Source organism: Halictus rubicundus, chromosome 10 (genome assembly GCF_050948215.1).
Source record: "Halictus rubicundus isolate RS-2024b chromosome 10, iyHalRubi1_principal, whole genome shotgun sequence".
In the NCBI taxonomy this organism is placed as follows: Eukaryota; Metazoa; Arthropoda; class Insecta; order Hymenoptera; family Halictidae; genus Halictus; species Halictus rubicundus.
Genome location: NC_135158.1, coordinates 2,409,798 through 2,531,693, shown reverse-complemented (window position 1 = coordinate 2,531,693; position 121,896 = coordinate 2,409,798). Strand labels below are relative to the sequence as shown.

Sequence of the window (121,896 nt, the reverse complement as noted above, 5' to 3'; positions counted from 1 at the left end):
TTATATAGAAATAATTATACGATTAAATTGTAGTTACTGATATGTTGCCAAATATAAGGTGATGCTTTTAACAAATATATTTCCCTTGTATATTACTATCTATTCGTTTAATCGTCATCGCTGCAGCTGAGTGTCGTGATCGCGTATAAACAATAAAATAACAAAGGAGGAGAGGAAAGAGGATAATGCGAAAATTTTGAAAAAAATACAATACACAGATCTGTATTTTATATGCTTCATTTACATACTAAATGATACAGAAATAATGATAAGAGATGAGAATCGCAAATGCAAGTATTTAATGGCAATGGTACAATATAGTAATTCAAACTCGCTTAAAAATAGAAGTATTCTTAATCCATCATGCATTGTTCTTGCAAATGGTAATTATAAAAGACAAACTTCACCATTAATCGAAAAAGATTATCTTATCGTTTGGATTAAATTCTTCTCTTTTTTTTTGTGTATTTTAAATTTTGTACTTTTTTATCTTCCAACGTAAAAGTTGAAATTATTTATATTCTGCACAACCACATAAATAATTGATTGAAAATAAAAACACATTATTCGAGTCCTTTCCATCTAAATATTATAAAGTATTTTTATATCTATATTAACAAATTCTTTTTGACAATTTCATTATTTGTTTTGTTTTTTTTTCTTCCTTCAATATACATAATTATGTAAGGGACAATTGCAGTTACTTATTTCGTAAAACCTAGATAACTATTATTATTATATTATTACTAAATAAATACAGGTACCATTAAAATAAATCATTTAGAAAATTGATTCTTATCTTGAAATATTATTCAACTTTGCGACAATCTGAGTACACGAAAATTCAAAGTTGTATGCAACAAGGCATTTATGTACTGATTACATTGTAACCAGACAAATTTACTATAGTATCCGTTTTTTCTTTTTCTACTGCTAGAAAAAAGTTTCGTACTGTGATACACGAGACATGCTATTAAAAATATTAATAATATGATTTAAATATTGCATGTCATTTGAATTGACAGATCCAATGACTACAAGATACGTGTTAATACAACTATTATTATATGCTCCGTATTAGGACATTTTTTTCATGATTTTATTGCAAAAAGTATAAGCATACAAACTAAGTAGCTGCTTTTAATTAGCATAATATGCCGTGTCATTGATCATATGTTATGAATCGATAATCATTAATTAAGTGTGTCGATTTGGATAAGCAAATGGTTCTAAATCTAAAAAACAGTCTCTCTGTGCTAAGTTAAACGTGCCAAATGAAGAAGTTGCTTGAATTTCAAGTGAACTGTTTTACATAATCGATGTATTATAAGTATTCGTAACGTGTACCGTTACAAGCTACATGTACAATTCTTTTTTTAACGTTTCTCGTTTTTCACAAGGAGGAGTCACAAATTAGTATATCAGACACTATGAAAAAAAAAGATTCGAAAGCAAGATAATACGAAGCGTTTATGAAATCAGTAAAGTGTCTTAACTGTGAATAATATATTTGATAAATCTATTTAATTTGCTTTATAATCACAGTTTCTGCGTTCATACTAAAGTATGTTGTGACTAAAATAATACAGATTTACCACATGCAATCTTACAAAATCCTGACAGTATATATATTTATATATATATATATATATATATATATATATATATATATATATCACAATGCAAAAAATGTTAATGAAATTTGTACATAAGTATGTGTTTCCAAATAGTACACATAAGTGGTGAATACGTGGCAGAATAGACTACGGACTATAGAATTTTTGTCCTGGAGATACTTGATTTGTTAAGTTAATGCTCAAACATTTGCTAATGAAATATGTTGCGATGAAAAGTATGCTGATTTTATATCTATATATCTATCTATCTATCTACATATATATATATATAAATATGTATATATATAATATATATATATATATTTATATATTAAATTTTATATTATCATTTTGTATATTCACCACTTACTAGTATTCAAATATTACATTTCATATACATATTCTAATCACTTTTGAAGTATCGTTTCATATAAATTTTTTATTACATAATTAAAGTAAGTAAACGATACGGCTCTTGGTATTTCTAAGAGGAGCCATAGAAACAGTCCTTCACAGCCTGCATAAGACTTTCATTTGAGATCTTTTAAGTCTTTCAGATGTACGCTGATAGAGGACCAAAATAACGACATTGATGTTTGTTCTCTCACTTTGTTTTCTCCCTCTCTCGAATAAACAAAACCAATTACAATACAAGATCATCGTTAAAGGTTGTTCGATTATAATAAGGACATATTAAGTATGCTTCAGCAACAGAATATGCATCGGATGCAATATAGTTCTTTTAATGCAATATCTCATTTTGCCGTCTTAATGACGAGCGGTATGTATTGTTCTTAGTTTATGTCAGTGATCCTACGGAAGGTGTATACCAGTATAAAATAAGTGTTATAAAAGGAACTCTTAGGAGAAGTGTTTCTCTAGAAACGCATACTACATTATAAAAACCTTCAGATCTTAATAAAAAGAAACATTCTGAAAGAATTAAAAAGGATATGCTTGTCTTGGATACAATAATTAATCGGGTGTACGTATGTACAACATAATTCATACAAAAGTGAATGTGATGCATACGAATCGACTAAACATTCGAGACTTCGTCGGTACATGATTTTCCTTTATATATGCTGCCTCAATTTGTGTAAATAACATATTTCGTAAAACAAAAGTAACAAAATGTATCTCCAACTTTTTCGCGGTATATGATCGTCCCCGGTTAAGCAAGAAATATAAATTGCAAATTTTTTTAACAAGTGATTTATGTATATATGTCGTGGTTAATTATACCTCCAAAAAAATATATATGTAAAATTAAATGTTTATAATATTATGCAATATTTTTCTGTCTATAAAAATTTGAATAGCATTCTTTTTTCCATATTTTTTTTTCTTTTTTCAAATTTATGGTTATGCAACTGATTTCATTAATCTTGGATTATCATATAACAGCATTACGTATTATCCACTTTGACATTCGTTATATCTTTGTACGTTTAGTCACAGTTGTTTAACTTTTAATACGTTCCAGTTAATACGACTGCATTACTGTGGGTGGTAAATATTTAGCCATACATAAAGTCCATTTTTATTTACTTTAAAGAGGGAAATGTATGGCTTCTATGATGATTTCGCAGTAACTTCTGGCGGTGTACTTACAGACGTTACTGCTGGCTTAAATGCTGGTACAAATTCAGCCGCGTTTGGATTTAATGTACTCTGCAAGTATATGTTGCACGAATTAAATTTAGTATATACTGCATACTACTACTTAAGGAAATATCAATGTATACCCATTCGGCAATGTCGTCTGGAAGGCTTAGGCGATCGAGTTGTTGCCAAATTTCATTATCGATACTGTTTCTTTCGAGTTGTTTCTCGTCCTCCCACATTGCTTTTAAACATTCTTCCGTTAGTTCTTCCTCCATTAATTGTTGAATTACCTGTACACACAAAAATATTTATATCAATGCGTATTTACATTTCTGTCTTCTATACGCTTCCATGCTAGCAGAACCATAAATATTATACCTCTTTGTCGAATTCCTCCTCGTTTTCCATCCAGAGATACTCCGAAAAATCGCTGGTCTCCTCTTCTGGGACATCAAGTTCGGACTCGAAGTTATTTTCCATATACGTGATAATATCCGTTTCCGTGCCATAATCGCTCCCAGGGCCACTGGTTGGTATCTTCATTTTTATGTCGAGTATGTCTGAAAGCACAACTACTAGTCTATATACAAATTAATTCCTCTTTATGCACAAGCTATCTATATATATATGCTGGAGCGCTCGATGTCTTATAGCAAAATACACGGTACCAAAAACAAAGTATACAAGCAGAGAAGAAATGTTGTTTTCGAAGATTAGATTATATATACATACATATATCTTTCTCTCTCTTTCACACACACACACACACACACGCGCGCACACACACACACATATATATACATATATTAATATAAATGATACGTACAATACAAAAACATGTAATCCGAGAAGAAATCGGTGATTTATCGACTCTCCGTAACGTATCTGATTTAAACGTACTGAAAACAATATACAATACATACAACCTTGAACCTTTCTGTTCGTACGAAAATTCGCGAAACTGAACGTTTAAATACACGATTGCTTCGTTTACGCATATGGTAGCAGCGACTACGAATTTACGGGTCCCGCTGTGGAAATCACGAGATTCAGCGTCTACGATTAATTTATTGTTGGATACGCGAACGACCGAGAATTTTGAACGATCGGGTTTATCGCATCGCAGCGATCGGATACGGGTGAATGTCGCTTGACAGATCTGTGTGTCGCAGGGCAACCATTTTTAACTATCTATTTTGTAGGCACCGACGAACCGATATTCCCGAATTTTTATTCTTAACCGCACCGTCTATCTATTGTTATTACGGCCGAGAATGATCTCGTTCCGAGTGTGAAGCGTAAACATACCTTTTAACTACGCGTCTACGGACGACTTGCGATAGAAAACACGATTTACGCAGTTCATGGGTGAAATACGTGTCGTGCAACACAAATTAACCCTTGGAGTAATGCCGGGACGGTGCTGCCACCATGTGCAAAAAGAGCAATGCACTTTGTGCTCGAAAATGTTGATAGATATTGATTTTGATCTGTGCATTCTAATTATTAAATAATGAGCGAGTATCAAAATCTTCTGCTCCCTTAATATTCTCTATGCGTATGACTTCTCTATGTCAAGAACAAGCGTCGCAATCTTTCGGTCACATTAACGGACGATATGATAACTCGAGTACAAAATATATTAGCGTAATTATACATCAATTTTTATAAGGCTGAAAGAAAGTTGGTAATTACATGATTGCCTTCGTAGAATAATTCGATAAAAGATTTGCTGATATTCTAAGTCATTCGGCGCAGAGTACTACAGTCGAGTAAAATGATTATTAAAACAGGAAATACCGTAAACGCGTAGATTGATCGTGTATCTGATTACACTCGTATGCGCATACAATTAGAAAAGTAAGGTAAACGACAGAATAATGATGTTATGCGTAAAAGAAGAGAATCAAGACTACGATTTGCAGATTTCAATAAAGTTTTTATGTTCGTACGAGTTCCATAATGAAACTGATACATGTAAATAGGGTTATTTTCTGGGAATTCAAAGATTGCTTCGCTAGATTTTCGGAATCGCATCGTACGTGCGGTTACAAGCATCTGCGGGCATCATTTTATGCGTCATTTTATGAACTTAAGAACGTGGACTGAGTCACGTAGTCATTGGTAGGAGAACCATCGCGGTCATCGGCGTCATTCCCTACTTTCGTGCTGTACCCACGAGCAAATTGGGTTTCCCCTACTCTGCTCCATCGCCAAGGAAACTGAGACGCTTAGTATTATGGCGGAATTCAAATATAAGGTCATCCCATAAGTCCCGATATTTGTTGTGTAACTTGCAAAACGTATAATCTCATGTTTTTATATAAAGAACTTCGAAAATAGTATATTAACAAAAGGACGCTTAAGATGTCTGGCTACTGGCTTTATCCCCTTAGCGCACGGATCGGTTCTGTGAGGTCTCTCAACTGAATTTGTACTATTTTAATCTTCTTTAAACTACTTTGGAGCATGTACTTCAATGTAGCAACAATAGCGTTACAGTAGGCTTTCATGAAACACAATCAGAAAATTATTTGAAAAAGACCGCGTATCTTTTGTGGGAAGAAGCATACAGTCTTTCTAAAAAATTCTTTATAAATTCACTGTTACATAAAATGCATGTACACAGTCTTTTGTGCGTAAAATGGCTGACCGGGCGAATTATCCAGAAAGAAAATCTATAAGGGCTCGCACTTAAATGAGGTATAATTAATTTGTTCGCCGAAGGGACGCTCGTTTCAAATACAAACCCGTTCCCGCCAGATTACAGCGACATCCGTGACAAACGTGAGAACCTCTGCCTCTGCCACTACCATCGTCCTTTGTTAGCGACATCGAGTAGAGGGGATGTAGGGGCCCCACCCGGGGATAATACACGGGAACTTGACTCGAGCAGTGTATTTACATAGAGGCGAGGGAGTGCAGCGATTGGTCGTTCGGTCGTGACGTTTATGTGTTGACGTTTCGTCAAAACAAAGCAGGCTCAGCCGGCTCGCCGAGCATTTTATCACGGTGACTCGTCGCGGATGCGTCGCCTCTGTTTTATCGCGTTGTTGTTGAAAAGTGTTCGTTGACTGCCAGTAAGTGTCGCGCGTCCGATTCTAGTGAGAGAGCGAGTGCTTTCGGCCATTGCGATGTCGTCCACGGTGAAATTTACCTCCGACGAGAGCCTGGGCGGTGAGTAAACCCCGTTTTTTAAAGGATCGATCCGAGCAGCTGTCAGACGAAAAGCGGCCATTTCGCGTGTGTCTGAAGCTGACGCGTAAACAAACGCGATCTCGCTTTTTCTTTTGCGTCGCAGACGTTCGCACACCTACGATTCCCAATCTGCCAGATAGCGTTTTCTACCATTTTTCGTATTCGTACGATCCGTCTGTCGAAACTGTCGTGAAAAAAAGCGTACGCGTACTTTCGAAAATTTTGGCGCGATCATCTGTTTTTCTAACCTGACGCGAGCCGGTGGTAAGATTATTGAACACCGCGTTGGTCAAGGAGACGTGACAGGAAAACGATGGGCAACGCAGTGTCAGTCACCCGTGACCGACGCGAAGGTATTTTATTTACCGATTTACGATTTATCGATGAGAATATCCCCGAAATTTTCTACCCCAACTTTCAGAATCTCGTCGAGCAGCAATTGCTCGGAGCCTTCGACTGTTACGCGTATCTTTATGCAAATTCGTTTCTTGAATCGCACGCAAATTAATCGGAACCTGTTGCACCGGCTAAGACGCCGAAAGATTAACAGAAAGATGAAGATATCTTGTTGGATCTCCCGGAGAATTGTTCATTTTGGTCAGGCGGTCTATCGATTGGCGAAATTTTACAAATTTCACAACGTTAGTCAAGTGTGTTGCGTTCGCCCGGTTAACGGATCAATTAATGCCGCATTGCAGAGCTTAATTTCTTTTTCCGGAGCTGTATTACGATACTGCAATCTTTATGTCCGCCTTTTGTTCTCGGGTTTATCTTCCCGTACCCCGATGGCACTATTCTAAAACCGACATGTTTCGATAAAACAGCGAGGACAAGCGTACCATACACTTGATAAAGGGAGATAAGTGTGGCCGACGGATCAAAATCGGGAAATTTTCATTTTAGCGTAAATCCTTGCTAGATAACCAAATACCCGAAAACGCACGATTGATACAGGGAACGCCCTGTAGTCAATAAAAGGCTTAACTTCACCTTGGCAACCCAGAAATTTTTAACTTTTTTTCATATAATTCTGTAGATCTTGACAAGAAAATGCCAAAAAACAAAGTTTCAGTGTTAGGAATTTACTGGAATAGGTGTACGTGATATTTCTGCCTTGTCGACTGCTTCCACTGCAGCACTGTTTCCGGATAGGGGGAAAGACCGACGGATAAAATAGCTTTTATTTATGTTTCTTCGGCGGAACCTCGGGAATCTAAACATCCTGAAGTAACCATGGTTACGATTTTTAGGGAGTCTTCACAGTCAGACGATCACGACCATCGACTGACATTTGAATCTCGGCGGAATCCACGCGTCGGCACTGCTGGAATAACCGATAACTTCATGATGTCCTATAAATAATCCGCCACGGCCGATTCCCTCCTATAATCGCCCGTTTATTAGAATCAGCTGCGAATAGCTACCGTTCTCCTTTCTTACATTGTGTGATTCTAATTAATCGATCATACTGCGATTATTCACCCCTTGACGTTCGTATTAATTTTTTAAACTCAGATAAAATTCTGTTCTCCAGTAATCGGCATTTAAACGCTAAAGCAAAAGATGTACAATGAATACAAATTTTCTTTCAACAAATTGTTAGAAAATCATATTCAACAATCATACGGCTTTCGAAGAAGAAGAAGAGGGGATAGCGATTTTCTTATTTCGAAATAAAAAGGCCGTGATGTTATATCGTAATAAATTTAAAGCGTATCCCCACCGCGACGGCTACTAAAATTATTAATTGAAGAAAGAACTTTTTACCTGGCTCCTGTTTGTTACCATCGATGCACAATTTTATTTTGCACGAAGTTCCGCAGTCCAGCAATTCGTTTGTTAAATAACCAGAAATGGTTGTAACGTGGTTCAGTAACTTTTTTAAGGACGAAGTTACTTGACTCGATGCTAATTGAACGTCGCGGCGTTGAATAGCAACATTTGCACACGAAGACGCGCGTGTTTCTAAATGCTAAGTGGATGCAAGAAAGGAATCTTCAGCTGTCCGAAGGTCTTCATTGACTATTGTTCACGGGAGTCTGAATTCTACTAGCCGCGAGCAGGCATTATGTCTGTCCATTAGCTTACTCGCCACTACCGATCAATTTTCACCGTCGATTTCTCCTAGAATGAAAAAATCTGCCCATTGAATGTTTTTCAACTCTTCAACTTGCGTTCAAATAACGTGAAAGCGGGATTAATATTCATACATCAATAAATGGAACAATGTATTCGTTGGTTTGTTGCCTCGCACGGGCACGACTCGAAGCGTAACGATGACCAACAACTTTCCATTGTTCTTACTTTGTTTTGTTGTTGCGAATAAATAATTAATCGCAGCTAGAAACACGCGGCCGATACCTGTTCTCTTGCAGCTGCATAACGAAGGGAAACGTTGCGTCACTAGATAATCACTCGATAACGTCGTGGTCGATTCCCTGACATTGATCACGTCTCTGTTCTCTCTCTCTTTCTCTCTCTCTCTCTCCTAACGATTTTTCCCGAGCAGATGCTGCTGGAAAATTGACAATACTCGGAACAGTCACGAATGTCGGACAACAGTGTCCCTGAACTTGGCCGGATGCCACGTTTCTTCGGGTCCGTGTAAATAGAACCCATGGTTCGAATGAACCGCGGGACACTGACCCAATTGTTCGATACCCTAACGCCGGACTTTGCACGTGCCAATATCCTTTCCATTTTCTCTTTGTCTTTCTCCCTTGGAAATCGTTTCGTCGAACATCCGGTCGAAGTTTCTTCATTTGATCACAATTTTTCCACGATGTTCAGTGATGACTTTATAGCGTCAGTGCATATTTTTGTAAATGTAAATTAATCCTTTGCACTTGGAGATTATGCATAAGAAAAAGATCCAATTTAACAAATTAACCCTCGACGGTCCAATGCCGCGATATACGCGGCAAAAATCATTTTGCTATTTTCATCATTGTTTTTCTGCAATATTTTATATAAAAATCGGTAGTACATAATTTCTCTTCGTACAAAAAATAGCTTGGACCCAGCGGTAAGTCAGCTTGAGATACTTCCGGACCGTTAAGGGTGAATAATGTAAAAAATATTGTGAATAATGGTGTAATAATTTTTAGTGGCGTCTCAGAGTAGACAATCGAATGCAAAGAGTTAATATAGAAACATGGAGTTGTGTGCAAGAATTTTTTGGAACGTCCCAAAATAGAAAAACCTGGTTCTCCTCTTACTGTAACGTGATTTGCCCCGACGGCCGCTCCCAGGGGCACTGGACGACTCCCCGGAGCAAAACTCCGATCATGTTCCATCGACAGGGGTTAGTATGAAAAATTGTCCCCCCGAGGATCCAGCTTTAGGTCGCCTAATTTTACCTCCGGAGTCGGACCGGACGCTTGATAGGGCGAAAGTTTATCGTTTCCTGAAGAATGTTGCTCTTCCGGGAGCGAGGGCCACGCACCGCGCAGCCGTGATAAGCAGAGCCTATGCTTACGTGACAATCCTCAGGAGCCTACGTATAGCTGACGTCAGTCCTCGGACTGACTGTCGCTCTGACAAAGTTGACCTGAGGCCAGGATCGCTAGGCAACCACCTACCTCTTCGTACGTGACTCAACTCACGGCTATTGTGTAAGTACGGAGCTCGCCAGACGAGACTCAAAAGTTGCACCTGCGTCTCGGCCATTAGGACAGGACAATTGCCGCTGTTGCCCTCGAGGGCTCTTTCTACATTCTTCTGTTTCCAAACGGTATTTTACTTAAAAAAAGTTCAATTCAATTTATTTTCTGCCCAAATCCACTTCCAAGGGGGTGAAATCGATCCCTGAAAGTTTTTCTTGCAATTAACATAAATGTGTTGCCAGACGATAGTCCTAATTAAGAAGAACAAGTTCTTTTTCTATCCCTCATACAATTTGTTTCAGTGACAAAGCCGAGTATTCTTCGTATTTTTAGCAGAGATAATTCTTGCTGATGGACAGCCTTTGATGGTTGTGTGCTCTGTTATATCGTCGCCTATCACGCCTCCGGTGAGGAGAACGTTAGATTGAAATGACGGACCGATGAGAAGAAGGGGGACACGTTTGCGTCTATTTTTAACCGTAACGCCCGTTGGCGGACCTTAATTCAATTTATTAAGGCCACCTACCCGCCGTGATTTCGTGGCACGTGACGTTTCCTGGTCATTTTCGTGCGTTCATCCCGGCGACAGTGTCCCCTCTTTATCTTCCCCTAACAGCCGATATTATCACACTGTTCGGTAGAATCCTCGCCTCAACTATCTCGTAGACTCTGGTACCAAGTTTTACAGACACAAAACTTTCCTCGTATTTCACAAATTAAAGAAAGCTATCAACGCACAAACCCTCGAGGGCCACGTGACGTCAGACACGGAGGAGTTCTCTCTGTGATAGATTATTGTGTGATTTTATTGATCTTTACGCAGAATAAGAGTTCTCCAAGTCAATTGTCGGGAAACAAGAGTTAAATAAAAATGTATTTCTTCTTTTGATAATTTCAATAAGTCAACAATAATGTAACAGTAGTCTTGATTCTTTCAATGCCTTCATAGTTTTGTATTTCACTTATTCGGTTCTGTCGTGAACAAGTAGGCGTGGCTCCGTTGCTCCGGGAGCCAGCGCAATGCCCCACAGTACACTCATTCCTCTATCAATTGAAATGTTCGGTTCACGCTCGCTGTAAAGTCGCAGCTATAAATAGATCGCAGAAAAATTGAAATTACAAATTCGTCACAGAAGGGGAGCTCTACCTGCAGTGGAAGACTGTTATATTTCACGGAGTGGGCGTGGCTTCGTTGCTCCGGGAGTCAGCGCAATGCCCCACAGTACACTCATTCCTCTGTCAATTGAAATGTTCGGTTCACGCTCGCTATAAAGTCGCAGCTATAAATAGATCGCAGAAAAATTGAAATTACAAATTCGTCACAGAAGGGGAGCTCTACCTGCAGTGGAAGACTGTTATATTTCACGGAGTGGGCGTGGCTTCGTTGCTCCGGGAGTCAGCGCAATGCCCCACAGTACACTCATTCCTCTATCAATTGAAATGTTCGGTTCACGCTCGCTATAAAGTCGCAGCTATAAATAGATCGCAGAAAAATTGAAATTACAAATTCGTCACAGAAGGGGAGCTCTACCTGCAGTGAAAAACTGTTATATTTCACGGAGTGGGCGTGGCTTCGTTGCTCCAGCTGCACCCAGCTTGCTCTAGCCGGTCATCCACACGATTTTCACGCGCTGTAAAGTCGAATACAGGCGCAGGCGTAATTAATACGCTTATCGCGTTTCAACTTTGCGAGGATCGGGACCATAAATTCACAGAGCCATCGCGACGGACTACTTCGCTCTTTGCAAACTAGTTTCGCTAATGCTACTCTATCATTCATGCGTTACCCGCTCCTGTTTCGACTGCATTCCCGGCTCCCTGGGCTTACGGGCTGCTTGATTACCGCGTGGAATCATTAACTGCCGAGATGCTTGGAATTCTAGATGATCGAACTCAAAAATTGGAGCAAGCAGTGTCATTCAAGGAACAGTTCCGATCGATAGTTTCGAAGAGGATATCGATTTTATTCTTCGACCGAGTAGCAAGTACATTCGGGTTCTTTCTTCTGGTTCTTCCATCTTCCTCTTTTCTTTTTCTTCGTTGGAGCCGCATCCAGGGATCTTTGACGCTGCCGAATGACGTTTGAGAGTATCGCTAATTGGTGCAGCCTCTTCATGTTTATCCTCACCATTTCGCGGGTGAGCACATAGGGACAATGGAGTATTTGATCCAGGTCGATGACGCTCTCCTGACAATTCGCCTTCACGACCATTTTCATAGCGTTCGGAGCCGTTTAATTTATCGCACCGTGTCCAACCACAGTCGAGGCTTTAATCTAAATTTAATTGCGAGCATTATTTGTCGCGCACCGACATACTTTTCCGCTAATCTTTTACGCGAAATAAAAGCATTGACGTTTAACGATTATAGCGGATTTTATGCATTACGGCAAAAATAGCTGGACAACATTCGAAACGATAGAAAGAATTTCAAAATGTCTATGTTATTTTGAACTCACTAAAATCATTTGAGAAAAGGGAGAATTTCTGTACGGTTCCTGCCATTTGCAAAATCGACGAAGAAAATTTAGATCTTGCATAAAGAGACAAAGAACGTCTGATCACGGTAACTCCATAAGAAGGTTAGTTAACGTTGTACCTGCGTGGTAGAGGGTCGCTCTAATTTCAGAGATTTTTCAGGTGTCAGGTTAATTTAGCGGTGAACGGCGAACAGTTCTTTGACGTTAGGCGACAAAGAACAAAACACGAATAAGAATGAACGTCGATTACCCCGAAGGCGAGTCGAGTTATTTATCGTCGCGGCGATAGGTAGCCAATATACACATAGTATTTTATGTCGTGGCCCGTGTATCGCGGCTTATCGCCTCGTCGCACGCCCGATACGAGCGTTACAAAGCAGCGGGTGATGCCAGCCAGAGTGCGCTCATTACCTCCCTCGGCTTCGATAATTAAATTCACCGGGCCGAAATTGTGCCGTCGGAACGATTCAACCGCCTGCGAATGTGTAATTGCTTAATCCGCTGGTTCGACAAATGTGTCGAATTGATTCGGGCAAATTACCGGCGACAACACTGCCTCTTTGTCAGCGGAAATGTGGAAAGATAACTGCAAAAATACCAGACCAGTACCCACACAGTTGGTACAAAATCGGAACAATTTATTTAACACTAGATTTACGAGACCCGTCAAAATGACGGACTCGACATTTTTAAATTTGCAATTGTTAAGAGTGCAAAAATGGTTGAAAATATGAATAATTACAATCTCGTTATTTGTACAACGCAATGTAGAGTAGTCACTTTTAGTGCTTCGTAAACACAGTGTTAATAATTTATAATTTAACAATTTATTCCAGGAATTACTTTCGTTAGCCTCTTATCCCTCGCAAATCCTAACAAAATTTGCTTGGCGCAATGTATTATAATAAAAATTAATGTTCTAGTTTGATAAAGTGTTAGTCAAAGTCTACTCAATGTATTATACTAAAGGTTAATTTTTTAGTTTGATCAAGTGTTAATCAAAGCGTTAATTTAGATTTGTTCCATACTTAATTTCCTGAGAGTGTCGACGAAAGAAAACAAATTTCTTCTCGTCCAAATTGCATCCACATTCTCTGCAACATATGCATCAAAAGTACAAGCTAGTACATCAAAGTGTAAGTCAGTGCTCGATGCAACGGATGCAGAAGAAAATCATTTTCGTCGAGCGTTCCCGAAGAGAAGAAAATTTCGTTCCACTCGAGCTGCATCGAGATTCCCTGCAAAATATACGACACGAGCATAAAGCTAGTATATCAAAGTGCAAGTCGGTGCACAGCCTCGATGCAGCTGATGAAGAAAAGTGCATCGCTCGTCCAATGAAGTTTAAACGACATTGGCTCGCGTTCTCGGAAGAAGAGACATCCCTTGTCAGGATTTATTACTCCTCAAATAATGCAATCACCGCGTGGGGGGGGGGGGGGTTGTTTGTCAAGCGGTCCAAATTAAAGATATATTAATCCAAAATAATTGAAAAATAATTGGCTCGATTAAGCGGACTCAATCGAAGAACCGTAATTACACGGTGCGGAGGTCGCGTTTTCAAGCACTCGATACCGGACGGGCGTTAATTACAGACCCCTGATTAACTATAATCTGCTAGTAGCAAAACAAACGAATCGATTGAAGAAGGTACGAAAGTTAACTCCTTTGATCGCAAATTCTTTGACGCTGGAAACCTGAAGAGAAGCGAGAGAGATCAATAGATCAATTTTCTTAATAGTAAAAGTCTGAGTAATTTCAACCTTTTCACGTAACTCGATAGAAAGGAGCTACAATATAGTAACGGAAGATCTATAACGGAAAATCGATCGCGAGAAGTTGTGCAATTGGGGAAATCAGACGATCAGATACGCGTGGCGCCGCAGCGGTTGCATCTTCCTTATCACAGTCCTTCCGGGAACTCGGAACTTTCCCGCAATAAATCGTTCGATTCGCGTGGTTAATTAGTAAAATAGCGTATACACGAGGGAAAGAGAGAAAAACCATTCTGGCGTGCCGAGAGTCACGTAACACGCCTCGTATCCGCTTCTCAAGTTCGCGAAACACGTCGAAGACAGTCATTAGCAGAGTCCCTCCTTCCGCGGTGTCTGTCTGCAACAAAAAAAGCATATCGACCCGCAGAATTGAAATGAATCGATCGTTCCCGGATGACGCCGCTCGCGTTTCCGACCGATCGATGACGGTCATAGCGCTCGTTTCGTTACTATTGCGAGATGCGATGATTGCGTTATCCAGGAGAGAGGGAATGCGTTTTTGCAACGCGGCTAATCGGAGGCAGAAGAAAATCGCTCGCGTACTCCTCGGAGAAATCAAGCGCGCCGTGTGGAATCTTCAACAATTAAACCGACAATTCGATAAACGTTCTCCTAAATCGGAAAGGATACTCAAAGAAGTCTTCCATTTTCTACAGTGAATTCTCGATACATGTCAACAACATGGATCTTACCGAGGCGCGTTATGTATACACTCCTCGGCGCCCGAGGCCTCCCGTAGCGGGGTAACTCCGCGACGTTGATCGTCCAGGCCTCGACGACATATATAGAGAAATCACTGTATTTAGAAGCCCTAACTTCTTCTGGACTTTCAGAACCATCTTCTTGCAATCCTTCCTACTATTTACTTATCTGAGACTCCAACAATTTCTTCAGGATTCTTCTATAAATTCCGTCTTCACCGAAAATATTGAACAAACGATTGTAAGAAGATCTTATATGTTAAAGTAGGAAACACAGCAAACCAGCGATGAATCACCGGATACACCGGTGCCGTGTTGCACGATACTAGCAAACTGCATGCGAATTTATGCGAATCTATGCGAGGAACGCTGGGGATTGATTGACACCGTACCGAGCCGCACGTGGCCGCGATTGAATCGTAAACTTCCGTGACATTACGTTTTCGTAATTCGATCGATCAATTTACCCTTATGCAATAATCTCTGCACCGCGGATAGACGAGCGTACAATAACCGGAAACGGTAGTTTTTTCCCTTGAAACTGTGGCTCCTCGGGAGATCTTGTTCTGTCATCGGCTATTCATCGGAAGCTACAACCTCGAGAACAATGCGATTGATTCCTTCACGGATCGATTGACAATCATACAACGTTCCTACACGGAAGATAGGTTCTCTGTTCCGTCGCACCGGGGTCAATCGAGTATAGTCTTCGGTGACGCGACACGATCCGCAATTACTACGTTAGATCTAACGGACCTTGCCCATGAACTTCTCTCGTAATCCAATCGGATTGCTCCGCGATGACCAAACAGGATCGACACGGTTTCTCGATTTTTCTCCACGCAGGATCTTATCTTGTTGCTCGAATTTCGTTCACGATCGTGTACCGTGTACATCCAGACATTCGAAGTGAAATGCGTCTTACGCAATTACTCTTTTTATAGTCATTGTAGAATCTGTTTTCACTAATCATGCCTGTGAGTCACCGTAATGCACCTCGCAGCTAATGTTGTTCGTGATCGGAGACCAAGCTGATTGCCATTAATGTTGCTGGCGAAGTAAACAAGGTGTTATTGAAGACCGATGTTGAAAAGACTTTATCTGGCAGTAGTCTATTCATAGAACTTGCGATATTGTGTTGTTCCGTATAGAAACTCAAAAATTATGTTCTTAAAGTAGCCGATGCAGCTATTTACTGACCTGCTCAACTACTAAAAATTCTTCTTCAGCAAGTAATCCTGACGTTGACCGAAACAAGTGCTGACCCAAAAGGATTTATCATTTACCACGTGCCAATCACCCGTAATAATAATCACCCACCGACTAATAATAATTAGGCTGCGGATCTTTATGCAAAAGAAAAATGTGTGTAAGTTAGAAATAATATAACAGCATTTTTGAAATCTTCTGATATTTTCACTGTTTTGTGTTTTCTTTGTTGATTTTTGTTATAAATTGCGTCACCATTTGTTTACCACATGAGCACCAAATAAGAAATTCAATCTAGCCAGGAAAATGGAAAACACTGAACCGTGTAAAGAGCATAACAAAAAACACCGTTCGACAGGCGCCTCCGTTTTTCCGTCGTTAATTTTCCAACGCGTCGCCTGCATTGTGTTTCAGGGTTAGCCACATATTAATGATCGATGGAAAAGCGAAGAACGATGACTCAGGTGTCCTCGCTCTATAGTTAGCGATCTTCCAGGGTAATGGCTTCCCTTCTACCTGTGCACCGTGAATAACCCGAGACCCGTGTTTCTGTTCGCAGAGTCGTGGGTGGAACTGAATCATGTACCTGACAGGATAACGCCGTTGCCGTTCAGCAGCGGCGGCGAGGAATACCTGCGACTTCTCAGGGAGGCACAAAGGGATTCCACGCAATCATCAGCGAGGCATTCGTTGGCCTCGTCCCGCCGGGACACGCCGAGAGATAGGTAAGAGATCCTCTTCCCTGCACACCTTGGAAAACAGTCTAAAGGTTTCATCCTTCGAAGATCCTCGGGATAAGAAAAACAAACGCCTTCGACGTCCCTCGAGCCATTATGTAGATCCCACGGTTGAACTTCGGCTTTTAGAAAACCTGTCCAACGCCTCTTCCCCTGAACACTGCACGCAGGGCTAACCCTTGTCACACTCCCATCGATGGGGGTGCGTTGAGGTCGTTTTAGTTCGGCACTATTGTCAACACTTTTCCTTCTTAGCCCAGGAATGTAGTTCGAAAGAATAATATTGGGAAGCTCTTAGAGGTAATTGGATGCCCAGCTGCTGTACACATTCAATAATTTCTGTGTTCTTTTGTAATTATCGTAAGTCGTTCATGCTTTAAACGCCATGCTTGCACAATTTTATATCGTTCTAGAGTGTCAATATAAACTTAGACTGCACACGTTTTCACGGTACTCTCTGACTGCGAAGGTGGGTCTTTAAAAAATCTGAAAAAATTTGTTTAGTACCTTCGAACATCCTAAATTGAGATTATCGCAATGATTTTAACAACTAATCTGTTGAAATATTTTATATTGTAAATATTAAGCCATTAAGTCAATTAAGCCCTATTCCTTGTGGGATTTTGCCCTGATTCAATACTATGCAGCAAAATACGTGAATTTTGCGAACTATTCGAAATCGTCCGGGCAAGAATTACTCCCCTTTACAGTTCAGGGGACTTCAGAGGACATAATTGCAATTCTCATTAAAAGCGGACTCGGCTGACCGACGGAAACGTTCGTTTTCGGGACAGAAAACGTGAAAGAAAAGTGAATCGGAGACCTCGAGAACGGGGAATCGATCGGCGGTCAGAGATTGTCAGAGGGGAGTGGCCGAGGAGTGTATAACAGTGGCTCTATTATGAAATCGGCCTACCCGAGCAGCCCGAGAGAGTTCACGGAGCCAGTTCGTTGGAAAGCTGGTTTCTGTTGGTGTAGCCGACGAACGTCGGTCGCTGCGCAGAGGAAAAAGAAAGAATATGGTTTGCATGAGTCAGAAGAGATGCCGAAGTGCACGGGGCACACAGTGTCCGGGTTTCCGGGCCGGGGGTTCTTTTTCTGGCCGGTCTCTTTGTACTCGTGGGCGTTGGTTCGCTTCAAGGACCGCCGGATGAAAGAAGGAAGGCAGAACGGGCAAACAAACCGGCTCTCTTACCAGCCGTGGACGTGACTTTCTTCTTGCTCTACCTTCCGTTGAAGGTTGTGAAAGACCATAGTCGCCAGATCAAGACTTTTTCCCCCACTCTGATTTCCCCTTCTACCGCGCTATTCCCCTCACGGGCCGGTCACGTGACGCCTTCCGTCTCTGTCGTGCATGTGTCACAATGTCACGCGACTAACCCGGTACCGGCAAAGAGAGGGTAACTTTTTCCCCTCGATTCGTGCTACCTCCCCTCATCTGGCGTTTAGCCTCCTTGAACCTCCTTCGCTGGTTTTTCAATGTTCCTGAAACTGTTTTAACCCTTAGCACTCGAATGGCGACTGTAAGGCGCCACTAAAAATATTTTTTACATTATTCAATTTGTTTGTGTTTAATAAATTACTAAACACTTCAGTATTGTAGGAGTAAATTGCATCATGTTTGTATGTATAACATGAAAAAACAAAAATATATAGAAAGGAAATATTCTGGGTCGGAAGAAATGTTTCGTTTTGGAGTTAAAATAGCTTCGAGTGCAAAGGGTTAATATTTTCTAAGTCAGTTGCATTTACTCAAACATTTGAACGATAGAGATGAGCATTGAAACAAATAGTGGCGGTCCTCAACTTTTTTCATTTGTACTTGTATACTATTTCCGCACTAGATGACCTAATATTTCACCCAGTATTCCCGCCATCTCCGCGTACGCATAATACAATGAAGATTGTTCTAGGTCGAGCGAAACGTGTTTATTTGAAAGTTAAAATAACGTCGATGGTTAATGTATGCATCGCATTAAATATGGAACGAATATATCGGTGCTGCTCCGATGTCGTTCAGGTATCGTGCTGTCAGATGATCTACAAACCAGACCTTTATCCTCCCATTTAACCACTTAGAACCTCTTCGTTTTGTAGCGTACTTCAGCCTCAAATGATGGCTCTACCGCTTCGGGCTCGTCGACGATTTCAAGCATCGTCTTCTCGCGCGAGGAAAACACACGTAGCGATTTGCGACGCCGTTCTTTCCAGAGTTTTCCCCGGTACCTTCGGCGATAGCGTTCCTCCAAGGTCAGGCGTGATTAGGCGTGCATCAACGTCACGATAAATAAGCGACGCGCGCGCGTTACCGTTGAATTATCCTACTAGAACGATCGAGTTTTCAGATTATCGGGGTAACGAACTCCTGCCTCGAGGTTTATCGTACTCGATTCGTCCTTCTTGGAACCTCTCGCGAATGAGGAACGACGGTTGTCCGCGGTTTCTCGGTTTGCGAGCCAGCGACGCAGATGTTTGATGAGGTCATCGCCGTTCGAGATCTCAGACCGGGCCTGGAAACTGTGACGATAGCGACTTCCATACCTGAAAATGGCCTACAACAAATAATCACTATAAACTCCCCAAATTTTCAATTAAAAAAGAAATTGATCCAGAGATCGATAGAAAGCTGAATTCTATATTAAACTTCTCAGTTAAATCTATTCTTCATTAATGGATTTTCATGAGAAATTTTCCATCTGAATCACAACGGACTGGAGTCGATTGAAAATTTATTTTCCTTCGTGATAGGTTTGATAGATTGGAAGTATAGCAGTTTTTAATTCCTTCAACATTTTTACCATTTTAAGTCACAGCTACTTTGTTGCCATAACGTCGCAGTCTACTCGTGACTATTCTAATCATTGGTGTAAAAGTTTTGAACATTTATTTCCGGAGCCTTCCCGGAGCACTGATAACGGAGGCTCGCGTAATCTCCGCAGTTCGGTGCGAATGATGGACAGAAAAGCGTAAAAATGTGGAAACGTGTATCGTATCATCCACGGAGGTCAACCGATGCAAAGTCGTCAAAGTTATCGATGAATAAGACTGTCGAGAATTTTTCGAATTCATTGATTACGTTGCGATTCTACATTGCTGTTTGCGATGCACTGGGTGGTGGCAATTGTGTAAACCGTGTGAAATCTTGTTGTTGCAGCCCAAAGAGCCCGCCGAACAGCCCCAACACGGAACTGTCCACCGAAGACGAGCTCAAGGGTGTCTATATAAATTACAGCTCCAACAAGGTGAGTTCCATAATCGATTTCTAATAGTCGTGTAGCTGCTTGAAACGTGGTCGATACGTGGGAGACATTCCGCGACACTGGATGCAAATAAAACGCTCTCGATTTGAAGAATTTATTTCACTAAAGAATATTTATTATTCCATTGATATCTTTCAATTGAAATACTATCTTCCAATTTTAACTAGCCGAGAAGTTCGTGCAATTTTTTCCCGAAATAATTCTAAAAAAATACGACTAAATAACTCTATTATCACTGCGGCTCTTTGTGAGAAATACAATTTTTATGTATCATTTAGAAGAGAAGAAAATTAAATAGAAATTCATTTCTCCTGTTAACAATTTCGTAGGAAAATAACGTGTTTGTGCTCTTTATTGTTTTACCCGTTTTTGCTACATATGCATAATATCCGCAGTGATCGTAATTATAATTGAATCATTTTTTGCGAGGGGTGGTAGAATGAGATAAAGTATGAGACAAGAATAGGATCATTTATCTTTGGGGGAGGTACTGGGTTTTCCATTTCGCCCGTTTCCTCCAGCGAAATCGAGTCCGTCCATTCATCCCCGGTCTATTTTCGCTTCAATTTCACGGAGAGACATGCAACTGGTTTTATCGAGCGACATAGTTGGCGAGCTTTCCAAGTCCACGGCTCGCTGACTTCTCGAGTCAGCCCCGTTCGTATTTGTGGGTCACGGGACACCTGTTCGGCAACGGTGATCGTGCCTTTGTCCCTCTGATCGATTCGTTTTCGGATGCGTGAAAATTAATTTTAACATCGTCACACTCGTGCCAACGGAATTTTTATTAAAATCTGCAGGGACCAAAACAGTTGGTCCGGTCACCGAATTTCATGCAAAATAAAAATTGTGTGCGTCCGTTGCAGGAAATAGAAGCCACTTAGAGGAATCCATTTTTTAAATAATTTTAATCTCTTTGCGTATGCAGAACACTTCGAAGACCGAAAATTAGTCCCAAAAATGTTGTACTTCTTTGAAAGGGATAATTCCTGAGATCATTTGAAGCAATTTTTGCCTTTGCAAAAATGTTCTCCGCGGCTTTGTTAAGGAGTTATTAACGAAAAACACGGACCAATCAGGCTCGGCGACAGCTCCCGCAGAGTGCGGCGTTGGCATTGGCTCGAGTCAGAATCTGCCTACTGTATCCGTCGCTCTGATTGGTCCGTGTTTTTCGTTAATAACTCCTTAACAAAGCCGCGGAGAAGATTTTCGTAAAGAAAAAAATTACTTGAAATGACGTCAGGAATCATCCCTTGCAAGGAAATACATTTTTGGGACACCCTGTAAAGGATTTCGATCGGATATTTTCTAGCAAGGGTAGTATTCTCGATCTTCCCGAAAAGAGACAAATGGTCGCGGAACCGGACGCGATAAGCGAATCAATGGGAGCGGTTCCGATATAACTTTATCACCGATGACTATTTGCTTGCGATTAACGCGGATTATTTGTCCCAGCGGGGAATCGGTGTGCTCCCGCTTATGGTCACGTCGGCGCACGGAAAATGCCGAGGAACTCTCTTATCTTTAGGTGGACCGTGTAAACAGTGCATAACAACTTCGGCAAATAGTATATTTACTAAACACGGACGGCGCAGGTTGACTCGGTCGCGAGACACGCGATCTTCCTCCGTTATCGGCCGATTTATCTGTTGGAGACGGTGCTCGGAAATAGCAACAAAGACAATTGTATCTGCGTAACGCTATGAGTAATTCGTGATAACGAAATGCGAAGGAGAGACGTTAAGGATTTTCCATGAGCGCGTTGCTTCATCGGGAAAAGATGGACAAAAGGAGGATCTACTGAATCATTGGATCTCTATGAATCATTAGGTACAAATTGGAAGAGTTTCAGGGGTGGTTTTTTGGGCTTGTAGGCGTCAATCGAATGCAACAAGAAAAATTATTGGGCTGTTCTAGAAATATGGAAGAATATCCAAGAATTTGGAATTTTTTGAAACAAAGAAAATTAGAAAAATTTCTATACGAATTTAATCGACGCATTCGCCGCGTAGTGGGTTGGGATTGCAATGTGGTGCAGTGTGGTGCAGTATACGATGCAGTATAGCACAATATATGGTGCGCTATGGTGCAGTACGACGCAGTACGTTGCAGCACGGATCCCCGAGGAAAGCGCAGCCCCTCTCCACCCGTCTTCGAGTAATCCGCGATGCGTTCGACCGCTTAGATAAACTATTATAAATAGAACATCTTCTACCAGAGGTTTCTGCGTTTCCTTAAAGTGCACGGGACGCACCGTTGCGATGTTTTTCTCACACCGTGGTTATTTTAATCGCACGTGTACGGAGCAAACACAAACGTTTCGCGCGTGTACCGTTCGCCAGAACAGATCGTCGTTTGAACAACAGAACGAGGTCTCTCTCTCTCTCTCTCTCTCTCTCTCTCTCTCTCTCGCTTACTTACACGCCGTTTGTCGAGCAATGCGAATGAACGGCCTTGATGGCCAGCTCTCTCGTAGTGGAACGGCCGACCGTTTCCCGCTACCCAGCTCAACGATTCGAATCATTCGAGAATGATTCGACGACGCAGAAACGGGGCTTGGTACAAGCCTCCGAACTCTTACCGATGCTTGTTTTCCGCGGTTGCCGGGCCGTGTGCTATGCAGCGTGATTGATATAATCTTTTCCTGATATCATCAAGCTTGCGACGAGCTCTTGTTGCAACGTAGGTTCTACCCGCAAGTGCGTTGCAACGCGGCGTTGTTGTCCGCAATCCAAGATTTGTAACGTTAGGTTAGCTCACTTTCATCGAGGCTCCGCGGCGGCGGTGACTGTCGCATCCGAACTTCTTTGCATACGGCTCCTCGGGTTGTCGTGGTTCATTGCATCGAGGTTCTACTGCACCTAGATTTTACTGCATCGAGGTTCTACTGCACCTAGATTTTACTGCATCGAGGTTCTACTGCATCTAGCTTTTACTGCTTCGAGGTCCTAGCGAACCTAAGTTCCATTTAATCGAGGTTCCTTTGCATCGAGGTTCCTTTGCATCGAGATCCCTTTGCATCGAGGTTCCTTTGCATCGAGGTTCCTTTGCATCGAGGTTCCTTTGCATCGAGGTTCCGTTGCATCGAGGTTCCGTTGCATCGAGGTTCTATTGCACCTAGCGTTTGTTGCATCGAGGTCTTAGCGAGCCTAAATTCCATTTCATCGAGGTTCCGTTCCATCGAGGTCTTAGCGAACCTAAATTCCATTTAATCGAGGTTCCTTTCCATCGAGGTTCCTTTGCACCGAGGTTCCTTTGCATCGAGGTTCCTTTGCATCGAGATCCCTTTGCATCGAGGTCCCTTTGCATCGAGGTTCCGTTGCATCGAGGTTCCGTTGCATCGAGGTTCTATTGCACCTAGCGTTTGTTGCATCGAGGTCTTAGCGAGCCTAAATTCCATTTCATCGAGGTTCCGTTCCATCGAGGTCTTAGCGAACCTAAATTCCATTTAATCGAGGTTCCTTTCCATCGAGGTTCCTTTGCACCGAGGTTCCTTTGCATCGAGGTTCCTTTGCATCGAGGTTCCTTTGCATCGAGATCCCTTTGCATCGAGGTCCCTTTGCATCGAGGTTCCGTTGCATCGAGGTTCCTTTGCATCGAGGTTCCGTTACATCGAGGTTCCGTTGCATCGAGGTTCTATTGCACCTAGCGTTTGTTGCATCGAGGTCTTAGCGAGCCTAAATTCCATTTCATCGAGGTTCCGTTCCATCGAGGTCTTAGCGAACCTAAATTCCATTTAATCGAGGTTCCTTTCCATCGAGGTTCCTTTGCACCGAGGTTCCTTTGCATCGAGGTTCCTTTGCATCGAGATCCCTTTGCATCGAGGTCCCTTTGCATCGAGGTTCCGTTGCATCGAGGTTCTATTGCACCTAGCGTTTGTTGCATCGAGGTCTTAGCAAGCCTAAATTCCATTTCATCGAGGTTCCGTTCCATCGAGGTCTTAGCGAACCTAAATTCCATTTAATCGAGGTTCCTTTCCATCGAGGTTCCTTTGCACCGAGGTTCCTTTGCATCGAGGTTCCTTTGCATCGAGATCCCTTTGCATCGAGGTCCCTTTGCATCGAGGTTCCGTTGCATCGAGGTTCCGTTGCATCGAGGTTCTATTGCACCTAGCGTTTGTTGCATCGAGGTCTTAGCGAGCCTAAATTCCATTTCATCGAGGTTCCGTTCCATCGAGGTCTTAGCGAACCTAAATTCCATTTAATCGAGGTTCCTTTCCATCGAGGTTCCTTTGCACCGAGGTTCCTTTGCATCGAGGTTCCTTTGCATCGAGATCCCTTTGCATCGAGGTCCCTTTGCATCGAGGTTCCGTTGCATCGAGGTTCCGTTGCATCGAGGTTCCGTTGCATCGAGGTTCTATTGCACCTAGCGTTTGTTGCATCGAGGTCTTAGCGAGCCTAAATTCCATTTCATCGAGGTTCCGTTCCATCGAGGTCTTAGCGAACCTAAATTCCATTTAATCGAGGTTCCTTTCCATCGAGGTTCCTTTGCACCGAGGTTCCTTTGCATCGAGGTTCCTTTGCATCGAGGTTCCTTTGCATCGAGATCCCTTTGCATCGAGGTCCCTTTGCATCGAGGTTCCGTTGCATCGAGGTTCCTTTGCATCGAGGTTCCGTTACATCGAGGTTCCGTTGCATCGAGGTTCTATTGCACCTAGCGTTTGTTGCATCGAGGTCTTAGCGAGCCTAAATTCCATTTCATCGAGGTTCCGTTCCATCGAGGTCTTAGCGAACCTAAATTCCATTTAATCGAGGTTCCTTTCCATCGAGGTTCCTTTGCACCGAGGTTCCTTTGCATCGAGGTTCCTTTGCATCGAGATCCCTTTGCATCGAGGTCCCTTTGCATCGAGGTTCCGTTGCATCGAGGTTCCGTTGCATCGAGGTTCTATTGCACCTAGCGTTTGTTGCATCGAGGTCTTAGCGAGCCTAAATTCCATTTCATCGAGGTTCCGTTCCATCGAGGTCTTAGCGAACCTAAATTCCATTTAATCGAGGTTCCTTTCCATCGAGGTTCCTTTGCACCGAGGTTCCTTTGCATCGAGGTTCCTTTGCATCGAGATCCCTTTGCATCGAGGTCCCTTTGCATCGAGGTTCCGTTGCATCGAGGTTCCGTTGCATCGAGGTTCCGTTGCATCGAGGTTCTATTGCACCTAGCGTTTGTTGCATCGAGGTCTTAGCGAGCCTAAATTCCATTTCATCGAGGTTCCGTTCCATCGAGGTCTTAGCGAACCTAAATTCCATTTAATCGAGGTTCCTTTCCATCGAGGTTCCTTTGCACCGAGGTTCCTTTGCATCGAGGTTCCTTTGCATCGAGGTTCCTTTGCATCGAGATCCCTTTGCATCGAGGTCCCTTTGCATCGAGGTTCCGTTGCATCGAGGTTCCTTTGCATCGAGGTTCCGTTACATCGAGGTTCCGTTGCATCGAGGTTCTATTGCACCTAGCGTTTGTTGCATCGAGGTCTTAGCGAGCCTAAATTCCATTTCATCGAGGTTCCGTTCCATCGAGGTCTTAGCGAACCTAAATTCCATTTAATCGAGGTTCCTTTCCATCGAGGTTCCTTTGCACCGAGGTTCCTTTGCATCGAGGTTCCTTTGCATCGAGATCCCTTTGCATCGAGGTCCCTTTGCATCGAGGTTCCGTTGCATCGAGGTTCTATTGCACCTAGCGTTTGTTGCATCGAGGTCTTAGCGAGCCTAAATTCCATTTCATCGAGGTTCCGTTCCATCGAGGTCTTAGCGAACCTAAATTCCATTTAATCGAGGTTCCTTTCCATCGAGGTTCCTTTGCACCGAGGTTCCTTTGCATCGAGGTTCCTTTGCATCGAGATCCCTTTGCATCGAGGTCCCTTTGCATCGAGGTTCCGTTGCATCGAGGTTCTATTGCACCTAGCGTTTGTTGCATCGAGGTCTTAGCGAGCCTAAATTCCATTTCATCGAGGTTCCGTTCCATCGAGGTCTTAGCGAACCTAAATTCCATTTAATCGAGGTTCCTTTCCATCGAGGTTCCTTTGCACCGAGGTTCCTTTGCATCGAGGTTCCTTTGCATCGAGATCCCTTTGCATCGAGGTCCCTTTGCATCGAGGTTCCGTTGCATCGAGGTTCTATTGCACCTAGCGTTTGTTGCATCGAGGTCTTAGCGAGCCTAAATTCCATTTCATCGAGGTTCCGTTCCATCGAGGTCTTAGCGAACCTAAATTCCATTTAATCGAGGTTCCTTTCCATCGAGGTTCCTTTGCACCGAGGTTCCTTTGCATCGAGGTTCCTTTGCATCGAGATCCCTTTGCATCGAGGTCCCTTTGCATCGAGGTTCCGTTGCATCGAGGTTCTATTGCACCTAGCGTTTGTTGCATCGAGGTCTTAGCGAGCCTAAATTCCATTTCATCGAGGTTCCGTTCCATCGAGGTCTTAGCGAACCTAAATTCCATTTAATCGAGGTTCCTTTCCATCGAGGTTCCTTTGCACCGAGGTTCCTTTGCACCGAGGTTCCTTTGCAACGAGGTTCTTTTGCATGGAGGTTCCGTTGCATCGAGGTTCCATTGCATCGAGGTTCTATTGCACCCAGCGTTTATTGCATCGATGTCTTAGCGAGCCTAAATTCCATTTAATCGAGGTTCCTTTGCATCGAGGTTCTACTGCACCTAGCTTTTGTTGCATCGAGGTCTTAGCGAACCTAAGTCCCATTTAACACTTTGAACGCCAAACTAGAAACCCCAAAAATTCCATAAAATCAAAGTAAGTTATTTAATGAAATAAAAATTGCAAAAGATTAAGTGTACGATACTGAGTAATCCTCCAACTTTCTTGCATGTTACAGATCCTAATTAAGTTTAGTACAATGAAAATACGAACGTAAAAATTCATTTTAAAACCTGCACAAATAATTGCGTCAGCCACATATGGCTGACGTGGCGTTCAACGTGTTAATCGAGGTTCCATCGCAACGCATTACTGTTGCACCTAGGACCTATAGCACTCGGGTTCAATTTTCTAAAAGTTTCGTGGCATCTCGAAGTCTATTGCATGGAAGCTCGCCTGCATTCAGGTCCCCAGATGATTTTATAAGTGAGGAACAATCGTCATTCGTTGAGATCGCGACGGTTGCAGCGGAATGAAAGAAGACGGTGCATCGCGTCTTCCGAGGCGCGGCGCGAGTGCGTTCGCGCGGAGCGTGCATAACAGAGGAATTATCATAATCCCACGCGAGCACATTGCGGCCGATGGAGCGTCTGCGCGTTTTTCCTCGGAGCGTGCTCGAAGTGGTTCGCGGCAATCGTGCCGCGGGAGGACCGGTTTTTGCGCGGCGATGAGAATCGCGAGCCGATTCGCTGGCTCGCGATCGCGTGATCCCTCGTAACGGGGAAACGGAGACGCGCGAACACGCAGGTGAACGATCTACGGGCGCGCGAGCGCCTCTACAGCAAACCGACGAGCACGCACGCGTTCCGTTTCGTTTCGTATCGTTCGATTTCATTTCGCGACGAAACGCCATTGGGGTTTCGAGACGAGCGCACGCCTGTGGTCGTCGATATAAACGAGTTCTTAGCTGACTCATCGATAATTGCCGGACTCTTAGAATGCCTTCAGCAGTTTATCCGGCAGCAACGTCGAGTACCGTAAGCCTAAAGCCAGCAGCCACCCTATTCACGGCGAAACGCGTCGCGATGCATTAATATTGCACTCTGTTCGCTGCAGAAATCAGTTCTTTACACACCGCTTCGCGCAAACGATACGAAGCCATTTAAATGGAAATATCGGATCGTTGCTTTACGAAACGGTGTGCTCGATATTGAAATTTTCTGACGTAACTCGTTGAATAGATTCTGGCTTTCACGTGTCGGCAAAGAATACATTTTTAACACTACCACCTACCACGGTCAACGGACGACCGGTTTCTTATTTTACAGTTACTGGAATTACGCAGAATAGGAATAAATTCGATCTTGTTATTTTCAGAATACGCGCCATTCATTACTATTTGGCAGTTCATTATTATTTGGCATCACCGTTTGCACAGATGATGGTTCAATCATCTAGCCTCGAGACAAACCAAAAAGAATCGGTAATGCGCCGCATACTGAAACAGATGCATGTTTTACAAAGTGTACACACGCCGATGCACGCGTCGCGCGCTCTAAAGTGCATAGCAAGCTTATAGTCTTCGCCCGTGTGAAACTTACGGAACTAGAGTCGCCAGTTTCGAAAAGAATCTGACGAATTAGTTATTGATGAACCTAATTGCGTCGGCGCTCGACCTAAGCGGGAAGAGTCCCTTTCTAAAGTATCATCGATTTCAACAACACGGGATGATTCTTGTCCCACGTGTTACATTTGCGCAGTTCTTGCGACTCGTGCCAGTTCTCCAAGGTTTTCGAATTGGACGTAGTTGGGGAACCTGTATGCTCGATGTCGGGCCTTTTATTTTCTCGTTGATGAGCGCGTTCGAAAGAGAAATTGGAGAATTTCTGCCAAATGAAATTAATTCAATTCCCGGTACGCGAATGCAGTTCAGTGGATTATTAACCCTTAGTACTCGAATGGCGACTGTAAGGCGCTACTAAAAATTGCTGTATCATTATTCAAAATATATTTAACTTTATTAAATTTGTTTGTACTTAATAAATTATTGAACACTTCAGTACTGTACGAGTAAATTGCACCATTTTTGTATGTAAAAATAATCTATAGGAGGGAAATATTCTAGGTCGGAAGAATGGTTTCGTTTTGGAGTCAAAATTGCTTCGAGTGCAAAGGGTTAAACGTGAACAATTTTCTACAATCTTAACATTCCCCGAAGCCATGAGGACACGAAGTCCTTTATGTCGTAGAAACAAAGCGTTTATAGTGTTCTTGCAAGTTTTATTTCTAACTTGAGTTTGAGGGTCCCAAAATTTGTACCGCTTGGGGCCTCCACTCGACTTGAGCCGCTACTGTCGAAACGTTCTTCGAATTTGCACGTAATTGCACTGCGGTATGCTGAACCTCTTCAGTAAATTTTCTTGGATAATAATCGCTTTCTACCATTGGTCTCGCAGCAGTTTATTGCAGTGGAACCTTATTCTTGGTATCCTGGTTTCCGTGCAGGGATCCTTAATTAATTAGCGTTTTGTACGCTCGGCTGTAGGTTCTATCTTGAAATTGTTGCTCTGAATGTACACAGCACTTTAACACGTAGAAAGTACGCCGCGTGTTTCCCTCTATACGGGGAATAAACCGCTCGATAAAAATTTCTCTTTTGCCTGTTACGCGACGTTGTGAACGTAACGTGTTCCACTTCCGCGTAATCCGAGCGAGGAGTCCGCGTTTCCGTGAACCGGTTCGCACAAACGACGGTTTTCAAGGCGCTCGGAGCTGTACCATCCGATTTCTCGTTCGCCGATTGCTCCTGCACAATGCCAGCGCCAGTCGAATATCCTTTATTCCACGTTTATCATTGCACTATAACGAGAAATAATCCTTTTTTCCTCGAAAGCGAAACATATCCTTTCAATTTTCCTGCCCACACTTTTCGTTCCTGATGGAATCCCTCCCTCGGCAGTATCGTTTTTTTTTACTAACGCGGTGGGTCTTTTATACCTGGACAAATGTTTAATCAACCAGTTATTTTTAGCGTACAGAGCTTGCGTTCAACAAATGTGCTTCCGTGGGAATTTATTCGCCACTGCACCGAGTCAATTGGAATCTGAATAAATGAATTTTCGTGGAATAAAATCGAGTTCGATTGGCCTGACGTCCCAGCGCGTGCACGGTGATCAATGGCGGCGAGATAAAAGAGAACGACGAAAGTCCCACGTGGGCAAGGGAGCAACACAGAACCCCGTCCCGACCAATCCGGAATTGTCCAGGGATCGGACGACTCGTGGTATCGAATCAATTCGCCGTGGGCAAAACGTGCATGACCTGATTTCCTTCGATCGGCTCTTGATCACCTCTTTTTATACCTCGAACGCGCTATTGTCACCGGTGAGAAAGTGACTCGCACGGTTCGCTAAAGTTAGATCGATTTTTCCACGTCGCTGGATACTGCTTACGTCGGCGATTCCTTCGGGAACGAGACGTTTCCTGCGGGAATAAAAATTTTTTATTGCATTTGCTATTGATACAATCAAACTAATCTATTCAATGAAATAAAAATTGAGAAGTTGAGACCTATAATACCGAATACAGTTCTCCTTACATTTTCCAATGGTAAAAACGTTTGAAATGTCTACGTACAATTCAGATTGGCCTAAACGGAAGAACACTCCTAACATCTGGCTACCGATTTTCCCACACGGTTCCCGCATTTGGAGCGCAGGACGTTCATCTGGTTCTAAAATGGCTCTCCTAGATCCTGAAACAGTTGTCGCGCTAATTTATGGTTGTTTTTTTTTTTCACCGACAGCAATAAAATCGTCGTGTGGACCTTTTTACTGCCCGCGTGGGAGGATAGAAGCGTTAAAAACAGAATCCGTGGAACACGTAGACGAACCAAGCCCGATTCGGTAAACGGTCGCGCAGCGTAACGGATTTCGAAAGAGGTTTACCAGGTAGGAATCTAGAAACGAGAAAAATTCAGTTGCGATTTAATTGCGCGAGAATAAACGGTCGCGACCACCAAGAATCGATGAACTTGTTAACTAGATAACGAGATATTGATAAGAACATTTTTCTTCGACGAGCGTCTTTTTCGATAAACCTGGGAGTGCCTTACGTGCGAGGACACTAGATTAGCAAGATTTCTTTTCGGTGGATATGGTTGCTTTTGTTTTATGATCGGGGATTTCGTTTGTATACAATGAAGATAAAGGTATGATTTGTAGAACACTGAAACTTCAGAACTGTTTGGCAACACGATTGTTTTGCCACAATTTATTGTGAAATACTTTGGATAAGAAATCAATCTTTATCTGGTCTTTGTTTCTTGTTGTTTGGGAAATTTCGATGTTCGCAGGAAAATGTACGATTGGCTGTAAGATTAGCGTTGAAGGATGTTATCGATCGAATAAAATTAAGGGATTGGTAATGATTCTAGCGTGGCAATTAAACCAGAAACGAAGACTGAAAGTCCGAATGAAATTATTGGAACAGAATCGAATGAAAATCAATTTGAGAGGATATCGCCAATTTTTATGTCGCGCTACAGAGGTTTCAATAAACGATTCTATGATCCGATCAATCTTGTTTTCTTTGGCGTTATTGGAGTTGGTTATCCCGTCGCCGAGGATCCGATTAACAATCCGGATTCAATCATTCTCGTTAGCTTCGGCGAAAGAGATATTCGAGCGAAATCGCATCCAGTAGTTTTCCTGCCGGAGTGCAACGTCCTTGGACGCAAGTAGAAGAGCCACAGTGTCGCCAGATCAAGACTTGTTCCCCCACTCTAATTTCCCCTTCTACCGCACTATTCCCCCACGCTTCCCCCGTGGCCCGGTCACGTGACGCGTTCCGTCTCTGTCGCGCATACTCCGGTACTGGCAGAGAGGGGGTAACTCTTTCCCCTCGATTCGTGCTCCCTCCCCTCATCTGGCGACACTGAGAACAAGCAAGCCTCTTGTCGAACGCGTCACGATGCGCCTAACCGGGCTACCGATGGGAACCGACCTTAAAAGGATTTTCCACCGAGCGAGACAATCCACGTCGCTGCAAATCGCACCGAGTCACTTCTGACGCGTTTCAAAACATAGTTGAAGCGGGCTTACCAAACTAGCCTTTGACGTCTATCTTTCGATGGGACGAGATTAAACAAAGCCGGATAATTCGAGGATAATGGACGCTCTCGAGTGGCCAGCTCTCCGCGTGATTGTTCCCGATTTCTAAATGCATTCGGCGCCGACGGGCGCGTCTCTTCGCTTGTGCATTTCTGACCGCGACAATGGCCATTTATTTCCACAGTCGATTCGACACAAATGAAAGTTAATTGCAAAGTACTCTTGGCCAGTGACAGTCAATCGTAATGAATATTTAAAAATTGAGCACAAATAGTCTGGAGAATTTTTTAACGCTAGAACTACAGGATCCCACAAAATGGCAGGTGCTGAATTTCTCAACTTAATTATTGAAACTGTCAAGATGGATTTATGAGGAATTTATAATAGATTTATTAGATTTATTTCTTAGGTCTTATGTCGCAATAAACATTTCGAAATATTTGAAGAAGTACATTATTGTTATTTTTATAAAGTAATGGTTCCATGATAACGTCAGCCACCAAACAAGTACTATAAAATAAACCAAAGGTAAAGCACACGTTAATTAGCAAATAATCAAGCGAAAAATGTATACACAACGTGTAGGTGTCGTTATTACAATCCGTATACAATTCGTAATTCATTATTCAGCCACGTGGGCAGCATTCCTCGGTATTCAGGCCAATCGCGGGACGGAGGTTCGAAAGATATCCTTGAAAATCGATCCTTCGTCGCATTCTCGCATACGTAATCGAGTCGGTCAATCGAAATCGAGAGGGTGATTCAAACGGAAGCATCGAATGCTTCCTGCGTCTCATTGGGTCTCGTTGGCTCATTGTCTTCCGGTCGCTTGGGTCATTGACGCCATTGTTGCGATCCTCCGAAATGTAAAATCAACCCTAACTGGTCTGCACAGTTTCCAGCTCAAGAAACGTTCTTATTGCATCTATTTGCCTCCAAGAAAACTTTCTTAACGCTTTCGAAAAACCGTGGCTCGGTAAACGAAGTAAAATTTCAGATCAATTTTACGTCGTAACCGACTGCAAAAGTCGGAAAACAAGAAAGAGCAATTGCGTTTTGAATGAATTACACGTTTCGAAACCAAGTTAGGTTTCTATATTAGACACCTGGAAAAGTGTCTGTCGCAAATATTATCGTCTTGCACACGAAGATCGCGCAAATCAGAAAAGGAAGTCTCTTGGGAGCACGAGGTGTGCAGAAACATTTTAAATTTAAACAAAATATAGTTTCCCGGTGAGACTTTTCACACGGGAAACACAGGAAAATTGATCGCCTTTCAAGCGTACGTCGCGACGCCACAAAAATAGATCATTGCAACAAACCCGCAGAGAATCTGACGGTTCTAAGGCGTCGTAGCAAATGATTCATCCAAAAGAGACGCAAATTCGCGCAATTTTGAGCAACGAAAGCCCCCACTGATTCATGGTAAAATTTGATTGCCCGGTGGTTTCATTCCAACTGGACGCTATTCCCCGAAATAGAGCGTCTCCGTCGCCGCCGACGTTGCCGTTGACTTGGCAAACGATTTAAATAAATTGGACGGTGGTTAACGAGCGTGTAACGGCGCTGCAAATAATCCCGCGGATCCCCCCGGCATTGTTGCAGCTATTCGGCCGAATCGTTTGCTCGTCGTTTAGGCGCGCGTTCGCAGCGAGCGGCGCAGCTCGCTGTCGCCTATGCAAATGTTCATCTCCGCGGACGGAATCGCAACGAGGCAAACGAAACGGAACGGAATGGTTCCCGGGGACTGCGAACGGTTTAAATAATTTGTCAACACCGCGGAAACCTCGCTGAACTGGTTTGATTCGGCTGCTGCGATTATCTGCAGCCTTGAGCGACGGGATTTTATAATAATAACCGAGAATAATCGCGGGAATGGTCGACACGATGAATTCTTGAGATCTGCTAATAGGCCAATTTTTTTGAGCCGAAGACGTGACCGGGGAATGAAATTTCGAGCCATAATATTTGCGCTAAAAAAGAAATGGTTGAACGGCCAGGTCGACAACGGTTCAAGCAATTTTAAAGTTACCAGAGAATTCATGCAAAAAATGATGAACTAAAAGTTACTTCCGAATCGCTCGTTTTCCGCGGGCTCGAATACGCATAGTCGATCGAACAAATAATTATCTCAGGTTCCACGAGCGCTGACAGTGCCTTTCCGGACGTGTACAAATGATCGCGTCCCGCGTTTCAGCGAAAATAATGAAACTGCAAATGGAAAAATTCGAGGACGATGTCGTTTCTAACGAGCCGAGCTGTTTTCAAACAGAAAAAAAAAAAACGAGAGTAAACCGGACTATCGCGCTTATGCGGTATCGCGGTGACCGCATTTACGCCGAATAATCTGTCCAAATATAGAAAAGCCCGTTCACGGACAGCGTGTTTGCGCACCGAATTAGGATTTTTGGTCGGCCGTACGGTCGATAATTCGCGAACGTTATCGCAGCCACGATAGCGATAAGCCCTAAGCGTTGCTGGCTGGATCGAGGCAAATGTCAACCGCTGAAAATAATATAGCAACAAATACGATTCCTCCCCGTTGAAAAAAAAAAGTCGAGCTATTCGCGGGGCTTTTAAATTATAATAATCGGTTTGTCCTGCGAGCGCTAATTTGCCGAACGCAACAATTTATTCGACGTTTCAAGTACTTTTCCCGATAAGTTTAATTAACGACGCAGTCTACCATTTAAACACGTGTACGACGTAAACGGGGAATTACTATCGCCGCTTATCTATTTGAACGGGATAAAACAAACAGTTTTTGAACAATATATTTCATTAAAAAATGTTATCATAAGGTTCCTCTTTGTTGGACGATTATTAGACTGCGGATTTCATGTGTTCATGATAAAAATTACTAGATCAAATATGATTCGGTAGAAACACTTAGAGTATTTACAATGGGTCCCTTACCCGACTGTACAATGTTATGGCACGTCGTAGAAAATTTTCGCGCGCGAAATATAAGTTTAGGCGTGTCCGCGACCCCGGCGATTGTTTACAAACAAACGCGGCGCAGTTGTGCGACGCGTGTACAACGATAGCAAGACTGCGATCGTGTCTCGCGATTGGCCGATCGCCAATAGAAGTTATCCTTGGACGGCTCTCGTGCGCCGTGGCATCCCTGGTGGTATAGTCATTCATAGATAAGAGCACGGCCACGAGCTGCCGCACGTCTGCGATCATTTTTATCATCGAGCAATCAACTTTTCCTTTTTCTTTTCTCGTTCTCTCAAGTGAACAAGACAACAATGAAAATAGTAATCCTTCTTCGTCGTACGATCGCTCGTGAACGAATAATCGAAGAGCATAATATTTATACTTGTTTAACTATCGCGCGAGATACCGAGCATAATGCTCGTGTGGATTGGCGAGATAGCAAATGTTATTGAACTTCTAATTGTTGCTGGATTTAGTGTTGAACATTCGTAGAAAGCGTTGAACATTTACGAATGCGTTGCAATTGTTTGAACCGATTGTTGCTTTGCCGATTTTCTTCTCGAACTCGAAAGCCTCGAGAGATCGGTATGGAGCTTGGCAAAAGTGAATCGTCAAGATTGTTGTCTACCAAAAGAATTTCTGACAAACAAGATTGTTTCTCGGTTGATCAAAGAATGGGACGCGGCGATCTCGATCCTGTTGCGCAACGATCGGCGGTCGATTCTCGATCGCGATCGAATTCTTCCAGGCGGCAGGAAACCGATCCGTGTCGCGCGTCGCGCGTCGGTTTCCCGTAGCGTCGGCCCAGCAGAAAAACCCGCACGAGCTTTGTGTTACACGCACAAAACCGGTAAACCGATCCCACTGACTTTCAATTCATTCCAGACGCGTGTGCATCTTCTGTTTCACTGGACGACACGGGATCCGCTCGCTCGACGACTTAAACGATTCGCGATCCGATTCGCCAGCAGGATTATACCTAAACGAGTCCCGTTCGAATCGTGTTTCCCTCGGATCCAAAATTAGCTCGTTCTTTGAATTGCCTTGACGCGCGATAGTCGCCTATGCAGAGTGTCCCAAAAATGTGCTACCTTGAAACCGGCGATTCCTGAGGCCATTTCAAGTAACTTTTTCCTTTGCGAAAATGTTCTCCGCGGCTTTGTTAACAAGTTATTAACGAAAGAACGCGGACCAATAGGAATCCTTCCGCAGTATCCGCGCTCTGATTGGTCCGTGTTTTTTCGCTAATAGTTCCTTAACAAAGCACCCCTTTCAAGGAAGTACATTTTTGGGACACCCTGTTTACAATACAACGTGCTCAACGCATGAGATTTGCGTAATAATCAACGTGTTAATAACGCACAAATTAGCATCCAATAAATTATTCTTTTTCATTAGTCATTGTAGTTTTCCAATGAGTTCATTGTTTTTTACAGTGATTCATATGAACTGGATCACGAACGAACGTGCTCATGTTACAATCTATTATTTACCCGTGGATTAAAAGTCCTTATAAGAGGATTAAATATTTTAACTATATCTGCTGACGTGTATAGAATTGTCGTATTAACTGGTTCTCTTGTATTCTGTTGTTGCAGGAACCAGAGTTTCTGGACAAAAACACCGACTGGATCTACGAGTGGAGTTCGCGTCCGGACCAAGTGCCCCCGAAGTATGCAAATTGTTCTACACGCGTGTGCAAGACCGTCCGCCGAAACGGGAATGCCTAAATGTCTCCGTTATTTATGGTCGGGGGAAGAAAACAGCTCGAGACAAAGCAACGCTATTTTAAGAAGCACGTTCCACTTTCAATGCAGAAAGATTTCTCAAATTAAGATTTCTCAAATTTTCAAAAAACCCATTGTTCACAGAAAAATTTCGCCCGTTGCTTTGCGCCGAGATGATTATTTATTTCAGCTATAAATAACCGAGATATTTTTGTATTTTGACTCCGATGCTCCGCCTTGTACATATTTGTTTAAGAAACGATCCCCTTTTCCTAAAATTGTTCCTTTATTTTTTCTCGTGCGTATTTTAAATATGCATAACCGTCCTCGCGCAGATCCTTTGCTATTCGAACAATCGCCAAGCAGATTGTCCTACTTACAGCGATAATCGGATCGTAGATTACGCACACTGGTAGTGTATATAATAATAAATAAACAAGATTTCCATTTTATTTGAAGTGCGATAAGCGCAATGGCAGAGTCAATACGCTTCTGTTTGACCCAGTACAGCAAATCTTATATTTGTAACATTAGTAGTTTTATGATAGCTGTGTACATCGATGTAGTCTTATATAGAGTGAGTCAGTATTGCAAACAGTAACAAAGACAGAAGAAAAATGTTTCTATGTTGTTCCGGAATTGTTGGAACAGCTGCGGAAAGTGCAGAAATTCTCCGAGGTGGTCGGCACCATGTTTGCTTTTAAATAATAACTTCGGCTTGGGAATTATTTCACTAAGCTCACAAGTTCCAGAGTACTTTACAAACTTCCTAGCACAGTGTAAAGCCATAATATCTGTGTGGCAACTCTTTTTCCCAAGTTCCTGAGCTCTACTTTAAAGTATGATCTATTTTATAGACTGCTCCAAAATTCCTAACATAATGCAAAGGTACAATTTTAATTTGGATATGGCTTCTCCTAATTTATTAACGCTAGGTTTACGGAGCAGTGAAAGCTTTTACATTACTGTATAAAAATAGCGAGAATGTGTCTATCCAAATTTTTAGCCATTTTTAAAATAATATAGATGTACCCAAAGAAATTAAATTCTGGTCCACTTGGAAGGTCCCAATACAATGGAAAATCATTCCCGTTTTTCCACAGTTACATTTTCCCCGGCATTTCAAGGACGCTTTTACTCAATGTTGTTGTTCCATTTCAGAGATTGGAAATTTAAGCACCCTCTTGGAACAAACAAGAGGAAATCCTACAGCATCCGAACCACAAAGGTCGGCAAGATTGGTCTGTTCTCAAAGGAGGTCCTCTACACTCTTTTCATTACAAACATTCTGTCCGTGTTGGTCGGCGCTGGCTTGGGGTAAGCATTTTTGTAACTTCAAAGAATCATTCAAACGAGTGGACTCCATTGGTTTCCTGTTGCTCCACAGGGCTTCCCTCCAACCATTCTCTTCCAAAAACATAGCCAACACAAGACTTGTACAAACACATTAGAATCATTCGTATGGCCAATTACAGCAGTAGGAATTCTTATAGTTAAAAGATAAGCAAGACTCGTCTAAAGACTCAAAATGGACATTGAACAGGGTAAAGGATGGTTGGAGGTCCAAAAAAGGTCATAATGTTTTACATGTGGAGCTGATTGAATGAGGACGAGAGTATTAAATTGAGATTGAGAGTACTATACTAAAATCTGTGCGCATTTTGCAGAGTCTGGCTGACCAGGCGAGGATTCATAACGTCCAGCGTGACCATTGAGTGAAGAAGCTCGCCAGTCAAGACCGCGGACGTGTAAGGATTGTTGCGCTTATGGTTGGAAGGGGAACAGAGCGACGGGTTGGCCCAGAAACGAGTTGCGAAAGAAAGAAGACTGAAGAGCGAAGATGGTCTATCGAGCCTAAAACATTGTCTAAACAAGAAAAAAAAAACAAAACAAACCACAGTAAAAACCGACAACAATCAAGAAACAGATACATCTCGAATTTCGATTAGCTTCCTTCACCTGATTTTTCATATTAGCACTATTCGTCTTGACCCTTTCCTGCCTGACAGACAGAACTTAAAAGCCAACGGTTGTGGACCCATCGGGACACGCGCCGCGTTTTATTATCTCATAAGCCGTGTACGCAATTTGCATTTGCTTAGAATGAAAGGAGGAGAAACGTGTTGAAGAAGAAAAGCATCGTAGACATATACAGAGAGACACGTACACGAACATACACAAGATTAATATGATTTATTACTATAGTCTAGCGCGTTGTTGATACAACAAGGAACATGTCCATTTTATACCGTTTCTAAATGCGTTTCTATCTGCGATAGTCTATATGTAGGTATAGCTTGGATAGTATTTATCTATAATTAATTATTAATTGTTACACGGAGAGGAGAACGTTGGGGACAGATATAGAATGTTTATGAGAGAGGGAAAAAGTGTAAGGAAATTACTATGGATTAGTATAACGATTGGAGGAGATTAAAGAGACAGGGAGAGAGAGAGAGAGAGAGAGAGAGAGTAATCATTTAGGAAAGAAAGGAATTGCGAAGAGAGACATTCGACTGCATTGAAATCGACGTTCAATGCGGGCACGAGTAGGCAAATTTTGTTCGAGTGTGATACATGTTATATAGTGAGTCAATGGAGCTTATGGTATCTTCTTTCAACGGAGTAATAATTCAAATCTGTTCGTAATATACAAGTACAATAAGGCGAGAGTTTATTGGAAAATGATTTACAAATGTATGACCGCGTTCACGATTTTCTATCTCGTTCAATGATGTTTCTTTCTTTTCCTTTTTTCTATGTTTGCGACGCCGCTGTCGTCGACTACGATAAAATTGTGCAAAGAATCGTCACGATTCTGATTTAATTTTATAATTTTTCGTTAACAATTAAGAATTGGCATATTTGGATATAAACGTTTGCTTTCATTGGTGTGTCTTTAATCGTATGAATTTATTAGGCACCAACCCTGGCAGAAAGCATTCGATCAAAATCGTGATCATTGTTGGGAGCCTACATGAAAAGCGAAACATTGTATTGCGTATATGTTAGACTTATATTTTAATTCGGTTAATTATATTTCCGAAAAAAGTTAATTAAACGATTGGTGTTCTCTTGTCCATTTACCGGATATAAGATAATGCACTGTTCATCATTACTTGGAGGTGAACAATTTTTCTCAACACTTAGGGTTAATTGAATACTTCTGTGAATCTGTGTAACATTCGAGTACCTTCTGCTGGGGGTGTGATAATCGACGATGCACTTGGAATATGCGACAGCGATTTTATACGACGCGAACTATGATTTTGTATCGTCCAGTACACACAGAAGCTTCGACGAGAGGCGAAATAGGGGATCGCTCGTAATTTCGGCGAGAAACCTCGTGTCAATTGAACGATCCTTCCTTCATTTGAAAGACTTTTGCCAGTTACTTGCGACGCTTACAATTCTCCCGCGAAATATTTCGAGTCGCGCTTATCTTTCGACAGCACAATGTGTGGTTGGTATGAACTATGGTAAAATAAACAAAAAAAAAAAATAATAAACAAATAAAAAGGCATAAATAATAGAAAGAAACAACTCGGTAGCGGTCGCTATCGCTTTACTAAGATTTACCGCGGTTTTTCACTGACGACGAATATAATATCTGTACCGTGTATTCAGTGTAAGATGCTGTATATTATGAAACAGTGCGTATTCGATGTAAGTAGGAATTAGCCACGCAGGTTTTTGTATTTTCAATAATAATTCTATATATTATATCGGCTCTTTTATTTCTGGAAACCTTGCAACGTCCAAATCATTATGATTGCAAAATTATCGATTTAAATCGATAAAGCTAAAGTGCAATGCAAAAGCACGCGTCGAATGTTTTTACAGCACTCTGTAGTTGAGCTGCGTGCTCCAGGGACTTGAAAGTGTCTGTGAAATGCCAATTACATCAACAAAATCCATGAAAATGGCGCCTGAACCGGACAACCCGGGAGCAACTTCCAAAAAACAAAAATAACCAAGTAACCTCTTCCGATTTGTCAAGATTCAACGAATGCAAAACAATAATTAAACCCGAGAAGCTCTGCTGAACCGTGTCCAACTGTACCCGACGGCTGTTATTAGCATGACGGATTACGATGACGCGAAGACTCGCGAGAAAAACATCAAGATCTTCGTCAGGGTCCTGCCTTTACAGAAACCTTGCGAAACGTGCGTGAGAATCGACACGGAATGCAAAGTAATTAATTGATTGTCCGAGTTTGAGATTATATTGTCCTTGGTTAACCGGTTACGACGAACTTTCCATCCGAGTAGCGCATTAATTGAATTAATTATAAGAATGATTGGTCTTGATCCTCTCTTTAGAAAATATTTGTACGATGTCTTCAAGAGATGCAGCCGAACAGAATCGCCGTAACTAAACAGCCGTCTTATTGGTGCTTCCAAACGGATGGCATTTTTATCGATGCCTCGCAGGACGAGGTGTATCATGTTTCTAGCAAGGACCTAGTCCCAAAGTAAATGAAAACATGATGACGCTCATTTTAAAACCTTTCCAAAGCTTTAACCTCATCTCCATACGTTCTAGACAGTATTTAAGGTAGCTGTCTCTATGTAGTCCTATGTCCTATCAACCTAATTCAACAGTTTAATCCTTTATCATAGTCTCCAGGCACTATGCCCGAGCTAGTTATTACCGAAGATGATGATTACTGTTTGATCTCCAAGCCAAGTCTATCATCAAATAGAACTGTACTTTTGATCTCAGGCTGCATAAGGGTCGAGTTATACTCCTCAGTGGATCCGTTTGTTCTGATCAGTGCAGATGCAAGTAGTAGTAAGCTAACTATAAAAACAGGGGAACCAAATTTTGTCAGGGCCCCTGATACTGATGAGTATAACTCGACCCTACATTGCATTCGAAAGGGAATCCTTGATTTAGTAGATCTTTTTCAGGATTCTAAACGGCATAAGCTGCGTCCTGCTGGGCCACGGCCAGACGGGCTCCGGGACGAGCTTCACGCTCAGCGGTCTAAGAAACAACTGGGAAGTACGATTCTGAGCGCAGAGAAGTTGCCACTGACCAATTAACCGAATAAACGCAGATCCCACTGATCACGGTTCCTCTTCTCAGCACAGGGGTCTGGTATCGAGGATCCTATACGATCTGTTTCTGGAGAAATCGAACCGAAAGAAGGTCAGCAAGATACAGTACCAGATAAGCTTCGTCGAGCTGCGTGGGAAAGACGCGAGAGACCTGTTGTTGCCTGAAACGGAGAACAGGATTCGGATAAACGATCGAGATCCGTTTAAGGTGCGTCACCTCGGGATACAGGACGAAAAACGCGACGATTTAATTGCTGCTCTCGCAGGAGATCTCTGTGGAGAGTGTGGAGAGCCAGGAGCAAGCCGTGAGGAAGATCTTCGAGGGAGAGATCAGGAGATCCATCGTGAAGGGACCTACATATCCGGATTCGCATTTGGCTACTGCTGTGATCACCGTTCATGCTACCAATGCTAGCTTGGTCACTTCGGGATACGCCTTCACCAAGGCCAAAGTAATTTAGGCTCACAAATTTTAATTGTCATAGTGTCTCTTAAAAGAAGTCGTATCTCTTAAAAAAGATGGACGAATTTCTGATTTTATTTGAGACTGATCGAACCACATGGTAAAACGTGACTTTGACTACGAACAGGAGAATCGTGGATCCTTTTGAACTGATCTTTTCTCTTCTAGATGCATATTGTGGAGATGGCTGGCATTGGAACAGCAGGCAGAACATGCAACCGGAAAACGGCTTCAGACCTTGGCGCAGCTAACTTGACGAAATCCCAGTTGGAACAGTTCTTCTCGCAGCTCCGCACTGCAGGGCCGATCTCCTACAACGTGATACGATCCAGTAATCTGTTGAAGATCCTCGGAGACGATTTCCCCGTCGCATCCGTGATCCGGTGATTGATTGAAAGATTAATCAAACCAATTTGTTCCTCGGCTGAACGATAATTGAGTTTATCAGTTTTATATCCCACGTCCGAGTCACGAAAGAGGACCTGGACGTCACGCTGTCCACGCTGAGGTTCACCGGGAACATCGCCAGGTTGAAGCCGATTAAGGTCAAGAAGAGCATGGAATATCAGAAGGATCACCTAGTGCACAGACTTCGGAACGAGGTCACCGCCTTGAAGAAGGAGCTGACGTTAAACGAGTTGTTCCTTGACCAGGAAGCTTCGATAAATATCTCGAGGTTGAGATTAGAGCAGATCAATCGGAGCGTTGTTAATTACTTGAACGACAACATCAATGATTTCACGTTGATCAATGCGGCGCAGGCTCAGCAGTTGCTGAAGAGCATCAAGGATCTGTACAACAGGTTGCAATATTTGTTTTAGAACAGTTTTATCTTTGTTATCAAATTATTGTTGCAATTAATTACCGTCGATTGAGTCGGCAGACTGACGGTCAAAGAGACGGAGATTGAACAGCTGAAGGAGAGGTACGAAAGCATTTCGAAGAACATGGAGGACGTGGGTGTATCAACAAGATTATCAAAAGTATTTGTATACGTTCAAGATTCATGGTTTCATTAATGATCGTTGTTAAAATAGGCGTGTGTTGACAGGAGTCTGCACTGTCTACTGATAGCCGTATTCGTAATCAAAAGAGGAGTTCGGGAGTTCAAGAGACAGTGACGGAGACTGAAGAGACTGCAATAGAGGAAGTGGGAAGCATAGCTAAAACTGGTTAAGAGATTTTCTAATTTTTTAAACAGCTATTTAAGACCAATGGAATGATTAATATTCATTTTTAGCTGTCGGGATGACACTGGGGCCATGCGAGGACGAAGAGGATGACCGGGGCGGCGACAAGTCCTTAACTATTCCTGAGCCTGTCTTCGAGCATCAGAATATTTTAATGGTTAGCATAGTATAATACGAAAACTAGAATCTTCTCGTTTCGCTCCTCCATTTTCAACGAAGCACTTAAGTATCAAGTCATTTCATTATTAAAGAATGGAGAATTAATTGTGATTTTAATTTGCGCTTCTGTAAAAGCTCCGGCAAGTTTTCGAGCGTTTCCTGCAGGACGAGAAAGAGTACGGGAGGATGAAAGAGATGATGGATAAGAACGCGAGGACTTTGGCGACGGTTCAGAAGAAGTTCACGAACTGGATCGACAAGTACTTCCAGGTGAGCCGAATTTACTTGACTCGTACAATCAAGAACTGTGCAATTAATTTGGAATTTTTGTTCCGCAGGTGAAGCGCACTCTGGAGAACGCAAAGGACAAGCTCAGCAAGCACCAACAAATTCGATACGCGATGAAACCGGAAGACGACGAGGAACTTGTACCGGAAGCGGAGATAATCATCGATCGTGATATTGTCTGTTATCAAAGAGCCCTGTTGAATTTGGAGGAAGAGGTTGCTCAGGCACAGGACGAGATTCGGTGTTTGTTTAAGGAACAGAAGGAGTTGCGTTCGAAGCTCAAGTCCGGTTTCAACGAGTATTGCAAAGAGATGGACATCTCGTTACTTTACAGCGACAATTTGATGAAATTGTTATTGGAACCGGTGGAGAAGGAATCTCTGGTTGTAGCTAAACGCAAGTTCAATCATTTTCAGCGAGCGATGACGCGCAAGTTCGAGGTAGATACGGGATTCCAGAGAGCACCATTCTTATTGTGGATTGTTACACTAATCTTTGTGCTTATATATTTGTTATTTTCTAACGATTTTAGCAAAAGGAGAGAATACAAAAAACGGGACGCGATGACTCGTGGGCTTGCATGGTTGGAAACATTAATTAATTAACTATACCAGCTACTGTAATAATAGGTACTTAATGCAACGCAAAAATAACGCAATAAACATGTATAATTTCTACGATAGTGTAATGTAATTTCACATCCAATTTCTAAATTGTTTAAACTGCGGATTTTAATGGGGGAATTTATGTTTAAATTACAAGATAAATTCAAATTTAAAATCCGCATTTAGCGCCATTTTTCATAGCGGCAATACGCTGAAATTGCTAGAAAGAGCATGGGAACACTAGCGCCACTTAGCAGAGGAACCTGGAAACATGAAAATAGAAAAAGTTGAATATCTCGAAAACCAGTGGCTCAAAATTGATGTTGCTGGTCTTAAAATGTTCGTAATAATTCTGAGTATCGAGTCCAAGCTAAAGATTGCCATAATTATAGACGGTTACGGTTTCCTCGGAAATGACTCTCTGACGGGGACCGAAACACTATCATCACCTAGCGGTGAAATGGTCGAACTAATCTGCAACTAGTCTGTGGTACTTTACTGTGGTAAATTAGGCAATGTAAGGCTGAAGAATGATTTTAAGGGTACAGGAATGTTGGGAAGAATTTATTGCATCGATTTGATGCAAGCAAGTTTATTTATTGCTGCTCGAATAGACAGTATCGAGCATTTATTTCAGCCACAAATGATTCTTGCCGAAATGGCCATAAGAAGCTGTGTAAATAATGGTAAGAATCATTTCTCTATCGTCGCCATGTTCAGCGACATCTATCAGGAAACGATGGAACACGTAGTACCAACAAGGCGTCGCAAGATGGCGCCATCGTTCTTAAAACAATTACCATCTGTCGGTATCATTTGGCTAACAGTTTGAGCGTTTTGCCACTACGTGTAATGGCGCTATTTTTATATTTTCAGAATGGCGCGAAATTTAAATTGAAATCAAAATGTTAAAGCAAACATACAGATAACTGAAAGGAGACATTGGTAGATTGTAAATTCTAAATAAAAGTAAGCTCCTATTTGATTAATTTATCCCCTTCTAGTACCTAACAGGTACTTAATTAAATATATTATTCCTGTGCTCTAGGATATCACAATTTTCTATACATGCAAATACTTCGCTAACTTATGGAGACGCTAATGGAAACTAAGTTTACGACCGGCGTAACATAAAGGTTCCATCGTAAAGCTAGCAACACACATTCGAGATGTAAGTGGGAATAAAATGCGGCCTTGTCTTCTTTATCACTAGTTCAGTTTCTTATGCAACACGGCAGGATACGCACTGTTGCGACTTCATTGTAAATAACGCTCTTTCCTCTCTCGCCGATTCTATCGGCAATTAATAATTCTTCTAATTACGTTAACTGGCTCTGTATCGTCAGCCGTAGATCGCCGATAACCCGAGGCTGTCTCGCGTGCTTGATCCTCCTGCGAATCTAAACAGACGCGTCCGCAGTTCACGTTATTCAATGCTGCTTTCATGAATATTTCTTTGTTAACGAAGTTTTTGTTATGGAATTCCTGGCATCGGTATTTTCAGTGACTGCAATTACTTCTGGAACTACCAAGCCTTCGAATGATTTTCAATCTTTAAACATGTTCCCACGAATGTTGCAAAATTGCACCTGGGCGGGTGCGAGGAAGCGGTACCACGCCTAAATTTCATTTTTCGTTAAATAAATGATCTTGCAATAGATGTAATTTTCTAAATAAAGAAATAGAAACGCTACAATTGACTGAGCCAATTTTTATTTTACATAAAGATCCGCAGTCGAGTGATTAGTTTTCAGTAATGGGAACTGATTCACGTTAGGGCGCGCCTCGCATGGACGTTAAATAATTTTTCTTCACGCCTCGCAATTTCCCATTGACCTCGAGCTAGAACTCGAAGGTCCATCGGACGAACAATCGGTCCGGATTAACATAATCGTCGATTTCGTTCGTTCTCGAGATTGTGCAGGTAGAGGAAGTGGAAGGTTGCCGGTTGCACAATCGAGCTGACACGAGCGACAATGCGCAATCCCGTTAATGACTGCGTAACACGAGAGAGGACTGCCTTAAACACCGAAAACTCGTGTGCGCACCGGTGCCGTTGCGCGATACGCAGAATAGGAAAGATGTGTCCCGCATTCTTTCGCTCCGCACTATAGACGTCGGACGAAGGGAGGGAGCACGAATTCAGGGAGAAAAGTTACCCTCCCTCTGCCAGTATCGAGTTAATCACGTGACATTGCGACACGTGCTCGATGGAAGGGGAAATTAGAGGGGGGGAACACGTCTCGATCCGGCGACTAGGGTAAGGGACCCAACTACTGTGGGGGTGCCAAATACCGCTGTAAGTTCTTGGTACACCTGCGGGTACCCTCGGGATCCATCGGAGTCCCACACTTGGTTACGAGGAAACAAACCTAACAGTTGACGTTAGTATGTTATAATAAATCTTCCGGACAATGCGGATTATTTATTCTCACGACCGACTCGTTTTTTAAATTACGATTACCTATTAATCGGAGCACATATAAATTCTGCACTTGTTTTAAAAGCAACAGGACTATTATTTTTGGAGGAATAAATCTCTCACTCGATACACAGATACGTTTATTCCATACATGTTCCAAAGAAACTGATTTACCAATTGACACACATGATTTATATTGCAGGATGTTCGCAATTAAAATTCTGTGCGTTCCTTTAAAGAAATGTATCTATTGAAACGCGAGAGGCTATAGGAAATTAGCAGAAGGAACTGAGCTGTAACTAGGAAGCAAGAAAAGATGAAGATAGGGCAGTTCGTTCCTCGTGGGAGTGTTATTGGCCATTTCGTTAAGTCGCAGTGCTAAAAATAATTTGAATTCCCACGGACGAGCTCGGGAAACAGATTGAAAGCGATCGCGGCTAATCTTTCGCGCGTCAACGAGGATCAAGTCGTTAAATTGCCCCTCGGTCTCGGGTTACAGATCGCTCGTGACTCGGCTCGTTCCCTGGAAACGATGAATTGTCCAGAAACAGTCCTGTTCCGTAGCGCATCGCATGCAAAGGTAAGCTTCCTCGTTCGAATTACATGCATCACCTTCGCGATTGCGAGAATCGCTCCAAGATCGCGATAAATTCAATTTGGAATTTCTTTGTGTGGATCATTACCGGTCGCGATCGAGACAAGAGGAATTTATTAACTGGCCTTGCTACCGGCATTCCACTCCAATTTAAATAAACCTCGGAGCCGCACCGGTAACTCATGCATCGACAATCTCTCACGATTTAAGAAAACAAAAAGAAAAAAAAAAACAACCGCCACGATTGAGGGTTGCCAGCATGCAATTACGCTTACGTGCCGATTACCGGAGCACTCGAACGATGCAACAGGTAGCAGAACAGTTTTTCATGCGTCATTAAAATCGAAAGATGCTGTTCCGAACAGTTCCGTGCAATTTTTTCGCGGTCGCAGACTGTTGATTAACGTGTCACGTGACACGCGGCCGGTCGTGTTCTTCTCTTTCGAGAGATCACTATGATCTAATCGCTCCAGTTTCACGCGAGGTAGAAAATTCGCTGTAAAAAGACGAAGAGAGTTCTGTTCTAATTATTACAGGAGAATGAGTTTGCACGCGGGTTTATTGTTTCGCGATTAATCGCAGGCGACGGCGCTCGAACGCGCTTCGCATTCTACTTGAAACAGGATCTCTGGTATCCTTGCGATTCCTTCTTCTCACCGCGTCCAATCGTAATTGCTAAATTGCCACGCGAACAGAAGCGTTCTCCAATTATACCAAGAGCCCGAAGAAAGCTGTGGAGGAAGTGACTCGATATTTTCTGCCGGGGGAACAATAACTTTTGTAAACAAAAGGCTGCTTTGCGTCATCCGATTTTAATCGTCGAATGAAAACGAATAAATTAGAGAAACGAATGTGTAAAGGAGAATACGCCAGGGAGGCTTATTGTGCTTCGGAGGATGTCCCGCGTCACTCGGCTTGAATACCATCGGCGAAGAAAGAGTAGAATGTTTCATAGAACAGAAATTCTGTGATCGCACGAAAAGCGGGCCGAACCATTGTCCCGAAACCTTTGTCAAGATATTCGAGTTGAAATTAAAATAATAGCAATTCAAACGTCTCCGAAAGCATTGCCAAATTTTTCCCGTGACTGATTCCACAAAGGATTCGAAGATCGAAGCTTCCTCTTTCCAACGAGACCTCAAAACTTGATCTACGATTTTTTTTCAGCTACTTCATGGGACAATAATGCGGATCAATATTTGTCCTTATATTATTGCTTTAATAAAACGCCGGGAAAAAATTGTAGATCAAGTTTCGAGGTCGCGTTGTAAAGAGGAAGCTTCGATCTTTAAATCGGCGGAGGAAAAAATTTCACAGACGTTTCGAGAGAAAATAAGTATTGCAGAAATTAGACTTTCAATTTCTGGTCCCACCTTTCGATTATAAAATAAAAAATCCGGTGATTTTGGTAATTTTTGCAAGGGGAAAATAATCGGAAGGGATCGAGGATTGTTGAGGACAGTTGTTTTTGCTGTCTCGTGGAACGGCTCGCAAAAAGGCCGAAGCAACGCACGGCTGAGCCGCGTAAACGTTCGCGTACTTGAACCCAGAATTGCGGCCGGTACGTGGGACCCGTGCACCCATTATCTCCCGATGGGATTAGCATTGTCGAAGTTGCCCGCTGGGAGAACACGGGGCGCGCTTTTAACGTCGAGACCGATTGCGTACGAGACGGGGTCTTGCTTCGGCTTTCGACGCGCGGCATTGAAACCTGAATTCGCCGTGTCCTTCTCGTTGTTAATTCAATTCCGTCGTACCACGAACGGGTCAATTAGAGGCGGCCGTGCGACGCAATTGCTCCTCCGAATTCGTCGTTTTTAACTACTCGTTTCGCAAACCTGGGCAACTCTTCTTACGACGCGAACTCTTCTTCTACTCTTCCAACTCTTCTCGCTAAGTATTTCTGCTTTGACATGCAAATGCACAAATGCATTCCATTATGCTGTTCCACGTGGCTGCATACAGACGGACTGATCACAATTCGCTGGTTGTTTTATGGTTATTGGAATCATAACTCCTGGAGAAAAACATGGAAAGAAAAATTCACAATTTCTTGTAGGTGTCCTACTTTGAACAAGTATGTACACTTGCTTCTGAGCTTGTTGCTGAAAATCCCAACAAACTGGAATAAAATTGATTTCCATAAGTCCAACACGTTGACAATAACACGACAATAATTAAAAATTCTCACCGGTTTGTCTTCCTCCTATTTATTTTTGTCGCGAATGCGTAAAATCTATAAGAATAGATCGTAGATCTGTATGAAAAATAGAAATGCACGCAAGAAACGAGAGTTGAATATAAATGGATTTCTCAACAGTTTCAACAACCGAAGAATGGTACTTGTGTCTGATTTTTGTCGGGAAAGACAGTGATTTTTGCGGGAATCATTATGGAAAATGCATGGGAGGTTCGCCGGAATGACTCAAGGCCCCTTTGAAGTATCGTGCACGGTGCAGTCACGTATGCACGCGTTCCAGATCATCGTGAGACTATCCCCGTCAGCGCAGGGCGCGGTTGTTTATGATTTTCCAGCGCGATGAATGAGCCGCGTTTAGTCACTGTTGTTATGCTAGGCTCTTACGAGAGTTACGAACGCGTGCGTGTTCCGCGATCGATGAAAACCGCTGCGATCACCTTGGACGAGTCTTCGCGGTGCATATCGATCTTTGATTCCTCCGATCCCTTTCCCACGGTTGTCCCCTCGCGGAATTCTATGAAAAATATCGGCCGACTCGACAGGAAAAATATCGAGCAACGACTGGCGTCTTTGCCGGTTGATTTTTCAACTTCGCCGCCGCGAATCCTGCAGCGTGAATCATTGAAAGAAGATGATCGTTCAGCGGTTCGTTCGAACAATCACCACCGGCAGCCTGTGCAATTTTCGTATTCGCCAGTTTCCCAGGTGATTAAAACTTGCAAAATTATGAATCATGGATTGAATTAAAGGAACTGCGGTGACACAATGGCGCTTGAATTCTCAGGACACTCGAACGGCCTAGGCGGAGCAGGAAGCATCGATGAGGCTGCCTCTGAAAGATAATTACGCAATTAGACGAACGGACGTGGATTACTCATCCCGTCGGTCATATCTTTTTCTTTTTGCCCACGCGGAATTTCTGATCGCCTCGCATGCAAATCTGACGACGCCGGCCATTTTTTAATTTGTTCAAATCTAAGGTCCACGGTTGAGGACTCTAAAGGGTTACAGTTACATATATGTCGATTAACGCACCAACTTCTTCTTAAATTATTACTCAAGAGAAAATTATTCAGCTTCTGTTGCATGCAGCTCGGTCACCGAAAAACCTTAGGCTTCCGGTAGATAAAGTGTTAACAGTCCAGTAAGGTCTACGTTTGCTGCCTCGTCCCCTAATCTCCGAACATTCTTCTTTGCTAATCCGTCGTTTACCTACTTCATTTATTTTTCCGTCAAGAAACAATTGTAGTTTTCAATTTTTCTTGAGACAGAATGGCTCTTGACAGGTGCTCGAGATTGAACGTGTTTGAGGAAATTTAGGGGATGACTTAATGCTGAGATCAGTCCACCGGAGAGGGGGATTACTTAATCTGGGTCAGTTTTCGAGACCAAGCGGAAAATTAGTAATCCGTTAGAAGATGTAAACGAGGTGTACGTTCGCTAGGAGACAATGAAGCTCATTCAGAGGGTCTGCGACGAGCGCGACGCTTGTCAACGTGAGAGTCTGAGTTTCGCAATGGGTGGATGGCCCTCGATTTGCCTACTCCGCGACCTATTTCTCATTTCAAAAACGAAGAGAACCCGCTAGAATTTTCACATTAATTTTCTATTCGAATCCGACTAAAATATAATTCGTTTCTTGACACTTATCTACGATGGCTGCAACTTAATAAACCAACTGCTGCCGTGGAAGGGGTTTCACTCTAACCAAATTTACACCCATTGTTCTCCAACCCCCGAGTTCCTCGTTCATTGAGATCGATTGTCCCGCAAAGTCGGACATAGTGATTGGAATGGGCCTTTTCGTTGTCATTTTCCCGGCGTTTCTCTCCCCTTTAAGGTCCTCCCACGCAACGGTACGTTGTCAAAGCAACGACGACACAGAGGTGAGCACGTGCCCCCACCTCTCGCTACGAATGACCTCCTCGTGGTCGCGTTCGAACTGCTTCGCAGGGATAAATGTACACTTGCCGTCAGCCACGAGGCTTTTAGCGACTCCAGAACGATACGGTAGCTCGTCACTCGTCGTCGCGTTTCGTCGTGCATCGTCGACACCCGCTGGGATCGATCCAGGATCGAGGATCCAGCACCATCCGATGGCGGAGCCCGTTCGACGATTCTTCGGGGTCAACCTGGGGTTCAGAGGATTCGTAAGTCACCCTCTTTCAACGATCCTCGTTTCGACTGACTTGAGGTGACATCCGGTGACTTGCCGATTGGAGGAAGAGGGGTGTCTTCGAGCATCCTCGTTGGGGGTGAAAGTGCGTGGACGAAGCGTTGAAAGGCGCAATGCTGAAGGGACTGATATTAATGGACTGGTGAATTCGTTTGTAATGTGAGCTCGTTCCTTCTTCAGTGTGAATCTTCGAGACGGAGTTCTAAGGGTTGTTGAAGAGATCTGTGAGCTTCTTATGAACCTCTAGGAATTGCTTCGAGGGTGATTGGTAGATGAATTATTAACCGAGCGGATCTTTTATGTCCTCTATAGTTTGTATGGACTTCCTTGATTTACAATTGATCCAGTTTCTTCTAGAATTGTCCTCAATCGTTCTCTTATACCTTCGGAGAGATTGTGCAAGATAACATAAAGAGATAGAAGATCAGAATAGCTAATAGATGTGATAATCATTTCACGATTATGGAAGGGGTTGATTTTCTTCGAGGCTGGAAATTAATACTTGGACAAATTTTTCGCGTTTCCCAGTGCGATTGGAATTTAACCCTTTGCACTCGGCGCTATTTTTAATCTAAAACTAAATTTTTCTTCCGTCTTACAATATTTTCATTTTATTCACACGAAACTGATCCGATTTTTACATATAATATTGAAATGTTTAGTGATCTATTAAATACAAATTTTGTAATGTAACAAATATTTTGTAATAATTTTTGTAATTTCTTTGAAATATTGCCACAACAATTTCTAGTGGTGCTTCAGAGTCACCACTCGAGTGCAAAGGGTTAATATAGACCTCCTGCTATATTTATAAATAATTCCAGCTTCCACTTTCGCCTTGAATTTTACTCAATCATGGATTCCTAAGGGGTTGATCTTCTCCATGAGTGAAAATTTTGAGTGGATCTTTTGCACTCCTCAGTGCGATTGGAATTTAATATAGACCTCCTGCTACATTTATAAATAATTCCAGCTTCCACTTTCGCCTTGAATTTTACTCAATCATGGATTCCTAAGGGGTTGATCTTCTCCATGAGTGAAAATTTTGAGTGGATCTTTTGCACTCCTCAGTGCGATTGGAATTTAATATAGACCTCCTGCTACATTTATAAATAATTCCAGCTTCCACTTTCGCCTTGAATTTTACTCAATCATGGATTCCTAAGGGGTTGATCTTCTCCATGAGTGAAAATTTTGAGTGGATCTTTTGCACTCCTCAGTGCGATTGGAATTTAATATAGACCTCCTGCTATATTTATAAATAATTCCAGCTTCCACTTTCGCCTTGAATTTTACTCAATCATGGATTCCTAAGGGTTGATCTTCTCCATGAGTGAAAATTTTAAATTGAGTGGATCTTTTGCACTCCCCAGTGCGATTAGAATTTAATATAGACCTCCTGCTGTATTTATAAATAATTCCAGCTTCCACTTTCGCCTTGAATTTTACTCAATCATGGATTCCTAAGGGGTTGATCTTCTCCACGAGTGAAAATTTTAAATTGAGTGGATCTTTTGCACTCCCCAGTGCGATTAGAATTTAATATAGACCTCCTGCTATATTTATAAATAATTCCAGCTTCCACTTTCGCCTTGAATTTTACTCAATCATGGATTCCTAAGGGTTGATCTTCTCCATGAGTGAAAATTTTAAATTGAGTGGATCTTTTGCACTCCCCAGTGCGATTAGAATTTAATATAGACCTCCTGCTACATTTATAAATAATTCCAGCTTCCACTTTCGCCTTGAATTTTACTCGATGATGGATCCGTAAGGGGTTGGTCCTCTCCACGATTGAGAATTTTAAATTAAGTGGATCTCTCGCACTTCCCAGAGCGATAAACATTTAATATGCATCTCCCGTTGTACCTATTTATAAATGTTGTTAACCTGCTCATGCGCCTTGAATTTTGCTCGAGAGGGTAGCCGCAGGGCGTGACGCTCTCGCGAATCATCGTACGTAAACCATCGTTTCTCACGCCTCTGTTTCACGTGTATCGCGATCAGGAGTCGACTATCGAACGTTCAAGGTCGCAGGATCTCGTGGCGATCGCGGATGACCTACTGCCGCGCATGAATAGCCTCTCATGCAGCGAGGAAATACACATACGTAACGGCGAAGACGTAACACGTGACCGTGAAGTCAACAAATGAATTGCACGTAAACGCATTGCTCGCGAAGCCGTGGCATGATTTATGAAAACAATATTGCTCCTCTCTCGGTTGGAGCCCCGGTAATTGCCTCGGTTGTTAAGCTGACCGGTGTTCTCGTTATACTAAGTGGCCCGTAGTTTCTTCCAACCGTTCCTCTTACCATTATCTAAGCAACATTGCTGCCAAACTTCGATCATTTTACCTCTCGATCAGCACCAGTACAAGAACCCCTGGAAATTGTTCGCTACAATTTATTTATAAATTGAAAATTGCGTCACGTTTCTTTTTCTCTGTTCAGTATGTAGAAGTACTCTAATGAAATTATTGCCAACTGTACAGTTGTCGGGAACCATCTGATCCGCCACGATCTAAAAATTATGGAACACGTGGATCCATCGATCGAAATCGTTTCTTTCAGACGATGTCAATCTTGCTGCTTCTTTCGGCATTATTCTCCCTGACTTCCGGTCAACTGGATCTGCCTCCTCTGCAAACAGACAGCAGAAACAACAATGGCAGAGCATATCCACCCACGGAGTCCGAGCTTGAGGATGTTCTAGCGAGGCTGGACTTCCTGGGGACAGAAAGATGCAGCGCAAACGTCGCTGCACAGTGGCAATACGAAACGGACGTGAACGAATACACTCAGCTGCAGGCGGTTAGTATGACATTTATTCTTTCTTATTGTAATTCCATCGGTGCACGAAGCAACAGTGGTTCCTATCGAAATCGTTGGTCGAAATGCCCGCATCTGTGCTGTGGGCCGCGATAGCCGAAAAATGGCCCACATGTTATCACTACAGTTTTCTCCGAAAACACACCTGGCTCTTCAAATAACAGTTAACTTTAAATAATTTTTCCTGGCTCTGCTATGAGAAAAGTTTGATCCGTTTCGTTAAAATGATTTATGGAAGCTTTCGAGAGCACCATGGGGCATTCATGATTTTTTTCAAAGAAAACTATACTTTGCATGACGAGAAAAGTTCGTGGGCTTTATTGTACAAGGAATGGAGTATCCGAGGACATTTTTTTAACGTTGTTAGTCTCCGTTTATTAATCTTATCATCAGATTTTGTTACTCTTTATTGAGACAACTTGTAGAGGCAGTCGAGAGTGATCATTACAATTTTTTGCAAAGAAAATTAAGCTCCGTCTGATAAAAAAAAGTAGTGGGTCTTATTGTACAACAAATGAAGAGTACAAACAAATTCTTTTATATAAATTTTATCAATCCCAGTCGTTGATACGAAATGATCATAGTGCCGTTGCGAGAAAGGGCTGCTTCGACGCGTTCTCTTGCAAAAATTCAATTCTCGATCGATTTAAAAAATTGTTTGCAATTGTTATTCCCAATTAGACTTCCTCCGAGCTCTCACTTTATTTGTAGAAGCATTTCTTCCTGAGGCCACCCTTAAAACTGGCCTAATCCTTCGAACTTCAGCTTGTAGTTACGTTCGAGCGTAAAAATGGCGATCAGGGTGGGCCGAGGGGTGAACAAACGTTGCTTTATTGTTGCCGTGACGTCGTAAATGTTGTTTGTCGTGTCCCGATGACGAGACCTCGACCTCCTCTACGAATCGGCCCGTGGGACCGTCGAACGTCGCGGATCTATCCTCCAGGAATCGCGATTTCGCGTGCGAGGTGGATTTCTCCGTCGCGGCTCGGCCTTTATCATTGTCCGCGAAGAGGCCGAACACCTCCGCGGGAAATGTTCCCAGCTAGTACCATTGTGACGACGTCCCGAACGATTTTGTAACCGAGCATATCCAGCCGTCCGACGAGAACGGAAATTTTCAGCCTTCAACGCGAAATCCGCGGAGCGGGTCGCGTGATGCTAATGACAATCGTTCTGCCTCGTTCCTGCCTTTTTCGTTCCGTAAGACACCCCACCCTTCGCGGATTCCTTCGCGTTACTTAATATCGCGTTTATCCAGCCTCGTTTCACCATAAACCTCATCCCAATAACGTCCCTTAAAGGGTACCCCGATCATCTTATAATAAATAATTTAGTCAATCGGAACTGATTAAAGATTCTGCAGCAATATTAAATAGATCTGCATGTCGCAGCTTAATTAACCAAATAATGGTACCTTTAGGTCTCTTACGAGCCCATTAAAATTTTCCGCTCCCATGTTGCAAGATAATTCCAAATATGCGGTTCCCCTGGCTGATTTCCAATGTTCCAATTTTATTACCTCGAACTGCACACCTTGAAGGGTGGTTCGTCAATTTTGTCAAGATATTCCAGTGCGACAGACTTGATGAAACAGAGCACCACTGAGCCCAACATCTAGTGACACAGCCGCGAGTTAAATTGCAGTTTGTGAATCACCTTCGATTAAATATTCAGCTGGTGTTGTCAACTGAAAGCCGTGATTAGCACTTTACACTTCCTGTTACTGAATCGTTTAATCCTTCGAACGACGTTTGAGACGTTCGGACAACGATCGACGATTATTTTCATTTCTTGAGAAAATCATTCAACGATACGGAAAGTATTTCTATGTTACTGTGTTGCGGCGTTCCTTGCACTTTCCAAAGCACTTCCTTTCCCCGGGCTTCTATCTCGAGGAAGAAACGTAGATACGTTTTATCGGCAACGGTAAACCCGTCGTTCGACGATTTGCAACCTGTTCCGCACCGGTGCTCGCCTCACAGCTGATTGCTTTACCCCAGTGGAACTTGTTTCCGACCTATATTGCAACCCCGGAGCTTTGTTCTGTAGAGGGACGCGTGGAGGACATATGAGGGTCAACTCAGAGTAAAATATTTTCCATTGCAGTTAACCGTCAATAATTTTGAATGACCTTGAGTCGTAGGTCACTGTATGCATCTTAAAATGCCCTATTAGACAGCACATAGAAAATATACCATTCCGTTAAAAAAAATAGCGGAGTTGACCTTCACACGTTTTCTACGCGTCCACTTATAGAAAAACTGTTAACATGAGATTAGGCTACCCTCGAAACCAAGCAAGTTTCGTTTGGAATAGTTTTTTCTATCACCAATAGCAACCGAGTTACGACGCGACCGTTCGATTTTCTTTTTAGTTGGAGTCGCAGAGGATCTACGCGGACTTCCAGAACCAGGCTTGGCAATTGATCTCGAGGATCGACGTGAACAACGTTCGAGATCCGTTGACCAGGCGACGTCTGAGATACTTGTCGGCGGTGGGGCCTTCTGCACTTCCGCCGGACCAGCTGGACAGGGTAATAAAGATGTTTGAAAATCATGCGAACACCTGTAAATTGCACGCTGAAAGTGCTCTCATCAATTAGACAATTTCTTATTTATATTTGCCGTGTCACGCGCCGGCGACTTTCCGCACTCTTTAGTGCGTCGATCGCGTGAATTTTCAATTAGGAATGCTCGCGAAAGTGTAACGGAAGACAGATAAAATTAACGTAACGAGAACCTTGCCGTAATCCGCGTCAATTTCATTTAATTTGTATCAATATGGATACACACTGTCAACGGTGAAAGGAATTCGTTGGATTAAGAATGGTTCCAAATATTTCTCCAACCATCATTTTTTTGTTTAACCATCGAACCTGCCATTGAGGAAACGATCAAGCAACTGAACAGATCATTGGTTCGTAGAAGATTATTACATTCCTACCAGCGAGTAAATGATCAGGAGAATATCTTTATTGACATGATAAATCGCACCCGAAGAGATCTATTGATACGCGCACCGCTTTCCACGCGTTGAAGTCTCCGGGCGCTCGCGCAGGAAAATGCGAAATAATATTTTACATGGCAGAAATGCTGCTGCGCCGTCATCGCGGTACCACGGTGTCGCCCAGGGCGAAAATAAAAATTCAAAATTTAACTTACACTCAGGATTGATCACACCTGCAAGAGATCATTGGTACTGCTTTCCACGCGTCGAAGTTTCCGCGCGCCCGCGCGGGAAAACGCGAGATGAATAATTATTACCGGTTGTGCAGCGACTTCGAGCTTCCGTTTCGCTGCTATCGATATCTGCGAACCTCCGTATCGCAAGAAACGTGCATAAAAAGTGGCGCGTTTCGTTTCGAGAACACATTCCCTCGGACGAACGCACACGGAAGCGATAATGAGAAAAGAACGGCGAGCGTGCGTGCAGGAAGCGAGCAGACTTCGCGGATCCTTTTTGCCCTGTTACGGAAACGATCGTAAACTATCGTTATGCGATTCTGTGTGTTCCAGTACAATCGTGTGATCAACGACATGCTGGCGGTCTACAACGAGGCTAGCATTTGCGCGTACAACGACCCGTTCCGGTGCGGACTGCGCCTGTACCCAGGTAACGATCGACGTTCCTCCACCTGGATCCCCGTGACCAAAACGTAACAATCCGATTTTCACGGGGAAATTATCGCATTCGACTGTTACGCGCAAGAAAGCGCCTCTCTCTCTCCGATCGCGATGCTAGATCGGACCGGAATTCTACGTTGAAACGCGTTCATGAAAATGCATCGGAGCCAACACGCCGGATCCTCCGCTGTTATCCTTGTTCGCGATCTATCCACCCTAGCGATTTCGATGCTAATTTCATGAATATTTGCTCAACCACCGATTGGAGGTTCCAGGATAATTTCTTTTTTGCGTTCGATAGTTTACCGGCCATTGTTCTCTAGTCATCACTCAAGAGCCCGGGAAAACCTTTCACAAAATACAGATTTCTTTCCTTTTGCTGTGAAATTATGCAAGATACCGAAGAATCACTGTGGCAGTAAAGAAAATCTTGAAAGAAACGCATAGGATATTTCCATAGCAAGGGCCTTTGTAGAAACTCGAGAAAAAAAAAGAGGAATAAGAGATATAATTAAGAGATACTATTTAACATAATTATAATATTTAATAAGAGAAAATATTTAATATTCGTCAGCAGACCTTTACGGAAAATGAAAATAGAGTGAAATAAAACTTATTTTCTTTCTCAGTATGTCCAACCAAAATACTATAATACATTTTTGCTTGTCCATTTACGACAGAGAAGGTTTAATCAGAGTAACATCGCACAGTGAATCGCTAGGGGTTAATTTTCTATTTTTGTCCGTCCGGTTGCACCTTGAATGACGCATAATGACCGATTAGGCGTGCCTGCAGCGTTCCAGACAGTTGTCTAGAGGAAACCGATTTTCCGAGTGTAAACCCATTCGGTTCCGTATCGGTGTTCCGTAACTCGATCTCATTACGAGCGAGCCTAATGAACTGGAAAAAAAAAAGAAAAAAAGTGGACACGCGGTGGCTTCCGTGGCCTCCCGCGGTATTGAATCGAGAAACAGTCGATTCAACCCGTAATCGCTGCGGTAACTCGCTCCGAGCGGTGCTTAGATCACACGTGTCGCAAGAAACCGTCTGTGAGACAAATTGATCGCGCGATCAACGTGAAAGCTGCTCGAACGTGATCACGTTCCCCTCGGATCTCCGGCGAAAATACATTTCGTTCGACGTCTTCTTGGACGCGTGAATGGTCGATGGTTTGCGGTCTGATGGAAATTGAGACAGCATTCTTGGTCACTTAGGGGGAAACGTCTCTTTCGCAGATATCTCGCAGATCATGGCGAGGAGCAGGAACTGGGACGAGTTGCAGTACGTATGGACCGAGTGGAGGAGACGCAGCGGGATGAGGATTAAGGATCTTTATCAGCAGCTTGTCACCTTGAACAATGAAGCCGCGAGGTTGAACAGTACGTTTCATCGTGGTCCGAGGGTTGCGTCAAATTTTCATTTGACCGGACTGGATTTGATTTTGCTAGGTGTAATTGCGAATGCTTCAAAATTGAATCCCGTGGATTTCTTAGACCTAGAAGCTCGTTTCCTAAAAATTATTTCACCCCTAGAGTTGACACAGATTTTATTTAGTCAATAATCGATGCTTAGGAGGAGATTCAAGAAGTTCATTTTTCTAGACCAGCTGATAACAGCACCAAATGGGATTGAAAATTGTTATTGAATGGACTTCTTGGACATAGAGGATTAATGGAAATTTACGCTAGTTACAATAGTTCATTTAATTTTGCCACACCACTTGCTAATAATTAGAAATACAGGATACTGTCTCAGGAAGTGTTCTATTCAATTCTAGATTGCTTAGCAAAAAGATGCCGAGAATGATTTTTCTCACAGATTTCACGGACGCGGCTGAGTATTGGATGTTCCCCTACGAGAGTCCAAACTTCCAGGAGGACGTTGAACAAGTATGGGAAATGATAAGACCACTATACGAGGAATTGCATGCGTATGTCAGAAGGAAGCTGAGGGACCTGTATGGGCCTGAGAAGATCGGCGCTCATGCTCCACTTCCGGCTCACATTCTCGGTAAAAATGCAATCTGAATCTGTGATCTGGAAAACATTTACTGTCTATTTTTAATGCGGAAAAATTGGATTTTTAAAGGAAATATTTCCCAGCGAATTTTTAATGTATTGGATTTTTCTAGGGAACGTGTGGGGCCAGACCTGGGCGAACATAATCGACGTGACACTGCCATACCCAGGAAAGGTTTACCTGGACGTGACGCAGGAAATGCAACAGCAGGTAACAGGGAGCAAAATTATATAATCGTTAACATGAGAACACGGGTTCGACAGACTAACGAATGCGGCTCGCTTTATAACCATTGTTCCCCTAGCGGAATCGAAAGTAACGCGTTACAATGTTGTTATAACTATTCGAAAGCTGCGGACGAGGACGAGGGGAAGAAGATTCGAGAAATGCTGAAACGCTTCGCTCGCCTGTTTCTTTCTCTTTATTGTTCATTGTGAGCGGGGAATTTATTACGCACCGACACGGAACTTTGAACCCTTGGGATTATTAATCGGCGAAATCCGCACACGCAAAACCCATCTAATTAATTCGTCATGTTCAATTCCACCACATGTATTTCACTGCCTTTCTCTTCATCAAATTGCTGCAATATTCAAGAATTTATCTTCGCATTTTCTATTCGACTCGGGAGAAAACAATATGAGAATTCTTAGAAAAGCATCGTAACACTAGATTTACTGGACCCGTTAAAATCACGGGTTCGAATATTTTTAATTTACGAATATTGAGATTGTAAAGATGCATCCATGAGGAATTATTTAACAAATTGATTTCTTTGGGTATAATAAAAAAATGCCAACAAATTTTTAGTGTTCCGTAAATCTAGTGTTAAAAAAGACAGAAATATGAATTAATTTTTCTGAATCTGAAATTGTCGGAGGGTTGTTAATTTTGACGTGCATGACGACAGGGATACACGCCGATCGAGATGTTCAGGATAGCAGAGGAGTTCTACCTGTCCTTGAACCTGAGCGTGCTGCCACCGGAATTCTGGGGCGGTAGCATAATCACCGACCCCGGCGACCGGCCTCTGATCTGCCAAGCTTCCGCCTGGGACTTCTGCAACCGCATAGATTACAGGTAACACCATGAATTACTCGAGTCTCTACACGCGAGACGACGAGATAATTGGCTGCCCCTCTCCACCCCTCTCCCAATGGTCGTTTTAATTGGCTCTGGTTCTCGCGCGCAGGATCAAGATGTGTACCAAGGTCACCATGAAGGACTTGATCACGGTGCACCACGAGATGGCCCACATTCAGTACTTCTTACGGTACAGCGGGCATGCCCGGGAATTCAGGGACGGCGCTAATCCAGGTACGGCCATTTAAAATCCCCGCTTCCTGCTTCTTCGGATTTAATTAACTCTTCCGGTGCGTCGGCTCCTCGTGATAAATACGTTAATACGAAGACGCCGCACCGGTGAAACTACGATCGAGAGATAACGGATCAATTTTCACGGGATGTTGGAGCCAGGAATACGGGCAAGGCATTCCGATTGTTTACGGCTATCGCGGACTTGTAATAAAATCAAATTAAGTTTCTTTTTTGATCGAGCCTGTTTCTTGTTTCGTTGCGAACATATCGGCCGCGGTATGAGAGCGTGAAACGCTGTCTGCGATTTTTGCCGAGGATATTTATCGTTTCAATAAGAAAATCTGCTGAATCGTTGATTAAAATGTGGTACATGAAATTATTGCTTTCTCATAATATTTGTTTTAAAGGCTTGCCGCGAGACTTGGGGGTTGGGAATTTGTGTGTCTTTCGGAATTTTTTGCAGGAAAACCTGTGCAGATTGTTTGAAAAAATGTACTGGGTCTTATAGAGTACATATTCAGCAACAACCACGAATTTTTTTGCCCGAAAAGAATAAAATTTGTAGAAGATATACTCGACCTCCGAAGACAAGAAATTCCAACATTTTTGGGTGAAATATTCTCTAGTATCTGACGTGTTTGACATTCTTAAAAATTAATGTACCAAAAAATGGTATCAATTCTCACTCAAAATAAATAAATTATGACAAACCGCACATTATCTGGCAATTGTCTTGAATCACTCGCTGAAATATGAATTATGGAACAGAACTGTGTCAATTATTTTTACGGGGCTAGACGAATGGTTGCACGTTGAAGAACGGGCTTGTTGAACAGTGCCAGGATATTTACTAACAATCGCCGAAGCCAGGAGAATTAATTGGAGACCGTGCGTGCGTGTGTGTAAATCAGAAAGCGGTTTATTAAAAGGAAGACACCTGGATTGATGGAAACATAGGGACAAAACGCAGTGGGCACGCGAAAGAAACGACGTACGACGTTCGCCGGTTGCGTAACCGTACCCGTCCGACTTCCGGTAGGCGGTCCGAGCCGCGAGACTTTTACGAGTAATAGCATGAAAGCGAGAGTGAGAGCGAGAGCGACACGCTCCAGGTGGATTCGCGCGGCGGGTACGAGCTGGATGTGCGAGCACTCTCGACAGGCCGTACGGGAGATCGTTAAAATATTTTTATTATGGTATAATCGCGCTTTCACCGTTCCGCGCCGGCCGCCGGTCGTTCGCCTCGGACGCAGTTTGCAACCGGGAGAACAAATCTCCGACCGGTGCATCCGACCTTGCCGGGCGCACTTTATGGAACGCCGTAAACGGTGCATTTCTCCCGTCTGGGACCTCGAAAACGGTCCCAGACTCCGTCCGGCACCATACAACAATTAAACTGCCGGCCTTTATCCGCTTACTGCAACTACAAATCTTTCGAATGCTCTCTAACGTTTATAGTTATGCTAAACATACCATCACGTGTCAAACGGTTGGCTTTTATACCATCAATATTATAACGATCGCAGTTTAGTGTTCTTTTTGTCAGGCAATGCACTGTGCCAGCCACTTTCAGTGCTTGTAACAGCGAGTTTAATGTTAATCGGTGTTCCTACTTTCTTTTCGAATAAAATGAAATTCACATTAAAGGTTAAACGTTCACTTGCTATTTACGTTAAAATTCTCACGGAAACTGAAACAGATTGGTAGCGTTCAGACATTTTACAATATTTTCAATCGAGAACGAAGCGAAGCAAATCAACAAAGATATTGTAGCGTGATTAATAAAACATTTAATGATTTTCACAATCCCCTATAAAAAGCAACACAGCTAAGAGGTTAATGAAATTCTTCCGGCCAGTTCCTGTACGTTCTCTGAACTCGAATTTATCGCGAGAAACTTTCAATACCATTTTTTCTCAGAATCCTCGCAAGAAAAGAAAGCGATTATGCACACGGACAGATGCTAATCCGGTCACTCTTTCGCGATAGATAGTTTTTTCTTACCTACGGTCTTCAGGACAGCAATTACGACAGAGTCTGGTTTTCTTGCTGCGCCGTTTCGAAACGCACTGATCGAAGTTACACGAGCATCAGGTTTTCAGCAACTGGCTGCCACATGTTTCACCCATCAGGCGTGAAAGAGCTTAGGCTGTATTGCCTGCCGCTTCCGCGAGTCCGATCTAATTCGTCCGTTTAATTAGCGATTACTTTCCCCGTTCGATGCCGAGGTCTGGCAGATACAAATGTTGCGAACGCAGCCAGGCGATCTTACGCCTTTCTTGCGGCTGTCCACTAATTCAACCACGCTTCATTGCTTTTTACTACCAGGATCCGTGATATAATCGATCGGATTCCACTTGGGATTATGTAACGGCGATTCGAACGGTTTTTAGCCGAAGTAGCCGAGACCCTGGACCCGGTTCTATTGTTCTATCTATTTGTTTATTTGTTTCGGCTTCACCGCCCAGAGATCGACTAGCTCGTACCGCTCGCATACTTGCCCTAAGCCTACGCAGGCACTCGCGATAATATTCGGACTCTCTCAAAAGGTCAACATTTTTAATATTCGAATTTTTTTATGAAGTCAGTACGCGAGAAAGAAATTTTGAGGGTACCCATTGTTCTAATTGGCGGTTATTGTGACGCAGGTTTCCACGAGGCAGTCGGCCAGGCAGTTGCCCTAAGCGTCGCCACGCCTAAGCATCTGCAGACTCTGGGATTAGGGAATAAGTACATCGACGAGTCCGCGGCGGACATTAATTATTTATTCACCCTGGCGATGGATAAATTGGTGATGCTGCCATTCAGTATAGCGATGGACAGATGGAGGTGGGACGTGTTCCGCGGTTATATCAACAGAGAGGAGTATAATTGCCATTGGCATCGTCTGATGGAGCAATATGCTGGGATCAAACCTCCGGTGCTTAGATCCGAAGACGATTTCGATCCTGGATCGAAATACCACGTCCCTGCGAACATACCCTACATCCGGTGAGTACATTCATCTGTTTTTATAGTGATCTTGATAGAGAATTCTCTTTGAGCATGCTCGAAGGCTCGAAGGAATATTCAGCGGATACGAGGAAATAGCTGTTTCACTTGGAATATTCAACGTTATGGATCGTTGCTCGCATACCATGATTTTCCAATTGATTTTCTCCGAAAGCCATAAAATGGTCAAGTGACTTTGAATATTTCTATCGGTGCTAAGAATGTGGGAGTATTTCTAGGTTGCAGGCTTGATCGAGAAAATCCTGATCGAGAATTGATCCTGGTTTCACCCAGACAGTTCCTAATTGTTTGCATAGTGCTGTTTGAAAAGGCACGAAGCGGCTTCGAGCTTTAGTTGAAAATTATCGTACTCTTTTTCTAGCGAAATTAGTGTTGAAATTTAGCAGAAGGTAGTTCCGATTTCATTGGAACAAAAATTTATATTTCCCGCATATTTTGTTGCAGTTACACGCAACAGGGTCTAAATAATTTTCAACATCCATGTACCTCTCACTCGGCCATGTTGTTTTCGTTTGTAATAAAATTATACTCCCGAATTTCGTCCATAAATTTACTGAACACTTTTGACCGTCAATGTACCTCTCACCGAGCGATACCACTTTCATGCGAAATGAAATTGCACTGGCGAATGTCGTTCATAAATGACATAAGCGCTGCCGAATTTCGTCCGTAAATGACATAAGCACTCGAGATTACGCCATCCCTTTCCACCGTTAGCCAGCAAGGGAGAAGTAAGCTTTCTCCCGAAGTCGAGGACGTCGAATTTTTCGGGTGCCGATAAGATCGGGTCGGATGCGTTACGTGTGCGCGAATCGGATGAAAGTTCTTCTCTCTCCCCTGCCGGTGGCTAATTGCCGGCCAGGTTTTTGCTGCGCTAATTACGGCGGAGCGTGCTTCCGCGTTTGCGGATTCGAGGGAACCGGCGCGCTACGGATCGCGCGCGTTACTTTACTTTCGAATTTTCCCGGGAAGCCGACTGGTCACGGGCGTAACGTCGTTGTAACATGGGCTATTTGGCGAGCCTGGGTGACTGTGCGGAATCGTTACGAAACAACGACGAAACGGCTGATTCGCGGCCTTGATTCGACCTAACAGAACAAGAGCCCGCCGTGGGAAACGTAGGAAACGTAGGAAACGTAGGAAACGAAACACGGAAGCTCGGTAATCCACGAACGAAACTCCTGGTGGTCGATCGGGCTCGGGATCGAGATGAAGATTAGGATTGAGGTAGAGTTTCAGGATTGAGATAGGGCACAGAAGGGGTGTTCGAACCTAGAATGTAGACAGAGCCCAGGACCCATGGACAGGCAGGTGTTCAGAAGAGACTATTCTGGATTTTGCTCTTTGGTTTTATTAGAAAGAAGCGAAAGACACAATGGTACATGGGTGTGCTCGTCGCGCCGCGAGTCACACCGGATCTTTGTACAGTACATGTATACAGTGGTTCTTAGGTACTCAGGTATCAAAATGTATCAAAAAGGTACTAGCATCTAATTCGCCGGCCGACGGACCGCCATCGAGGATCGGCGGCAGATCGTTCGTCCCACCCGGTTTTTCCCAGTGCAGCGATTGTCTTCGAGTATACGATCATGCGAACGAATACGTCCTCCGGCTGCGTCAGGAGCGAAGGAGGAGGCCCTACGTAGGCCAGCACGGTCGGGTACCCATCAAGCAGGTTCGCGGGTATTTAATAAGAATGATCTCCGTAACTGGAGCCGCCGTAATCACCCTCGTACCCGCCTCCGCCACCTCCGCCGCCGTGTTCGCTGTGGATGTGAACGGGCACGGGTACTTTGACCGGGTAGGGTACGGGTTTGGCAACGGGTACGGGTACGGGTTTCGCGACCGAGACGGCTACCGGCCGCTCTACGGGCACTTTGACCGCGTACGGCACCGGATGCTCGACCGGGACGGGTACCTGCTTCTCGACCGGGTACGGGGCGGGTACGGGCACCTTGACTTCGACGGGCACCGGCTTCTCAACGGGTACACCGACCGGCCTCTCCACGTGGACCTTCACCGGGTAGGGCACCGGCTTCTCCACAGGTACCGGAACGTGTTTCTCGACCGGAACCGGGTACGGTTTTGGTACGTGAACCGGGTACGGTCGCTCGACGGGTATGTTCACCGGGTACGGGACCGGCTTCTCCACTGGGAACGGTTGTGGAACGTGTTCCAAGACCTTCACTGGGTACGGGACAGGCTTCTCGATCGGGTACGGCTGTGGGACGGGTACCTTCACTGGGTACGGGATCTTCTTCTCCACCGGGTACGGCTGAGGCACGTAGACCTTGTAGGGAACCGGTCGCTCCACTGGAACTTGCACTGGGTATGGAATCTTCTTCTCAACCGGGTACGGTTGTGGTATATGGACGGGTACTTTAACCAACACCTTCACGGGCACGGGTATCTTCTTCTCTACCGGGTACGGCTGAGGAACGGCTACTTTCACCGGGTACGGTATCTCCTTCTCCACCGGGTAGTGAACCTTCTTCTCGACCGGGTACGGAACCTTCACGCTCTTCTCGATCGTGACTATTTTCACTTTGTTCTGGCCCTCTTCGTACCCGCCGCCGTAACCGCCGCCGTACCCGCCGCCGTACCCGCCTCCGTATCCGCCACCGTAATCGCCGCCACCACCGCCTCCGCCGCCGCCACCGTATTCTTCACCGCCACCACCATAATCGCCGCCCTCGTAGCTGCCTTCCAAGCCACTGAGACCGCGTTTCTCTTGCTTTTTCTCGACAGTGGACTCTTCCTTCGAATCCGCTGACTTCGAGGTCTCGGACTCGCAGTGTCCTGCGGCCAGCAGGCCCAGGAATAACAAGGGAACCTGCAAGAAATCGGGTTAGGCTCTAGCGTTTCCTATATTCAACAATTTTTCAATTGGGCTTGACACCCCATTTATGAGAAATTGATTAATCCTTCGGGGAAGAGGTCATCAACGCGACACACTTTCATTCATTTTTATACTTTCTCTCTAGAATCGAAGGCAACTATGGACAATATCAGGAAGACTAAGTCATTGTCAGGTTATCGCAACATTCGAATGATCAATAGAAGTCTCAATGGCTCTGTTGCAGTATTTAGATAACGATTGCATTACATTCCTGGGTGTAGCCTGTTGGTTCTCGACTAAAATCGTCAATGCTATTGTAAGATCGATTAAGAAATTCATAAACTATGAGTCATAGATTATCAGAATTTATTAAATAACCAGCGTGTAGCGTGTTGACTCGAAGTTCCCAGGACTGGTACCGTTACTTTAGAGTTACAGTCGCAGGATTGAATCTAGATCCTAATAGCACTAGTTTCAACTATCGGCTGTTTACGTCAATTCCAATAAAAGGATCAACATTTATGTCAAAGAACAAAAGTGTATAAGAGAGAGAATTTTACACAAGAATATCAGGAATCTAGCCAGGGCTTGAATGAAATCGTCAAAAGCGTCAACTATTGTCCCAGAAATTCCTGCCACGAGGAACTTGATCTTGGCGTGCCTGGCGTCGCAGCTACGTTCCAAGAACGTGTACCGATTTCCAAACATTCTGCCGAGTTAATCGCGTCGCTCAGTCGCTGACAAAAGTGTCTGACGCGGAACCGAGTTAGCAGGACGAGTTTCAGGGTTTCCTCGATCGGAGTCGGTACTCACCAAAATTTTCATGTCAGAGAGGCACTCCGATATCTGGTCGAAGTCCAGACTTTACTGGATACTTCCCCCCAAGACGCCGTCGATTTTATAGTCCGCTTTCCCCCGTCGGTTCATCGCGGGCAGGCGGGCAGGCGAGCGAGCGAGCGAGCTAGCCAGCTAGCCCCCCTGTGTGTACGTTCGCGGAAAAGTGAAACACGGTGTGCCGTACAGGCGTCTCGGCCGTTCGATCAACACGCTCGCGACGCTGTTGCATTTTTCTGGATCCTGTGTGCCTCGGTGTGTGCCCCGCGTCCACGTTCGTTCCATAACCGGGCCCACTGGCGTAGACGACGCCCGAATCCTCTTCCAGGGTGAAAGGGAAACCGCTGGCTTTTGCTGGCGGAAGCCCGCACCGAGTTGCTCACGCGTCGGAACGCGGACCGCTCGACACGGACCGGAGGCGTTCTTGTTACATCGATCGGCTAGATCCCTAATAGATCCCTATTCGGATGAGGAATCGATCCAGCACGTTGCCAGTTGCATCACTTGACATCCGAACGCAGCATTGTTCTCGTTCGGGACTGGCTTCGGACGTTTTCTTGGTGTTATTAGTCTCCGGGCTCTGGGTTACGTAAAGGTACCGCAAGCTAGAAAATTGGATACATGATATCGTACTGTTTGTTATTATTTATTAGCGCCTTGCCTCTCAGCTGTGGCGAGGGCCCCCTCCTGTACGATTTTATATAACACATAACATAATACGTCTCAGAATCCGTCTCTGTTCTTAACAATTCGAATGGATTTTGAAAAATCGGATTCTACGCCGCTGCGCAGGCAAATTCTGAGCACCCTGCGCACGCAGGGTCCCGGGGCTGTGCTCTCTCTCTTTCTTGGCTCCTTCCATATTTCATAGGTTCTCGGCAGGACTATTGCCCCCTCCGCATCCGGTCCCCACGGAAGGACTTGGCGCGCGTGACCGCGACGTTTCCAGTCCCGGATCCTCTCGTCCGCGACCGAGAGTCCTTTGGTCCGACAGAGAGCGCTAGAGGAAGGAAGAGAGAGTCCAGGTGGAAGGGTGTTGGAAGAAAACGAAAACCGGAGAGTGAAAGAGAAGTGGGGAGAGCCTCGCGTGGTAGGGGAACGCGCTCGGATATACGATCTGCCGTGTCGGATGAAACCGCGCGTCGAGATCGATCGCGTAGATCCGCGGCAACGCGTCGACGGACGTTAATTGCCCGGATGGATTAAGCTCGGTTCTCACCGGAACGATACCACCGCGAACACAGTTTTCGTTCGGAGTCGTTACGCGGGTTCTTTTTTTGTCGCGGGAGGAATGCCCCGCTCGAGTATTCGACAGGTTCCCGACCGGCTCTGATCGATCGTTAGCACCTGTGCCGGGAGTAATTACGGCACAGAATTCCATCTGGTGCCGTAACACATCCGATTATGCAGATCGCTCTAATGTAGTCGTTACGTTAATTGTTTCGCTGCTGCATCCATTATCCGCGGAGAACGCGGCCCAGCGCAGCGCAGCGCAGCGCAGCGCAGCGATGCGAGTTACGATACGGATTCGATGGAAAGCTCGTTAAAAGGTCGCGTCGAAATTTAATTGTCCGATCGAATATTTATGAATGCCCGGGATCCAGAGGATAAGCGATCGTTTAGCCGTATGGAACACCTGTTTCGAGGATGATTATTATCGTTGCGGAGTTATTGAACGTGAGAAAGTGGCGAACACCAGTGAGAGTAGCGATCGTTCCAGCTGGCCCGCGATATTTCAATCGGCGATGAAAAGGATCCTCGAGGCAGGAAGTCGGGATCTGTCGTTTCCCCGGCCGATAAATAATCGAGTCGATGCCAATCTGAGAAACCAGATGTTTTCATCGCGAGCTCGCATTCGTTCGCGATCGGATAATCGGCTTAAATCACCTTTTTTGTCTAGAAAACTATCGGGTATAGAAATTTATTATTTTACAGGCACAAAGATACATACAAAAACTACTAGACAAATTTTAGATTCATCTTCTCGTCACCGTTGCATCAAGTTGCATACAATTGTTATTCTCTTCGGCAGGTGCATGCATTGGCACTCAATCGTTAGATCCCAAAAATTAGATCCCTGGGGTTATACCAAAAAATCTGAAAAGTTTCACGCCTCTAATACAAAAAAGGGAAAAGTATATTATAAATGATACAATGAAATAATCGATTTTCCGCGACAGTTACACGAGCATCCCCCTTTAAATCACTCAGGAAGACCGGAAGCTGCGAATGACGGTGAAACGAATGGCCTTCGAGCCGGTCGATCCTCGGATAATCGATCAACGGCGAGCTCTGCTCTTCCTAAGATCAGGGAAAGCCGGCGGATTTGATTTTTTCCGGTCGCGTACGCAGAACGCGCGAGGAATTCTTGACCGTGAGGCCATTAATTCGAAGCCGCTTCGCTTCCTCGCAACTCACTGCAATTCTTTGCGAAACCGAGCGAACGGTTGTGTATCGGCTCGTGGGAAATGCACGGCGATCCGGCCACTCGCTTAATCACCGATCGGTGAGTTAATAAGGACGTGTCGGACAGGTTACCTAGGTATGCGCAGGATTTATTTTTGTCACGCGGAAACCGCTGTTACCAGCTATGATTTAGAATCGATTGATCGATGAGATGATTACAGACGGTCGGGTGGAATTATATTGCTTCCGATAGAATTTCCTTAATGGCGGTCGCGGGAATATCTAATTGGTCGGACGCGGATCTTTATTTTCTGTTGTTGGAATGCACACCGTAATTTAACGTTAACAGTTCGTGTACATTGTACGCGAGTTGAGCGCTAAATCATTTCCTGAATCGAGTGTTAATTGTGGTATAATTTTATAACTGGGATATATGGCTGACAACCGGAGACACTTGGACTCTAGAGAGAAGCCAAGTCTGCTAGATCAGTGGAAAGAGGAGTGTTTAATAGTGATTGCTTCAGGACTCGTGAGGGCATCCCGAATGATGTGCAAGGGTTGATTGGTGTGCACCAAATCTTCCATTTCATAATTCCTCAAAAATTCCACAGTTCAATGATCAAAATCTAGAAGCCGAAAGAAAATGAAACACGATATTACACCCTACTTTACAAATTACTCTATATTCAATCATGCAACCGCTACATAAACGCTGAAACATTCGTCCTCATCTTCCACGCTCCAACTTCAGTCTCTATAAAAATCTAGATCCCTTTCTGACGGGTCCTCACGGGCCTCCTACGAGGCCTGCTGGTCACCCTCTTCTTATCACTATCCTCAGTCTTCTTATCAGCCTTGGAATCCTTCCTCTCATAAATCTCTTGGTTGCCAATCCCGTTCCAGTCCTGCTCCAGAGGCACCGGCACCTGGACCCAATAAGGGAAAGGTTTTTCCACAGGAACGGGCACAGGTCTAGGCATCAGAACCTCGTAGGGCCTATCTACTTGAACCTTAACCGGCACAGGGTACGGCCTCCTCACTTCTACCTCGACAGGTTTCTCAACGGTGTAAGGTTCAGGTTCAATTACCTCAACAGGAATAGGCACAGGCCTCTCTATAGGCACAGGATAGGGTGTTTCAACCGGGACCTTGACCTTGACAGGATAGGGTTTGGCCACAGGGACTGGATAAGGCTTGGCAACCTCCACAGGATAAGGTTTAGGCACAGGGACTGGATAAGGTCGATGGACGACGACCTTGACAGGCACCGGGACCTTCTTCTCGACCTCGTAGGGCTCTGGTACCTTCACTGGGACCTTCACCTCGTAGGGCACGTGCTTGTCGACCATGTACGGCTCGGGAATAGGTACTTTGACTTCGACTGGTATCTTCTTTTCAACGGTGTACGGCTGAGGGACCGGAACCTCCACCTTGTACGGCACTGGCCGGTCGACCTTGACCTCGTAAGGCACCTGCTTCTCCACTGTGTAGGGCTCTGGGACCTCAACGGGAACGTTGACGTACACCTTCACGGGGTAGGGCACTTTTTTCTCGACTGTGTAAGGCTGGGGCACTGGGACCTTCACTTCGTAGGGCACGTGTCTGAAATTTCACGTTGGTTCAATTGGATTGCGATCGCGCGCTTGCTTCGCTGAACTAGATTTATTTATGAAAAAGTTCGCTTATGTTACCGTCAAAAATCAGACATTTCATATGGAAAACAACTTAGTATCTCGTATAAAAATAAGCGGTCGTCAACATGCCTGTACACGGGATAGGGGACCTTCTTCTCGACGGTGACAGGCACTGGAACCTTCTTTTCTATAGTGACCACCTTAGGCTTCTCCCACGGAGCCTCGGCCACCCAGTCGCTCCTAGGGTACCTTCTCCAGTCATCGTCGAGTTTGCTCCTCCAGCCGAATGGTTTCGTCCTGTGACGTTTGGGGAACCTCCGCCAATCGTCGGCGTCATCTTCTTGATCCATGTCGTCCGCTGAAGACGAGAAGCGACCGGCGAATCTCTCGTTGCCCCTCGAGTTCTCTCGCGGTGGTGGTTTCCGGACGCTCGAGTACGAATCGCGAACCGTTTTCGACTCTGTGGTCGAATTCCCACTTTCCAGGGCCTTTTCCACGGCCCTTTCTGCTGCCCTTTCCGCTGCCTTCTCCACTGCCAGCTCCGCTGCCCTTTCCAGGTCCTCTTTGCGCGTTGCGGCGCATGATAGGGCGATTGAGAGGCAGAGGAAGGCGATTATGCTGGGCTGCTGATGGTGGGAGGCAGAAAAAGATGTTGAGTAATAATTAGGGGATCTTCGTAGTCTGATAATCTAGTTGGAGAGTCGAAATCGGAGGAATACTAATCGGAGGAATAATTAAATCTAGTTCTAAATAGAGAAGGAATCCCTATCAGAAATTAAAGTGAAGCTGATACTAATAAAATAAAAATATTGTAAAATAGTAGTATAACTGTAGTTATAGAAAGCAAGGGATGAAAGAATTTGGAGGGCGAAGTAGAGAATGAAATCGAAGGGTGTAGGGTAAAATGTTATGGTACCTACCAGGCGTCCCATGGCGAGATGTTGCCAGACGATGGATCAAGATGCACTGAAACCAAACGGATAAGTGCACCAGGATTATTTATATACGGTGGACGACTTTCGCCTGTCCAACCAGCTCGGACCTTTATAGGCCTGTGCTGTCTACTTCGCGACAATTATCCACGGTCAACCGAACGGTCATTGGTTTAAGGCTCTTAATAATTGGTTTAAGGCTCTCCACCACGGAAGCGACAACCTGGACCATTCATTATTCGACTCGTAAAACAGCCGCGAAGAAACTTCTAGTTTCACGCAGTCCGTCGAACCGACACGCTGGAGGAACTTATGGCTTTTGTTGAGCAATCAACGCATACCGCGATACGCTAATCACCAGACCGCGGATCTTTATGCAAAATAAAAATTTTCTCCATTAATTGCGAGGCACCCGAATGAAATAAATATTTTTCTCTTCTAATTTTATCTAATCTAATTTTGCTTTGAATTATAAAATATTCTGTCCCGAGAAATAATCTGCGTTTTCTTTCAATTTCTTCGATTTGTAATTATCTTTTTATTTTGTAAACGTGGATGCCTAGTAAACACGAACGAAACAAAGTTCAATTGCAGAACTTAAATTAGAGGATCGAGACCAGGAATGAGTGGAGGAATTCGAAGAAGAAGTGGCCGGCTTCAGGGTTTCGACATCTCCGGGTGTCCATGAACTCAGGAAAACCGCGGACAATCGCGTTTAAGTATATTTCACGGGACAAACCATCGGTTGCAGCTTGGTTCTAGTCCATTAATTTCATGAAAAGCCTGCTGGAACGGCGAGGCTGTGTACGTTTGACAGATGAAAGCGAATGGCCACTTTCCATAGGCGATCGTAAAACCGGGCGGACCTCGCACCACCACGGGGACGCGTTTTTCGTGGGAAACGTTTGTTCTAAAACAATCCGAAGTTCCTTCGCGGAATCGCCTGCCGGATACAAGCCTTGTTTCTCCGTGACAATTTGTTCCTAGTTAGGAAATAAACACCGAGCAACGTGGCGCGACCATGAAATCTTCTCACGTAGCATCGGTTGATCCAATTCCCCATCGATCATCCGGGAGCCATCCAGTTTCTCGTGTAAGTTCAGCGAAAACGAAACCGGTGTAAAAGTTCTCTCCGGCGGTTTTGCCATTTTCGAAGCTACCACTTTCTTCATAGAGTTCGCCAGTCCGGTCAGAAACTGTTACATCCAGTTCGCGGTTTTCTATTTGCACAGTGACACGGTTTCGAGGGAAAAAAAGCCGAAGAACCAGGTTCCGCGAGTGGAATAAATTTGTTGCATTATTAAGTAAGAAACGTGATACGGGCGTGGGTCTCGTGGGAAGCTGTGCTGTGAATATTCGACTCAGAAAGTTAAAAACAACCACCCATGAAACAAGAAATATATCAAGGGAAATTTTTCCTTAGTTGCGAGAATATCAAAGGTTATAATTTATTAATTCCATCTGACTTTTGGAAATTGAGGAAGAGTAACAGTGGCAATAGAAAGTGAGCAAGCTGTACAAGCCCCGAAAAAATTGCATAGTGATAGCGTGTTTGGTTAGGCTACAAGAGCCCGGAGATCTCAACGCGCTCGGTGATTTCAACGCTCGCATAAGCGGCGTCACGCGACTCCTATACCGTGTAAAATTCATATCTCTCTTAGCTATACATTATTAATTACGACATCATCATTCCAGAGTATTGGGGTCGTAGATCCTGGTATTACTAATTTTCAAAAACCAAAAAGTTCCCTTCACCCTAAGAAATCTGACAAAACAATTTTAACTTCGCTAGAAACGCAATTTGAACAAAAGCTAGTACTACAACAATTACTAAATTATTTATTTTGAATCTCCATAGAGTACCTAAATCGGTATTTGTTCCTCCAACAACGAAATAAACTGCATTCATGCTGGCCGATGTAATTTGAATTCGTGTTAATAGCTAAAATCGCGTTAAAAAATCGATTGCCCGCGTTCTCGAGAGCTAGGATCGATTATGTAGAAAGTCAGGATCAAGGCTGTAAGACACGTCGCCCTGATGCGTCTGTCCTGCCAGAATCAATTACGGAACGATCTGTCGCGACGCAATTACGACCGGGTCGAGGAGAAACGTGACTGGAATGTGGCTCGCCGATTTCGCCGTGCTCGTCAATCTCAATTGCACATTCCGGGGACATCGGGTTTCTATACTGTCCTATGATTTTTCCTTTCGATCGTCGCCATATTAGACGTCCCTTGATCGGAGCTTTCTTAACCTTGCTCGATCAAGAACGGATCAAAGCGGAGCAACGAATTAAATGACTAGAAACAACGGTTCCTTTCGATTTCGGCGAAAGGCATTTATTTCCACGTCGTACAACCTCTCGCGGAGTTCCCGCACACTAGAACGAGAACTTTCGCAGTCGATACTGGTTGCAGTTCGCTGCAATTCTCTGTACAAATGCATTTCACCATGAGACGACAGCTGCAACGCAATTGCTGGCTTCAACGCCGCTCAGATGGCGTTACTAGGTCCTTTAGTGAATAAAAACTGCATACTACCATTAGACAGAAACGACTTCTTTATCAAATGTCTTACGAGCTACATAAATAAGCAGACTGTGGATTGTTATGCAAAAATGTCCTGCATGGATTGTAGAGGGAACAAGGGTCAAATGAAAATGTATCTCTTCGCTTAATGGTTTTAATAAATAGAGAACAATGCAACAATATTCTTAAATTCTTCTAGCGTCTTACTCGATATTTCGCTTCTCCATTCTTACCATAAATGCATAAAATCCGCAGTCTATAACCGACGATCGCAGCGAACAACATTAACAACCACCGCGTCGTCGATCAGAGAACACTGCAAAACGCCTGCATACATCTACAGTAGGTACTCGCTCGGGGCTCGGAAACGGAATCGGGATTTCAGGAATTCTTTTACCACCTGTAAAGGAATTCTTTTACCACATATAACAAAATGTTCGCGTAAAGAGCGGGCATTGGATCGGTAGCTAGATCTTCTGCCGTGGATCGATCGCAAGAAATCACGTGTTGCCCAATCGCGCTGGAATTTGAACCATTCATCGCGCGAATTCATGGTACTCGAGCGCAGAAGATTCGATCGCGGAGTCTCCCTCGTGATCTGGAATGGGGACGGGTACTTTTACGGGGTAGGGTACGGGTTTTTCGACCGGGTAAGCAATTGGTCTGGTCACGTGTACCGGTACCGGTCTGTCGACCGGTACTTTGACCGGCACGGGTATCGGCTTCTCCACGGAATAGGGGACTTCCTTTTCCACGGGATAGGGCGCGGGTACCGCGACTTTGACCTTAACCGGTACGGGTTTATCGACGGGTACAGGTACCGGCCTTGGCACCTCGACCTTGACGGGTACGGGGACGGGTTTGTCGACCGGGTAGGGGACGGGTTTCGCAATGGGAACCGGATAGGGTTTCGGCACCGGAACCGGTACCGGTTGCTCAACTTCGATCTTCAGCGGGTAGCGCACAACCTTCTCGACCGGGTACGGCTGCGAGACGTGCACTGCTACCTTCACCGGCACCGGGATCTTGCGTTCAATGGGGAACGGCTCGGGTACAGGTACCTGGACTTCATAGTGAACCTTCTTTTCGACTGGATATGGGTCTGGTACGTAGACCTTGAAGGGTACGGGACGGTCCACCGGGACCTGCACCGGGTACGGTACTTCCTTGATCACGGGTACAGGCTTCGGGATCTTTACCGGTACCTTCACGAAAACTTTCACTGGATATGGGACCTTCTTCTCTACTGGATAGGGTTGTGGTACCGGCACTTTCACCGGGTAGGGAATGTTCTTCACCACCGGGTACGGGACGTTCTTGATGACTGGGTACGGCACTGCTACCTTCTTCACCACGGTTACCAGCTTGTGCACGTCTTCTTGTACGTGGTGACCTAGAACCTGGCCCTCGTGGGGAACGTCCAGGGATATTCCTGCTTCGTGGTCTGAAACGAAGGATTCGTAGCTTCCGTCCAGGTGTTCGGATTTCAAGGACTCGCCTTCTAGGGGACCCACGTCCAGGTGGGATAGCTCCAGAGGCTCGTTGTACTCGTCCCCTGCAAGATTTAGTGGATTAGTCACTATGAAGTGAACGTTCAGCAAATAATGTAGGACCACTAGCTTCTGCAAGATTGTTCAAAATATCTATTAGCTACCAGCTTTTCCAAAATGTCTATTAGCTTCTGAAGATAGCTATACAACCGCTAATTGCTTGCGATTAAGAAGAGAGGAGATGTGCCAAGTCCCCGCACCCTAGATCTACGCACCGCGTTTCCCAACAGGTCTCATCGATCCCTTAGCGTTTCTGTGTGTAGTGCCATTAGTTCTCTTCTGCCAACCAACACATTGCATTCTGTTCGGAGGTCTCTGTGTCCTCGGCTTCACGGCCTGTTGTTGGTTCTTCTTCTGTCGCGCAGCGAAACACGACGAAGTCGCGGCGAAGACCAAAAGCATCACCATGATGTTCCTCTGCAACAGTGATCATTACCAATCGTTAACACAGTACCCAGCAGTACAGTTCGCGACCAGTTTGCGTGAGTTTGCATGAGTTTGCATGTGGTTGCGCTCAGTTTGCGTAAGTTTGTATAAGTTTGCGATCAGTTTGCGTGAGTTTGCATCATTTATGCTTCATACATTTCCAGGGCTTACAATTCATGCATCAATTTTATTAAACTTTTCAATGTCAGTAGCAATTAATAGCTTAAGACCTCGGTGCAAAAACAAGGTAAATCCAGGTTTCGAAAATGGTCTAGATCTTACTTCAAACGATCGGCAATATATAAAAGTACTGAGAAGGAGACGAGACATAGACGTGCCTGGTTTTTGCACCATGATCTTCAATTTCTTTTAGAACTGCTGTGTAAAAAGAGGATGTTTGAGCTTCTCTACAACAATAACACAGTCGCGAAGAATTCTATCGAGCATCAATGATTGAACACTCCCCAACTACTGAACATTTAACCATTTAACGAAAACACTGCACACGATCACTGTCACATTGTTGGCCGAAGGACCACTGGATTGTTCCGGTTCCCCGCGACCTTGACACCAGGGAGACGTACCGTGCAATTCATCCTGCGAGCCTTGGCGAACCGATCGGATCAGGGTCAAGGTGTGTCGATCCGGTTTAAATGATCGAACGAAAGCGAGTAAATAGGCGACGAGGAGCGACCAGCTTATATACAAGCGTTTCCCAGAGGCTGCACACGGCGCTAGCCTCTTCAAGGGGGGAAGATCGCTTTCCCGTAGATAGTGAAACTATTCTGGTTCACAGCCTCCGGAACCTTGCACCTCGAAACGAGCCCCGATGATCGACGATCCACGATCCATAAACGGAGTGACACGCGATTCCACGGATCACGATTCCGCGGTCATCCCGCGCGACCTTGGAAAACAAGAATGAGAGCAGCGCGGACGATCTCGGCGCCAGTCACACGCGAAACGAAAGCGAAAGATCGGAGTCCCTTGATCGAGCGAATCTTCTGATTTCTATCCAAATTTGCGTATTGTACGATTGAAATTTCGAATAATCTTCTTGGTACCATCAGCGAAAGCGAAAGCCGCGTGTTGTTATAATAATTGACGATACGTGACTCGAATCGAGTGTGTTCCTCGAAAGAATCGACGCGAGTCATTGTTTTTCTAACGTCTTCACTTTCTGAACATCGGAACTATTATAGGAGAGGTTTTTGTTGGAACTGTGCAAAGAGTAATGAAAGCGTACGGACGTTGAGATGGTGGATTATTCGCTGTACTTTGAAACATTGTGTGAATGTTCCAAAGTATCTGAGGAAAATTAGAGCCCGAAGGAATCGAATAACATAGACACAGTCTTTTCTGGGTGAAATATAAATTTGCATCTTTTTGAATTAACTCGTGAACGTAAATCGTGTTTTGAGCGACATAAAGCGAGACAGGAACTGACTCTAGCGACAAGTTCATCGGTTTAATCATCGATCGTGCGTTCACCACTCGTCGGACATTGAAACCAATGCACCGTGACTCGCAGAAAATTAGCGTGCCGCAATGCGATCGCTTTTAAGAACAGTGTTCACACTCTCCCCTGTGTAACGACCGGAAACCATGCTTTCACGGGCGTGGACTATGTTTACGGAAATTGCGACGGCGATTTGGAGTCGCGGTCTCTCGAGCTGAGGTGGACAGCTCGTGCCAACAAACCTAACGCCGCCGTGACTCCTGACAACGAGAGAAACCGACGCGACGGTCGCGTTAACAGAGGCTATCCCACTCGAATTTCGCGGCCGACACGCGATCGTTATGGTCCGTGAATGCTCAATCCCGTTTCTTTTGATCGATTTTTTATCGCCAACGAGATAGTTAAATGCTCGAACTTAAGAAACGGTGGAGAGACACGCGACGCGGCTCTGATGAGCCTCGAGATAAACGGTCGAGCTACTGTTAATGGACATGCTGCATAATTAGTCCGATTTCGTGTGTTTCAGAACTTTAACAAACTACAGGGACGTCGCTTTCGATTTCCACTTGCTTGGAGGCTTCTTAAAAATCGATTCTTTGGGGTGATTAAATGAATTTTGGCTTTGATTTTCCACTTAGGGGGCTCTTGATTCTTGTGCGTTTTTATTTGATTTACACTTGAAGAAAATTCTGAATAAATATTTGACTTGTTCTGTTTTATTAGAGGGCAGTCTAAGAATTTGCATGAAGTTGTAAATTGCACAGACCGTTGCTATGATTATTATATTTATGTACAATGTATTGTGGATATAGTATAGGTAGTGGATATATATGAGGTTTAGCATTCTCTCATGCATAATAATGATTCCTCACTCTACTGGTAACGTTTCGTAGATCGTTCCTAGATCAATACTTCTTTCAACAGTAGGTAACTCTTTTTTGTTCTCTAGTAAAATCGTTTTATCAGATTGTCATTCTGAATCTTTTTATTAATTTTATCCCTGTTGGGTGCAGTGATAATATTTGTGATTTATACATTGTATAAGCTCGTATAAGTGCGAGCAACGTCGTATTGAACGTATCAACAGTTGAGAAAGTCGTACGACTAGCTTACCAACGAACGTCGAGCGAAAGGGTTCTGCAAAGTGACAGCGAACAGAAAGCGCGGCGGGAGATTCGAACGAAACAACAAAGTGTTCAAAAGAAAAACATTTTCTGGCCTACATTCCTGTAAAAATTCTCTCTTCTTTTACTATTCTTTTAACTCATCTTGGTCGCGCTTGTACAATCCCAAGAGTCGAGACAACTTCGGTCCCGTTAACATTGATAAATAAATTCAATCTCGTCATTCTTGCAAACCAACACCGTCACTTTCAGAGCTCGATGGATTCAGTGTTAACTAGAGAATCTTGACTTTGGGCAATTTTTCTAGGTGGTCCTTCAACAGTCAAAGTCTTAAATGCGATTATATACCTCCCTAATTGACTCGAAACAATCGTTTCCGAGCAAGTTTGTTCAGATGAAAGAAAGGGGGTCCGAGAACAAGGGTGGTGAAATAAAAATGTTTGTCAGCAAACAGCGTTCAGAGAACTCGAGGAAAATAATTTGCACTGGTAAAAAAAGGGTCGTGGAAGCGGGCAGACAGGTGAAAAAGTCGCGAAAGGTGAAAAGGATCGATCAGCAGCGGCGCGAAAGCCAGGTCTCGTGCCGGGGGCGATCATTTCGTCGTCGGTCTCTCGCTTACAGGCTCGTAGTCGCGTGCGGCTGCGAGAGGATTGCGCAACGACCGGCTCTGCTCGTCCAATGGACAGGCACGTAAGTCGTTCGTGAGTCAAGTGGCTTGGGCACGGCCCCGAAGTGGGTCGAACCGAGCAGGGAACTTAACCGTGGACGAATTAACTGACCAGCCATCCAGCGATCTTCTTCTTTTACTGTCCGGCGGCGCCTCGCAGCTTCGGAGCCGATCGAAGATCTTCCACTTTGTTCACTCGTGACTAGACTCTGCTCTCTCAGTCACGGTGGCCGTCGCTAGAACAACAAATTCTCTGTTGCAAGAACCGGTAGCAAAATGGAAGTTATCTGCCTCCGTTGCAAGAATAAATATTATGGCAAGCATAGTTACTACGGATATTTTCTTGTGTTTCAAAAATGTGTGAATACGATAAATAAAAGTCCAGTCATCGATGACCCGAGAAAAATCACATTGTGCACCCCCAAGGGAAAACGTACGAAGCTGTTGTGGCAGTTTCGGCTTCCTCGAGGTTTGCTTCCTCGGTTTCTGCGTTTTCCCGTAGTCGTTGGGCAACTGTTCAGCAGAACTCCGCGCGAGAATCGAAATCGAGGAGCGTCCACGCGGTTGCCCAACGAACGCTGCAACCAAGGTAATTGAACGGTGCTTCTCTCGGTTGCTAAAGTTTCCGGCGGCTCCGGAACCACGGGCTCCGATCCCGCCGTCTTGATAAACGCTCTTCCAGTCGCAACTCCATCTTAAGCTCGAAAATGTCAGGGGACTGTCGTGTACTCCTCTCCGGTCGGTAATTATCCGGAGGCGCGTTTGCCGGCCTCTTCGCTAACTCACATACTGATTGCTGGTCTCCCCAAACCTCTTCGCCACTTTTAGTTTGGATCGTTTCGTGCGGATAAATGTGAAATCTTTGCGGCCCGGGATGTTTTTATACTGTAGCTTCAATAATAATTCTAACGAGTTAGAAGTAATAAATTAGAGTTCTAACGATCTTTTAATATTGCCACTGTTAAATAAATTATTTTGATTGCGTGACACTTTTTGCCGAGTGGGAAATTGAAAGCGTAAAGGGATGAAATTAGCGTTTACGTAGAAATTTGCCAATAAACATCGGAAGAAAAACCCGCAGGGTATCCGTCACGCGTATTGGTCCGCGAACGACGCGGCAGCAGGGGTTGGGTGCGAAATTTACGCTCGCATCATCCCCCGGAAAATAGAATTGGGTTGAAGAGCGGCGAGCCGTCGAGAGGCGGCACGTCGGGGCGAATTACGAGGGCACGTGGACGCGAGGGGTGATCAAGAGCATCGATTTGGCAGGGCCGCCTTGGCAGCGGGCGAACTGGGTCGCGGTTGCCTCGTTCGTTGCATCGGTGCATCGGGTGCATCGCCATCTGGGTGGACAGGCGTGCGCCGTGCCCGACCAGGAAACTTTCCCCGCAGAAATCGAACGATGCTGGGTTTTCCGCCGATGACTGTAATCGCCTAGCGATTTCTCAAACAGTACAATAACCTGTGGCGGTTCTCTAAGGGCCGAGCATCCGATCGTGACGCGACCAAACGACGATCACCGCTCGTTTCCGGAACGCCGGCTACCCTGAACATCGTTATAAGCCGCTTAATGACGAGGACGCTCGCGGCCGAGCCGGGCATGCGGAAAATGAAAGTGGAAATTGTTTAACAAGTCGTGACGGCGTCGGGAAACGCGGAAGGTCGCCGGGAACCGAGTCTTCCACCGACGTATTGGATCCTGGCAAAAATAATGGCCCGATCCGTAAGGGTCCCTGTCCAGAATTATTCTTTACGAAATATTAACTCTTTACCTACCGAAATCCTGTTATTACGATTTTTAATATTTGCACCGCTCTAACAAAAAAAAAGCTTAGAAATTACCGGAGGTAACTTGTTGGTTCACAATTTAAATTGTTGTTGAAACAATTCGGTAGAAGGTAGCCATGGATTCTCTGAATACTATGCCGTGTACTTGAAGCAACAGAGTGTATAAAATTAATGTGACTAGCTTTAAGTACACTGCGGGGTTGTGGACGTCACTTATCTGTGACACTGGCGTTAATCTGACTAGGTTACTTCGATCAACCCCTTGTCCTATATTATCGATCATATTTCTGATTGAACCGAAATAAAACATTACTTCTCTGTCCGATTCTCAGTCTCAATATAAATTGCCTTCTTCCTCTTGGCAACTGTAAACGACAAGGTAGTTGTAACGATCGCGAAGAAAGAATGGACGAGCTGAATTTCGAGGCAGCCGTCGAAGATGATTTTTGCGACGGTGGGAAGCTAGTGGGTGCAGTATCTGTACAACGCCGGTTCACAATTACTAACATTTATATTTCGTAAAAAAAAATACATATTCTGCTATGTCGATGTAGAAAAAAGTGAGATAAGCGGGCTGTTCCAGCTCCACACCTACGAGTATCTCCCTTTCATCCAGTATCGGTGGCACGCGCCGCCCGGATCTCCTCGATCGTTCGCGGTCAAAGAGAGTGATATGTCGAGGAAGTTGAAAGCGACCGCCCGTGTCCGATCTTCCTCCGGTGCGACCGGAACTCCTCTGTGTCGTTCGCGTCTGTGTTCCAGTGTCGCACGAGGACGGAGAGGCGTGTGTAGACGGGGTGTCGCGTGCCACGCCAACGTCCGATCAATTCGTTCTTCTCCCTTGCGCGTAACCTAGAAGATCGTCGATTGACCGAGTTGTTTCCGGTGTCGGGTACGTTGTTGTGGCCGGGCCCTCTAGCGGAAGCTACCCGGAATCGACATCGTTCGTTGTTTAGTGGTAACCTCCGTGTCCGCCGGCCCAGTCGGCGCTATAGCCGGTGCTGTAGCCGTGATCGTGTTCGTGGTGTACCTGTACCGCTACGGGTACTTTGACTGGGTATGGGACGGGTTTCTCGACCGGGTAAGGCACGGGTCTCTCGACGTGCACGGGGTACGGTCTGTCGACGGGTACCCTGACCTCGACGGGTACGGGCCTCTCAACCGGGTATGGGACTGGCTTCTCGACCGGGTACGGTTGCGGTACGGGTACCTTCACTGGAACGGCGTACGGCCTGTCGACTGGTACCGGGTACGGTCTGTCGACGGGTACCTTGACCGGGTATGGGACTGGCTTCTCGACCGGGTAGGGCACATGCTTCTCTACGTGCACTGGGTATGGTTTTGGCACGGGCACGTGGATCGGACGGTCGACTGGAACCTTGACGTGCACTATCTTCTCGACCGGGTACGGCTGCGGGATGTGAACCGGAACCTTGACTGGCACTGGGACTGGCTTCTCGACCGGGTACGGCTGTGGCACTGGTACTTTGACCGGGACGTGGATGTGCTTCTCAACGGGGTACGGTTGTGGCACGTAGACCTTGACCGGGTAAGGACGGTCGACCGGCACGTGAACCGGGTACGGCACCTTCTTCTCGACCGGGTACGGCTGCGGGACGTGCACCGGCACCTTCACGAACACCTTGACTGGATAAGGCTTCTCCACCGGGTACGGTTGAGGCACCGGGACCTTCACAGGGACGGGTACCGGCTTCTCGACCGGGTACGGCACGTGCTTCTCAACGGGATACGGTACCGCGACGTTCTTCACCACGGTGACCGTCTTGATGTGCTCTTGGTGACCATGGTCGAGGACATGACCGCCGTAACCACCCGACAGACCCAGGTTCCCGTACCCGTGGCCGAGTTCCAAACCACCGTGACCACCGGCTCCGATGTCGTAGCCGCCGTCGTAGCTGTAACCGTAGCCGAGACCCAACAGCCCGCGTTTCTCCTGCTTCTTCGTCGTCTTGTCCTCCAACGGCGCCTCCACTTTCTCGACAACCTTCTCCTCGGCCCAGGCCGCCGAAATCAGCAGGGCGATCGCCGCCGTGTAGACCTGCAACCAGCACAGACAAACCGTCAGACACCCCGTCGACGAAATCGAAAGGAAACCTCGAAGGAACACGATCGGCTCGGTCTCGAACACGGGGATTTGGCTTCGATTCTTTTAACACTGGGGCACCTCTTCGGCGAGTCGAACGGGAAACTCGAAGAGACCCGACTAAACCATTCGCAATTGCAAGACTTTAATTGTCACCCGCCGCAATTCGAAAGGGAAACTCGAAGAAACCCGTTTGAAGAATTCCGGATAGCGAGACTAATTTTCTATGAAATTTCGATTTTAGACATCTTCCGATTGAAGACACTAGCTTCCGACAACGTACTCTTATACGAAAGGGAAACTCGAAGCAAACTCGATTGAACCGATCCCGAAGCGTGAGTTTAGTTCTGTCTGTAAGTTCCAGTCGAATCGTGGACACTATATCCGAACACCCCCGCGATTTGTTCACTAGGTCCCCAAAGTGGCGAACGGTCGGTTAGCCTAAGCTCGTGTCTCCGAAGCTCAAAGTTTCTCCGAAGCCCGTCACTGTGTCTCGAGTCTCGCGTTTCGTCGAAGTTCCGCGAAATGCTCGCCGCACGTCTCCACGTACCAGGATTCTCATTTTTGCTCTCGAGATATTCCAGGTGCGTCCAGAAGTGAACTGGATGCTGATTGCCGGCGGTTCGTCGCCTTATATACGCGGCATACTTTCGCCTTCGCCACCCGGGCCCAACTCGCGTACCCCCCACGTTACACCTCTTTGTTCGCGTCGAACGAACGACCACGATCCGCTACCACTCCCCTTTGGGGCACACACCGAGTCGCCTCCTTGTCCCCCCACGCCTCTCTCGAAAACACCGTCCCTCTCCGTTCGACGACAACACGGTTTCGTTTCGTTTCGTTTCGTTTTCTTCTTCCTTCGTCGACGGGGGCCCCGAACGCCGGGCTTACCTGTTACGCGAACAACGACGATGCTCCCGGCAAGCGGGAGTCGTTTCTTCGGTTCGACGCCTGAGGTTTGACCCTGTTTCGACCACGTCCTGCACCTCTGCCGCGATTTTCATGCACTCGGAAGCCTGTAGAACTCGCTACCTTCCTATTAGCTGGAGGAATCAACCTACCGAGCCTTACAACTAACTAATAATAATTATTTGGATTTTCTGCGGTTCGTATTATAATACGTGCTCATTTCCACGAAATCGTCTTCATAATTTCAGCAACTGCAAAATAAAAATTCTCGAACCGGCCATTTTGACCGGCGGAGGTAGGTTTCTGCAAAATTAATTTGCAGAAGTAGCTCATTTGCCATAGTTGCTTTATATGCTGGTGTTCAGAGGTGTCCGGTCGGGTTTCGTGATACAGGATTAATTTTTTGGCGTACAGAATTCTTCAGGTTTGCTCGTGTATCTGTACTTGTTGGCGAACTCTCTCCTCTCTGTTTCGAAAACTGTAGAGCACGTTGTAATTTGAACGATTCAAAACGTACAACTGTGATTAAATGCAAGCCCCTCGTAGCCAACGATTTTAGAATCGATTGTAATTTTCTAGCTTGTTAGACCCTGAGACTGGAAATAAAAATTGTATTGCCACACAGGGAGCCGTTCCAATAGTAATATATGAATACACTTCTCGCTTCTATTTTAATACGTATGAAATCTAGAAATTCCCCATAAAACAGGTAGCTGTGCAAGGTCTGTTAGCGAAAATTCGCGCATAAATCGGCAGGCTAGTGTGGCGCACCGTCCGAAGAAGCCGAGAGGAATTACGTGCTGGGTGAGGAATTTGCATTCCATTCGAACGTCGGATAAAATATCTGCTTTAAACGCAGAGCTTCTTGATCAATTTTCTGGAGTGCCAGCTGCTCCGAGTGAAAGGGAAAGGTCCGTTTAAGGGGAGGGCATCCGGGATCGGGTGCCGGCGCCGAAAATCGTGTTGGCGGTGGCCCGCGCCACTCGGGAACGCGATCGTCATTTTGCTGTTCGCCGATTTCGGGTTCGTCCCGAAGATCGGATCGGGTATCGCCGCGACGAGAGAGAGAGAGAGAGAGAAGGACCTCTCTTCTCGGACTCTCTCGGATCTCCTCTCCTCCCTTTCTCCGTCGTTCTCCTCGTCCTTCTCCTCGAGGCAACCTCGACGGTGTGTTACGTGTTCACGTGTAGCGTAAGACTCTCTCGTAGGATTTATCTGCCGCCAATCTCGTGGGTGCAACCATTTACTCCCTTTCATGAGACACGCGGTCCTACGTCACGATTTCCCTCACTCGGCACGCGGCGGCTCCGCGGTTCCGTTTTCTTCCACGCGGACGCCTACTTAGCCTTGCCCGGTGTTTACTGCGAACGACGCTGTTTTTTGGTTGCATCCCGACTCCCCTGACATCGTTCTTCAAGGCATTTTCAATGATTCAGTATTTTTGCTCTCTTTATTGAACTGCGACGAGGCATAGAAATGGCACCGATGGCACCTTGTTGCTGGTGCTAATCGGTTTCCAGATGCACCTGTGATTTCCTGACATGATTCTTCAAGGCATTTTCAATGATTCAGTATTTTTGCTCTCTTTATTGAACTGCGACGAGGCATAGAAATGGCACCGATGGCACCTTGTTGTGTTGCTGGTGCTAATCGGTTTCCAGATGCACCTGTGTTCTCCTGACATGATTCTTCAAGGCATTACTAATGTTGGAATGCTTCTGGAAAGTACTTTGCCTTGTCGGTGGCTGTGGTAGGCGATAATTCGATTTTAGATGCATCTGTGATCCCCTGACATGATTCTTCAAGGCATTTTCAATGATTCAGTATTTTTGCTCTCTTTATTGAACTGCGACGAGGCATAGAAATGGCACCGATGGCACCTTGTTGTGTTGCTGGTGCTAATCGGTTTCCAGATGCACCTGTGTTCTCCTGACATGATTCTTCAAGGCATTACTAATGTTCGAATGCTTCTGAAAAGTACTTTGCCTTGTCGGTGACTGTGGTGGGTGATAATTCGATTTTAGATGCATCTGTGATCTCCTGACATGATTCTTCAAGGCATTTCTAATGTTGGAATGCTTCTGGAAAGTACTTTGCCTTGTCGGTGGCTGTGGTAGGCGATAATTCGATTTTAGATGCATCTGTGATCCCCTGATATTATTCTTCAAGGGATTTTTTAATGTCAGATCACTTTTAAAAATCTTATTTTATTTAGCAGCAGTGTAGTGGATGAAACGACACCAATGGTACCTTGCCTTGTTGCAAGGTTCCTTGTTCTGCAAGGCATCTTTAATGTTAGAACATTTAAAAAATGTTTATTTAGCAGACGGTAAATTACACGGTACCAATTTATACTTATCTTTGAAAAGGAGAGACAGTTGTTTTACGGATGATGTCAAGAGTCTGCACTCTGCTTGTAAAATTGCCGCGGTGAAACAATTATAGGTATCAGATTTAGCGGAACGTTCTATCGAATTTTTCAGCCACGCGTTAATTACGGATTGGGGAATTTACGTGGTAGAGATATCGAGCAGATGCCAGACGGGTCGAAACTAATTATATTAAAATCGGGAGGAGTCGGACCGTATAATGGGACTGCAGTTCACTTGGCGTTTGTGTTGATTGTAATTCCACTCTGCTTGATAAATTCTTTATTCGATGACGAACGTTATCGTCATCAATCGACGTTGATGTTTAAATAATTAACGCGTACATCCGTTGTATAATTATAACGTAATATTGAAAGGGGAAAAAATTACACTGCAGTCTTCATGCAAATTCCCATCATGGACCCTTTCACGAAATAATTTATTCCACTAAGAAACTCGCCGTAATAAAGGTGCGGTAAAAACGTTATCAGGGTGAGACACCTCAACGCTTTTTCGCATGTTACGAAGTTATTGTCTTCGCGTGTGCATAGAAATCCGCGGATTAAAAATGGAGATGGGGGTTCCATTTTCCACCATAATAATAATGGTGCTTCACCAGTAAGTTTCATTCAGAAAAGCAGTGTTTCGTCAACTCGCATAAATTCGACAAAGGGTCATCGCGAGGAGGAGATTCTTTCGCGAAATTCCTTCTCGCGGCTCGTAAAACCCGCGGAATCGATTTCCGCGGGGATCAGAATGGCGGACGAGATTTGCGAGTCGATTCCGCAAGCATCCGGACGCGGAGTTATTCAACGGGTCCGCGAGAAGCGTCGATGAATCAAAAATTCTCACCCTACCGGCGCGCGGCGGCGACGATCTATGAATATTGCCGGGAGCCGCTTATCGCCGGCGATAAATCCGGCTGGAAAAACGCGAACAGAACGCGGATCCATGAATCATCGGGGATCTCTCGTGCCGTTCACGGAGAAGGTCTCGCCTTGCTCCCAATTATTGTCAAAGCTGTTTCCGTTCCCCTAGAATATCGATACACGGAGGAGAGCCCGTCCGCCATCGCATCGGAACGAAACGAAACGAACGAGTTCGATCGGTTTTTCGCGTCGCGTCGCGGCGCCCGTCTAGAGACACGCGATTCGCCTAACCACGTGGGCTGATCTTAAAGGTCAATCGATAAAATTTGCCTGCAGGATTATTCTTAGCCGGCCGTAATCGCTGACCCTAGCCAACCCGTTCGGTTTCACCTTCGTTCGCATTAATTAACTCCGCATTACTCCGCCGTCGGCGCTAGACCCCGCGAATTGAGTCATAAACAACGGTACAAACAATCGAGTGATCTATCCCGAGAAATCCTGCTGCATCATTGACGGGGTCGGCGTTCCTCGTTTTGTCCGGAAGACTATACCGATCTCGTTTGCCAAATCCGCAGGCTGAAAAGCAGATTGGCGTGACAATATAGATTCAATTTGAAAAATCTTTCTTCGACGCAGAAGAAGATTTAAAAGTACGACGAGTATACAGTTGAAATGTATGCACATTCATTATACGAGTTGTAGCTCATTTATCAATCTAAAAAGTGTATTATTATGTAATACATAATCATTCGGTTATTTTTAGATGTCCTCAATTTTCGTCGTTCAGTGATACCGAGCTGTGTAGTAAATTCACGCGTAGCTCGATCGGAAACCTGTTTAAAAAGACTGTATATATGTATTTTATGCGGCAGTGGACGTACAGAAGATTGCTTAAAAAATTTGTACGGCTACCGACGCAAAAGACGCGTATTTCAAGAAACCAGCTACGAAAACAAATTTACGAGTAGACCGCGGATCTTTATGCAAAAGATGTCTGCGATGAACGGAAGCTACGTAGGAATTTCTTGTGCTCTTCAATCATTTCAGTAGCTCGAGAACAATAAACAATTGAGTATTTCCACTGTTTCAAATTGCGCGACATCCGTAGTCTATTTACGAGCAACGGCGCGATGTTAAAAGTGAATTTATTTGAAAGAATGAAGCATCAACGAAGCGCTTCGGCTGTAGAAGGGAGGATTAGCCGTTTGCTGAAATTGCAGTCGATCGTCCATCTTGCTTCGCCCAATTTCTCCGTTTTAATCCACGGCGAAACTTCGCGAAAGCCGTCACGAGAACAAAATTGGCTCGTTATGAAACGATGATCCGAGAAACAGCGACATTCCATGCTTCCGAGCTCTTCTGGATGGCCGGCCTTATTTCGATGGAAAGTAAAGGCGGACGAAACACGTAGAACGATCGCGAACACCCTGATATTACGTAAAGGTCGCCGCCGATGAAGAGTCCCCACATGTTTTCACTCTCTCTCTCAGTCTCCGCTGGGTCTCGCGATCTATTCAGGGAAGAAGAGAGCTCGACCTCGTGACGAGTCTTCAAAGGAATAGCTGTCGGATCGACCTCGTTGACAGTGGCCTTGAGAACGCAGTGTCTGCGGTTTGTTCGTGGCTCGCGAGACGTTATAGGTGGGGAGGTCATTAAACGCTCTCCGGCAATTAATCTCTTCTCGCCCGGTCGCGGTTCCGTTGACTCTCGCGTCGATTGTCCTGCTCCTCAAGCGCGACTGTACCCACTTCCATTGTTCGAGATCGATCGTCTGGATCCGAGGGATCGATGGGATCCGGTCCGATCGGAGATCGATGCCTGCCAGATGTCCCCGTCGATCTACATATCCCGCGTGTATACCTAATTCACTTTCTCCTGCGTTTTTCCAGGAATTTCGTCGCCGGTGTTCTACAGTTTCAACTGTATCGAGCGATGTGCAACGCTGCTGGACAGAGGTCATTGGACGATCCAAGGAGGCCCTTGCACAGGTGCGACTTCTACAGGAGTCCCGAGGCTGGGCGGATCCTGGGGTGAGTGGTTGTTCACCTAATTTTATCATTCTTTGCCTGGGGAAATTTGTAATTTTGATTTTAGCACGATTTCTTGCCACTGTTGAAATTCAAGGGGTTTAGTGATTGGGTTATTTTTTGGCAGACTGTGTAAAAATGTTGAATCGTGAGATTGATGGCTAGTCGTCGGTAACACCCAATTTCTCTAATTAAATGTGAAGAGATTTACGTAATTAATCGTCGATGAGGTTGTTGTATAAATCTTGAATTTCTTTCAGACACGAATTTATGCGTTCATGTTTCTCCTGGATATAGTCATTTATTTGAGACTTTCTTTTATTCGTATTAGCCGTAAAAATGTATAAATCCTCTTTTTCTAACCGAGGTTTATTTCGAAAGAGAGTAAAGCAAGTTGATCAATTTTACCCTCTATAAAGCATTGGTTCCCATACTGGGTCACACATAGATGACACAGCTCTTCGCCCTCCTTTATAAATTTTAATCCCTCCTTAATTTTTGTTGCGACATACTTTGTGTAAATCGACTTCTATTAGGTTCTAAAAGAAGATTTGGAAGAATTCTTTCGAATGATCATTCCGCAATATTTGAAAGCATTGAATAGAAGGACTTGGCGTCGGTATGCAAATAAGAATGGTTTAAAATTAGAGTCCAGAGCGACATGTGCCTAACGATCCCGGCATCGTCTAATATAGGCGATTATTCACGAGCCTAATTTACAACTTAAAGATTTCGTTTTTCTGGACCCGAGTGTCGCGAGGCTCCAGCCCGGACTTTCTAAACGAGATGACAAATGTTCCAGAATTGTTTGCGACTTTTTTCACCGGTTAGCGAATTAGCTAAGCCGGCTAATGCGGCATTAAAGTGTCGTAAAACTAGCGTAACTCCGCCAGACGAGGCGGTAGCACGGAAGGAGGATCGCTCAAAACCGCTGTCAATTTCTTCGAGACACGAACACGGCGACGATATCGATAGAAAGTTGATAATTGAGACGTGCCGCTAAACAAATCGATAGCGCCCGATGGACTCCAGTTAGGCAAATTCGAGGTTTCTCCTACAGTCGAGAACGGTCGGCCATATTCGCTGTTGAGAAACGGAAATTTCGACCGCATTCCAAAATCCCCGTCAGCCCATTTTTGTTACCATTTTTATCGTTCGCACGTGAACATGGATTCCGGCAAAACTTTCATCCCACACTTCGAGAAGATCCGGTCTGAATGCAGTTTGGATCGCCATGCCGACGGTTTTAACGATCCCCAAGGGTTGTTTATCGATCGCTGGCGCAGCTAATTTTCCAAAACGCTACGCAAAAAACGCGAATTTAGTGTGTCTCGACGAAAAAAGAAGGAACACGATAGAATTTCAGCCAATTCCGAATGGGCGAGAGGCTGATCAGCGATTCCCTGATTATAGATTCCGATTATGTATTCAAGGTGATAGGCAAATGGCGGACGCGTCCTCTACTTCTATCACCACTAAAAAGTGGAACTCGGAATTTCCTGCTGACGCTGCCGATCGCTTTTATGACTCGATGACGGAATGATCGGGTTTCTTCGTTATTTTCGAACACTGGCTCTGCCGGCGGTCCCGCGGAATCGTTTTGGGGAAAAACATGACATGACATGACTGGGTCCACTTCGACCTAATACTTGAATGGCATCACCTGTGAAACACCATTAAAAATATGTCCGAAAAAGTTGATGAACAACTGTTTAAATGGAACCAGAGATCCCCATCGAGGGGAGCATCAAAACCACCCTCCTGCTCCTTAACAGTGTTGAGAATTTCTGGAAAAAAACTGCGACCAGAAAGAATTTTAAAGGCCAATTATGTGAACCAGAAAAAAAAGCTATTGATTTGGTTCTCGCAATCTCGGGCCCGAAATGTGTCCAGTTTGAATCCCACCGGCAAACTGGAGCCGGATGCGGTGACGCAAGCGTTAATTCCAAATTCGTGTCGAGAAGGAAATCGGTAAAAAAAAAAATGGTGGTAGACAATGTCCAACGTTCAGATAGCGACCAACCGGTCGGAATCAAGGTGAGACGAGATCGGAAACCGAAGCCGAAGAATTTTATTGTAATCGTAAAGATTGGTGAAACCGGCGAACACCTGTTACAATTTCTCGCGGTTACGTAAACGATGTTAAATCGAAGAAGGCGAAGAACATAGAGCTGTAATCGGCAGTAAAGTTTTTTCCACGCTCGAGCGTCGGTTACGCGTCAGAGACATCGATGCGTGGGGCCCAAGGAAAGCGAGATTCGTGCGTAATACATACGACCGCTTGCGTCGTAAATCACGATTCGCGATGGGCCCCGAGATGCGCCGATCCGTGGCCGTCGAAAAAAATATTTTCAATTTTTTGGCTGGCCTGTCCGTTGCCACTTGCAAATTACACGTTGGAAATCCTATTGAGATATTTACTCTTCTGGAGGAAAGCTCGGGGTTGCAAATTGATCCATCTAGATTTTAGTTAAATTTAACCGTACACCACTGTGCTTGCAAATATTGCTTCGAATATCCTTTTGAGGTATTTCATCTTTCAGAGGAATGGCCAGTGTTGTAAATTTAACCGTGCAGCACTTGCGAATGACATTTTAAGAATCCTCAAAAATCCTTTCTGTGGTCAGTCATTAGAGGTATAGTTGTTTTTTGATACTTACATATACAAATTTTAATAATCACACTAAATTCACAGCTAATAGAATGTCTAGACAACTTGAAAGCTTTAGTATTTTCGATTCTTCGTAAAAAAGTGTTGTATTGTGAGTATAAATTGATGGACCAGTCTTGAAAGAACGGATAGCGAAACCAGTTTTGTGATATTTTCAGGAGAGAGGGTCCTTATCGCACAGAAGTGTAAAATTTTTTATCTTGCAGAAGATAATAGATGGAATTAAATTTCAATATTTATTTCAATCCTCTAAAATATCTGTGTTCTACTGATTCCAAGGGTTGATTGAAATATCGTCGAAGCTTTCATAAATATTTTTAATTGGACATTTAGAAAGTAAAAATTCTATTGCCGATTACCTAACCCCGAACGTGGCCAATTACGCCGAGGATCTCTCTTTATTTTAATTCTTTTTCTATAAATAAATATAGAGATGCTTAACAGGTGGAAAGTGCTAGTTTCCTCGCACCGTTCGAACACGAAACCGATAAATACGATATACGATGTTTCACAAGTCGTTTGAAAAATACGAACTGTTTCAGCGTGGTATAAAATCGGTGAAAAAAATTAACCAACAAAAATTGAATTTCTGGGTTCTAAAGACAGGTTTGCAAAGGCTGTGGCCACGCATGTGGGGCACGAAAGTGAAAAAAAGAACGTTTAATGCATAAAATAACGGTGCAAGAGTTAATGGCGTGTGTCGATCATTCTCGTGGAGTTTTTTTCTGGGCATGGGTAATTAACGAAATGCATGTGAAAGCACGCGTTCCAACAAATGACGTGAGTTCTGATGCAAGTAATTGTAGATCGCGGAGGTAGGATGTGGATGTTGGTCTTGCGGGGGATCGGGAGTCGACAAAGGGAGTTCCCAAGGTTTCCGGAATATTTTCGAGTGAAGGATATCCTTCGAGGAACGTCGAGACGAATACAAGGCAAACAGTGGTCGCGCGGCCGATTGAAAATACGGTATTCACGATTGGGTCGAGGGGTCCGAGGCGTATTATATCGATCCCGCGGCGATCCGATCGCCTCCCTTGACAATCTCCGGTAGTCTCTGTTATCTGGGTCAACGAGAGGGAAACCTTTGTTCGGTTCCGCAATTTCTCTTGCCAATCTTCCGTCCGTCTCCTCGATTTTCTGACGGGGCCCTCCCACACGGCCGACGCGGCGCCGCGCCGATCCGCCGGATATCGATATCATTGGCTCCGTTCTCGGGATACGATTTAATTAAAATCGCGAGCCGACCGGAAAATCTTGCTCGATTAAATCGTCGCGAGTGCTATCCCCTTGGCTGAATCAACCGCGAGAAACGAGCGATTTCGAGCAGGAACACTGTCTATTAGTAAAACTACCCTCGAAGAGTAATTTTTTCTACCCCTATCCGCGGGGGGAAATTTTGAAAAAATTCCACGAAATAGAGCTAAAGCGTAGTTAATATGTGCATTTTGATTTGTTGAAATATCTCGTGTAATAATCGAGAAAATCGCTTACAAAGTTCTGATTTGTCTGACAGGTGTCACTCAATGGATTTCAAAAACTACCGTTAGGAAATCATTTTTTCCTACCCTTACCGAGTGACCAAAAATTATGAAAAAAATCTGCGATATAGAGCTAACATACACCTACTATTTCCATTTTATTCCGTTCAATTATCTCAAACAGCAACCGAGAGGGCCGCTTAGAAAGTTAGGGGTGTCCACTCCCTCGTTTCTTTCTCAAGAGTACGTACATGAAAGAGAATGACTAAAGAATGAAAAATAATGATTGCAAGTTCTTCCAGCAGTTTCTCATGGTCTAAACATCGGAGGGAATGACTGCAATTTCAGCAATCATTTCTCAACCCCGAGTCTTGCACGTCGATTTATAGTTTGAAACTGAAAAGTGTACAAAATCTTATATGTCAGAGCTTTAAAATTATTTATCCGTTTGATTGCTTATACGAGGGTTGAGCAATGATTGGCGAAAGTTCGTTACGTGTTTCTGGAATATTATCGACGGTCGCGAAGAAACGGAACTTTGAACAGTGTCATAAGTACTTGCCCACCTTGTAGATCCTAATCGAGAGTTCATTTTTTTTTACATTTATTACTATTCACACAATTTTATACTGCGTAGAATTTCGCATGTGCAAAACCACATTTTATTGTTCAATATTAAATCTGTGTGTCATTGCAAAGCAAAATCAACAGGGACGATTTCATCAGAAGATTCTTTTACATCTTCCGAAGTCATGACCAAATATTTATGAACGACGCCATGTGTTCAACGAAGAGATTGTTTAACGAAATCTAGTGAGTGCGAAAGGATTACCTAATCGGAATTTCGTCAATCCAGAATTTTGTAACCGAAACCACGCCTCTGCGTCGCTCGCTATATATTTCCTAGTAGTTTGTAACATTATCGAGCACACGATTCTCGCGGTAAATGTCCTAGTGTCCTTTGATTACGATCATTATGCGCATTACGAAACTGCGAAACAAGGCGCGAGGACAGGGATGAAGAATGATCGAGCTTGGGCCTTCGGAAGACTTCTCTGCTACAAACGGTGTTGGATAATCGAACATTGTATACGTGTAATTTCTACGCATTAGGGATTCTACGTGAGATCGTCCGATAGGCACGATTTATGATCGCTTGGTAGTAGGTCTCGACAGTCTGCGTAGTAGTATAATGTAGAAACACATCGTATCGCTTATTATCATACGTTTTCCGTGAAATTTACAAAAATCTTGATCGACCAAACGCGTGTCCAATGCTTTAAATCTGCCGCAAACAATTTTTAATTAACACGTTCCTTGGGTCGTTGAAGTTGTAAACCATTTTATGATGTGTTCAGACAAGCAGTTACTAAATGAGCCATAGGCTTGGAAAATTATTTTTGCTGAAATGGAATGATCGTTTTCTGATATGTCGAGACTATAAAAAAATGTCAAATGAGTCAGATGCTTGGGAAATAATTTTACTGAAATTGTGAAGTCGTCCTTTGACGTTTTTGGAATACAAGAAAATTGATAAGCGACTCACAGGGTTGGGAAATAATATTACAGAAATTGTAAAATTGTTCTCTGACAATTTTCAAATACAAGAAATTGCTAACGGGGTTCTACGGTTAAAAAAGAATTTCTGCTGAAATGGGAAGATTGTTTTCTGATATGTTTCGACCATAAAAAATTGTAAAATGAGTCACAGGCTTGGGAAATAATTTTACAGAAATTGTGAAGTCGTTCTTTGACGTTTTTATTTTCTAAGCGAGCCATAGGGTTGAGAAATGATATCCGCTGCGATGAAAGAGTTACATTTTGATATGTTTATTTTCAAGGGAAGTAAGAAATGATTTCTGCAGCAGCAGAGAAGTTGACGAATGTCCCGAGGCTCGGAAAAATCGGGTGGGGTCAGAAAGCGTGTGGATCGATGAGGAACGGATCGAATCGCGGCGAGCCGGGGCTCGCCCGGATCGATGGATCGCAATCTGTCTGGCGCTTGTCCAAAACGGACAACTTCCTGCGATCTGGGTTAGGTTCTAGGCCTCCGTTCGCCTCGGACACACGGTTACGAAAGCGATCGAGGACCGCAAGAACGCGCTTGTGTGTCGCAGAAGAAACTCACGCCGGCTTGTTACGCGTCGCACTTCCGTTTCGCGAACCGTGTAACTTTACCCGCGAGCCCGGGAAAAAGCAGCGACGAGAGTTGAGAAACGACGTGGCCAGCAACCAGAGAGAAAGAGAGGCGGAGAGGCTTGTCGATACGATTTCAGCTTCCTGGAACACAACGTTCTCGGCCCCATTAGCATTTCGAGCGAATGCTAATTCCATCTTTCTGTCCGGCTGGTTTTTCGCGGGCCGCAATGATTCGAGAATAATGGCCGTGTTAACGCGCGCCCCGTCGTTATTCGTCCCGATGGAATTCGAGCGGAACGCGGATTTCCATGCAAATGTTTTTCATTCACTCCCCGTTTGATTAACTGCTGCTCGATTAATTCCTGACTCTGAACGAAACGGATAATCGTGTTTTCCAACGATTATACGGGTCGACCGAGTTCTCCATCCGCCTCGCCCGCATAATTTCGTTGCTTCTCTTTTGTTCTGCTGGTTCGATAGCCGTGTAACACAGCCTCGATATATTGGTCAGCGTCGCTAAACGATTTTAGGGATTGTCTCCGGAAAAATGATTTTTTTTCTACCACTATCGGCCATCCAAAAATTTTGAGAAAATTACACGAAGGAGACCTAACATGTACTTACTGTTTGCTTTTTTATTCAGTCGAACATCTGAAGTGGTGACCTAGAAGAATTCTAATTTTTGCGGTAGGTGACTCTCAACGGCTGTCAAGAACTACCTTCGTAAAGTCATTTTTTTCTATCCTCATCAAGCGACGAAAAATTGTGAAAAAATCGAGGATATAGAACTAACATGCGCTCGCTATCTCAATTTTATTTCGTTCGAATATCTCGAACAGCGTCGGAGAAAACCGTTCAGAAAGATAGTGGTTTATCCCGATAACGATGGTAAGCTTCTGAAGATTTTAAGCAGGATCCGTGAAAAGATATGAAAAAATATACAGCATCCGTTGGTCCAAGGTCGCGGGATTCGGGGGCATATATTGCGACCGAGGACCGGTGAGAATTTCATTCGGGGATCGAGTTCGCATAAATCGAGGTAGATGCGAGATACCGGCCCGATCGGCGTTAAACCGCGGCGATTAACTGAGAACCGGCTGAAATTCATGCAAATCGTCGTCCCCGTCCTTGGAACGGGAATCGACCAGCGTCGTCATTCGAAAGTGCCTCGTCGGCGTGTTGAGCAACATTGGCCTGCCCGGGGAAGCACGAGGAAATCGACGCGGACGTTTTTCCAATAATAATAGTAACAATCGCGGGTTCGCGCCGGTTGACGGGCCCCTCAAGGTCTCTATCGTGTAACGAGTCAGCCAGCAACCGATTCAGCGTCGTGCAAAACCGTACCCCTCTAGTCAAATGACACGCGTTTCCCACAGTAGACACGGGACCGTCGTAATGAGTCAGGGGTTCACCCTTAAAAAATCACCGTAGAACTTGGTCTCGTAGACGGCCTCGTGACTTCTACCGCGCGCGGCTGGCGAATGGGAGCCTATTCGAGACGTGGATTTTGCTGCAAACCTAACCGAGAAGGCTCTCTCGTGATCCAATGCTAAACAATGGAGCACGACGGGTTCGCGCGTCGAGTGCTAAGTTGGGCAAGATGCATCGTCGTCCCTATTGACTGCCCCTCTCGGTAAATTGAAAGCCGTGGAACGCTCCGTGGAATGATGGATGATAGGTGCGCCGCACTGCCGCACTGCCGGCCGCCGCGCGCTGCGAAATCGCAGAAACTTGACGAGCGAAGTCGTAAAGTTGTAAAACTGTAATTACGCCGCCTAAGAACAGCGAGAACGCTGAACGAAATTTGTGCTATCCATTGTTTCAGGCGTTTCTTAGGCGACTCGCGCCGACACAACAGCGCGAAACTTTGTCCTTAAGGTTTCCAGAGCCATTGCAATCTGGAAAAATATCTGGCGCGCGATTTTTAAAGGTGTAGAGCTTTCGATATTGTGTTTCGAAGAAGTCGATTCTAAAACGAGGATAGCTCGTGTGAATTGCCTTCGACACTGGGCCTTAAGTGAATACACAGCTTAAGGTTTCTTTTTAGATTGATTCCAGTCAGACTCGATGTTCATTTTTGCAGACCTGGAACCATTCAATGCGTAATTGCAACAAATACACTCGTCTCTGTGATGAGAAAACGAGATAGTGGCTCTCAAGTGGACAAGCACCTTAGGGTCTCTTCTGACTCGAGAAAGTGTAGATTAAATTCTGCTCCTTAAGGATTACTTACTGATTAATTGTTACAAATGGAGGCTTCTGTGAAGAGAAAACGAGAGTCAGCTTGAAAAGTTGCTCTCGATAGTGTCTCTCAAGTGGACAAGCAGCTTAAAGTCTCTTCTGACTCGAGAAAGTGTAGATTAAATTCTGTTGCTCACGGATTATTTACTGATTAATTGTTACAAATAGAGGCTTCTGTGAAGAGAAAACGAGAGTCAGCTTGAAAAGTTGCTCTCGATAGTGTCTCTCAAGTGGACAAGCAGCTTAAGGTCTCTTCTGACTCGAGAAAGTGTAGATTAAATTCTGCCGCTCAAGGATTGCTTACTGATTAATTGTTACAAATGGAGGCTTCTGTGATGAGAAATCGAGAGTCAGCTTGAAAAGTTGCTCTCGATAGTGTCTCTCAAGTGGACAAGCAGCTTAAGGTCTCTTCTGACTCGAGAAAGTGTAGATTAAATTCTGCCGCTCAAGGATTGCTTACTGATTAATTGTTACAAATGGAGGCTTCTGTGAAGAGAAATCGAGAGTCAGCTTGAAAAGTTGCTCTCGATAGTGTCTCTCAAGTGGACAAGCAGCTTAAGGTCTCTTCTGACTCGAGAAAGTGTAGATTAAATTCTGCCGCTCAAGGATTGCTTACTGATTAATTGTTACAAATGGAGGCTTCTGTGAAGAGAAAACGAGAGTCAGCTTGAAAAGTTGCTCTCGATAGTGTCTCTCGAGTGGACAAGCAGCTTAAAGTCTCTTCTGACTCGAGAAAGTGTAGATTAAATTCTGCCGCTCAAGGATTGCTTACTGATTAATTGTTACAAATGGAGGCTTCTGTGATGAGAAATCGAGAGTCAGCTTGAAAAGTTGCTCTCGATAGTGGCTCTCAAGTGGACAAGCAGCTTAAGGTCTCTTCTGACTCGAGAAAGTGTAGATTAAATTCTGCCGCTCAAGGATTGCTTACTGATTAATTGTTACAAATGGAGGCTTCTGTGAAGAGAAATCGAGAGTCAGCTTGAAAAGTTGCTCTCGATAGTGTCTCTCAAGTGGACAAGCAGCTTAAGGTCTCTTCTGACTCGAGAAAGTGTAGATTAAATTCTGCCGCTCAAGGATTGCTTACTGATTAATTGTTACAAATGGAGGCTTCTGTGAAGAGAAAACGAGAGTCAGCTTGAAAAGTTGCTCTCGATAGTGTCTCTCGAGTGGACAAGCAGCTTAAAGTCTCTTCTGACTCGAGAAAGTGTAGATTAAATTCTGCCGCTCAAGGATTGCTTACTGATTAATTGTTACAAATGGAGGCTTCTGTGATGAGAAATCGAGAGTCAGCTTGAAAAGTTGCTCTCGATAGTGGCTCTCAAGTGGACAAGCAGCTTAAGGTCTCTTCTGACTCGAGAAAGTGTAGATTAAATTCTGCCGCTCAAGGATTGCTTACTGATTAATTGTTACAAATGGAGGCTTCTGTGAAGAGAAATCGAGAGTCAGCTTGAAAAGTTGCTCTCGATAGTGTCTCTCAAGTGGACAAGCAGCTTAAGGTCTCTTCTGACTCGAGAAAGTGTAGATTAAATTCTGCCGCTCAAGGATTGCTTACTGATTAATTGTTACAAATGGAGGCTTCTGTGAAGAGAAAACGAGAGTCAGCTTGAAAAGTTGCTCTCGATAGTGTCTCTCGAGTGGACAAGCAGCTTAAAGTCTCTTCTGACTCGAGAAAGTGTAGATTAAATTCTGCCGCTCAAGGATTGCTTACTGATTAATTGTTACAAATGGAGGCTTCTGTGATGAGAAATCGAGAGTCAGCTTGAAAAGTTGCTCTCGATAGTGGCTCTCAAGTGGACAAGCAGCTTAAGGTCTCTTCTGACTCGAGAAAGTGTAGATTAAATTCTGCCGCTCAAGGATTGCTTACTGATTAATTGTTACAAATGGAGGCTTCTGTGAAGAGAAATCGAGAGTCAGCTTGAAAAGTTGCTCTCGATAGTGTCTCTCAAGTGGACAAGCAGCTTAAGGTCTCTTCTGACTCGAGAAAGTGTAGATTAAATTCTGCCGCTCAAGGATTGCTTACTGATTAATTGTTACAAATGGAGGCTTCTGTGAAGAGAAAACGAGAGTCAGCTTGAAAAGTTGCTCTCGATAGTGTCTCTCGAGTGGACAAGCAGCTTAAAGTCTCTTCTGACTCGAGAAAGTGTAGATTAAATTCTGCCGCTCAAGGATTGCTTACTGATTAATTGTTACAAATGGAGGCTTCTGTGATGAGAAATCGAGAGTCAGCTTGAAAAGTTGCTCTCGATAGTGGCTCTCAAGTGGACAAGCAGCTTAAGGTCTCTTCTGACTCGAGAAAGTGTAGATTAAATTCTGCCGCTCAAGGATTGCTTACTGATTAATTGTTACAAATGGAGGCTTCTGTGAAGAGAAATCGAGAGTCAGCTTGAAAAGTTGCTCTCGATAGTGTCTCTCAAGTGGACAAGCAGCTTAAGGTCTCTTCTGACTCGAGAAAGTGTAGATTAAATTCTGCCGCTCAAGGATTGCTTACTGATTAATTGTTACAAATGGAGGCTTCTGTGAAGAGAAAACGAGAGTCAGCTTGAAAAGTTGCTCTCGATAGTGTCTCTCGAGTGGACAAGCAGCTTAAAGTCTCTTCTGACTCGAGAAAGTGTAGATTAAATTCTGCCGCTCAAGGATTGCTTACTGATTAATTGTTACAAATGGAGGCTTCTGTGATGAGAAATCGAGAGTCAGCTTGAAAAGTTGCTCTCGATAGTGGCTCTCAAGTGGACAAGCAGCTTAAGGTCTCTTCTGACTCGAGAAAGTGTAGATTAAATTCTGCCGCTCAAGGATTGCTTACTGATTAATTGTTACAAATGGAGGCTTCTGTGATGAGAAATCGAGAGTCAGCGTGAAAAGTTGCTCTCGATAGTGGCTCTCGAGTGGACAAGCACCTTAAGATCTCTTCTGACCGGTCCGAAAATCGCAACCCTGCGAACCGGGTTGGTAATGCCGCATTGTCGATCGCTTTCGCCGTGACCGTCGCAGCTTTCCCACAATCGAGCAAAGTCGATCGGACCACGGGAACGCGTTAGAATCGGTCGGTCAGCATCCCGCGTTGCGAAATATCGGCGCTCGGGGCAGGAAAGTGGCGATTTCGCCGACCGGAAATTGTCCGGCCCCGATATAAATTGCGTCGGGGGCATACCGAAATGTTTTTGCCACGTCCGAGGCGATTCCCACGGGGCTTGACCGCCTACAACTTGCTAGCATAGGAACCGGAAGTGACGGGGGAAAGAGGGACTGTTCCACTTTCCCAAAAAATCGGTTGCGTCACGCTCGATACCCTCGACGGCCAATTATCGCTTTCGATAAGCCGTTAACCGACGCACCGCGTTTCGAATGTGCCACGGTGTTTTGTAATTAAGGGAGACCCGTTGCGCAGTGCGCGCAAAAAACTCGCTGTGAAATTGAAAGGGAAGCTCACTTTCGAAGAGACCGATCCCCCTTCAGGCTGGCAAATGAGAAGACAGTAGAATTATGCGGCGAACACCGAGGCTCCATTTTGTTCATCCTTAAACTACTGGCTGCATCCTGACGTCTGCACATTTTCTGAAAACGTTCAAGACTGCAAATTCAGCTATTTACTGAAACAAATGAATCAATTGCAATTTTGCTCCAAGCCTCCCATGTACGGCAGATTCTTTTATCAATAATTTTTCAAATTAGCATCTGCACTGCCCCTTCCGCCGTGAAGTTGATACTTCATGGTCTACGTTGAAACGATACAAATTTTAATTGACCAGACTGGTTATTGCAACAGTGTTTTGGTCGAAAAGATGCTGTCATTTGCTTAACGATATCCATGAGCCATCAGTTAATCAGGACATCTGAAGTTGAAGAAATCGAGACCGATTTTCACCGTTCGAGGGGATAAATTTCGATGAATTCCGATGCTTGCGCAACGATTGACGCGGAGATCGTGGATCCTCCACCAGTGTGTCACTCGATGTAATCAAAGGAAGGGGGGCATAAATGGGAAAATGGAAAGGGGTTACGTCTCGCGGAGAAAGAAGCTCGGATAACGGTGAAACGAGGACGTAAACAGAATCACGTAATGGGGCCGCGCTTACGATTTTTCTTGCGATGCCGTTTCCGCCGTAAAATCCCTGGCGAAGGTTCCACACCACGCAGTTCGACGGCGTAACGAGAGATCGTTCCGATCGGGAACGATCGGTTGCCAGGTGATCACCGTCGATCCATCGGGGACCGCGTAACGAACTTCTTTATTGCTCCCAGCTGGCCGTGTTTTCTTAGCCTAAACGTTTCCATGTTCGTGCGACCGATTCCTCCGCGGGGCCCCTATTTCTCTCCCCATCGTGGACGGCCATTTTCGATCTGGTTCCTCGATCGTTCCGCGATCCAACGATCTACCGTGTCGACGACCTTTCGTGCTCACGTTCACTCTCGATCCTCCGGCTCCTTTACCGCGCCGATGGAAATTAATTGACAGGACCCAGCAGGCTTTTCGTCGTCGGATCACTGCGAGAAATCGCTGACCAAAATGGCAGTGACCGGGAGGACGATGGAGAACCGTTTCCTCGAAGCCGGATTATGTCTGTTGCAACTGGAGCTAAGCTCTGACGCGGTTAAAATTCAGGAAGACTTTCGGGGTTTTAGATCGATGGAACGATTATGGTCGGATAGTTGGCGATGAGGTGATGGTAAAATGGCAACCACGGCGGGAGACGTTTTTATGGCGAAATTATTTAAATTCGAACTGGGTGTAATTTCTGCTGTGGTTTGCATTCATTGAGGCAGGCTTTCAGATTCGAAATCGTTGCATTATCATCTTGCTGCGGGGAACGTTGACTAAAATGACAGCGATGGTGTGGATGCTGGAGGACCATGATCTTAGACAAATTGACTAAATTCTAGGTGACCTTATGTTGTGCAATGATGAGTATTAATTGGGGAGGACCTTGAGACTTTAAATCGTTGGATTATCATCTTTGATTTCTCATCAGTCTTTGGTGAACCGTTGACTAAAACGACAGCGATTTTGAGAAAGCTGGAGGACCATTTTCCTGGTAAAGTTGACTAAGTTGCAGCTCCCTTCTGATGTGATTAACATCAATTAAGACTTTTGATTAGTTAAGTAGTCTGACACTCTATCGATCTTCAGTGGACCACCATCAAAAATGGCAACGACGAAGACAGAGCTCGGGACCATTTACCTAGCCAAACTCGATCCGGAAATCGATTGTCCAAGTTGTTGAGGCATTTAATTTTTTGACTAGACGCGTCTGTCAATTGTCAAACCGTCAAGCAATGGCAGAGAAGAGGAGGAAGTCGAGACGATTTGCCTGGCCAAAATTGACCATTATAAATTGCAGATGGCTCTACTGTCTTCGGCAGTTTGAAAATTAGTTGACAAAGTCGTGGAAGCTTTTGGCGTTTGACTAGCGTCGACGAGGCGTTGTCAAGCAATGGCAGAGAAGATGAGGAAGTTTCAAGAGGACTTTCCCAGGCCATCCGATGGCAAGTTATTCTCACGCGAAACTGGCGGATTGCGGCGATTTTTTTTTAACAAGAGCTACGCCCGCGGGCTTGAACAGTGAGAACCGAATAATTCAATCCAGTTTCCTCGATTGTTCGCGGCGGAACCGTTGAGCAAGGTGCAACAAAGACACAATTAGAAGCGATAGAAGTGGCACCGATCACACGCCCATCGTCATCGGAGCAGAGTAAGCAGAGCTCGTCGCGTTGCCGAGGACTGGAAAAGGCTCGCGAGAGAGTTTCACCGACGAAGACGACAGCGCGATGGCCATAACGACACCGACAGTCGACAGAGTCCCCGACGGCCACGCGAAGCATAGTCCTCACGCGGGAGGAACCGGGCACTAGAATCAAAGCGAGCATTATCTTCGAGGGAGTCCGACGAGATTGCTACTCGGTGAGCTTGCGGTTCGGACGCTAATGGAATTACGCACCGATCGATGCGGAAATTAGTCAGGACAACAAACGTCCCGCACCCGGTGTAACCAGCCTTGTTACACGCACAGAGGGACAGAGGAGCTGCGAGCATCCAGTGGTCGCAGGTTGATTGCAATCCAAAGCTATTGACTCTGCCAATTGAGCACTCTCATCATTTCTTCTCAAGTTTAGGTTAACTTTCTTTATGACCTAAGAATCTAGAGAACTCCTCAAGACACTCCGAATCGACCTTCGGAGAATCATTTTTTCCTGCCCTTAAGGAGCGACCGAAAATTTTGAAAAAAATCTACAAGGCAGAGCTCACATGCACTTGCCATCTCCATTTTATTTCGTTCAAATATCTTGAAGGATGATCGAAGAAAAGAACACTTACGAAGTCCTGATTTAAGTGACAGATGTCACTCAATGGGTATCCGAATCGACCTTCGGAAAATCATTTTTTAATATCCTTAAGGAGCGACCGAAAATTTTGAAAAAAATCTACAAGGCAGAGCTCACATGCACTTGCCATCTCCGTTTTATTTCGTTCAAATATCTTGAAGGATGATCGAAAAAAAGAACACTTACAAAGTCCTGATTTAACTGACAGATGTCACTCAATAGGTATCGGAATCGACCTTCGGAGAATCATTTTTTCCTGCTCTTAAGGAGCGACCGAAAATTTTGAAAAAAATATACAAGGCAGAGCTCACATGCACTTGCCATCTCCATTTTATTTCGTTCAAATATCTTGAAGGATGATCGAAGAGAAGAACACTTACGAAGTCCTGATTTAAGTGACAGATGTCACTCAATGGGTATCCGAATCGACCTTCGGAAAATCATTTTTTAATATCCTTAAGGAGCGACCGAAGATTTTGAAAAAAATCTACAAGGCAGAGCTCACATGCACTTGCCATCTCCGTTTTATTTCGTTCAAATATCTTGAAGGATGATCGAAAAAAAGAACACTTACAAAGTCCTGATTTAACTGACAGATGTCACTCAATAGGTATCGGAATCGACCTTCGGAGAATCATTTTTTCCTGCCCTTAAGGAGCGACCGAAAATTTTGAAAAAAATCTACAAGGCAGAGCTCACATGCACTTGCCATCTCCATTTTATTTCGTTCAAATATCTTGAAGGATGATCGAAGAGAAGAACACTTACGAAGTCCTGATTTAAGTGACAGATGTCACTCAATGGGTATCCGAATCGACCTTCGGAAAATTTTTTCCCACCCTTAAGGAGCGACCGAAAATTTTGAAAAAAATCTACGACGTAGAGGTAACTTGCACTCACTATGTCCATTTTATTTCGGTCAAATATACATGATCAGAGAATCTAGAGAACTCCTCAAGCTACTCAGTAATTAGGAAGACTTAACGAACTCTTTGATATTCTTCTTCAACGTGAGAGACTCCTCAATTTCCCTGGCCCGCAGAGACCACAATGATCCCCTAGAGGATGCTTAAATCCACCTGAAAGGCTAATAAAAGAACGCAGAACCGATTCTCACGCAATTCCTCAGGAACCTCGATAATCTGTCAAACCGCGAGTTGCCAACAGATAAAGATCGCAGTAGTTGTTAGCTTCTGCGGTAGTCCGCGGCAATCGAGCAGCAAATCTCAGAAACGACACGAAACAGCGAACAAAAGAACATAGGATCCTCCCATGCCGAGAAGCGGCGAGTCGAAGAAAGAGTGTAGCTGCATCGCGGATCGATCTAATCTATGCACGATGGGCTCCCGAGCCTCGACATTAAATCAGCATGGAAACGAGAGTTGTGACACACCCGGAGCGAGAAATCGCGGATACGTGCCGCGCTCGAACGCCTCCGAAGCACGGCCGATTGCCAAAGATAGCCTAATTAGCATGGTCGCGGAAGAAAGGGAAGAGAAGCTCGTTACGGCTCTTTATTTTTCTCTTGTTCCCGTTCCCCCCCTCCCTCCAGCTTCTAATTTTCCTTGGGTTTTTCATTGTTGCGTGAGGAGGCGTTGTCGCAACCTCGCGCGATCTCGTTAGCCCTAACAACGCTCGAGAAACGCGAGGCGTTTCGCATTTGAATATGCCGTTCCCCGTTTTTCTCCGGTCTGGTTGCCAGTGCCACGGAAAAGCCTCTAACGCAAGCCATTCTTATTGTCTTCCGATCAACACCGACGGAGGGGGGATCCCCGGAGATTATGGCACTTTTCGTTACCATTCGAAAATCTTCCCACCCGTTTAAGCGGTCCAGGGAAATGATAATCGAAAACTGATAAATTTAGTAAAGAGAATGAGTAGTTCAATGTAGGTACAGAATTTTTCCCTGCATTCAAACTGCTTCCAAATGACGAAATAAAATATTCCATTCCGAAACTGCTGACATAAAACTGGATACCAACTCGGTAAAAATTGCTACCGTGTAATTATGTAAAATTCGGATAATATTTGCTGGGGATTGCCAGCGGTTTCTCCGGTTGACAGTGCTAAGGAGAAGTCCCTAACCCTATTGTCTTTCGATCGCAGAAGACTGATGGAGAAGGGGTCCTCAGCGCCCTGGCAGGAGACGCTTCAAGAAGCCATCGGCGAGGGCAGATTGGACGCGTCCGCGCTCAGGGAGTACTTCAGGCCTCTCGAAGATTGGCTGAGAACAGAGAACCTGAGAACCGGCGACATCGTCGGATGGTCTTACGGTGAGAAACGCAACCTATCCGCGGATTATTTTTAGCGACTCCCTGGCACGATTCGATCCCACTCGCGCGAAACCACACCGACGAACCATCCTGACCTGCTCCCTTTTCGCGAGTATTTTCGCGAGACTTTCGGCCGATCGTCCTGGGGTCACGGCCAATTGACGAACGGTTCCGCACGGATTCGCTGACATTTCTCGCTTTGCACGTCGCCTTTCAGGGAAATGCTGCCGAACGAACGCTTCGGTGGAGGTTCTACTGGGAATTCGCTTCGGTGCCATTTTTATTTCGCTTCCTCAGCTTCTGCGTCATCGAGATGTTTTCCTGACGACTTTCCTTTCGGCTTCTTTAAAACATTTATGGACTTGGCGCCCTTTCTATCGGCCGTACAAAAAAGAAAATAATCTTTAGGTATCGTTCCCGAAGAGTTAAAAACGGGATTTGACATTTCTGTACCATTCAAAGAAATTCAAGAGAATTTTACTGGGAAATGAATTTGCTCAGCTTTTGCATCGAGGTGTTCAATTTGATTTCATCAGAGCTTAATTTTTAAAAATTCTTTCGCTAGGGATCGAATCAAAGTTTCTTCGCTGAGAATCAACGCGGAAGGATCGAGCACGGGGGATCTATCTTATGTCAAAGTTTGGATCGACGTCTGACCAGTCTGGCGTCTGATGTAATTATCGGAGAAAGATGCAGGATAAACAGAGTCGATAGCATGGTCGCGGAGACAGTTCTCGGTTTCGTTCTTCCCCGTGTAACGTAGCGCGGTTGCTTTCCAATTCCGTGTCCGAGTGCCATTTCCAGGCGAACGGTCTGATTCTCGCTCGAGACAAGCGATTTTTTCCCCGGGCAATTAGACGCAAACAAGGAACCGATTCACGTGACACCGTGGCGATCGGTAAGAGCAGCGAGAGAGAGAGAGAGGACTCTCGCGGCGGACTGTACCTACTCGCGCGCGCCCGCCTTTCATCGTAACTCGTTACAAATTATGCAACTTCCTACCGTAACAGATTGAAGGTTGCAGTTCCCACGTGCCAGTTACCGTCGAGCGCTACAAATATTCATTGTGTGACGACATTCGGCTGACTTACGATCCGCGTCTTCTCCGCTTGCCAAATTCGAGCGCGCGGAAAACTCGAACCGCACGATTTTACCATTTGTTCCGGACCGGCGGGCAAAAGGGAACATTATTCTGGATCGCCGAGTAAAGCCGGACTCACTCTTGCCATTTATTCTGGACCATCGAGTAATAGAGGACTCACTCTTGCCATTTATTCTGGACCATCGAGTAATAGAGTACTCACTCTTGCCATTTATTCTGGTCCATCGAGGAAAGTAGATCTTCATTCGAAAGTGTCGGGCAGATTATTTTTATTTTTCGCTCCGGAACGTCCAATCACAGGTGATTTATTTGTATCGTTCGTTCTGGACCACTGCATGGAAAATTACTTATTCTTAACGCTTGTTCATCGAGTGAGAACAAATTTGTCTTTAGTGTTTGTTCGAAGGTGTTCATGATGGTTTCCTCTTGGTTCGTAAAAAGAATTTATCTTCTCGTATGAAACGTGGATTTAATATATATAACCGCGCAGTAAAAGATAAGCTTCTTAGTCTTAAGCCTCACGATAATGTTGCTTCGGATGAAAGAATAATCTCCCTGGTCGAATGTAGTTGAGTATGCTGTCCTCAACGTCTCGAATAAAAGATAAGAATAATGTACCTCTTAATCGAGGATCACGAATCGACGATAAGAAAATCTCATTGATTCGACGGTCGCGTAGAGGGAATAACAATAAGGTACATCTCGTGCCAAGATCTCAAACGAACGATAAGAATAAGTCATCCTTCATCCTTCTTCTCCGTCCGGAACGACCAAAAGGGTGAAAATCATACTCTTTTATAAAGAGTAAAAATCAGTTTCCGTTTGCTCGATGGCCCAGAATAAATAATACAATTGAGTCCTCTCGTACTCGATGACCCAGAATAAATAATAAAATTGAGTCCTCTCTTATTCCATGGCCCAAGATAAATAATAAAATTGAGTCCTCTCTTCATCCATGGTTTTGAATAAATAATACAATGGAGTCCTCTCGTACTCGATGGCCCAGAATAAGTAATAAAATTGAGTCCTCTCTTATTCCATGGCCCAAGATAAATAATAAAATTGAGTCCTCTCTTAATCCACGGTTTTGAATAAATAATAGAATTGAGACCTCTCTTACTCGACGGCCCAGAATAAATAACAAAATTGAGTCCTCCTTTACTCGATGGCCGAAGATAAATAATAAAATTGAGTCCTCTCGTACTCGATGACCCAGAATAAATAATAAAATTGAGTCCTCTCTTATTCCATGGCCCAAGATAAATAATAAAATTGAGTCCTCTCTTCATCCATGGTTTTGAATAAATAATACAATGGAGTCCTCTCGTACTCGATGGCCCAGAATAAATAATAAAATTGAGCCCTCTCTTATTCCATGGCCCAAGATAAATAATAAAATTGAGTCCTCTCTTAATCCACGGTTTTGAATAAATAATAGAATTGAGACCTCTCTTACTCGACGGCCCAGAATAAATAACAAAATTGAGTCCTCCTTCACTCGATGGCCGAAGATAAATAATAAAATTGAGTCCTCTCGTACTCGATGGCCCAGAATCAATATTAAAATTGAATCCTGTCTTACTCCATGACCCAAGATAAATAATAAAATTGAGTCCTCTCTTACTGGACGGCCCAGAATAAATAATAAAATTGAGTCCTCCTTCACTCGATGGCCGAAGATAAATAATAACATTGGGTCCTCTCGTACTCGATGGTCAGAAATAATCGCTTAAAAGAGTCTTGCCTCTTCCTCGAAGCAATCAAATAATTTTTCGATCGAACCACTGCGTACGTGCATGCAACTGCATGTGTCGGTGCACGGTGGAAACGAGAGTCGAATCGCCGAACGTGTCTCACGATGCCGTTTTCTCTGTCCCGATCCCGCGATATCTCGCTCTCTTCGTCATGCTCGCGTTCGTTTCACTCTGATTTCGCAATTCGCCAGTCCCACGGGGCCGGAGCTTCGCGGAGCGAACGCCCGTTGGGGAGCATTTTGCGTTTTATGGTAGAAATAACGACGCGTTACGTCGGCCCCTTGCTGGAGTCCTCGGGACACAGTAAGATCCTCTGAAAAATTATGGTTGACCGATATACTTCCGTCCCGGCGCGGCGCGGCGGAGCAGATTGGACTTCGCTGGCTACGAGCCGGATCGATCGATCGATCAAATCACTGGCTCGTTAGATAATCCTGCGGGCCGATTAATGGCCATTTCGCAAAGCGACTCGCGATCTTCTTAGGGTACGTTGTTGGACGTAAAAGCGAAGTTCCTTTCGCGTGTTTGTGGTGGACGATGTTGACATGTTGTTTTCGAGTTTTGCTTTATAATCTTTCACGGGGAAGAAAAATTCATTTGATATTTTCCGAATGTTCCAAATATGGCTTTCGTTGTTAAAACAGATTTTTCGGCTTCTAAGGGAATGATATTCGCGTCCGAATGAGAGATCTGGTGTTTCTTGAATGAAAGACGGAAGGAGGCGCGTCGTCGATTCAAAAGGCTGAAATTTATGCAACGGTGCGATCATCATAGAAATGGCTAGTGTGAAATCGAGAGTGCCGCGACGCGGCGCGGCGATTGGCTCGGTGTGAAAGGAAATCGTTTCGGCGACACTGGCCGGGAAAAATGGATCGCTTCCGAGAAGCCGATCGCGATGGAAAGCCCAGATGTACGTGACGAAGCCGAGCAGAAAGAAATCGCGGGCGACCGGTTGTATAATTTCTCTTTCGGTCGCGGTGCACCGTGTACCCCTTTCCATTTCGTTGGTTCTGGGACGAATCGGGATCTCGACCTTTTCGCGGGGCCCCACTTTGCGCGCATGATATATTAATAACACTGTCCCGTAATCCGTTTCCATTGATCATCGTATCGTCGATCAGTGCGATCTGCTCCAACGTACGTTTCATCTGCTCCAACTTTTCAGCGATCCTCTCTCGCAGAGAATGGCGAATCATCGATGCCATCTCCGGCTTAAAATATATGAATGGGATATCTCCTTGTGGATCGAGAATCTTCTCCTCGAGGATTCCGTGACGTAAGGGGCTACACGTGATCGAAAGTGAAAACGACTCGGTTTTCTCTCGTTTGTGCTTGCCGATTCGTTTCGACATGAAACTGTTTTCGTTTCTATTGATCTGAAATCACAGGATTTTAGAACGGTTTGCTATGCACAGCCCTAAAGCGTAAACGATATCTCGATCTCCGCGGCCTGTTCTTTTGGTCCGCTGAGAGACAGTAACATAACTATTTGCGGCTAAGGAGAAGTAAGTGGAGAACGTTTGGCGCACCGAGTTTTGCTCGTTCGGCTTCGTTCCGCGAATGGGGTTCTTGCCGGCTATTCTAATAGCTGTGCAATATTTTTCAATATCCACCCGGTTGCGATCAAGAGAAATGTTCTTCTTCCCACAGCGTGCAAAAACGTTTCCTCTTTACGTTTCTTGTTCTGGAAATGTCTTTAAAAGCTGGATCTACAGAGCAAGCACATAACTATTTCACATTGCTTCATGAAAATAGCAGGCTCGCTTTCAGTTCAGAATATTTCGTTATAAAATAGAAAGGGCGCCTTTCGCCCTCTAACTAAAAAACCACTGCTCTCCGCATCTTCCATTCGTTAATTTTCTATAATCATCCGACAAATCATTTTGAACCCCTTCCCAAAAAATTCTCCCACGCACCGGAAGTTGCACTGACCGTTCCACGCCTCTAATTTTTCCATCAGATTATTGTCAAATGTTGCACGATGCCCACGTACCGCTTCTCACGTCCATTGTCCCGCACAATCATCCCCATCGAAGGCTCACGGCTCTGTAATTCGCGCCAGCTTCGCTATCAGCGTCCCTCCCACGCGGCCATCGTCATTGTAAAACCGTTCATTGGCGTAATAACGATAACCGTGTGCCGATAACACCGGAACCCACCCCGGGATACCATGAATCGCCGGTTGCAATTGCAGACGGGGATTACTGCAAGCGCAGCATCGAAACGGCCGGGTTGCAGGTCTACGGGAGCGGGTTCTACAATGGCGCCGGCAACATCTGCTCGACCACTATACTACCATGGATCGCTGCCACGCTGCTGGCGATGTTCGCTAGCAGCTAAGAAGACGTTCGCAGCGGTTTGTCAACGCCTTTCTCTAGGAGCGGAAAGCGATCAGGTATCCTGCAGAAATAACGGCCCGTAATAAATTATGGTTGCCTCGGACGCTCCGTTCGGATTCGTACGTATCGCCTGGCTTAATTTCAACGACACCTAGGACGATCTTTATGCAAATCGGAATCGTTTAACGAATGATCGATGGCAACACGAGCTGGGCCGAAGACTGCGAGACGATGAAACAGGAGGTAGCAATTCATTATAAATTTCGAGGATCGAGGATCTTATCGTTTCGCTTTCCTACGAGTCCGCAGCAATTTGCAATCTCGGTCCTCGGCCCGGTTCGATTTGATATCGAGCTGTTTGCCATCTGAGAGTCTACCAGAAATATTAGCGTCGTCAATTATTTCTCGTTTGACACGCGGACTGTTTTTATCGACAAGATGTTTATCTAAAATGTATATTATCAGCTTACCTTGCATCGTAATAGAATTCTACCGTTCTGGTACGAATATTTAATTACTACAGTGAATATTAGACGATTGCAAAAGTTCGTCATATGGTCACCAGAATTTTCTGTTACACCACGTTTTCTTGAAATTGTTTTGACGTCTCTGCAAATTGGTCAACTTTTGCAATCTCCCGGCACCAGAGACGAAAATAATTGAATCACGCGGTGAAAAAGATCGTTCGGCGAGGCGTTAAGCGGTATTAATTCCAGGAAACGTTTAACGCGGTGATCAGCGAAATTCCGGGAGGATTAACAAGCGATTAAGAAATCTCTGTCAGTGTCCCGAAGCGGATCCATTCCGATCGAGCGGGTACACGTCGAGTTCGCGTGGCTGCGCTAAGCGACGAGCGAGCTATTGTTGCCGCAAGTATCCATTATTAGTTTAACCGTAAATTGTCGAGTTTGGAAGGGGCGGTCGCAGGCTTCTAATTAAAGAGCAATTGCGGGGCCCGTCCCATTGCGGCCGCGGCGCCTTGTAATCGCCGAGAAACCCGACGTTTTCCCAGAAAACAGATGTACCCGCGTGATCCGGAACAATGCTGCAAGAAAACCAGCTGAGCGCGGCTCGCTGACGACAGTCTCGGGAATTTTGATTGACTTGTCCATAGTGTACATACAGTTATTTTAGCGTTATTATCGTAATGGGCGAAGCTTCGGCCGAGTCCATCGTGGCTACCAAAATCATTCCTTGACACAGTTTTTGCGAGTTGTATGCGTTTTATGTTACTGATACATGGATGTTTTGTACTGGTATAATTAAACTGTGCGTGAGAATTGGTACAGTGTGTTCAAAAATTTTTTAAACGTGATTTACTAGATGCTCCTCGAGTAATTGTTAGCTGGAGAAAATTAGTATAGTTATTTGTACGTATAGATTGCGTTTATAGCATTTTTAAACATTTTATTCTAACGCTTGTTCCTTCATTTTAACACTTTATTTATTAATGGTTACTTTACAGTCTTAAAAAATCAAAAAATAATCTTCAGCGTTTCTATGGTCATTGAACAATTTGGTATTTTGAAAGCTTCAGATATATATAAAATAATCGACATCTTTCGTTAATCATTTCTCCAATTTTGATAAAAATATTCATAAAGGACAATCATATCCTGAATTTCAATGTCTACATAAAATTAGGAAAGAAATCCTGTGAGCAATTTATGGCTCGCATAACAGAATGCAATTGCATTGGTGCCAATTTTCACGCAGAAATCTTTAAGAATCTGTTAGTTGTAAGCACGATGAGGATTGTAATCACAACGATTGTAATCACCGTAAGAGAAATAAATACCCTGTGAACCTCGAGTACAGTGTCGCCAAGAATCTCCGAAATCCAGTATGTCCGCAGTGAACATTTTCAATCGGTGTCCGTGCACAAAGGGAGAGAGACCATTATTCGGGACTTTCTCGTCGAACAAAAGCTGTCGGCCATCGGACTAGCCAAAATTCGCCGGGCAGGTTATGCAAGTGAAGGACCTGCGCGAGGTCGAGTCCACATCCGTATATCGTTGCGAATTGTAATTCCACGTTCGGCGATCTCTTTGCTCAAGCCGCGTCTATATGCAGACGAGCCGACGGAGACCACCGCGGAATTTTCGAAATTTATTCCGATCACAAATGCCCGAAACTTTCAACGAAAGCGATGCCAAAGTACCACACTTTTCCACGGGAAATCGTCTCTGATATTTTTCACACAAAACGTCATTCATAATTTACGAACGGACTTCATGCATTTATGTTAAAAAGATTACAGCTTAATAGAACCACTAAAGAGAGAAATAAATTTTTGTCTTGAAGATCCACAGTCTAGGTTAAACTTCATCTTGGCAACTCAGAAATTTTCAACTTTTTTTAAATATAATCCCGTAGATTCATACAAGAAAATGCGAAAAATCCAAGTTTTAGGAATTCACTGGTTCAAAGGTGATGCGTGTTTAAAATTCAGCGAAAAGTCTATCCGGCCGCGGTCTATTTAAAAAGAAAATTTGCAAAAGTTCATTGTGTTCGGTTAAAGTGTAATAGTTTGGTGGGGGTGGTTCGGGATTGGCAGCGAGGAGGAATTTTGTCTGGAATCGAGACAATCGACGGGAACTTTCGTCGGTTGACAGCGCGTAGGACGACAGCTTTCACGGCAGCCCGAACACAGGAGAAGGTATTGTTCTTGGCGGGCCAGCTGCACAAGCGTAATCGCACAAAAGGTGGCCTGTCCAGAAACTGGTTCACCTGGTTGCGCAACGGCGAAGATGCGGAAACCGCGTTTCGAGGGACCAGGTTGCATCAGAGCTGCACGGACGTGCCGCGGACGCGTTTATGCGACTCGGAACGTGTCCGATCTTATCGTGCCACGATGCGTCTCGAATATTCCAAACCTGCTGCACGGCAGTCGCATTCTTCGATATAAATGCACACACGTACACACGTGTATACGGCAAAGCGGAACAGGATCAGTAAGTAGGGTCAACTCAGAGCCGATCCAGATCTGTCCAACCGTTGACTAATAAGCATTCGTTATAAATCATGCCTGCCTATCCTCCGGCCATTATATCCAGCTAATCCGGATCGGCTAGCGTTCGCGATCTCTGACACAAACCCAATCTCCGGAAACCACTGCTGCAACCGAGAAACTGCAACTTATTATCTCGTCAGCGAGATCGTTGTGCTCGTTTCTAGGTGACGTTTTTAATTTTCCTGATTCGTTATATAGGATTCCTTGGAAATTGCCTTCGAGACTGTCTTAAGTGAATACGCGTGGAGAAATGATGAAGGACTTGATCATACTGTCGTCAATTTGTAATACGTGGTTGTACTGCAGATTGTGTGCCGGAGAAAGTACGGAGAGAAAACAGGGAGAAAAATGGTGGAAGAGTACAATTTTAAACGAGTTATTCATATAAAAATCGCTAATTTGTTGGAGGCAGATATACTAGAAAAAATAGATCAGATAGAACGAAGAACTATGGAACACCAAAATTTTTAAGAAATGATATTATTGTTACTGTATCGTGTGAAATAATCGATCAGAACTAAAAATGGCAAAAGAGTACCATTTTGAAGATGATACTGTCATTATTATTTTTAATTCGTTGCAAGTGTTGGATCGTTCGATCAGATTTTTCTGTGATGCAGAGCAGACTGTCTTAAATGCAACTTTCGATAAGCTAATTCGCAGTAAAAGCGTTTCCTACACGGGTGAATCGATATTACATTCCACGCGCGGGATATTTGCAGAGTATAAATTGCACGCGCGTTCTCGCCTCGCGAGTAAATTAAAATTAATCGAATTCTGCGCATCAATCTAGACTCCGGTCTGCTTTCAAACGCGAATTTCTTTCTTCCTTACGCAACGCGGGGAGGCATCAGTCAAAATATATTCGAGCTTCCTGGATGTGTAAAGAGCATCGATATGACGTATTCGAGAGACGAAAGTATCTCGAAACGATCGTGTAACGCGAAGAACTTGATCGAAGGAACGCGGAGCCGTGCGAATTAACGACGATCGGTTCAGCGAGACACTTATGCAATCTCGCGATGAACTTCCTAATTAACCGGCGTTCGTTTACTGTAGGCGGTTCGGGTCTCGTGATCCGTTCAGACTCCCTTGCTCGTGTCTGGAATCGACGTGGATTGTCCGGCACGGCGATGAATGATCATAATCGCCATCGATTGCAAGAGGAATTAATTTCTCTAGCGGTTTTATTAAGTTGTTGGAAATGTATTGATAATTAAATTCTCGTAACCATTTCATTGTCTGAAATTACACCCACACATTTTGGCCATAAACCCACAAAATCCGTCCAACTACGTAAACGATCAAAATAATTTAGCTAACAATACAGAATCTGCAAAGCTAGAATTGAATCGAACATAATAATTAATTCTCAGCACCAAAAAATTGTGTCACAAGCAAAACATACAAAAATACAAATAAATTAATTTAAATTTCATCCTGGTACGAAATATGCACACATTACTGTAACTTGTCTGACCTGCAGCGTCTTCGAGCTTAATTTCCCATGAAATCGTCCTTAAATGGAGACAATGGAAGCTCGCATTGTTCAGGTAACTCTCGGGTAAGAGGGAAAGGAAGAGAAGAATGGAGAAGTCGGGACCGGTCGTCGATGTCGATCGGTTTTGGTCGCTTGGGGCCACGTGAAAGGGTTGAGGGGTCATTTTTCTCGGATCAACCGTGTCGGTGTCTGCGATCGGGAGACGAGAGACAGACAGAGAGAGGGAGAAAGAGAGAGAGAGAGAGAGAGAGAGAGAGAGAGAGACGAATTGGGCCTGTCCCCCTTTCGCTTTCGATTTCATGGGGCCCGTGGATCGTCTGACCGCTCGCCAAAAACTGGTCCGTCCGGTTGCGCAATCGGAAGACCGGGAAGTTCAGTTCTTTCCGCGAAACGTCCGCACAATGGCTCTCGTCCACTTTCACCGTGGCCATACGCACGCACCGGCCGGCTCCCCCCTCCCCCCCCCCCCGTTCGCATAAACCGAACGCAGCGCAACGTAGGTAATGCGACGCGACAGGAGACGCCTGGCGTCGTTGAAATTCGATCGAGAAACCGACGCGGCGGCGCCGGATATTCAGGGCTGATCGGGATCGAGGGGATCGGCGAGGAGGTTCGCGGAAACGGCGATTTTCTTCCCCCCTCGACCCCGCGGAGAAAGGAATCTCTCCCGCGGACAATTTGTTTACTTAACCTTCTGGAATCGGGGGATCAGCTTCGGGAAGCTTTGAGCAAGTGAAATCTGTCGGTAATAGTTGTTGATAGCGTGTTTCGCGAGCGCTATAACGGCTCGCGTCGTATTTTCACTTTTAGTCTGTAGATCGTGTTGTATTTTTCACTTTATGGAGAAATACATGTTGCAACAGGACGTAGAAATCGCAGATTTCCACTGAAAATATATTGAACGAATTCTAGGAGCATAAGATTAATTGAATGGAAGAAAATGAAGGTGGAATGAGGAAGGCTTAATGGCACACTGGCAAATGATTCACCTAGAGAATTCAGTAGATTGAGATCCTGATCGCACGGGCGGATTTAAGAAGCCGCGAGAGGGGATAGTGCTTGTGGGTATAAATTGCAGAGACGCAGCCAAAAATTCTTAGTTTTCGGCCGAGTTGCCGTGCACTCGGAGCTCCTCACTGGGGCCTGACCGTTTGTGGTCATCTGTGATCACCTGCGGTGAACCTACCGATTCATTTTGTATCAGTTTATGGTCATCTGTGACCGCCCGTGACCATCTATGACCACCCTATGACCATCTGTGACCACCTATGACCACCTGTGGTCGTCTGTAATCATCCGTCGTCGTTGGTTATCTTTGATCACTGCTGACCATTATTGTGGTAATTCCTGATCATCCCTGGTCACATCGCAGCCATTTCTGATCATCCTTCTTCATCTGTGAGCATCTGTGGACATTCCTGGTTATCCTTGGTCACACTGTGGTCATTGGTGACCACCTACGACCATTCATGGTCACGTGTAATCATATTCATTCACCGGCGGTCATGTAGAATCACATGTGACCGCTGACATTCTTTTTCCCAACGAAATCGCTTAGAAAGGATCGATTAAGGACACTGTAACGTATAATTCCAACTGTCTACAAAATATTCTACTACCTTCGATCATAGATCAGAAATAACGACGTACAAACACGGCAGAAAATTGCGAAGATTTAGTTTACGAGCCAATATTCTGCAGCAGCTTGCAAATATCCGTAATCGCTTTCGCAACGGTCGTTCTCCGCCGAGTACAGTATCTCTTTCCAGTAAAGAAAAGTGTAAGTATATTACCCCCCATAATCTATGAACTCTCTCGGCGCCGAGCAAACAGTTTTACGACGCAGCAATAAAAATCAATTGTCTTGTACGACATCCTTTAAACTCTCGGCCGCTGTTGCTGCTGTTGTTGCTGTTGCGGTTCGCTCGAGGACTAAAACCGTTTCTAGCTTATGGGTTCCGGCTCGCTGCAAGGATGACAGAATCCATCGGGCCCGAGCCGGGTCGGATATAAGGATTGCGTTCGACACGAGTGAAAGCAAAACGAGACGGAAACGGGAGAAAAAGATCGAGTGACGAGGAAACGGTGACGCAACCCGTGTCGAGGCGTAATCAGCCTGGATGCGGTCAGGAATTCCCGTAGGCTCAGGTTGTCCCATGGAAATTTTGATAGCTTCTGGAGAAAAGGTGCCAGTCCCAGGGCTTCTGGGGAAACGATACCCGCTCCGACAACAAAAGCAATTCTCCTGCCCTCTCAGTTCACTATTTATTCTTCAAAAATGTTTGGAATTGCTAACAACTGTGACCTTTCGTGGAAAATAAAAATTTCCTTAGTCAGTTTGTTGCGACGCGTAACGACCCCCCAATCGCTCAACAGATTTCGGACCGTCCTTGGGCTACCTGCGCCCTCACCTTCCTTAACAATGGCCTAGGCGAGCCGTCTGTCCGCCACGTACCCACCGAAAAAACGCTTTAACGCCACTACCGAGACGGGTCCGTTTACAACCCTTGCAAATCTCAATAAATTACCGTTTATGACATAGCTACAATAAATCCTCGAAGCCATGGGACATAACTATTTAGCGTCCGATTTTTAACTACAGATTTCGTTTCCGGGCCATCTGTTTGCCAGCCCGCGCTATCCTATTCATCGCGTTTTTAACTTCAATATGTCTTGCCAGGTCCGAAGCGCTTCCTTGGTTTATTGTCTGCTACGGTCATCCTCCGAATTCACTTCCGCCAATCATAGCCCCTAGGCCGCTTTGAAAACTCCTCCCAAAAATGTCGAAGGGAGGGAATCGCAGCGAGCGTAGGTATAAGTATAGCCAAGCACTAACATAGAGAGATCAGAACACCAGAAATCGCTAAAATCAACTGAAATCGTAACGACCATCGTAACTCTAACACCGGGGCTGTCGCTGTACGACCAATAATACCGTTTGTAACGCCGTATCAGTTTTGTAAACGCGAAGAATAAAACGGGTAAATTCAACAACGCTTCCATTTATTTCAAACAGTTCAGTTTTTCGTTAATTCGAAAACGAACAAGAGCAACGCGAAACGAAAGTCGCGGCATCGCTCAACACAGTTGAAGGAAACAAAAATCGAATAAAAATGTATTCGACTTTTTAATCATTTCAGCAACAATGTCTGCTCAGTTTTGTAGTTTATATATTCATTTTTATCACAAATGCACGAAGCGCCAGGTCGACGAACAATTTTTAACGTGCCAAGGAATTAAGATAAATGAACAGCAGGTTCTGGAAAGTGCGTGACACGTATAATTATTTTCAACGAAGAATAGCCTCAATTTGCTCGTTAGTCGCGAACGGTGGATATTAATGTAATTTACCAAATCGACTTGATTGATTTTCGACACCGTTCTCGGACACGGTGAAGCGATTTTCCAGGTTGCGCGTCCGTCAGCGAGATCGTAAAAGACCGAGCAGCGGAAAATGAAGGGTCAACGATACCCAAGAATAATACCTGGCGCGAGCCTAATGACGGTAATTAGTATCGGCGCAGAACAATGGCCTCCTTGCGCAACCGGCACGATAAAACGCGGCTCCAATGTCACTGTCTTGTGAAATTGGCTAATGTCTGTGACTTTACTCTCCGCACCGTGTTAGTTGTTTTTTCGCGCTTAAAAAGATCGTTCTAGACCAACGAACAATCTTGTTTTTGCTGCTCGATTCTCGATCGGAACGTGTCTCTAGGAAAGTTCATGAGAACGATCGTGCAAGGAAATTACCGTTATGAATGAAAATGTCGATAATCTTGTGTAACGAGGTTGTTTTTCTACGGTTCGATAAAGGAGAAGGTGGGGGGACATTGCACAATCCTGATCGGTGCTATAATTGTATAATTGGACGGCCGATCCTCATGCAAAATGGACATTTTCTGTGTCAATTGCGAGAAGTTAAGCGGAACTGAAGTATTCTTACATTCTCCTGATCTACATCTGCATATCTTCATCATAAAACCCGTAAAATATGCAATTTGATGAAACAGCAGCCTCTAATAATCTTAGCAAGTTGAAAACAATTTATTGACATTCCCAAATTCTTTATCTTGATCATCTTCAATAGCACCAAC

General features: G+C 44.5%; 8 protein-coding genes across 12 annotated transcripts; 3 read left to right on the top strand and 5 right to left on the bottom strand.

The window, feature by feature from the left end:
• Positions 1-206: 206 nt before the first annotated feature.
• On the bottom strand, positions 207-4,673 carry Paip2 (polyA-binding protein interacting protein 2). 4 transcript variants are annotated; one of them, XM_076794852.1, is made up of 5 exons: positions 4,533-4,673; positions 4,051-4,123; positions 3,603-3,796; positions 3,365-3,514; positions 207-3,290 (listed from the first exon to the last, which is right to left on the bottom strand). In XM_076794852.1, the coding sequence occupies exons 2-5, from the start codon at positions 4,061-4,063 to the stop codon at positions 3,192-3,194; spliced, it is 456 nt and encodes a 151-aa protein (XP_076650967.1). In that variant the 5' UTR covers positions 4,064-4,123; positions 4,533-4,673; the 3' UTR covers positions 207-3,191. The 4 variants fall into 4 exon arrangements, with proteins under 4 accessions (XP_076650967.1, XP_076650968.1, XP_076650971.1 ...); XM_076794853.1 differs by having other exon boundaries at positions 3,603-3,784; XM_076794856.1 differs by lacking the exon at positions 4,051-4,123 and having other exon boundaries at positions 3,603-3,784; positions 4,533-4,654.
• Positions 4,674-6,154: 1,481 nt separating this feature from the next.
• On the top strand, positions 6,155-40,269 carry Bnip3 (BCL2 interacting protein 3). The gene is made up of 6 exons (XM_076795301.1): positions 6,155-6,401; positions 16,751-16,916; positions 20,083-20,170; positions 36,416-36,489; positions 37,706-37,861; positions 38,212-40,269. The coding sequence occupies exons 1-6, from the start codon at positions 6,359-6,361 to the stop codon at positions 38,261-38,263; spliced, it is 579 nt and encodes a 192-aa protein (XP_076651416.1). The 5' UTR covers positions 6,155-6,358; the 3' UTR covers positions 38,264-40,269.
• A 910-nt stretch (positions 40,270-41,179) lies between these two features.
• Positions 41,180-44,377, top strand: LOC143358174 (uncharacterized). Its single transcript, XM_076795124.1, has 12 exons — positions 41,180-41,397; positions 41,459-41,552; positions 41,637-41,816; positions 41,875-42,060; positions 42,240-42,454; positions 42,520-42,873; positions 42,955-43,080; positions 43,170-43,243; positions 43,312-43,418; positions 43,556-43,690; positions 43,759-44,148; positions 44,241-44,377. The coding sequence occupies exons 1-12, from the start codon at positions 41,180-41,182 to the stop codon at positions 44,307-44,309; spliced, it is 2,148 nt and encodes a 715-aa protein (XP_076651239.1). The 3' UTR covers positions 44,310-44,377.
• A 2,875-nt stretch (positions 44,378-47,252) lies between these two features.
• On the top strand, positions 47,253-115,100 carry Ance-3 (angiotensin-converting enzyme Ance-3). Of its 2 annotated transcripts, none has more exons than XM_076795412.1 (13): positions 47,253-47,315; positions 54,279-54,518; positions 56,911-57,069; positions 58,052-58,148; positions 59,395-59,538; positions 59,978-60,169; positions 60,291-60,388; positions 61,089-61,258; positions 61,371-61,495; positions 64,144-64,486; positions 90,836-90,976; positions 107,927-108,093; positions 113,144-115,100. In XM_076795412.1, the coding sequence occupies exons 1-13, from the start codon at positions 47,268-47,270 to the stop codon at positions 113,287-113,289; spliced, it is 2,070 nt and encodes a 689-aa protein (XP_076651527.1). In that variant the 5' UTR covers positions 47,253-47,267; the 3' UTR covers positions 113,290-115,100. The 2 variants fall into 2 exon arrangements, with proteins under 2 accessions (XP_076651527.1, XP_076651526.1); XM_076795411.1 differs by lacking the exon at positions 47,253-47,315 and adding an exon at positions 51,432-51,680.
• On the bottom strand, positions 65,850-68,374 carry LOC143358343 (uncharacterized). The gene is made up of 2 exons (XM_076795413.1): positions 68,160-68,374; positions 65,850-67,340 (listed from the first exon to the last, which is right to left on the bottom strand). The coding sequence occupies exons 1-2, from the start codon at positions 68,169-68,171 to the stop codon at positions 66,195-66,197; spliced, it is 1,158 nt and encodes a 385-aa protein (XP_076651528.1). The 5' UTR covers positions 68,172-68,374; the 3' UTR covers positions 65,850-66,194.
• LOC143358113 (uncharacterized) lies at positions 71,351-73,384 on the bottom strand. Its single transcript, XM_076795014.1, has 3 exons — positions 73,286-73,384; positions 72,350-72,909; positions 71,351-72,188 (listed from the first exon to the last, which is right to left on the bottom strand). The coding sequence occupies exons 1-3, from the start codon at positions 73,382-73,384 to the stop codon at positions 71,351-71,353; spliced, it is 1,497 nt and encodes a 498-aa protein (XP_076651129.1).
• On the bottom strand, positions 76,218-82,250 carry LOC143358111 (uncharacterized). The gene is made up of 7 exons (XM_076795013.1): positions 82,214-82,250; positions 81,694-81,812; positions 81,345-81,420; positions 79,989-80,061; positions 78,935-78,965; positions 77,523-77,648; positions 76,218-77,303 (listed from the first exon to the last, which is right to left on the bottom strand). Exons 1-7 carry the CDS (start codon positions 82,248-82,250, stop codon positions 76,218-76,220), a joined length of 1,548 nt encoding a protein of 515 aa, XP_076651128.1.
• On the bottom strand, positions 83,169-85,398 carry LOC143358344 (uncharacterized). Its single transcript, XM_076795414.1, has 2 exons — positions 85,350-85,398; positions 83,169-84,754 (listed from the first exon to the last, which is right to left on the bottom strand). Exons 1-2 carry the CDS (start codon positions 85,359-85,361, stop codon positions 83,648-83,650), a joined length of 1,119 nt encoding a protein of 372 aa, XP_076651529.1. The 5' UTR covers positions 85,362-85,398; the 3' UTR covers positions 83,169-83,647.
• Positions 115,101-121,896: the final 6,796 nt, after the last annotated feature.

Bases quoted from the DNA above. Each gene is read 5' to 3' on its own strand.
- LOC143358113 (XM_076795014.1), bottom strand. From the start codon at position 73,384: ATGGTCCAGGTTGTCGCTTCCGTGGTGGAGAGCCTTAAACCAATTATT. The intron at 72,910-73,285 runs GTAGACAGCACA...CTCTCCAACTAG, and splicing joins CCGTGGATAATTGTCGCGAA to ATTATCAGACTACGAAGATC. The intron at 72,189-72,349 runs GCATGTTGACGA...GTGAAATTTCAG, and splicing joins GTCCCCTATCCCGTGTACAG to ACACGTGCCCTACGAAGTGA.
- Paip2 (XM_076794852.1), bottom strand. The intron at 3,515-3,602 runs GTATAATATTTA...TTGTGTGTACAG, and splicing joins AGGAGGAATTCGACAAAGAG to GTAATTCAACAATTAATGGA. The intron at 3,291-3,364 runs GTATACATTGAT...ATATACTTGCAG, and splicing joins CAGACGACATTGCCGAATGG to AGTACATTAAATCCAAACGC.
- LOC143358174 (XM_076795124.1), top strand. From the start codon at position 41,180: ATGCCCGAGCTAGTTATTACCGAAGATGATGATTACTGTTTGATCTCC. The intron at 41,817-41,874 runs GTGCGTCACCTC...CTGCTCTCGCAG, and splicing joins ACGATCGAGATCCGTTTAAG to GAGATCTCTGTGGAGAGTGT. The intron at 43,419-43,555 runs GTTAGCATAGTA...CTTCTGTAAAAG, and splicing joins AGCATCAGAATATTTTAATG to CTCCGGCAAGTTTTCGAGCG.
- LOC143358111 (XM_076795013.1), bottom strand. From the start codon at position 82,250: ATGGCGATGCACCCGATGCACCGATGCAACGAACGAG. The intron at 81,421-81,693 runs GTGAGTTAGCGA...TCTGCTGAACAG, and splicing joins GGGAGACCAGCAATCAGTAT to TTGCCCAACGACTACGGGAA. The intron at 78,966-79,988 runs GTGAGGAATCAT...AATTTTCCTCAG, and splicing joins TACGAAACGTTACCAGTAGA to ATACTTTGGAACATTCACAC.
- Bnip3 (XM_076795301.1), top strand. From the start codon at position 6,359: ATGTCGTCCACGGTGAAATTTACCTCCGACGAGAGCCTGGGCG. The intron at 16,917-20,082 runs GTAAGAGATCCT...TTGTTGTTGCAG, and splicing joins CGGGACACGCCGAGAGATAG to CCCAAAGAGCCCGCCGAACA. The intron at 36,490-37,705 runs GTATGCAAATTG...GTTCCATTTCAG, and splicing joins CCGGACCAAGTGCCCCCGAA to AGATTGGAAATTTAAGCACC.
- Ance-3 (XM_076795411.1), top strand. From the start codon at position 51,447: ATGACCTCCTCGTGGTCGCGTTCGAACTGCTTCGCAGGGATAAATGTA. The intron at 61,496-64,143 runs GTACGGCCATTT...ATTGTGACGCAG, and splicing joins CAGGGACGGCGCTAATCCAG to GTTTCCACGAGGCAGTCGGC. The intron at 64,487-90,835 runs GTGAGTACATTC...GCGTTTTTCCAG, and splicing joins GCGAACATACCCTACATCCG to GAATTTCGTCGCCGGTGTTC.